Consider the following 129,174-nt stretch of genomic DNA (forward strand, 5'->3'; position numbering starts at 1 on the left):
AAATATAAGTAGAACAAGCAGAAAATACCATTGCGTGGCTTGCTCATTGATAAAACTATTAAATTACCAATGAATTACCTGTTAAGGCACATTATTTTTTTTATACAACAACAACAAAACATTAGTAAACTCAATTTAATAGAAACCAAAATGATTATTAAATCAATTATTTTATATTTAAATTTAAATATTAGTAGTTATTGTAGCAAAAAATATTATATGATTATTTTCCACTAAAATAACTATTTTGGATACAATAAATACATTTTTACAGTGATTTATAAAATTATTCCACCTCTTACTTGCTTTCTCATAAAAACTTTAAGAAGCAAAGAATGTTTATAATTAAATAAAAAAAACTCTAAAAGCTCATAACCGGTAACGAATTGTTTAACAAATTTTAAATGTATTATTGTGATGAATTTGTAAAGCATCCAGCGTTCTTTAGTATCCGGTTACTTTTTAATTAACTGTATTCTAGTGTTAAGCAATGAAGCATATTTTACAGAATATTTAAACATTATAAATGTTGTACTATTATTTATTCATAATTTTTGTACAGTGCTTTGCAATGATAAGCACAAAGTAAGGGAGGAAAATAAGTAATTAAAAATATTCCAATGTGGTATTTTTACTAAATATTAAACAATTAAACTAGTAAAAACATTTTTTCGTTATTAATGCTACTAACATAACCTTTGAAACATAATGTTAACTCATATCAAAGGGATCATAACAGTTATAGGCACGATTAAGTTTAATATGTTTTTATCACGTTTGAGAATGTCCAGACTATTGACACTTGCGATAACACTATAACCGCCTGAGTCAGCCCTAGCCATGCAGACGCCTGTTTATTGGGTGGTAGAGTCATAAATTGTCCTTGTGTAAACCATCAACCCTCCTTATCTAACCTAAGATAACAGAGAATGTCTTTTTAGTATGTTTGTATGTTACATAGCTATTTACCTTCTATCAATTCACAGAATAATGATTCTAAAAACTTATGATCTGTGATATATACGATTAAGTAAAGTCAAGAGCAACACTGATAATTTTTGATGAAACCTAAAATACCCGTAGATTTTGTGACGGAAAGGTACGTGGCATATTTTGTAACTAAACCAAATTCGTATAAGATATTTTGATGATTACTATAGGCCTATAACTAGTTGAAATGGAATAAAATAATAACATTAAATATCAAACAAATAATCATTAATAGTACTTTGTTTGGAATAAAACTTGAACAGTAAAACCCATAGTTTTTGCTCATACCCGTGCAAATAATTATTATATTTTACAAATTTATCATTACCATACTTTTTTTAAAAGTTCATAGGATTTTTGTAATAATGTAATTTGTATAATAATAAGTTTTTCTAACCTAAAGCTACGTATCACGCATATAAAAATAAGTTCTGCATAATACCAATTTAAGAGTTTGGTTAAAGGGAATCTTCTCAACTTCGCTGCACGCTACACGTCATCTCACACATGAATGCTTTCCTTTTCCAGCCTTTCTTAGAAGCCTCAACCTTAAATGCTATACAAGGTGTTTCATAATGAAAGAACAGGTTTCAAGTAATAAACATGTCAAATCTGCTCTTTCATTTTGACACACACCCTGTATATAAAAAGCAATAAAATAAAATAAAAGTAAAATGGAATAAAATGTTAAATCGTATTTTTACATGTTTATTAATTATATAGATAGTATGAATTAGTGCCTGAAAAGTAAATAAGTAATATGGAGATTGATTGTAAATATTTATAGTAAATGATAGCAGGTTCCAATGAAACTTGACTTTAAATCAGAACAATTATAGATTCTTACAATCATATACAGAGTGATCAACTCAAGGAGGCCACCATTGGGATATTGGAAACGGTAAGAATTAGAGAAAACTTTAAATGGGGGACATTCCTTTATTTTTGTGGCATTTAAAAATATGATTTTATTTTTTCGAAATTCAGCCGCCATTTTCCAAAATGGCGGCCAACTTTGAAATTTCTTATAGAATACCCTATATTTTATCATGCGAAAAAATAAATGAGTCAAATAAGTCTTAAAATTGAATCCACATTCCATAAAGACCATAAAATACACAGTTTTCCACTTTTCAAGTTTGCCGCCATTTTGGAAAATGGCCGCCATTTTGGAAATAATAGAATTAATCGTTTTAACCAATTTTATGGTCTTTTTGGAATGTGGATTCAATTTTAAGACTTATTTGACTCATTTATTTTTCGCATTTTCGCTATAAACCTACTTTTTTAGGAGCTACATGATGTAAAATGTACACCGGAAGTCATTTTTCCATAGGCTGTAACTCCTAAACGAGTGGGTTTATCGAAAAAATGTCAAGAATAAAAAGTTTTTAAATTGCCTGTTCTATCTGAAATCATGATAAAATATAGGGTGTTCTTTAAGAAATTTCAAAGTTGGCCGCCATTTTGGAAAATGGCGGCTGAAATTCGAAAAAATATAATCATATTTTTTAATACCACAAAAAATAAAGGAATGTCCCCCATTTAAAGTTTTCTCTAATTCTTACCGTTTCCAATTTCTCAATGGTGGCCTCCTTGAGTTGATCACCCTGTATATTAAAACGTGACAAGGTCTGTTTTATTTCACGATTCTGAATCAACCACTTGACGGATTTTCATGACTTTTGTGTTAAAATAAAGATAATTTTGAGAACTAGGAAAAATCGAACACATTTATGGTTGTAGTTTTTTTAGAAAATAAGTTTAATATTTTTTAAAAGTATAGCAGCCGACGCTAACATTCTACTTTAGCTTTTGGCATAATACCTTTTGCTCAACTTAACAGCTGTAAACATTCAGTGTTTTTGACACAAATTCAGAATTTGGATGAAAATTAAATTACATCCGTAGGGTTGACTTATTTATACTATGTGTAATTCTATAATCATTGATACGTTCATTTATTTGGTAAGAGGATGAGAGATTTTTTCAAATTAACATTGTAAAATACTTGGCGTAAATATTTTTTTTAGCAGTCTTTAAAATCCTTAGTTTGTTTTAGTGCAATATAATTTGCTATAACTAACAGCTGGTTGAATATAAATATAAAACTATTCTATAGAACTATGAGGTAAGTTTATTTATACTCTGTTATTTTGTCATTGATCATATGAATTAGGTATCATTCTATAGCCATTGCTGTATACGAATAGAAAACACGTATTCAAAAGAAAGCTTAAGAACGTTATTTTACTACTGAACTTTTTCGGGAAAGGTTTGGAAAATAACAATGATCACATGTTTTAATTCTGCTTGGCAGATTTTTCTTTACAAAAATTTTGAACTGCTTAAACTATTCTTGAACTAGGAATGGACATATTGGCATAACTATATACAGTTTTTAAAGGACTACTCGATTCCCGTACGTAGGACGGGCCAACAGCTCGTATTGAAAAATATAAATTTATGTTAATTTACACCATACTAAACGTATTTACATGAGGTATATACTAATTTTATGGATATAATAAAAGTTTTGAATAAATGTGTAGATACCGAGTCTTACAATGACAATGATTTATAAATACATGAATTTTCCTACATTTTCTGTAAGGAAAGGCTGTTTTTTCATTTACATGTTATTCTCTGAATTAGTACGAAATATTTAATTGTATAATTAGTTAGTAATACTAAAAAGAATCAGTGAGGCAATTTACGTAAAACGTACGATTGAATAGAGAGAGCTTTACATTTAAATTGTTTACGGAAGGAATGCTCTCTGTATAGCAATTCATGTTTATTGAACTAAGTCTTTGTGTCTTCACAAAAGAGGTGAATCCTTTGTAAAAAGACAGTTACATTGAACAAATCTTGGACCCTGCAGTGGTTCAGATATTTTTTAACGTTATTTTGAAATATCTTATAATTAAATATAATGTTATAGATAATGGTTTGTAAGACCATGACTTTAGAAACCTTTTATAACATGAACATAAAAAAAAATTATATAATCAATAATCTACAGTAATAATATAACCTTAAATAACGTAAATAATGTCAAAAATACATAAATATGTTATTTATTACAGACAGAAAATATTAATAGAACTTTTAAAATTCTTTTTGGTACGTATTTTTGTTTAAAAAAGTGAAACAATGTCTTGGTTTTATCCATCAAACGTACTGTAGATATACAATGATAAAAACAGTTAACGAAATATTCATATCCAAGGTAGTTATTAAACTTTATTTTGGAAAGAATATAAAGGCATATTCTCGTTTCAATAAGCATTGTTACAAAGACGAAGAATTTTAATTTAAACTCTTACACAGGCTTTGAGCAAAATTATTTTCTTTGAAAGATTTTAAACATGTTATCAAAAATAATAACATAGTAGCCTAATTATCTTGCTTATTAACCCTTTATTATGATTATTATTACACAGGGCAATTGCTTTAAGGTTTTACATAAACAAATTGGTATAATATTTTTATATTTTCTTCTTAAAATATTTTATTTCTCATAATTCCGAGTTAAGATCATAAACTGATTTAATAATCATGTTCTGTGTTCACTCTTGAAAAGAATCCCAGATCACATATTATTGTACGTATGTTATTAGTAGTATTAACTACTACTTGTAGGGAATGTATGTTTACTGGTATACAATTTCATAAACAATATTCAACCATATTCAGTATTTAATATTTATAATAAATCTTGTTTTCACACCTGAGCAGAGTGCTTATTATGCTTATTATGACTTTGTACAAGTCATAGTTTTACATCACGTAACAAGTGCACAACAAAGAAATTGAATGAAACATTTCGGAATTACGAGTTGTAGTTTTCTTCGGTGATATTAAACTAAAATATACAGGGTGGTAATAAAGTCCGAAGACAGTTAAATATTTTCGAAACGACAACAGATATATCAATAAGATTTGGTACGTCAACACAACACCTAAAAATCTACTTTTTTTTTTAGGAAATATCAATTTTCGGTCATATCATGGGGACGTCCCGCAAGGAGTCAGGAGGTAATCTTAAATAGAAGCAGAGGTTGATATGTACATCAAATTAAAGGTCTTTACTAGCAGAATATACTGCCGCAAATTTGAACTCAAACGGACAACCGAGCCAAGAATGACAGTTGTTCAAAGATTCGATTAATTTGCATTGCTATTACACGCTTACTCCTCAGGCGCACAGCCCAATAGGAATCGGAAGAAAATTGTTAACGTAGGTCGATAGGCACATCAAATTAAAGGTCTTCACTATTAGATTACAATGCTGCAAATTCAAGCTCAAAAGAACGCCTGAGTAAAAAATGGCAGTCGTTTAAAGCTACAAAATGGCAGATTCAAGAAATTTTCGAACGGCTGCCATTTTGCGCAGGATCAACCTTTTGAAGTGCGGTTTGTATCATTGTATTTTACAAAAAAATACCTTTCATTTGATGTGCATATTGACCAATGCTTTTATTTAAGATTTTCAACCGACTCCTTGTGGGCCGTCCACCTGAAGAGTTATTGGATCACTGAATATGTGTTCAAATTAAGTTTTATGCTCTGTAACTTTGTACCAAGTATTGTAGCTCTATCTACATTTTTTTTTAATATTTAACCATCTTCGGACTTTATTACCACTTTGTATAAAAATATTGATTTACTAAATGTAATTATTTTGCTTGATCTGCTTATATTAAATAAGATATTGGAATATTGTAGGCATTCAGCTGTTTAGGGCAGATACAGTCAATAATGTTTAGGACTTACGTTACTTTAAATACAACGTAATTACAACGTAGAAACGTAAAAAAAAAATCATGTTTTGAAATCGGTGTGGAACAAGCTGTTGTTAAACGTAAACTATACTTTGTCCGTAACTTGTTTATGAATGATGACATTATAATTTGTTGTTTATTTTTTATGTCAACCAAATATTTACTCATCTTGTAACACAACATACAGTTGGTACTATTTTTTACACATCTTTAGTGGTTATGTTTTGATAAAGAGCTGCTTGGATGAAACCAAAGGTAATATTTTCTTGTCGAACTAAGTATATGTTATTCATAAAGATTTTCCCATAAAAAGTAAGTGTGTCGCTATTTTTTATATAATCGGTTGTAGGAGTATAAATGTAAATGCACTGATTTATGAAACAAGTAGAGTAGGAATTATTATGTTTCAACTAAACCAGCTGTTTATTTTAATTTTTTTATAAATATTTTATTTAAAAACATTTTTGTACCCTAGCTACAGAAGCGAATGCATTGACTAAGCAACACAAGGGAGTATGTTTTATCTGTGGCTTAAGGTAGTCAAACTCATAATAATGTTTTTTTTTTTTTACTGTGAAATTTAGTTTAAGTGACTCAACAGTTTATTCACTTCTATTGTATTCCAGATAGCCTAACACAAATGGACTTTTACTAAACCAATCAATATGATTGAATTTTGTTTCTGAATATTTGGGTAGATGTAAAACAATTTCACATAGCATGTATTTATTTTTTGTTTATTTATATATATATATATATTTATTTATTAAATGCACGGAAAACACCATGTTACAAGAGATTGACTAGAAGTAAAAAGTTATAGTGTGATCAATAATTAAATATTATAACAAATGAAATAATTATAAGTATATATGAAATATAATAATGTGAAATATGATAAAAACACAGTTTTCATGAATAAATATACATGATTTACAGGACGTAACAGCTATACAGGCATATTGCACGAAAAACAATATAAATAGACAGTTTAACAACAAAAACAATTATAAATATTAACAACGAAAACTACAACAAACCCTTTTAAACAAGAAAATATTGATCATTTACAAAAAAAAAAAATATATATATATATATATATATATAAATAGACTATTTACCCATTTTGCAAGAAACTAAAATTTCTCCACCGTATACAAACTCCAGTGAAAAGCGTGAGTATAACGGCATGACTATAATGGCAACTAACCTAATTTTAAATTTAGGTCGTTATGGTAACTACCTTTTTCCTACAAAACATCTGGTTTTCACTTCGAAAATTTACTTTATAAACTTGATTTAATGGTTGGTAAAGGTTTTGAGAAAGAAAGAACGATTTGATATATCCAGTGGTGGACGGTCCTTTAAACACATAATGGCAAGTGACATCCACCCTTATCCAATAAATGTGTCTAGTCTTGTTATCTTTCAAAGGGATTTGTGGCTTCTTTAACAAGTAGGTATTGTATCGGTAGGCTTTCCTTAACTTTACATAGTATTTATTTAAAGTGTAATGTTTACGCTAGTTTTTAACTGATCCATTTAATGAACTTACTAGTTTTGATTTAGATATTTTTATTCATAATTTACGCCAATAAAAAACCTTATAAAACACTGTATAAATTGTTATTTAATGGCAGGACTATTAGGCCTAAAATCAATTACATATTTTAATTAGCATAAATCAAATTAAATATTTTATGTAATTGAATTTAGTAACAGGAACAAAATTCTACAGAGGCTATAATTATATATTTGTTTTAAATTCTTTATTTTCAGCTTAAAAGGAATTTAATTTCTCATAAAAGTATGAATTTTACGAAATAGGGTGATTTACAAAATTATCAATCATTGTGATAAGGATGCCACCTAGGTGCGTATTTGAACCCAAACAAAAATGTAGGATGAATGTAAAATGGTGTGAGAGGATCTGATTAGCTTTATCACTGACTAAGGTCAGCTGTTTCATTAGCCAGGATATATAAGTTAAAGAAAAACAAATAGGTACAACTGGGTCTAGTTTGGAACCCTCAAAAAGCTACAAACTTTTCCCGGGGTCGAAGAGGTGACCTGTTCATTGGCAGGCGAGCCCAATAACCCAGCCCATCCAGTCAGATTGTAAGCAAAATCTCACTTCCATTAGGTCGGCAATATTAATAATACTTAGTAATTAGAAAGTATTTGCTCTTTAGATTGTTCTGATATGAACATCATTACAGACTACCTTATACAGGCTATTTGTATTAAATAAGTAACATCACTTGGTTAATTTAACAATTCTTAATCGTTAGTGAAAATTATTAACATATTCTCAGTAAAGAAGAGGAAAAGAGCAGGTAAAGAGGAAGGAAGCTAGTCTTGTTTCGTGCACGTAACCACTAACTTAATTTTCTCTTTTGTCTTTCCTCTGCAACACGCAAAGTTTAGAGAGACCCTACGTTTGTGTTAAAATGAAAAACAATTATATCAGGGTTTTGTATGGTTACCAAAATATAATTAGATTTATAATAATAGCTGTTGTAGGCCTAATGTGAATGAAAAAAAAATAAATATTACTGTAATTACCTCTTTTAAGTCAATCTAGAGAAGCTAGGATAAAATATTTAGGGTTATTTATATGTTTAAGTAATTTCTATGTTCACTGAAATCAATAAGTGTGTTGATCATACTGAAAACCAGAAAACCAAATATTAATATTTATTAATAACTATGTATGGTGCTGTAAAATCTCCCAGTGTTTCATTTTTAATTTTGTTTTATTTATTTATTTATTTGACGGTAACAACCATTTACAATAATATACTAATATGCTAAAAATTCTAACCAAACAATACATATGAAAAATTTGAAAAATTTGCCTCGGATAATTGATATTTTTTATATTTAAAAGTTTTTAAAAAACCTAAGATTTTTTGCTGATCAACAACATGCTATTCAAGTCACTATTAACACCTAGATATACCAAAACAAAGTCGTCACAAAAAAGAGATTTTTTCTAATTTTCAAATAGTTTAAAAAGTTAATTTTTTATAACAAATTTAAATATGTAAATATTAATTCAGTAATATATTAGTAATGAAGTATTCTCCGAAACGGCCGTAGTGCTATAATTATTTAGGATTACAAAGCAAGTAAGTAGCCTATATTAAATTCTTAATAGGGTTAAATTTGTACATTCTTTTGAACACGTTATTTTAAAGTAGGCCTATGATTTTTATCTACTTATAATATTTTAGAAGCTAAGAGGACATGTATGGAATAACTTACCAAAGCCACGGTCACGTATGCAATAACCCACGACATTCTTTCGTTTGTGGGGGAGAGCAGAATGTTTTTATTGTTTTCTTTTGTATGCTACAAAACTAAATATATCAGGGTGGTAATAAAGCCCGAAGACAGTTAAATATAAAAAAAATATGTAGGTAGAGCTACAATACTTGGTACAAGGTTACAGAGCATAAAACTTTATCTTAACACATATTCAGTGATCCAATAACTCTTCAGGGGGACGGCCCACAAGGAGTTGGAAGAAAATCTTAAATGGAAGCATAGATCAATATGTACATCAAATGAAAGGTCTTTTTAGTACAATACAATGCCGCAAATCGCACTTCAAAAGGTTGATCCTGTGCAAAATGGCAGCCGTTCAAAGATTTCTTAAACCTGCCATTTTGAATCTTTGAATGACTGCCATTTTTTACTCAGGCGTTCTTTTGAGCTTGAATTTATGGCATTGTAATCTACCAGTGAAGACCTTTAATTTTATGTGCATATCGACCTATGCTTACGTTAACAATTTTCTTCCGATTTCTAGGGCTGTGCCCTGAGGAGTAAACGTATAATAGCAATGCAAATTAAATTAATCTTTGAACAACTGTCATTCTTGGCTCGATTGTCCGTTTAAGTTCAAATTTGCGGCATTATATTCTGCTAGTAAAGACCTTTAATTTGATGTACATGTCAACCTATGCTTCTATTTAAGATTTCCTTCTGACTCCTTGCGGGACATCCCCATGATATGACAGAAAATTGATATTCCCTAAAAAAAAATTGATTTTTAGGTGTGGTGTTCTTTTACCAAATCTTATTGATTTATCTGTTGTCGTTTAGAAAATATTTAACTGTCTTCGGACTTTATTACCACCCTGTTTAAGTTTCTAAAAACACAGATTATATTGAATATTTATAATTGTTAACAAATAACTATAAAGTACTATACAGCGTAAAATTAGGAAAATATTCTGAAATTTTATAGTAGTATAAACAAAAATAATTAAAACATTCAACTTACGTTCATTGTTTTGTCGTAACACTCTTTTTTTCATTAAGGTAACATACCTGAAAAAGATAACGAAAGTAGTAAATTCTTTGTAAATTAAATGTTGCTATATAAAAAATTATGTATAAAAACATAAAGCCTTGGATATATAAAGGAGGATACAAAGTAAAAATTGAATTGATGACCAATTGGCCATCAAATGAATAGAGTTCTACTACACACTATATTTTCCGAAGAAACTCTTATCCGTACTTATAGGAAAATTCAATAATGACAAAAGCTGTGTCAAAGTAAAAAAAAATGTTTTTCTGCAAAAACAAAACTTATGTTCCCCGAGTAAGAGTTGTAGGAGAGAACATCGCGTTTAATCTTTCAGATTTTAAGCGTCATTTGCTTTATTTGCTGAACCTTATTATAAAAGTAATACCGTGTCGTTATTTAATTTAATAGACTCATTTTCGTGTGTCGTTCTATATTTCAATACCACCAATTTCTACGAATAATGAAAAAAATATGTGAGCAACCTGAGGTTTTGCTTAAACATATGTTGTGAAGTACAGCCTGTTATATCTAAATAACGGCACCGGTGGTTCCATTATATTTGGAAAAATATGGTACGAAAGTTTTGTCATCAGGGGAAATAGCGTAAACAAGGTTCTATGTAACGGAATATAGTTCACAACCCAGCCCAAAAGATTAATGTCGAAAGTTATTTTGTAAACTTGACTTCACTGCTGCCATTAAACTGAACATCAAATAGCATGTATGTTAAATCAGTGAAATTTTACTCTAGTGAAGAAATACACCATAAAGTTAACAAATATAAAACAGATAAGTTATACTGGTATTTAAAACACAAACCTTTTTGTGATAAAACACGTTTCCATAGCTCAAGTGTGTAGCTAAATACATACATTTTGTAAAGAAAAACAGATTTAGCCATAGGAAATAAAAAAATAATAACAATTTATTCATAATTTATTTATAATAACAATTGAATCAATAAGAATATATTTGAAGTTTGAAAATGGACTTATGTCCGAAACATGTCCCTTCTTTTTAAAATATAATATTCAGGGTGCTCAGTTGTACTTATTAACTACAATAATTTAAATAAAATTAATTTATTTATAATTCACAAAAAGTATACAAGTTTAGGTCCGAAAGTAACCTGTCGTTTAACTTGAATACTCTTTCTTGCACCTTTGAATATTGAGCACCTAATTATATTCATTAAGTTATAAAAACCTATTTAACGAGCATAAATATTAGTTTAAATTAATTTTACTATCATTGCAAAGCTCCCAGTGTTAAGCAATATTTTTCACTGTTATTGTAAACATTTAATATGACACGGCTTGACAAGCATGTAATTTAATGCTTACAATTAATAGAAACTGGACCCATATTACTGAATTACATGCTAGTGATAATGTTACAAGAGAAACATTACAAATGACCCATCCAGATGGAAGAGAATGGCCTTAATTAAAGTTCTTGCAGCTCATCCGAGAATATTATTTGGATAACATTCTCTCTGCTTGGATTCAGTTATTACATGGGTTTGGTTATGAATGACTTTAAATTACGAATTGTTTTCATTGGTTACCTTATCAAATTAATTTATCACAAAATTATATTTTTTCTTCTATATCGTTAAAACATAACTGTTGAGACAAGCTGTGCAAACTCATAATACAATTACAAAACTACAGAGAAAACTTCTAATCCTTCAGTGCCCTAGATATTTAAATTTGAATCAATTTTGAGAAAGCATATTTTGAGATTGTAAATAACTTTTTGTGACTTTTTAAAGTGCTATTGCTATTATAGCCGATAAATCCATGGTGGCCATTATCCACAATGGAATCCCTTAAAACAATTGTGAAACTACGAATACAATTTTGTATATTACAGTGCCGAAATTTTAATTACAAACACTTTCGTATTCAAACAAATATTTTTGGATGATTAAAAACCCTTTACTGTACAGCTTTTTGAAACCAACCCGAGATAGCAATTAGCCTCCAAATACTCATAATTACCCTGACTATAAATAAATATGCCTTTAATATTAACAACAATTTGTTATTAGTTATGAGGAAATAGTGGTTTTTGAGGACCAACGAATTTTTCATATTGATAAAGGGTACCATGTTAAACATTACAATAAAATGTTCTATAAAATTACACTGCCAATTTAGGTGTTAGGCTACAATCAAGGACAAGTCCAGTTAGGTTACAGACCGTAGGATTAACTTGGGTCGTACCTCGTGCTAAAACAATGGATTTTGACGATAAGAAGTATACTACGTATTAATTACGTCAGAACTGTGTCAATCGAAATTATAAGTATAAATAAAACACAACAAATATAAATATATCATATGTAGTAGGGTTACGCTTAAGTAAAATGTACAGGGTGCGGCAAAAAACTGATCTATTTTTCGCAGTGCACTGTTCATCGACAGGTCGTCTGAGGGTGGTGGGGCTAGGATCGGTGTAGGCTTTCTAACGAGCCTAACCCCACCACTCTCAGACGACCTGTTGCTGATCATTGCGCAACATAAAATAGATCGGTTTTTTGCCGCACTCTGTATTTAAAAAAAATAACATAATTTAAGGATATGTTATAGCAGGCCAATAACGGTCTTTGTGTGAATGTTGCCCCATAAAATTGTTACTAATTTACGCGTAACAAAAACAAATTAACTGTTAATTGTTTATCTTTAAAGATATTTTCACCTTGTGCTTGCAAGCCAACATTTGAACGGAAGCCAACGGCAAATAACAACCTCAAAACAAGGGGGATAAGGTCTGAGGTCAAACGGTGCTACCAACTGTTGAGCTCTGGGCTAAATTTAACTTCTTACACCTCATTCCAGATTATAGTCTAGATTATGATCCAAATAAAATATAGATTGCTCTTTAACAATCAAAGGTTTTTTAGAAGAACCACAAAAATTAATGACTTTATCCATTTTCTATTATTTATTTTATATAAACTATCTCACGTTATATCTTACTAGCTGGCCCGACAGACGTCGTCCTGTCCTATTGTGGTTTTATTTCACATGCTCGTTCATTTTCAAGATGAGCTCGTTCGCATGGCTCAATCACGTCCTGGTTGAAGTTCGTTCGCTACGCTCACTCACCTTTAGGTTAGAGCTCGTTCGCTGCGCTCACTTGCCTTCAGGTTAGCTCGTTCGCTACGCTAACTCGCCTCCAGGTTGACGTTCGTTCGCTACGCTCACTCACCTTTTGGTTGCAAATTAGCTGTTCCCATAAATTAAAAATAAATATAGTGCTGCACCTTGTTGGTAAACCTATTAACTTTTTAATGCTATTGAACATTACAGAATCAAATTGTTTAGTTGCACCAGCTGTTAAGATTCTTTAATTCCATTTAAATATGACTACTCATATGGTTAACATGGGAAACTCCAGAGCCACTGGGGCGGAGCCCTATTGACGGATCTGCACCAAACTTCACACAAACCATCCTTGAATAATGCTTAATAATGCCTGAAAGTTTCATTATAATCTTTCGAGCGGTTTTGGAGTCCATAAAGGACAAACATACAAATATACAAACATACAAACATACATTGGATTTTATATAGATAGATTTTAACGTTTTATGAATAACATGTGCTGTATTATTAGTGTGCGTATTACACATGTGTTTTAACATGACCTGGTAGAACTGGTTAACAGAATTTAGCCTGAGACTAATTATAATTTTAATATAATTTGAATATAAATTATTCATTTCGATAACCTTCATTCCAGGAAAACCTCAAACACCACAACTACTAATAACAAAACCACACGCTTGAAAAAATAATATTCCTTGAATTCCATCAAAATGTGTTATATTTAATGTGCACAAAAATATTTTCGGTACACGTGCTCCTTATGATCTACACAGCAATTATTTACACCATAATAAAGTAACAGTTTATTTGTCTATTACTTGCCTAATAGACACATGTAACCCATTATACGTTACATTTTTTTTATACAAAAGCCCCTTGGACAAAGGGTTATTTTTTTATGAAATTTAAAGGGCATATTCTGATAAATACCAGTTATTTCCAAAAAATATTATTATCTTTAGAACAACTCATTTATATGAGGCTAATGAGAATATTGATAATTTTTGAATGTGTAGAATTCTTTATTATATTAATATGTGAGATATATGTACGAAATACAATAAATATAAAAATATAAAACATAAAATATAAAAAATTAAAATTAAATACAATTATAGAAAATATATGTAGAAAATGTAGCAACGTATAAAATTAAGATCATATTTTGATCATTCAAATTGCGAGATGGAAAAAGAAAACAAAGCAACAGCAATATTTCTGTATTTCATTGAAGCTTTTAAAATAATTGATCATTTATTCATAATAATTATAAATATATATTCTAGTCTATTTTACGCGTCATTATTATTGAAAATAGTACCCACCGTAACGGTAAGGTTTTTTTCATGGTAGACAGCAAGCTTAGCTGGCGGGATCAGATCTTCCGTACAGCGGACAAGGCCACTAGGGTGGTTTCTTCTCTTAGCCGGTTGATGGCCAATGTCGGAGGGCCTCGGTCCAGTCGTAGAAGGCTGTTAATGTCTTCGGTCCAGTCCGTACTCTTGTACGGTGCGGAGGTGTGGGCAGACGCACTAAATAAGGAGGCATACAGGATGCGGCTCGCCCGAGTGCAGCGTCAGGCAGCACTGAGGGTAGCATCTGCCTACCGAACAGTGTCCGAGCCCGCCGTCCTGGTGATTGCTGGAGTCATCCCCGTCAAACTTTTGGCGGCGGAGAGAAAGGCAATTTACCGGCGCCGTGGGGAGGACGAGGCACGAACAGAGGAACGCACCCGCACCTACTAGCTGTGGCAGGAGGGCTGGGAACAGGAGACACGGGGACTTGACCAGGCGACTGATACAGCAAGTCCAACCTTGGGTTGATCGGCGGTACGGAGAGGTGGACTTTTACCTAACCCAATTTCTAACGGGACACGGCTTTTTCCGGTCGTATCTGTTCAGGATGGGCAAAGCCGTGTCACCCGATTGCATATACTGCCCAGGCATTCTCGATGACGTGGAACATACATTTTTCCACTGCCAGCGCTGGGAAAGGCCCCGCCTGGAGGCTCAACAGTTAGTAGGACTGCTGTCGGTGGACACGGTCATACCGATTATGACGGAGGGTGAGGACAATTGGACCTGTGTGTCACATTATATCCAGGGTATTCTCCGCGCCAAGAAGATCGACCTTGACCGGGATGCGGTTGTAGGTCATTAAGAATCTAAATGCCAGAAACGGTGCGAGCCCTGAGGGCTTAGGTCACATGTTGGCCTGACTTGAAGTAATGTGACAAACAATTCCAGGTCTGTGTCCAACAGAGTAGAGGGGGTTTTTAAGTGAGCATTCTGATAATTTTCAGGAGTCTCACAAAACAGGCTGGCCACCTGTGTTCGTAAAAGCATTTTCCCTCCTCTCCCTAAAAAAAGTTTTATTTTGAATTACTTATAATAACTTTGGAACATAGCTTGTTGTATAATATAATTACAATACCCCCGCCACAGCAAACCTGCCGACTAAGCGAATTTCCATTTGTCTGAATTGATTTTCAGTTAAATATATTTTAATAAAATTGGGTTTAACGAGTACCTAGGTTTGCTACTACAAGGAAACTAATAAAGTGTGTTTTTGAGTAAAATATTGATAGCTTAGTACAAAATAAATAAATTTGCCAAGTTTGATCAAAATATATCCATAAACAAGCAAACTACAACATTTGACAATATTCACCATAAGAATAACATGGGAATTTTAAATTTACATTTTTTTTAATTTTCTCCGTTACTAATAATCGAACAAAAATACTTTTGTATACATAATTATTTGTTTTTTTAACCTCTTTAAGGTATAAAGAGAAATCGGGAAATTTTTTGTTTTGAGGGTCAAAAGTGAGAAAAACCAATTTTTACCCCACAAAAACCCCCCGTAAAAGCCCCTTTCCCATGGTCCGATCGTGCTGGTTCGCAAACTCATTCAAGTTTATCCGCTTTACACCTTTAAACCAAATTTCATCAAAATCGGACTAAAAATACTCTAGTTATCGCGTTTATGGACGTATATATATATCAAAATGAAAAAGTAAATCGGTCCCGGGTCTAGGTCTTACCGTGCCACCTACGATAATAGCTACTTCCCTATAAGGAAATTCACTAAAACCAAATAAGTACTAACGGATATAGTTATTTGTGTAACTAGTGGTGAAAGTGGCACTTTGCTGCACACGAGAGCAATGTTTACGCACGAGCCGCAGGCGAGTGCGGATGATCTCGAGTGCAGCAAAGGCCTTTTCACTCGTGTTACACATTATATTTTTTCCTACAGTCACTATAAAACATAAATAATTAGTCTTTCAAACACTATACAACACGTTTTTAGGTTCAGCTAGCAACACAATTACACAAATGGTGCCCTGGCCTGGAGAAAGTAGTACCCGTGGTCCGTATCACTCCGCTATTTTTCCTCGGCAAGAAATGTGCTCAGTCTTTTGAGAATATAGTTCCGTATGTTTTTGTAATTTGAAGTGGTTTCCGCGCCTAAAAAAAATGCTTTAAAGGTATTTTCTTGTTTATTAAGACCGTAGGAATGTTTTAAAAACGTTTAAAAGAAAAGTCCAGAAAGTCAGAAATACCAAACTATAAACACGAAATGACAGGTTAAATCGTAGTTATAATAGTCAATCAGCTGTTCATAGAATTATTATCTTTAAGTGTTGCCAACCTATTTCCAAGCGTACACGGATTACGTGCATAATAAAACCACGCTGTTTTGTGTTGTTTGGTTGGAATCCTGATGTGCGGCAAAGTATAAACCGTGCGGCAAAGTATAAACCGTACGGCAAAGTATAAATATGCAGCAATTAGCAGCTTTCTGTACTATAAACAGTACAGGGAAGCCAACTTTGTCGGGTGACTGTAGGAAAATGATATTTTTAATTAAATCACCCGTTTCTATTATTGGTCGGTGAATACAGTTAAAATGTATAACCTCAACTGTAGTACAATAACTCTAATCCAGCTTAGGAGTGCCTTAGTAATTTGTGAGGGAGACTTAGAAGTTTTAGTGTTAATATATGAAATTAAGGTATACGATTACTTTATTAAAAAATAACAATAAATACTAAGAAATATGATCAAAATTATTAGACGATAGAGAATATCCGTTGATATGTCTGTTGAACAAGTTTTGTAAATAACAAGAGTTTGTTTTGTCTTTTACCAACAGAACTCGATAGTTATTGAAGCTGTTTGTTTTTAATTTGCTAAAAAATGTTTAACAAATTAATTATATAAATACTTTTGTTAACTTTTTATTTTTTTTAATTAAAACTTGTAATAGATATACTGATTCTTGTATTGTTTGTTAAAAAAAAAAAATCCAGCAAATTTAGTTATAGTACGTAAGAAGCATAATTGATTTATTTTAATTGTTTGTAGTGGTAACATTGTTTCTTTTTTCATTTCCCTCAATAAGTTTGATTTCATTCATAATTCTGTATCTCATGGCAGGCAAATCTCGTAGACATTGTAAGTACAAAATATTATTATCCATTATAATCTAGGAAAGTAAAATCTGAAATTAAAATTTGTATTAAAAATACTATTGAACATGGATATGGGAAAATAATATTCACTGTTGGTTAACCTCAAATTCTAGAATATGTTAAATTAGGTTATAAGTATGTTAACTTGCAAAAAGCACATTGTACGAAAGAAAAGGGTAATTGAAATTTATATTTAGAATAGTTATATTAGTAATATTTATGCATTTGTATATTTTTTTACAGACGAGTTCCTGTATTAAAATAGAGTTCTATGGAAGGTGAACAAAAAGTAAGATTGTTTCAATTAAATAATTAGGTATTTAGGACTGAGATACAGAGATATAATTTAACTAAATGAAAAGTATATATTTGTGATGATTTCATTTATTTTATTAATAAAATGTCAGTGGTGTACACGGAAATGAAATGGCTTCTATTTAACTTAGGCTAAATCCTGAAGTTATATAGTTCTGTATTATAAATTATTACATTTATACTTGTTTATTGGACCTTACGAGTATATAGATTTTTGATTGAATGATTGTGATAAAATTAAAATCGTTCTGTAAAGTAAATATATTAATTGTTTCCTTAACTCATTTTGTATATCATACTATACTAAATTACAGCTTAGACAACTAAAACTAAAATACTTTCAGTTTATTTGAAACGCATTGCATTAGCTACAACATTTGCATAACACTAACAGTATGCTTGCTGCAGCAGCATTACCACAAAGTTTTACTTTAGGAAAATAGGAAATCATTAGTTACAATTGATTAACAATTCAATGCATGTTGGAGAGAGGATTGCGTGTTTTGTTACACATTTTTGTTGGCTTTTTTATTTATAACAAATATTAAATTGAATTAAAGTTAACGCCTAGCCTGTAATTCACTTTGAATATTCCTTTACTTTAGATCAATTAACACTAAATTACGTGTGTTTGGTAATAAAGCCTATTTCTATTATTACAAACGTTAGGATTAATAAAGGTTATTGTTAGGTGTGTGGTTGTTTAGTTTTGTGATGTGTCTTATGTCATTGTTACGCTACAAAATTGTTACAATAATTTTTTCCTACAGTCACCCGACAAAGTTGGCTTCCCTGTACTGTTTATAGTACAGAAAGCTGCTAATTGCTGCATATTTATACTTTGCCGTACGGTTTATACTTTGCCGCACGGTTTATACTTTGCCGCACGGTTTATACTTTGCCGCACATCAGGATTCCAACCAAACAACACAAAACAGCGTGGTTTTATTATGCACGTAATCCGTGTACGCTTGGAAATAGGTTGGCAACACTTAAAGATAATAATTCTATGAGCAGCTGATTGACTAATTATAACTACGATTTAACCTGTCATTTCGTGTTTATAGTTTTGGTATTTCTGAACTTTCTGGACTTTTCTTTTAAACGTTTTTAAAACATTCCTACGGTCTTAATAAACAAGAAAATACCTTTAAAGCATTTTTTTTAGGCGCGGAAACCACTTCAAATTACAAAAACATACGGAACTATATTCTCAAAAGACTGAGCACATTTCTTGCCGAGGAAAAATAGCGGAGTGATACGGACCACGGGTACTACTTTCTCCAGGCCAGGGCACCATTTGTGTAATTGTGTTGCTAGCTGAACCTAAAAACGTGTTGTATAGTGTTTGAAAGACTAATTATTTATGTTTTATAGTGACTGTAGGAAAAATATAATGTGTAACACGAGTGAAAAAGGCCTTTGCTGCACTCGAGATCATTCCGCACTCGCCTGCGGCTCGTGCGTAAACATTGCTCTCGTGTGCAGCAAAGTGCCACTTTCACCACTAGTTACACAAATAACTATTTTTACTTATTTCAATCTGTATAATTAAATGCTAGTGATAATGTTACAAGTGGAAATTACAAATTACCCATCCAGATGAAAGAGAATGGCCTTAATTAAAGTTCTTGCAGCTCATCCGAGAATATTATTTGGATAACATTCTCTCTGATTAGATTTAGTAGTAAAACACATTGCTTGCCAACTAAAAACTACATAATTATTCCACGTGCAACTAAATATGCATACGTTTACAAAATCAAAGAGAGCAAAGAGCAAAGAGTACAAAATCTTTGTTGCACCGTCAGGTTAGGTAGGCCGATTCCTGTACTATACAAAAATTGATTTTGACAACAAAAATGATACTTTTAATGTTATGTCATGAGTTATGTCAAACTGTATTGCAGTTGAAATAAAAATTTACCAATAAAATGCATACTTGGTATAAACTAAGTTTACGCCGAAGAACAATTTAAAGGGAATAAAAATAGTGAATCCCCCCCAATACAAATATTAGCAAAGTACGTGGGATTGACCCTGGAATATAAGGTTTAATTTCTTTAAAAATATTATCACTTTGGTCTTACAAGGCAACCCTTGAACGGAAGCCAACGGCAAATAAAAACCTCAAACCCAGTGGGATGAGGTCTGAGGCCAAATGGTGCTACCAACTGTTGAGCTCAGAGCTTAATTAAACTTCTTACGTCTCACTTCAGATTATTGTCTAGATTATGTCCCCCCAGCAAAATATAGTTTGCTTATTTACGATTGAAGCTTTTTTCCACCAAAACGGATAGCTGTATTTATTTATTCTATGAAAACTATCACACGTTATATACTAGTAAATTGTATAACGTATACTATGCATTTTATTAATAGGGCAAGTAGAATGGCAAGGCAAAATTTTGCCTTATACTAATTATAGTTTCAAAATTATTTGTACTGATATTATTGATTTTGATAACCCTCATACCATAAAAACACCACAACGACTAATAACAAAACCACACGCTTCAAATTAAATCTCTTGGAGTGATCACGCTGTGTTAAATTAAATGAAAAATAACTGTTTCTGTTAAAACCGTAACGTCTAATCAATGGCTGATTATTTTCATGATTTTCATTTGTCCAGGAGTTTACGTAATAGAATCTGTATACTATGTGAACATTTCGGAGTAAAAACAGTTTATAGATTACTAATCACCTATTAACTAATAAGGAAATAGAAATCTTCGTCAAAGGCCTACTATATTGATACATTATGTTTGTAGATTGTTGATTGTATGTAGATTCAACATACGAACCGTGTGTTAAATGCTTACTCCGATAATTGATCTCTTAGAAAATTAACATATCTACTGTATAAAGTGAACTCTAAACAGACTTTGTAATTCTCGTGAACGTTTAAGATCTTGTTTGTCAATGTACAATTTATTTAGTAAGCTTACCTATTTTTATTTATATGAAAACAAATGAAGTTTCACCTTTCAATGGTGGTTTTAGCATATTTGGTTTATTAAGTAAGATCTTGATTAATAATATTTGAAAACATTCCTCCACAACATCGGCGTAAAAACTTTCTATAGAGTGAGAATATTTATTTGTTCCTGAACACAGTTAAATAGCAAACTAATATTGGCAACTTAGACAACTGAAACTAAAATAATTTCAGTTTAGTTTAAACGTATTGCACTAACTTTTGGTTTGTAACCATTTGTATAACACTGACAGTATGCTTGGCTGCAGCAACATTACCACAATGTTTTACTTTGTGGTAATTGGGAAACAGTTACAATCGACTAACAATGCAATAAGTGTTGGTGAGAGGATTGAGTATTTTTTTATATTTTTTAAATAATAAAAGTATTTAATACAAACAGTTTTACACGCATTGATTATATAAGTTTTTTTCTTTTTCGAGGCATAAACCGTATACAACAGTCATTAAGTATATTAATAGAAATAAGTACTGTTGGGAATGCTTAGAGATTAATACACAACAAACATTTTTAGTTTCTGTGGATTATAATTAAATAATAAAGGTTATTCATAATTATTGTGAACCCTTTTGAAGGATAACCGAATTCTACCAAGATTCATTTTTAATTTTAAAATTATCACATTTAATGTGTCCATCATTGTAGTTTCAAGCAAAAGTGATAGATGATTTATGACAGATCAACTGATCAAATAATCAGATTAACTGAGCCATGACTTAGGGGCAGGAGCAATAACTGATATGATCTACTGTCCCTAAGAGATGAAAAAAACATACTTTTAGAAGTATATTTGTAAAATTGTTTAGTAAAGAAGGCCTTTGTGATTATATTTTATTATTTGTATTGTATTTTATTGCGTTATTCTACTCAAATATAGTAAACTGCTATTATGTCTCTAAGTCTATTTATTGGTTCAAGGGTCTTAGGCTACTGTTTACATTAAAAGAACGTATGTCCATTACCTTGATAATGCACGCCCTAAATATATGTCCCCGGTACTAATGGCACAAATGTCAGGGACTCATATTCAGACATTGTTGTATGGCCAATTAAAAATGTAATACGAATAAAACTCAAAACTCAATGCAATGAAAATATATTTGCAACCAGAAATTAAAAATGCTTGGTAAAATAATGTTATATGGGTTATTGGTTCAATAAAAAAAATCCATTAACTCAACCATCCAGCAACCCAACCATTCAGCAATCAATTGTCAGCAACAAACATAGTATCCAATTATGTAAAAATGAATGTATTATAAGGCAAATTCTGCATATGCCATAAAAAAAAGAAATCATAAAACAAACTTTACCTACTTTTCAACAGTAAACAGTGGACGGTTTTAGTTTACTCATTATGCAATCACGAGATCCAAGTAATCCTTAAACGACAGCTGTAATGTATATCCTGTTAGTCAGATAATCTACGGCCCTGCAATGTGTGTTCAGCCTCTATTGTCATGTCGTGTTGCGTGGTATTATCGGATGACTGTAGACGTAATGTTAACGTTCATGCAAATAATCACAAACTAACACGTTACTTTATGACACAGGCTACAGTTCAGTTCGGTTTTTGATTGTCTTTTGCACAAAACAGAAAATTAATTTTTTAATGCTTGTTTATATACTGTATTTATCATCAGACCTATTTGTCATATTATTTTATTCATTCAATAATTTAAAAATACATACGTAAAATGTGTTTCTATTAGGAATGGTTTTATCACATCAATTAATTTTTTGTACATACAAATGTTAGAAGTTGTATACTAATTTTATTTAAGAACTTAAAACATGTGTGGGTTTTCATAGGATTTCCTTTGGAAACTAGTTAGACAACAGCAAATTCCGTCAAATAGCTTTGAGAACTACACAGTAGTATGTTAAAATAATTATTGGTATTCCCTGTTTAGCACACGTAATACAATTTGATAACTGATACGATAAACCGTTGTCTGTGGTTCTTTCTCCTTTGTTATTCATGAACTGGTAAGATTTATGTCAATACACAAATTCATCCTTTATTTCTACTAGTAATTCTAATCGGTATTTTTTCCCTTCATGCTAAAAATATTTTAGGACAGGTAAAACACTAAAAAATCGGAATCGCAACTTGAATTGATTTTGTCGTTAGTGGACATTGACGGAAGTGTTTCTTCATAAAATATACAGAGGGAGTAAAACGCTTTCCTTATTTGCTTTTAGGACAAATTGGACCATTTCCAGCACATAGAAATGTGAAAGTTACATTATTTGAGGACTGTTGAAATAACATTCGTGAAAACCACTTTTTAGCTTTTTACTCCATTTACTTCATATAGTGTATGTGGTTCTATCCAATAATTAATTTTCAATTGCAATGTATACAACTTATTTTTATTTCATACCTTATTATAGACGTGCTTATTTATTACTTCATTTATGTTATTTAGTTTATTTAATTACTTAATTTATATAAAATTACACACACTTAAAAGAGTTATGTTTTTCCAAACATATAATCTTTTTTAGGGTTTAAAATAATTTGTAATTCTTTGAACTAAACTACAAAGCATTGCAAATACTAAGAGATATTCTTATTGATTGGCCTATTATCATCCTGCATGTCATAAACTCTTATGCATACTATACCAAAAAAATACTACGGGGTTGTACTTTTAAAATTATTTAACAATTATAGTGCTCATTTTAGTGCATGTGGTTTGTAGTAATGTGGTAGGTAGTTGACCGTACGAACAAAAATAATGTCACAAAATCAGCTTAACCAGTCCTGCCCCAGTTAAACTCAGTTTACACACAATTTCCACATGAAGATAAGGTCACAATCTAGACTATCAACACGGAACATTTTCTGTCGTTATGGTGATCATAGACGGTTAGAGAAATTGGTTAAGTGCTGAAAGTCCAGGTAAGTAAGACAAAATATTACCATCCACTACTAGGCATATAAAAAAATCTGGTACAAATATTTTATTCCTGTATCGTAATTTTACATCAAAAAGCATTCAATTTTTAAAGAATATCGGTTTGTGCTGCAATACATCTTTATTGAGAACAATGTCTTTGTATCTTGACAAAATAATATACTTTGTAATAGAAGGTTATATTGAAGAAAGCTTTAAAACCCGTGGTGTGCTCTCTTTGTAGGTATTTAAAGTACATTACAATTGAGTATGGCAATTCTTGCATTACAAATTAATTTCGTCAAATTTTATAGTTTGTTAATTGCATGGTCTATTTCCATATTTCTCGTTGTAAAGACCGATTTAATGCATTATTTATTATACTGTACTTGGAACAAAAAATATTTGTTTAGATGGCGTGAAGCAATATTTAGGAACAACAGAAACATAATTATCTCATCTGTTGAGATTCAAGGGATGAAAGGATAAAAAATATTAAAATTTTAAATTGGATTCTCAAAGTGTTTTCGTTTTTTCTTTGTGTTGATTACCAAGACTAGCTCAGTTGGTTATATTTTTTAGGGATTTCAATATGAATGATGCGCAATTCTCTTACTTCTGTTAAACAATTTTACATGAAGATCCCCATAAACCATGAACATTTATATTCCAGTACACTATTACTTATTGTACATTGCATTTGATCTCGTTAAGATTACTATACATGAGATTAGGGAACATATTTGTAATTTGAGCAATAGAAAAACCATTATTATCAATACTTAAAATTAAATATGCTTAATACTTAAAGTATAACACTGGTGAGTTAAGTATTAAATACAATTATTAATGGTAAACGTTATTAACAAACCTTTTCTAACAATTTACAATATAATTATATAGAACAACAAATCTGTTTAAAACACATATTTGACATATCTCTAAATTTGTTTTGCACATTCAATATATTTACTCGTGATAAAGATATGACTATTCGCCATTTAACAATAAATTTATTATATCCTGATTTCTTGCAAAAAAACTAATTCTCTTTATTTGTCCGCTAAAGAAAATGTGGAATTATAATGTTTCTTTCTTGAAATTGAATTATATATGGGATGTTATATGTATAGTTATCATTTGGCTAGTAATTATACTTTTAGAAATATCATGAAAGTATTATACATATAATATGCTGGTCCTTAAAAAAGACAAATTCCATTGTAAAAGATATCAGATTGATTAAATCGATCCAAACCTTCGAGGTTGTTCTGCAAATTAACAAGCAACCCTTTTTTTATTAATTGTCATAAAATATACTATACATTTATCTAATATATTTGTATATTACATAAATTGAAATATTCTTGAAGGAATATAAACGTTATTTCCAACATATCTTTTACCCAGCTTTGTGCACCCCTTTTGTACGGCACTTTTGGAACTCGGGAGACATACATAGAATATTCTACCAATTCTAGAGTCACGTATGAAATAACAAGCCGGATGTCCCTCGGTTTTTAAGAGAAAAGAGGTATTTTAGCATTTTATCTTTGCCTTAATAAAAGTTCTTTTCAAACTTTCTTTCTTTTTTTTCTTTTCAAACATAGCATACTCCTTCGAAATATAATAAATTTCACCGAGGCATTATCAATGTGAAATAATGTTATGTAAAAGAACACCATGCAGTTTACTGAACCATGCTGTATGCTAGCGATCACTCATTCATAGAATTTATCCTCATTACCAGCCAAACACCTGAAAAAGGTCCATTATACATGAACAAATTTTATATCAAGTTTGCCATAAGTGCATTCCAAGCAAGCATTCCATATAAAAGTCACAGGGATTATAAAAATATATAGGTAATGATTCTGTATAGGTGCCTCCAAACGAATTTTTAATTTTGATATCTTACTTTATAGTTTTTACCTTCTGAATCCAAATATACAATTTTTTTCACAGCTGATGAATATTTCTCAAGATATCGCCGTAATAATATACAATATTACAATAAACAAGGTAGGATGGATGACATTTACAAGTGGAATGAACTATGGGTTAAGTAAACCAACAGCTGATTGTTTTCAATCATAGTCAAGCAAATGGAAGTGACAACTTTAATTAGCTAACTCTGATTCTGCAATGAAAATCACCTGATTAAGTTATACTTTTCACTTTCTAAGACCAATAAGTTAATAATGTATTATTGTTACCAGTATCTTATCCTTAATGGTGCTATTCTAACATAACCTAACCTAACCAAACCTCTAGAATGTAAGCAAACTCCTGTTGATATCAGAAAAGGCATGTCAGGGTGATAGGTCGTGCTTTATGTGAATTGGTGACTGCATTAAGTCCTTTGAAGGTAGGTTAGATTAGGTAAGGTAAAGTTTAGGTTATAATGTATCAAGTTATTAGTTTATGTCGCCTGCAGACTGTTTTTGTAAAATTAAAATAAAAAAAAACACTTCAAATTACTATTAAAAATGCAAGGATTTTTATCTATATCTCTATAATGTGACGAAATTCCTATTATTATAGAAAACATTATTGACTACAGAATCACTTGAAATGTTGTCCATCCTACCTTGTTTATTGTAATGTTGTATGTTTTTACGGTGATATCTTGAGAAATATTCATCAGCGGTGAAAAATAATGGTATATTTGGATTCAGGAGGTAAAAACTATAAAGTAAGATATCAAAATTAAAAATTCGTTTGGAGGCACCTATACGGAATAAATACCAAGATATAATATTCCTTTATGTACGTAGATGTTATCTTTTTACAAATAATAATAACCAACCTATCGCCAACATATGTTGCTATTTAAAATTGTTTTTCCAAACGTAAATATTTATGAAATTAATTACTGCACAGTCCTATGTTTGCGTTTTAAATTGTTTAGCTTTTAGTGGAGACAGTGTTATTTTTATGAAAATGTACACAATATAATAATAAGTATAAAGGGGTTTCATAGAATCAGGAAGAGAATAACACATCGAATAAAACAACAATAAGCAAGACAACTGTGTAATCATTGTTTATGTTAAAATAAAAAACAAAGTTTTCCATTGTATACACACTATGTGTGAGACTTGTAGGACGTACAAGTAATTTATAACCTCAAAGAATCTTCTATCTATGAGATAAATAATATTTCCAGGAAGGTAATTTGAATTAAAAACTTTTGAAATACCACCGTGCGATTATTTAGGAAGATTAGCCAATAACAATGCAAGTATTTAATACACTTTGTTTTTTATTTTACTATGAGGCTTATTTTCCCCCATGGTTTTTTTTCCGCATGGAAATAAAATGGTTTCGTTTGTAATAACTTGATTGAAAATGCGTTTCAGGTGGTAAAAGGCACTATGAATACTTAAACAAAATGTCTAAATATCTTTTACATTTAAATGAGGAAATTTATAGCTCACTGGAAGTGAAAGGACTTTAAGGGTAAACGGTACACAAAGGAGATTATCTTCAAGGGATTTTATAACAAAATGGGCAATTTATTAACTACAACCAAGAGTTCCACATAGGTCATGGATTGTGTATAATAGTTACATAGAAAGTAGTTGCAAACATAGGTAAGGTGATGCTGTAGTATGTCTGACACACCATTTTATTTTCACACGCAAACTGTAATTCAAGCTAAAGACTATATTTAAAAGCTCTTGAATACCATAAAAGCTATTGTAGAGCATCATAACATATAAACTTATTAAATATTTTATTCATGCTGAGGCTCATTTGATCTTCAAATAATAAAACATTGTAAAATTAGTTATGGTTCAAAATGAATAAATGCGTGAAAACAGAAAAATCTAAAATTACACTTGATGAATACTGCCTAATCTGGATTTAATCAAATTATTATGATTTTAATACACTTTATTAATTGAAAATTATCCAAGAAGCTGTAAGAGAATAATCTTCATTCGTTTATTGTTACATGCTGATTATCCGAGCATATTGTGTGGGATACCATACGTTGTGTTCGAATTTAGATGATACGATATTTTGCGGGAAATAAGTTCTTACATTATTCACTTAGAATCTATATTAAATACAAACCTTAAAGGTTAATTTAATAAAAAATGGTAATATCATAATCTTAGGTATGAAATATGTTGTTATTGATAAAATGGAATAGTGTTCTAGGAAATGAGATTTTATGCATTTATTGAAACGACAGGAGAAAGCCTTCATTATGTATATTTTGCCTTGTTCAATAATAATGGATATTACCAAGTCCTTCACCAAAACCCTAGATTTATAACTATTTATCATTGTGGTAAAAATATTCAAATTTGCCTTTTTAATTGTATCACACCTATAGTTTACACTTAAGATTTTAATATAAAAGTAACCTTTATTTAAACGATTTTCAAGTTTTAGTGATGAAGAAGGCAGAAAAACATGTTAAAGGGGGTTTTACTAGCTATATTATAAATATCATGTATTTTACATGAATTATAGACATGCATCTCTGTAAATCTATTATAATCTATTTAAATCTATAGTAACACACATGTGTGCTGATATAAACTTGATTTGTGTTTTGTTAAAATTATGAATTAAACATATATTTCAACTAGGTGACACAATGCAACTAATACAGAGACATGTGGTAACCGGTAGGCACCGTATTTCCTTACAATTCTGGGAATCGATATAGTGTTATATCCATTCAATCACTATCATATGGCCCTTTTATTTTAATACGTCCATATACTAAGAAGAAAATGAGGAGGTGTAAATTGATTTAAACCATGTATGTTATACTCAATGAATATTACACCATAGGCTAGTTAATATTGAGTTTCAATCAAAATTTTGAAGCATCAAATCATTCATTGATTTTGATTAAATTTGAATAACTAATCAAACAAAATTATATAAGTTGTTACAAAAAACATGGTATAAAATTCTTTCCTAAATGTAACTAAGCTGTAACCAAAGGTAATTACAGTTATTCTTTTACTATTGTACTTATTTTTAATTCAGTACATTTCTTAAGGTTTAATATAGTTTTTATTAATTTTGGTTGTGGAAATAGTGTTTATATCTATCTAAATAGTTTAATATAACACGACGATCTATTACTATCACTAATGGTGGTGTAATGTTGATGTAATTAGTATCGTAAACGATACTAGAGAAGGCTCCAGGACGATGGATGTAACTTCTGGTGCTGCTCAAGGATCCATACTGGGCCCGGAACTTTGGAACGTCACCTACGACAGCCTCTTGAGATCCGAGATGCCTGAGGAAACTGTCCTAGTTGGGTATGCAGATGACGTTGCCGCTTTAATAGCTGCACGTAGCATTGAGCTTGCCCAGCTGAAACTAAATCGAGTCATGAGAACCATTAACGCATGGATGGCAGAACATGGTCTCTCGCTCGCTCTGAGCAAAACTGAGATTGTGATTCTGACTAAAAAGAGGATTGACACCATCGTGCCTTTGATGGTGGGGAACGTTGAAGTCCAAACCACTCGTGCCGCAAAGTACCTTGGGGTCATGGTGGACAGCAAGCTCAGCTGGCGAGACCAGATCACCCGTACGGCGGACAAGGCCGCTAAAATGGTTTCTTCCCTTAGTCGGTTAATGGCCAATGTCGGAGGTCCACGGTCCAGCCGCAGAAGGCTGTTGATGTCTGTGCTCCTGTACGGTGCGGAAGTCTGGGCAGACGCTCTCAATAAGGAGATATATAGGATGCGGCTCGCCCGAGTGCAGCGTCAGGCAGCACTAAGGGTAGCATCTGCCTATCGAACAGTGTCCGAACCCGCCGTCCTGGTGGTTGCTGGAGTCATCCCCGTCAAACTTTTGGCGGCGGAGAGGAAGGCAATTTATCAGTGCCGTGGGGAGGACCAGGCAAGAATTGAGGAACGCACCCGGACCTTCCAGCTGTGGCAGGAGAGCTGGGAACAGGAGACAAGGGGGCTCTGGACCAGGCGACTGATACAACAGGTCCAACCTTGGGTTAATCGGCGGTGCGGAGAGGTGAACTTCTACCTCACCCAATTTCTGACGGGTCACGGCTTTTTCCGGTCGTACCTGTTCAGGATGGGCAAAGCCGTGTCACCCGATTGCATATACTGCCCAGGCATTCCCGATGACGTGGAACACACTTTCTTCCACTGCCAGCATTGGGAAAGGCCCCGCCTAGAGGCTCAACAGTTCGTAGGACTGCTGTCGGTGAACACAGTCATACCGATGATGATGGAGGGTGAGGACAATTGGACCTGTGTGTTACTTTACATCCAGGGTGTTCTCCGCGCCAAGAAGCTTGACCTCGACCGGGATGCGGTGTAGGTCAAAAAATAAATAATGCCAGAAACGGTGCGAGCCCTGTGGGCTTAGGTCACATGTTGGCCTGACTTGAAGTAATGTGACAAACAATTCCAGGTCTGTGTCCGACAGAGTAGAGGGGTTTTTTTAGTGAGTAGTCTGTGATAAACTCAGGAGTCTCACACTACAGGCCTGTGTGCGTAAAAGCATTTTCCCTCCTCACCCTAAAAAAAAAAAAAGTTGATGTAATTACTCATTTGTCCTTTTGCATAGAATTACGTAAACTTCACTTTAAAAGCTAAGCATATAAATGTAAATTTACTATAAAAACAAATTGGTTATACACAAACTGAGGGCTTACATTGAATATTCAGTTTCTAATTGGTCAGAGAATACAGCCAAGATTCTAATCTTGACTGCAGCACAAGAACTTTAATCCAGCTTAACAGTTGCCTTAGTAATTTGTGGAGGAGACTAACCACTTTCGTTCTTATCATAAAAACATAATTAAGGTATAGGCTAACGTTTTTTGTTCGGAAATAAATACTTAATATAAGATACACAATCAATGTTGTAAGACTACACAGATTTATGTTATTTGATTTGGAAATAAGAAACATATATTAATTTCACTTTGATTAATACAAATAATCGGAAACTTTTGATTTTAAGTGGATTTGTTTAGTAAATAATTCAATAAATTTACAAACTAACTGAATTAACTTTCAATTGTACTCGTATACTAGTTCCGACCAGCAATGAAATAAAATCAAATCAATCTTTATAGTAAAATAAAAATACAGTAGTGGCTTTACAATATAGAAATAGAAAAAAAGTTATTAGATGGAGAAAAAGTAATCATTTAAATTAAAACTGAAACGGGAATAATTTCAGTTAAAATGAAACGTTTTACTTTAAATGTAGGTTTGTAATCATTTGCATAACATTGAGTGTACAATGTGCCACAGCAACATTGCAACAGCCCAGCATTATGGTAATTGGGAATACACATTGGTAGTTTACCAATAATTCAATTGGTAAATATATTTAATGGGTATTTTGAAGTTGACTGGAGATTAAAATGTGTTTAACGTTTAGGGTTTAAAATAATTTTAGACCTACACCAAATTTGGATCTTAATCCTAGAGTGGATACTCTTTACGTTAAGGTGTTAAAATCTTTGGGTGTCCTTTCATTGAGAATGCTGAAGTTAGATTAGTTCTTTTTCTTCGTTTTTTTTTTTAGATTTTTGTTCAAAAAATTTCTATTAGAGCTTTTACAAATTCATAAATAAGGGATTGGTGTGTTGACGAAAAGTTTTACAAAAAAAGAGAGAAATTTCACCAAAGACACATATTTAAAACCTTAAATGACTATTAGAAATTTCTATTTTGTTTGTAAACAAATAATGTCGTTTTTAATATATGTATGATTAACTAAACACTACTTATTCTTCCTATTATCTTCCCCACCTTCTTTAACTTAATTACCTATGACCAACATCAGAAATTGATTTGACTCACTTATGCTATAAAGAAAAAAATAAATATTAATGAATCTACTCGTTTAACATGAAAATGACAACAATTAGGATCACATTTGAAAATAATACATTACACCTAAATTTAATTAATCGACTTGAATATGGTAGGTTGGGCTAAACTGCTGTTGTGTATCTAAGTTAATTTGGCCGAAAGGTTGTTGGGCTATTATTCGTATTAATATAGTTAATTATCCACATTACATGGGTAAATAAGTAATTATGTCATGGGACGCATATTTTAGACATTGTTGTATAGAAATCAAGTTGGCAAAAGTTTACCCATCGTGAACAATTAAGTATATTTGCAACTTTATTTAAAATAATAAATTAACATTTTTCGTTCGGTTATTCATGAGTTGGGTGTTTTTCACATTAAAACCAAAATCTTAACTAAAAAGGTATGAGGTGTAATTATTGTAATTTTTTATGCGAAATGACAAATATAAATAGTCATAGCCTCTTTTAGAAACAAAAAGTGTATTGAATTGTGAAAAACTCTTTTGTATTAAACTTTACGCATATTGGAGTGTTTCTGGGAAATATAAAAAAATCTTCCCTTTAAGCTTTGCATAGTGAGTAACTATACTGTACTTATTTGGTAATATGATATATGTAAGCCTCAATCAACAGTTGTATTCTGTACCACGTTAGTAAGGTAATATACTGGTTCGCAATGTATGTTCAGCCTCTATTGCCATGTCGTATTGGGTCGTATTATCGGATGACTGTAGCCGCAATGTTAATGTTCATGCGAATTATCACAAACGGACACGTCACTTAATGGCCGTTCAACGTTTTTTTTATTCGTTTTTGCGAGGATAATATACAGTTAAAACCTATTAAACATTTATTAGTAAAAATTAATATTCACTATGGTGAACAACTATGTAAGACAAATATTGAAATCTTCATGCCACTAAATAAGAGTATTAAATAGTTTAAACACTATTTGATTATTTATTTACTTCATTTGTTAAACATACATCAAGTACCCAAGGGAAAATAAAAAAAAATTTGAGATCATTTTAACTATTTTATTTAGCTAAATGAATTTTTTTTTGTATAACAGATTAATTAAGAAAAATCGTGGTATTCTAAAACATATATAATGTAAAGCCGATAATATTATGCGTAATTAGGTTGTACTTAATGACCATAATTACGTTTTCCTATTACTGCATTCATTGCACTACTCCATAATATTTTAAAATAAGTACATTGCAAATTTTAGATGATTATTTGACTGCTAAAATAATTTATTCTAAAAGATAATATTTATTTTAAGATTGCTTCATTACTTAAAAAAAACCTTACTATATTGCAAAATTTTTGCTTTGGTGAGAAAAATAATAATTTCGTAAATATGAATTGATACGTCTGCAAAGAGCGTTTAATGCAGGCATTTTGTTTTGTTAAATATGAGCAATAAACACCCTTTACTGTGAACCAACCGTGAGAGATAACAATGTCTGGTTTTGTTTTACATTTGTACAATTGTTGTTACCTCCTTATCACTAATTTCAGTAATGTCAAGGAAGATTTCATTTTTCAAAAAAAAAAACGTACGTAAGTAGATCAATTTGTCAAACCTATAGAGACATTTACCTTTTAGAAATTGCGAATTGATTAATTAGTTTGTTATTTGTTTGGAATTATATGACATTTGGCGAAAACTTTCACAATAAACTAAAATAACCTAAAATGTCTTACAGCGAAATCATGATTATGTGTTTGCAGTATAAGTAGTAGGAATTATTAGTAAAATAGTATTGAATAAGGTCATTTACGATAATTGTATTGTGATTTAAACGATATTATAAGTCAGTTAATTATTTATTATGTACTATACCGTTAATTCGTAATTACCAAGGCAAAAATGTGGTTCGGATTCCACTATAAACTGTAGGTCCCTTAGTTGTCATTAGCTGTATGGGCTATTAATTAACAGCTGTGTCTAAGGAATGTCGACCTTAGTCACTAACAAGACTACAAGATCGTGCCACTCATCCTACACTCATCTCCATTCATACTTGGCTTAAAATACCTACTTTGTATGGTCGCCATTTCATAGAACAGTATTAACAGCATTAATCTATAATGGTTTAAATACCTGCATTCAGTAATCCAAAATGTTGCTTGTGGCAACTATAGTTTCAAGTCACAGGGAATCATCTTCAGGCCGTACAAGGTGTCGTTATTTACCTTCGTATATGAAGCTCGTCATTTAACAAACAAGTACATAGAACAGGAAAATGCACATTGATAGACAAACAATTTAACATTAAAAATACCGAGTACTCGGAGACACGAGACAGGTGACACGACCGGGTGGAAGTTGTAGCTCGAACAACGGAGGTGAATAACGACGCCTTGTACGGCCTGAAGATGATTCAATGTGAATTGAAACTATAGTTGCCACAAACAACATTTTGGTTTTTTGAATGCAGGCATAACCATTATAAATATTCAAACGTAATACCGAGGCTAACAACTCTTGAAAATATACCGTTAATGTTTACAACTACAAAAGCCCGTACTTGAATCAGACGTACAAATCAGACGATTAACCGATAGAAATGTTTCAGATAATGTTTTTATACATGTATAACCCATATACAGACAATCAGCCTGCAATTTTGGATAAGAGATTTACATATTAGTTTTATTGAAACCTATGATGGTATGCAAATATACTTTAAAGATTACACAATAGTAGTAAGTGTGTAGTAGTGTGAATGTCTAGCCTCTCTATTAAACAAACGTCTCGGGACTATAATATATACATATATAAGACGGATAATGTTAAGTTGTGAACGAGTTGAAGTACTTCAGTTTTCTGAAATATGATTTACTGGAAACAGTTTCATTGGTGGACCATAATAATTCACTGTGACACTAAACATTTTAAACGCAGGTATACTACAGCCGCGCCCGTGCTTATATTTACTACAATTGATTCGAAACCTAAATCCATGTTACTTACCTTTGGCATTTGACAAAAACTTACTACGTATAGTATTTATAACCTGAGTACACGGGGTATTAAGGTCTTGATAATTAGAGCAATTTGTTAATTACAAGGCAAACATGTGGTTCGGATTCCACTATAAACTGTAAGTTCTTAATTTCCATTGGCTTTATGGGCTATTAATTAACAGCTGTGTCTAAGGAACATGTTGGCCTTATTCACTAACAAAATTGTGCCACTCATCTTACACTCATTCATACTTGGCTTGAAATACCTACATTTGTATTCGTATGGTAGCCATTTTAAAATAAAGTAAAGTAAAGTATAAAGAATGTATCCTTATGAGTATAAGAATTTATCCTGGTATCCATTTCATTATATAGTAAACCTATCTAATTAAATCAATACCAGGATTTTTTTTTACAAACTGAGTAAAAACCACTATAGAGTCAATCATATTTATATGATCCATTTAACTCCTACTACGAACCAAATAGAAAACCTGAATAATTAAATTGACTTCATAGAAATACAACTGTATCATTATATTGAATTCTTCATGCTTTTTACGTTAGTCAAAAATAATTTTATTCATAAAGTTATATTATTCAAGTAAAAATATTAATACAAGTTTATGATTTTATATACAAAATGGGCATTCCAATAAAATCTTCACCTCATTGCAAATAAGTTATAAAACGAATTTAATAAATGTGAAGAATCAATAATAATTACAATACCGTTATGCAATACCTTTAAACCCTATGTTAACCAAAGGGTTAAGAACATTTATATTTGTATGAAAATTATATTTCATGTGATATTTTTTTACACTGGTTTTCACCCAGATTATCCAACTTCAAAGCATTTCGTGTCATTCAGCAAACCTTTGATAAAAATACTTCCTTTTTGGTGCTTTGCTGCGGATGGTATTGTGGCTTGGTAAAATTTGTTTTTAAAGAAACAAAAATAAGAATTGTTATATGGGGGTTTTAAAGGACATATTATATTTTGCAGACAACTATTTAGCAAAAAAAAAAGCTTGGGAATAAAGTAAATGTAATGCTTTGTTTTTGCTTAAAGCTATCTATGTATTTAACCTTATAGAAGTTTTTGAGCTATCTTAAAAATCGAATACCAAAATTGGTATAAAAGTCTTTTAAGTTAATTCTATGTACGCACCACGTTCTTGTAACCAAAATGTAAGGATTTGCATTTTAATGATTCTTCTTACTAACCGTGCTATATCAATATGATTTGAAAATACATAAACTTATCTAAGGAAACTACAGTTTTGGAGATGCGAAAAATGATTGAAGCTAAATCATTGCTATAAAAAACTGAGGTTGTTTAATTATAAGATTTACTAATCATGCAGGGAGAATAGCTAAGATTCTCTATCAACACTAGCTCAAGTACTTTACTCCAACTCCACAATTGCCTCAGCTATCCATGCATGAGACCGACCAGTTTTCTTGTGTTGGAAGCTTAATTAAAGTAAACAATAAGCAATGATTTGACGAAGAAGATTTTAAAAGTATATTACTTTATGAAATGATGAAAGTTCTTTTACTATAAAAATATATTTTGGATCTTGTACTGCTTAAACTCTGTACTCTTTGTATCGCTTGGTAAAAATTAACCTACCAAAACCTTCTATGAATTTCTATTTTAATGCGGAAGAGTAATAGTTACTTAATTTAAATCGAAACTAAAAAGTTGTTGGATTTAAACAATGACTGAAAGTCTTTCACCTGAGGTATGCGGAATCTATAACCTTCATTATTGAAGTATATCCTAAGTGCCAATAAATTTTGGTTTCCTCGTGTGGCAATAACAATTACCTTGAAGGATTAACTTCCAACCAAACACGATTAATGTTTTTACAATGTAGAAAAAAGTTTATGATTACCAATCTATTTATGACTCTATTCTTGTTTAAGTGAATATTTTGAACTTATATAAATCGGATAAAAATCTGTGTTTTTTATAAATATACGAGGATTGAACCCCACCTTTTATTCTCATAAAGTTTATACTGGAAACTTTATGAAATGATATCCAACCAATGGCTAATATAATGTCCCAACTATTTAAATTTACTCGTACTTAATCATAAGAGGGTTTATATAATGTAGTTCACAAAGAATATACCAAGAAACATACTGAATTATTTCATGATAGCGAACGTGCCTTAAAAACGGAACTATTGCCTTTTTGCTTTTCAACTAAGTCTGTATTACAGTCAAATGTTTTAAACCGTATTTAAACTATTTAACTATTTATGTTTGAATCATATATTTTGAGTTACTCTTCTAATAATTCGATAAAGACACATCTCTGTAAAGTAGATCAAACCAATAGTTACTTACAGCTTTAATAACACGCAAGTTCTAAGCAGACATGTAAATGCTAAACTGAAATGATTTAATTTAATTGATACGTAAAATATCCAACTTTATTGTAATAGAAAATAAACATTACCAATCCACTAACAATGCAATGCGTATTGCAAACTTGATGTTTTGCAAAATAATATTTAAAATTAATAAGTCATCATACACAATACTAAATCATACCAAGTTTGAAGTTGGCACCTCGAGTGGTTCCAAAGTTATGGGAAGTTACGTAAAAAATGCTTACGCACAGTCAGACGAGAAACCAAGCGAGATAGGGCATATGTTCATACGATATTTTTTGTTTATTTTGACATAAGTAACATGGCCACGGAGTTTTGGGAAAGAGATTCGAAACACCATGTATTGTATAATATACATTTGTTAGTCAATGGGATGAATCAACATTATATTTAATGCATTTAAGTAGTGGTGAACCCAGAAAGAGACGGCACTTCAAAAATTTTTTGGCCCAGAACTTTTAAAATTTTCGGCGAAAAAAATGTCCGAAGCCCCAGGAGCTTTTTTTGGCCACTTTTTTAAGGACCCAGCTCTCGACTTATACACCCATATATAAATTTTTTACTTTTTTAATACTGAAAAACACGTCTGGAAATGGTGAGCTTTTTTTGACCACTTTTTTAAAAATCCAGCTCTCGGCCTATACAAGCCTATATAAATGTTCAATACCATTGTACAACTCCATTACTATTTCAAATCCATATCCATTCACATGTATATTCTCAAAATCGTGCGAGGTTTGTGCGCGAACTCGGGCGTGCTCCCGGCTCATGGCGTGCTCCCTTGGACATCCTTCGTGGAAATCCATGAGTTCTGGCTACTTGGGAATCCAAGCCATTTGATATACAATAAATCACCCTTCCTCCTAATTACCTTTTCTATCAAATACATGTCTTTATACTTGGTCTTTAACAACTCCTCTGTATAGAAGCCTCCCCTGATTATATTGCCATTTTCATCTTTCAAGATATAAGTCACAGGCTTTGTATTCTTAACTTCTGCTATTGTAAATAGTTCCCCTGTCCAATTTGGAGTATAACCTTTACTAAAAACATGTTTATACTTGGAAATCCTTACGCTATCACCTACCTTATATCTTGGCTTTTTAACTTGCACTACTTTAGAAGTCAACCTCTCATGCACATATTTACTATTCTTAACATTCACTTGGTTAGGTTTCATTCCTATAGATCTATGCACCTTATTATTATATTTTCGAATTAACTTTGGAAGTAAATCCAACCATTTATAACTCCCCTGAGCACTAAATTCCCTATATAACCAATTCTTTAAAGTTCTCTGGAACCTCTCCACAATTGCAGCCTTAGTTGTAGAAAATGTGTGATAGTGATTAATATTTAATTTTTTCATTAGTTTGCTAAAATATTGATTAAAAAATTCTTTTCCATTGTCAGATTGAATGTTTTTAACCCCCTTTGGTAGAATGGTTTTAATGGCTTCTGTAACCACTAACCCTGTCTTATTCTTTAGTGGAGCAGCATAAGCTTTTTTAGAAAATGTATCTATTAAAGTTAAAATATATTTATTGCCAGAATTTTCTCTAGCATAGTTTTGCATATCAATTAAATCTATTTGTATGGTTTCGTTTATACCCAATACTTTAAAAGACCTTCTAATGAAATTCTTTCTTGCAGGCTTATGAAGTTCGTATGCAATTTCATTCATTTTTTATAACATCATCCTTTCCTGTAACTCTAAATACATCGCCATTAGCCCCAATCAATAGATTATCTTCCATTCTTTTAAATACATAGTTTTCTGGTATATATGGTCTATTATCTATATACTTAAATCCACTCAAAGATGTTGGGTCAGCAACTAATAAATCAGGATTGTATTCCATCAAATTAAAATTTTTTTCTCCACACACAAATTTTGATCCATCATAACGCATAGCTTGTGACATTAGACAAATGTCATCCGAATGTTCCCCTTCTGGTAGATTTCTTATAAATAGATTTCTGGCATCAAAACAATATAGTTTTTTATTATAAGTTATAGTCTGTTCTTTTGTAACACAGTCAGTGTCATCAATGGCAGGTTTAACACGTACTAACCTTTTATTATTAAAATTCCAATAGCCTGCTTCCATTTTTGGAACTTGTGAAACATTCACAGCATCTTTACTATCTGTACCTTCCATCAAATTACTAATTTTCTGTTTCTTTGCATTCCAAACACCATTCTCTGATTCTAAAAATTCATAATTATTATCATTTTGTACAAATTTACCATCTTCTTTTCGTATTAAAGTCTGTTGCAAAGTGGGCACATCATTTAAACTTTCACCCTTTTCCACATTAGTAATTTTCCGTTTCTTAGCATTCCAAATACCATTTTCTGATTCTAAAAATTCATAATTATTATTGTCTTGTACAAATTTACCATCTGTTCGTATTAAAGTCTGTTGTAAAGTGGGCACATCATCTAAACTTTCACCCTTTTCCACATTAGTAATTTTCTGTTTTTTAGCATTCCAATTTTTATTTTTAGATTCTAAAAACTCATATTTAGTTTTACCTTGTAAGAAGACATCACCTTTTCTAGTTAATGTCTGCCCCAAAGTTGATACATCATCTACAAACTCCCCATCTTTAACATTACCAATTTTACGGTTTAAACCATTCCAACTATCGTCTTGTAAATTTAAAGTAGGTTCACTACTAGCCCTGGGTTCTGCAGGCTTATTATATGGATTATATAAACGATAAAATTTATCTATAAACATATTTTTATTTAATAAATAATTCCACTTTCTCTCAATTCCTCAATAATGGAATCTATTTCATTATCCACTCCTGAGTTACCGGCTTGGCGACTTAGCCAAAGAAGTCTTAACCTATCTACAAGCTCATTAGGATCATCCCAATAAATATAGTCTATTTTATTACCAGTCACTTGTCTCAAACCTTCACCAACAGATTTAAAAAGAGGTTTAATTATATTAAGATATTTAGTATGTCTATTACTTGAAATTGGTGCACCATCTTTGTAACTCTTTAAATGTCCATTTGTAGCTTCCAAAATTTCTTTATAATTTTGCAAATCAGCCGGAGTATAATCCTCAGGTTCTTTTAAAGTTAACAATTGCCACAAACCTTTTGTCCCCTTGTAGGTTTTATTTGCAATTGTAACATCATCATTGGCAATATCAACTTCCTTATTTCCAATAAAAAATTTATTTGCTTCTCGTCTAATACCATATGTAGTGTCTGTCATACTACTTTTACTGAGGTAATTTCCTAAATAGTCTGATGCTAAAAGACCAAAATCTAATTTCTGTGGAGTAGATTGTTGTAATGGTTGTAATCTTGGTATTATTGGTATTCTAGATGGAGTCATTGGGAGAATCTCCATTTGAGGCCTCTCTGTTTTACCAATAGATGTGATTTTTTTTAATTCTTGTAATGGCTCTATTAAAGGTTGGAATGTTTGAAACCTCTCTTCAGCCTCTAGAAACTTGCCACGTTTTAAAGCTCTATATTTCTCTCGTATTTGATTTGCAGAGTCAACCAATTCTTGTTGAATGTTTTTCATCTTTTATTTACATTTTATTTATCTCATTTGACAAAGGATTGTACTCAAACACTTTATCATGTATTATCAAACAATATGCAGATGTATTTGCTGGTACATTTTCTGCAGTTTCAATCTCTAATTTAATATCAACAATTCCTTCCTTCACTGTTTCGTTCTGTCTAGAACAGTCTATTACAATTAGTGGATATTTCTTCATAAACTCAGCCCTACTAATCATAGGATCTGGGATAGTATTATAGTAAGTCTCTCTAAACCTCATAAACATCTCATAAGCTTTAGAGACATCTCCATTTTCAAAGTCGAGATTTAAATCACTATAAGGATAATATTCAGAGTTTAGAAATACTTTGAGATTTTTTAACTTACAGTGATCAAATTCATCAGTTCTTTTTCGTGCACTATTATCCCTAGCTGTTTGGAAACCAAATATAATATACCTAGGCTTCTCCAAACTTGAAGATGTCTTTACTGACCATGTATGTCTTGTAGTATTGGGATATGATGGAAGTTCATGCAACTCTAAGCTTCTAAATGCAATTTGCAAATTTTTATTTTGCAGTAACATCTTTTGTAATTGTAACTTCTCCCCATCTGATGGTATTACATGTGGCATCACCCATTGAATTGAGTTAAGTGTAATTTTAGGAATCGTATCAGCAGTGCCACTCGCTGGAGCACTAGTGGTTGTTAATATACAATTCAAATCATTTTTGGATCTTTTCAACACCAATTCTTGTTTGACATTTACTAATACCTTATTAAAATCCTCAAATACACCCATTAACAGCTCTAATGGCAAACATGTACTAAACTTGCCACCTTTATGGAACTCTTTTAAATTCGTGTCAGAATCAAATGCCACATTTGACAATTTAGTTGTTTTATTGTAAGAGCTCAATATTTTCATAAGACTAGAAATTCCTGGGTTTCTTACAATGTCTATTTCTTTACCTGCAACTTCATATCTAATTTCATCAAATAAGAACGCAAATGCATTATTTATAAAATGACCTTTATCATGATTCTCAATTTCTCCCTTAATATACAGATAACTCCTACATGGGAGAGTTAGCAAATCTTGATTATTAATACATATTCGAATTTCATCAGAATTATTTATTGCCAAAGTGTTGTGGGGAACATAGGAGTGATTTGTAATTTTAACCACACTATCGTCGAATTGGGATTTCCCTGTAACGTCTAGAAAATCTTCCATTTTTATTAATAGAAAATTTTAACTTTAGTCCTATTGACTTTAGGAACCTAGCATTTTGTGCACTTATAGATAAATTCTTATAAATTCTCATATCTTTTTTATATGACAAGTAATTGTAGTTTCTTCTCCGTTAAAGTCAATTGCCTTGTCATGCTGATCGGCAAATGTAATACTGACAACATCTAAACTTCTCTTATTTACAGGAAAATATATAATATTTCTTGGAACTTCAATAATTTTGTAGCCAGGAGGAGCTTCTGGATAAAAGCTATGTATGGTGTGTGATTTGTTTCCATTTAAATAGGACCCGTTTGCAATATTACATTTTACTCTAATCACATTTACATTATTAATGTTTATTTTATTTGTAGATTCAAACTGAACACCAGGAGTAGAAACACCTATAAATCCCAATAAAATAGACCCTAAACATGGTTTTGTAAAATCAAACACGTGGCTAGAAAGTAATGTCGCTTTCATAGTTTTATTATTAGCTGTAAGGAAAAAGTCTGGGATTTGCTTTTGAATTTCCTTTGCAAGCTCAACCACCTCATATGTTCCTTCAGAAATTTCTATTGTAACTGGAGCATTGTGGTCATAATAGAAAACATCATCACCTTCTCTAATGGTTAATTTGTTGCCTTTAAGTTGATTTAATTTTGGAATAAGCCCTTTGAATAAAAGTTTGGATTTAGTATTAATTAATGCTTCTGAATTTTTATCTACTATAACTTTAAGTTTACCATCTAATAACTGGTTTAAATCATCAACTGAGATCTCTCCTTTTGGTAATGTAATTTTCTCTACTTTGTAATATGTTAAAGTATTTAGGGGTTTTTTAACATTAAATATGGAATTATAACTTTGAAAATCTACTAATCCAATTACATAATCATCATTTAATTCTATGGGAGGAAAGAACACTGACTTTAGCTCTGGCTCTGTACCCGAAAATGTTATAGTAAATGAATCCATTTTTATAAAGAAATATTTTTTATGAATGATAAACATAAAATTCCACAAATAGAACTATTTAAATCTTGTATTTGATCAGTTGTATAGTAGATTTTATATCCCTCAAAATATTTAATTACTTCTTTTGGAGGTTGGATTCCAAATGGGTCAAAATAAATTACAATATCTTTATTTTTACGATAAGCTGTCCAATGTGTGCCAGATGAACTGTCTAAATTAACTATTCCGCATTCTTTTACTCTTGGTGTTAGATTTTTTAGCTCGTTTTTTAGGTACACCCCCCTGAAGTGAGGCACGTCTTTTGCGGCCTCTAACAGCTGGTAGTTGTCCATCTTTTTTATTAAATTTTAATCCCATTCCCATCTTTGCTTTTGCCTTCATCAAATTTGTCACGGCATAAGCAGCAGCTTTTTCAGCAAGACTTGCGTCCTTGGCCGTAACTCTAGTCCAAGCTAAGTCTGCTAATCTCATGTCTGCTTTGTTCCGAGCAGCGGTATCGGGATTATTCATGTAGAATATGTCATGCTCTTTACAATAAGAGTCTAGTTTATTTTTTGGAGGTACATTTTTGGCTAGATTCCCACGTATATTCGTTCCAGGTCCACAGTACCGATATGATGGTATGTGAAGTGGGAATGGAAGGTTATTTATAAGAGTATTCAATAACCCTCGACCCCTATAAGGCTTTAGGAATAAACCTTTGCCCTTTTTACATGTTTTCTTATTAACATTTTTTACCATTTTTATTATATAAAAAATGTCTTTTATTCAACAAAAACACAAATTTAAAATAGTACATACTAAGGAAAATATACCAAAGAAAATGGGTCTATTTCCCACCAATATTCGATGTGTTATTTGCGGTCCAAGTGGAAGTGGGAAGACGGTTGTAATTTATAACTTAATTGTAAGAAAGGAAGGATTAAAATTTACAAACTTATATTTAATATCTAATTCATTAGAACAAGAGAAATATAAAAAAATAATTGAAATATTTAGTTTGTGTGATGAAGTGAAATTACACACGTTTACTGACTGTGAAATCACACCAAATGATGTAAAATCACAGTCAGTTGTTGTATTTGATGACATAAATAGTCCAAATATTACACAATTTTTCTCAATGGGTCGACATAAAAATATTAACTGTTTTTACTTGTGTCAATCTTACAGCAAAGTACACAAACATTTACGTGATAATGTAAATTTCCTAATATTATTCAAACAAGATGATTTAAATTTAAAACATGTATATCACAATCATGTTGGTAATGACTTTTCATTTGACCAATTTAAAAATCTCTGTCATCAATGTTGGGATAAAACTAAATATGGCTTTTTTGTAATAGACAAAGAAAGGTCAAAGAATAATGGCAAATATAGATTTATGTTTGATCAATTTTATAATGACCAAGTGCAAGAGTATTGATACCATCTTCCAGAATAAACCTCTTGTCATCGTCAAACGATAGTACTTTCTTATTCATAGTTAAGGTTTGAAGATGATGATTTGTAGATTTAATTCTTGTCACATTCTCATAGTAATCTTGCCCAGTGGCAAGACAGTTCAAATAATGTTGATGTCTAAGGAGATGTTTAACTGTAGCACCATCAGCTCCTTTAGCTTTCTTTACCTCTAAAGCTTGTTTGTCTTCTTCATATAACCATTTTAGAGGAATATAAGAATATAACTTTGGTCTTAAACCACAATATTCATACATAATATGACCATCTAATTCGTCTTTAAACTTGCCAGTGACTTTTTTATTTTTATCAGAGTATAAGAAATGGTCTTTACTATATCCAGAGGTATCAAAATAGTGCAAGTCACATTCTATTTCCTTGTAAAAGTCCTCTGTAACTATAGAATACATTAAAGAATCTGTATCTGTCATAAGAAATCTTTTGTTCTTAAATTTTGACATATAATTATAGTGGAAATCGTACATTATTACTTTACTAATATCCAAAATGGTCATTCCCAAATATATTGGTTTATTAAACTTTACAACTAATTTATTTAAATGTATAGCATGTAAATTGTTATCAAACTTTTTGCTACAGTCAAACCTTGGATTAGTGACATATTTTGTTAATAGTGACTCATCCTTGAGATATATATCACGAAACTTTCGTTGATTCATAATTGTTCGACCAAAGAGACTATTATTTAACAATTTGTAAAAGTCTTTTTCGAAATCAGTTTTAGCACATTTGCGTTTTTCAATATTAAAATTAATATAGGGCGCAAGCCATTTAGACTGTCTAAATTTTAAAATTCTATGGTATTTTGTAACAATCAAACCCAATTCCTCATATTTTTGTAATGCTTTATAATGTAAAATATATTTAGTTTTGTCATTTAAATTAGGTATTAATTTGCCATTCATTTTCTCAGGTGCTAATGGATAGTCATTATGTAAATCATGTAAGCTTTTATCGTATTTTAAATCAACTTCTAAAATGTATCCAAACTCATCATTTTGATTATATTTGTAGTCTATCTCATTCGACCAACAAAATCCATCCATAGGTAGCGGCTCGCACATCGCTGTTGAGTATAGCGAGTTACAATCTAAATATATTAAATACACACTCTCTTGATTGGGATCATAGTGTTCGCCCATATATTTATTATTGGCTTTAGCGTAACGTGTGGAAATCATACTGACTCCTCCTCTGATTGCACTTTCTATGAACAAATGCATGTCAATATCTTGAAATAATTGTAATTTTATACCAGTCATTCTAAGACAGGCCTCCCATGTAAGTCCAGGAAGTGAATACATATGTACGGGGTCAAGTTTGTAATCTTTTAAGCACAGGTCTCTAAAAGTCTCAAAGACATCAGCCAGTAGCAATACATCTGTTTTAAGATATAAATCATGATATTCTTGTAAATTATTTATATTAAAATGTGTCCATACATTTTTAGCATGTTCATATTCATTGGGAGAGATATGTTCTTTAGTTAGAGTACTATAAAATCTCTCAATTGGGGGTAGAGACTCTGCAAACTTATCTGGTCCCGTCATATATTCATAGGGAAATACACCTTTACGTTGTAGTAGTGGATTTTGTATGAATCTAAATGTGTTTAAATTGGAAGCCAATTTATATAATGGAAGGGACAGAAAGTTGTATGAATCTAAAAATACTAAATCATCTACAGAGAATGATATATATTTTTCCATATCTTTAGCTATGCAATTTAATTTACGATTAAACTTTCCCAAGTGTTGCATAATTAAATGTCCATCGTAATTTTTTAAGTTATGAAAGAATACTGGTATTTTCTTTGTTACTTTATAGTTTAAATTGCAATCATTGTGGGCAGCTCCACGGTATTGGCCATTTGAATGACAATGTTCCCGTACCCTATCAAAATATAGAGGCTTTTCACAAATATGACAATGTGTTGAGTTTTGGAAAGATGCCTCTTGCTCAGGAGTCATTACAAGGGGGATATATATTGCCATTTGATTTTTAATGAAGTCATAAGTCTCAAACAACCTTTCGAAAAACACATCCATAACATTTTCGCCACTATATAACTCTTCAGAAATAATCTTAGAATCTTTTACTACGACAAATGCAAATCCAGATGGAGTATGGTTGTTAGAGTTTATAAAGCACTCAAAATCAGCATAAATTACAAATGGGGCTTTAAGTTGATATTTATAATTTTTAAATTGTAATGTATCTTGTTTAGACATTTCCACTCGTTGGACATCAAAGTTTTTACAATATGTTATATGACACTCCAATATATCATTAGTGTAAAAATGTTGTAAACACAACTTACAAAAATACTTCTTATGGTCATCTTTTGTTGACCGTAGCATTAACCTATTAAAATCACGAATTAAACAGTAATGTGATTTACGACCTTGTTGTAATAATAATAGATCTATATGAGTGTTACTATTCAGTTTGGTTCTTCTTAATGGATATATAAATTTTTGGTCTTCAACTCCAAATACATTAACACTTATATTATTCTTTCTTTCAAATTGATCTATGTCAGATATTTTTACGGGATATTTTATATTTGTCATGTTCAACTTACCTACGTAGGGTGCATAGTTAGAGACTCTATTAGCATGTTTAGCATTCCTTGGATGTAAAGCTGCTAAAATTGACCAAAGGAAGCATTTATTATCAACATTCTTTATATTTAAAACTGCTTTTGTCAATTTAATACTTTTTGGTGTGGGAATGTATGACTTTGGAGTTAGGGGCTTATACTTGTAAACGTGCAACTGCCAATATTTAGTATGGTCATAAATCCATCCACTGCCTTCGGCTTGATATTTGTGTATGGAAGCGTCAATCTTTAAAAGGGCATTTTCAATTTGAGGCTTTAAATCTCTCTTCTCAATGGTTAAGGTAGTAAGGCTTCTAAAATCTGCAATACATTCTTTCTCATTAACTAATTTTCCATTTTGATCTATTGTATATTTTAAAAATTTGATTCTCCTTACTAAAGTCCATTTTATTGGTAGAGGACAAGACTGAAGAGTACTTTTAAGTTCAGTTCTAATCGATTCACCAACAAATTTAATCATTGTATATGGACATTTGATGCAAGAATTGGCGTGTCTTTTAAAATGTCCAACAACATTTGTTTTACAGAAATTGCAAGTCTTGTGACTTTGTGACATATGTGATTTTAAAGCCACGTTATTATCACAGATTAAATTGCAAACTTTGCACAGTTTCACCTTCATTTGATGAATTACCTTGTAGTGGCGAATCAGGTTACTTTTGGTGGAGAGCGACACGGAGCAGTGTTGACAGGTGGGCCTCATGGTCCAGAATGAAATATCACCCGAATGTCACTTCTATTTATAGACTTTTCGAAAATTTCAAAAATTTTTAACCAGAAATTGTGAAATTTTCAAAATTTTTAGCTAGAAATTAAAAACTTTTAAACAATTTAACTAGAAATTATTTTAACGGGAGGTCACCCACCCAAGGCTTAATCAAGAGCTACCACTAGAGACGAGAAAACCGACCATGAGTCGGGAGCGAGAAGCCTGACCATAAGTCGGGAGCACACATACATCATGAGCCGGAGCGCGCACGAGTTCGCGTACAAACCTCGCACTGTCAAGTTGATGATTTGCAGAATATACATGTGAATGCATGTGGATTTGAAATAGTAATGAAGTTGTACAATGGTATTGAACATTAATATAGGCTTGTATTGGCCGAGAGCAGGATTTTTAAAAAAGTGGTCAAAAAAAGCTCACCATTTCCAGACGTGTTTTTCAGTATTAAAAAAGTAGAAAATTTATATAGGGGTGTATAGGTCGAGAGCTGAGTCCTTAAGAAAAGTGGCCAAAAAAAGCTCCTGGGGCTTCGGACATTTTTTTTCGCCAAAAATTTTAAAAGTTCTGGGCCAAAAAATGCCGGAAGTGAGGTCATATTGTGGGTTCGCCACTACTCTACATTTACACTTGTAAGGGTCAATAAATGTAAGAAATAGCTTTTTTAGCTTAATATCAAATATATTTATGGGGAATAAGTAAGAAATAAGGTTTGACAATTATATAGGGATATTTAAACAAAGATCAGGATTTTTGGTTTTAGTGGCCAAAAAATGATCCCATGTTATTTCTTATGGGAAAACGTGCCCCAAGTGACTTTAAACCGGTAGTTCGCCACTACTGAAGATAGTGTTTTAAAAATATTTTACAAAATAATCAAGGGTTTGCTTCAATTATAAATAAAATATCAATTTGGGAAAAGTTTGCAAATCTATCTCTTCAAAGGAGTTTCTGTTCCCACCGTAAATTTTGGAGTTGCGAGTCGTCTGTTCCAATGTTAAACTTTGAAGTTACCAGTTGTCTGATCCCAATTTACGTTTTAGATTTCCCAGTTTGTTGTTTTTAATTGACATTGTAAATTTGTAAAGTGTTTATACTCCACAAGTTCAAATTCCATAAGTCATTGTTGTATCGTTGCGTATGTCCTGCATAGTTTTACTTTTTAGTTTTTGCGTGATTTAAGGAAAACCACCTTTAAACTTTTTAATGTATTTATATTTACAACTTGGTAGAGGTATGTGGAGTTATTATACATCGATGGGTATAGAGTATATCTCATCTAACAATTTAATAAAAATGAGTATGAAAACACAAAGTTGTATTATATATGATTTCTTCCAGGCTACTCCGTAGTAAGGTGTTTACTGTTTGAATACAAATATTTTACAAAGTAAAGTCTCGGCAAGGTTGATGAGTACTTCGAATCACTTGCAACTGTTTCGAATCACTTAAATGTTTCATATCACTTGAAACATTTAGTTCTTGGATGCTCAACTCCTGAGAACGAATAAAGATTACGTTTAGATTTCACCACTGATTTAAGATATGGTGGACTGAACGATAGCGATTCTTCACTTTGGTAAATCGTGCTGATTCTTTTATCTTGGCAATTCAAATAATTTTGATCGCGTCTTCCATTTTGAGGACAACAGCGATTTTAAAGTAACATGGTCGTTTGATTAAGCAATGATTTAACTTACCTTGGTTTTAGTCGGATTAAAAGTTAACATTTGTGCACTGGTAGGAAAACTAAAGAAATCAACCGGAGGTACTTTTAAGCTTAAAATAACAAAGTCTTTCCTTGTGAATGTCCTTGTGTATGATCTAGGCCATAGTGATGTCCACAAAATATATTTTATAATATTTCTTCTTCACCGAAATATTTACCATATTTTAATACGAAACGAATATCCAAAGAACATATACTGTTCCAATTCTGGAATAGCCACAAAGTAAATGGTGGCAGAAAAAAATAGTTGATTTGTTAAAAGAGATAGATTTAACTTTAAACAAGTATACTACATACTTACACATCATAATGTATATCACAAGAAAATTCCTTGTCTTTGAGCAAAGGAAATATGTGTTTTAGTCTAATATAGACATAGACCGCGGGAAAGAACGTATTTATACTCATATTAGTTTTAGAGAAAAGAACCATATGTATCTCATTAAACAAATCTGCCATCAAACAGAATTTTGCAGTCGCATAAATGAATAGTATTCATTTAAAGGTTTGAATGTCAGCTAATTTATTGAACTCTAGACATATATAAATTTGATCGATGTCATTGCAAATCCAAATGCACAGTAATAAATAAATAAATGCAATAAAATATCTGTATTTATTCACCGTTTCTTATCAAACTCCTTTTCACAATAAAAAGTTATGAGGTCAGAGAGGAGATCTTTGTACAGCTTTGGAACATAGTAGAAGAATTTCCTTCTGGTAAAGTGAAGCAGGATACGTCCATGGGGTGTTCTGCACTGAAATACCTCCTCCCGAAAGATGAGCCTCCCAAGAAGGTACCGTGGCTCTTGTAAGACAAGAACCTTGTGCACCATGTAGGATGTCATGATCCTGTCACTGTTATACCTGCTGCAGCTCTCTATAGAATGACATGCTCAAATCTTTGCAGACAAAATGAACATAATCACAAAGTACTGATGATTTGAGTTCGGCACATTTCCTCTCCAGAGATACTGTTTCCATAAGCCAAGAGTCTGTAGGTGATTAATTACGTCATTTGACAAGTAAGTGCGTTCTATGTGTGACCTTTGACTAATACTAGTCTAAAATATATTTATTCGTTGTAGGATCGGCAGTCGGGGGAACGGAACTTGTGAGATCAGCGTGGGAAAGCCAGAGAATGAACCAGTGGAGGACACTGACTTCGACTTCTTCCTCATGAGCGGGCGATGTCAGAACAGAACAGGTCAGTGAAAAACTATCTAGATCTCGCTGAACTGTTTATATTGTAGTCCAAATAAGTATCTGTGATATTAGAAAGACATTGTTAAAAGGGGTATACTCACACAAGAGTGAAAATACGTATTCAACCCCCACCTTCTGGCCCAGAATAATCTAAGGGTACCCCACCACGTAATCAGCAGCTCTCCTTCACCTATCTGCAGAACTGTTTTCTAACAAACTAATTATTCGATTATTTTAATAAAAAGGACAATGTTAAGCGTGAAAACTACACTTAAGCGTAAAATATGTCATTGTATTTTCATTGTATGTTCATAATAGTATCTAATAATAGACGTATACACTTAGATTAAATCATTAAATAGAATTAGCTTCGTCAATCAGCTCATAGTAGAATTACAATTTACGGCCGTTTCAGCATCTTCGTGCCATCATCGTTAATATACAAAACCATAGACGTAACATTGTAATACTACTATGAGCTGATTGACGAAGGTAACTATTTAATGATTTAGTCACAAGATCAGCTCAGGGGCAAAAAATATAGATTTTAAGTATACGCTTAGGTTCGTAAAAACCTAGATTTATACGATTGAACCAAATTCCATCCAAATCGGATGACTTTTTTAAGTTTCCGCACTAACGGGCACGTATATAAATATATATAAAGTATATATACAAGTTTGAGCTAACGGTCTTGTTGTCTGGGGACATTAAATAGAGGTCCCTGGGGCCCTATTTTTGAAATGGTTGACAGTTGAGTCAATCGTCAGCACTCAACTCAACCAACAACATGATTTGGTATTTTTGAAACCCAACAGTTGGGAAGCGAGTTGGGAATCACTAGTTGAGAGACTCGTGGTGGAAATGTAGAGCATACGACCGTCAAAAATTCAGATGACGTCATTTTGAACCAATCACAATGCAGAGTTATTGCGGACTTCGATTTAACCTCTTCTTACTCTAAAATCTGGCAGCTAATCTCAATCTGCCATATTTCGAGACACTGAGGTAAACTGTCAACTCCGTTCTTGAGAGATTGAGATTGAGGTTATGTCTTGCTTAATCTTAGTGATTGCAAAGTACCTTAACTTAAGTAATTAACTAAAGTAAACTAAATAAAGTAATAAACTTAAGTATAAAAAATAAAATTTACTATGGATGTTTGTTTTAGGGTGTAGCTAATTATAAGTTTAGGCATAGGCTGCACTTTACTTTAGGTCCTACACTCATCCTAAATACATTATTATTTGCTTTCTTCGTCTCTATTTCGGAACACATCACCTTATTTTAGTTTCCTTCATCGGTTTGTTTTATGTTATTTTTAATTGTTTTTTATTTAGGTTAAAGCGGCTATTTGCCATTGCACTGAAAGCATATCGTAACTTAAATTAATTTGATCCCTTTATTAGGCGAATGGTATTGAAACAAACTATGATATTGTTTCTCTCTACCACAATCTTTAATACCTTAAATCATAGGTCTAATAACAATAATTATCTTATAATAAGTTCAATTAGTATGCCTAGTCTATTTCAAACATTCCAACAAGAATAAAACCCTTGATTAAATAGTCTAGTATTGACACAGTAAATAAAATTAAAATGCGATTATTCTACAGAAAACAATCGCATAATTGGGTGCTAATACATTGACAACAAATACATAACCTCTAAATCGCAATTAGTAAATTAAAGCAATAACAAAACAATATGGCGTCGTCTCAAAAAGAGTAATTTTTTGCCGAAAGAGAGGAAGAAGAAAGTGCAGTCAACCTCCACTCAACAGCTCGATAGGTGTTGAGTAGTTTTGGTTGTATAAGTCCACCGTCAACCGTTTCAAAAATACGAAACGATTGGAAATAGAATGACTCGACACTCAACTCAACAGTCAACCATTTCAAAAATAGGGCCCCTGGTCTAGGTCTTACAAACAGGCCTACATAGCTTATTCCCTATATAGAAAATTCAAAAGTTCTACTACCGAATTGTACGTGTCCGAATGGTTATTCTACTTTAGTCAAGCCAGAAGGGTTTCCTATGATGAATATAACTCTCGACCTATGGTTAATTTTACGTATCAGTTATCACAGGCATATTCATTCTGAAATAGCACTAGTTCAATTTTCTAATGATTTATTTTACTGTTAAAATAGTCTTTACATCTTACGGGTCACAGATACTCACAGTACTCATATTTGTACATACTTTCCAAGCATACAAATCAAGTGAAAACCCATCTTGACTGAAAAGTTAAAATTAGTGTTGTAGTATAGAATAAGAAAATTATTTGGTATCAAATGCCTGAAACCACGCAAGTTTTGATATATTCCAAAATGATTAAATAATGTGTCAGAGAATTCTACAACTCAGTCACAATCAAAGGTGTGGCATTTATGTATCAGAAAACACTAGGCCACTCGTAACACAAGTATTATTGTTATATTATAAGGTTTCAATGCCTTTTATATTATGTTTACTATTGGTCATAATTTGTTAACATGTATCACGAGCTACATTTAAAAAATGTCGTATTCGTATAAATTTCTTGTATCGTGTTACTATAAAAAATTAATTCGCAGGAAATAATCTATAATCATTCGTGACAGGCAATTTCACCAGCTTATCTCGTACTTTAAAGCGCCTTGTAACTAAAATGAGACAACCCCAATACAGCGAAGTACTGCTTCTGCCTTCTATCAATGCACGGCGCAGGTTAAAAGGGACTCCAGGAGCAGAGCATTGTTGACTATATTACATCCTACTCGTGTGCAAATAGAATAAAGGCCTTTGATGGTGTAGGAACCGTACCATTATTATCCAAAATTAATGATGAAATAATTTTAAACATGATAGAAACGAGTACCCTTTTTAGCGAACTCTCCATAAGGAAGAAGTTATTAAGGTAGGCTGTACGGAAAAACCTAGACCCGGAACCGATTTTTTTTTTCATTTTGATGTTCCCAGAGGGCAAAATTATTTTCGTTCAAATATATATATATTTAGGGGGTATACAAACTCCCTGGAAAGATTGTATGCATTTTTTCCTTAGGAAAAATAAAAACAGTATATGAACATGCGTCTTAAATGTCTGGTATTATGTCTGTGTATATGTGATTTTTACAAATGCATCTATAACTTTTAAACTCTTAAGCGATTGTATTGAAACTTGGTACATAAGTAGTGAAATATAGACCAACCGTTGCAAAAAGTAGATTTATTAATGCAAATCTGAGTGACACCATTTGAAGTGACAAGTCAAAATTGGGGCCATTTAAAATGTTCTAGTTTCAAATTGAGAATGACCTAAGTGACGGAACCTGTTTAGCTTCTTGAGCATACTTTCATTGTAAAAACCAGGCATCTTGAATCAATCACTCAAGAAATGTCCCATAGAAGATAACTTGTTAGGGAGTTAAAATTGAATTATTTTATCTTTTGGCGTATAATAGTAATGAATGTATTCGCAATAAATAGTTGACCATTGAAATACATTTGTGAGGAGTAATGCTATAAGAGTGGATTCGGATTTTTTCCATTTCAGATTGCTACAGATACTTCGTCTCTTGCTTAATCTTGAACATACTATGTCATTTTTCATTAAAACCATTTAAATTTTTTGGTTACGCTAGATTTGATTCTCACCTCCTGATTTTTAATGTGTGGGTACCTGATACTGTATATAATAATGGTTTGCCAATTTACGGTATAACGTTATGATTTCTAGAAATCAAGTTATTGAAACGAACTTAAGAGACACGCGTCCTAAGGCAGGAAGCCGTGGTTGACCTAGCAAGACCGAGGGAATCTTTGCTTTGTCTTCTCAAGGACAAGCTCTCGAAATTAAATAATGAACTCGACCTTATCAGAGACCTTGAGTTGCGGAGATTCCTGATAAGAGATTCTCTGTGGTGAAACAAATCGCTCCCGGCCTCGCTGCTTACGCTTCTACTAGTGCTCGCAGCGCAATGAGAGAGATAACAACGAACATCAAAAGTCATAAAGTGAAATAACAACGAACATCAAAAGGCATTTACAGTAGTAAGATCTACGATGCCAGTGAACCCCAAAAGACATGATATAAAATAACAATAACCTTCAAAATATGGCCCTTACATACGTGAGTCTTAAGGTGTTTTCAAAATAATTTTCACAATTATAAACAAAGAAAGACTGGAAAAGAAAGGGAGTGACTGAAATTAAAACAAAAAGCTATAAGTTTTCATACGAAATGGCTAAAACACAGAAAAATACTACAGAAAATAATAATGATGTTTATAAAATATGCTCACAAGCTAAATAAAAGAACCAACTTCTTAGATGATTGTATTGTGTATTTGTATAAAGGCCGTCACACGAAGAGATTGTTATTTTTGAACAAATATCCTAGACGTATGGAACAAGCTAGGAACTCGAAACTCTACAGTTATAATAAATACATATGTACAAGAAAAACACCAGAGTCCCATTTGATTCTGATTAGTCAGAATAAAATGGTGGAGCAACAATTCAACAGCAAAATTGTTAAAAAGGCGTCACCAGAGTGATTAAAATAAGTTTATATTGATTTATGGAAAATAGTTTCAATGAAGGGTTGTGGATCAAATTAATTTCATATTTTTACCACCATCCTATATTTTATCTGATTAAATTAGGTTTACTTAATATTGCAAGAATCAAGAATGAATTGGAATTATTTTTAAAAATTAAATCACTTATCGAAAACTAACCATTATTTTGATGGTCTGCCTTTTTTATGATTAGTCGAAATCAAGTGGGACCCAGAGTTAGTTTTACATTTTATGTGTTTGTTGCAGGAGTGAAGTTTGTAGCGTGTACGAAGTGTCTGATATGTTAGTTTAAAATATGTCATTTATATGTCTTTATATGTCGCATTTATACTAATTATGTCTTAAAATGAATACTTTGAGGATCAAATTAGTAACTTTGACTTTACTCAAAGCAATAACATCATTGTTATACATTTCTTTGTTCTTCAGTTACAGTGAGGAAATTATGTGAATAAAGAGGTAGATCAAATAATTACAAACAATTTTCATGAGAGTGTTGTAATTTGTCAAGTACGAAGAAGTTACTCATGTAAAAAAGCGTATAGTTGTATGGCCGATAGGAAAATAAAAAAAACAATAGAACTCATAGCTTGTCTGAAGTTAATTGAATTTGAGTGCCTCTTGGTACACACATATAGGTAATAAATTCAATATTTTCTGATACCAACGTAAAAAAACAAAAATACAGATTTTACAAAACCTGTGCTATAGCAGACCGCACAAAGTTTCCTATATACACAGTTTATTGTAGCAACCGTTTTTATTGTTATCTATTGTATAAACATTCAGCTAGATTGAAATTTCCATCGGACAATCAATATTGTCCGATATTGTTTTCAACGAGTATTACAATACCGTTAAAAAAACTCTTTAGTAGTATTAATAATTTGTATAAAAAAGTTACAAATTGAACCTCATAATTTAACAAAAGGCAATAATCGTTTAATGTTATATTTTACAATTTCTAAAATTCATTATTACGCACAAAAACAATTAACTATGTGAACAAATACAAACTAAATATATTTAACACCTAAAACATACTTGTTACTTTTTAGAATATTTTTAAAATATTTAAACTTTTTTAAATATTCTAGAGAGAATATTTAAAAACTCTTTAGTGACAAAACACCACAGGTGAACGGAAAGGAAATGCGAGTGTTATTCTTAAATGATATTTCAATGCGAATCACTGGAGCATCACCGTGGGGTTGTGTTTCCTATAAAACTCACTCAAATGCTAAAGCCTGTAGTGGGATAAAAAGGGTATTGTATAGAATTGTGAAAAGTGATATTGGTCGGAATTTTGAAAATAAATGTTTACCTCGGCTCTTAACGTTTCCTGAAACTCACTCAAATACACAAATAAGCAGTAGGAAATGTGCCATAGAAATATGTAAGGATCGTTTGCAATGTTTACCATGATAGTATATGTTTTCTGGGAAACTCACTTAAATATACTGTAATAGGCATACTCATTACAGTTGGGGTAAAAGTGATACTGAATGATTTCAAGCATGTTTCCAATGTGTTACCACGGTACTTTGTGTTTTCTATGAAACTTAATTGAACGTGGAACCCAAGGATAAAAGCGACACGTATCATTTCTTAAACATTACGAATTTTTACCACGGTTCTTTGTATATATATGCAACTCACTGAAACATAAAATCTTGCAGTCGTACTTTGGATTAAAGTGCCACAAATCATGTCAGAAATGTTACACGTTTAACACGTTACCTTGTATGTTCTATGGAAATAATCAATTAAGGAGAGGACACGACCCAGGTGCGTATTTTTAGCCCAAATATGAACGAAGGAATACTTACTCCGTAGGTATACATTTAATAAACTATGTTGGAAATGTAGCGAATATTTTCTACCATATAACTGAGGATGTTAAAATCAATCATCGATTCAATAATTGAATCATCTATTGTGTTTAGGATTCACTTTGATGTCGGTCAATTCTTGCATAAAACCAATCTGTTGGCAAGTATAACCATGGAATGCATCTAAAATATAAGCAAAATATATTATTTATTAATTAAAATGTTAATAACCAATACAGTGAATAAACAATTAGTAATATTTCACATGTGTGCAAGATGGCCAATAATAGAGATCAAAGTCACCATATAATTAAGTAATTAATTAACATATAGTAATTACTGTACCAACATCTGAAAGAGTGATCATTGCGCAAATAATAAATCTATATAATTAATATGCTACATGAAACTTTGTCGGTTGAACTCCTCCGCCATTTCTTAACCGATTTTATCCATTGACGTCTCATTGGAAAGAGCGTGTCGCGTAGATTTCCAAACTGGCCTTACATTTTCCAAAAAGTCCCTTGGGCTCTGCCCCAGTGGCTTTGAAAGTTCCCATGTTATCCTCATGAAGAACATAATTGTTTACATTTTGATCAGCTGTATAATTTAATTGCTGTTATTTATTTTTCTATTCAATGAATTGCATTGAGTACATTTATTTACTATTTGAGTTTGTGTAAACATAACCCCCACGACGGATCGTGTTAGTATGGTTGTAACTTAAATTTGTGCATTTATCGTTGTTTTGTGTGGCTATAATTTGTTTTGTTGTTTTTTTCTTTTAAATGCCTCCGACGCGACGACAACGAAACATAGACAGAAGGCGTAATCGTGATAACGACCGCAGAACATTTATTACAGAACAGTGGCGCGTAATAGGCTTAACTCATCACAGTCAGCACCTGACCCTGGACAATCTCAACTATTAGGTTACAAATGCGCCCTAACACTACCCCAAAACGACTTTTCGTTCTCAATTGGCCCTCTATCAATGACCTGTGTTGCCTGTACAGCGAGGCATTTTGAGAAGGAGAAAACCGGCTAGAATGCTTTAGGTTTATCAATAACGAAGATTAACATGGTCTGAGTTACACACCGGTAATCTTTGGGTTAGATATTTTAAACTCATTGTAAATATGACTGTTATTCGTTTTGAAATAACTCCTGTAATACTTTGCAATTGCTCGAATTCGAGCAACATGTTCACTAGTAGTACATTATTAGTGCATGCATTAAACAAAACAACCAAAGATCAATAGTAAAAAAATGTGGGCCGTTATTCAATAAGTAAATAAACCTACTCTAAGATAGTCGTTGTTTTGTATTGTTCGACCATGAAAGGTGTTCGAATATGACGTAATCTTAGAGCTATGACGTATTAGGTATTTACATTCATGATTCGACCAATCAATAATAGTTTCCCCGACAGGTTTTAAAATTAAGTAAAAAAAAAACGTATTTAATTATTTCATTCCAACATGTTTGTATTGAAAACGAGCTAAATTGCTTGTGACTAAAGGACTCACGTTGAAAAATATCAAAATAAAATTTCAGAAATAGGTATGGTATTAAATTTAAATAAATTTTCAAAATCAAAGGTTGATCATAAATTAACAACAGTTGATGTAGCAGGCCAGATTAAATTGTTTTATCCAGTATTACTTTAGAGATGTAAAGCACAGTTATGATTCACTAACCGACACACACGCGTTCGTTTGAATGTGTAATTAATTACCACAGTTTTAATTTGTCTCCTGAAATTAAAGCTATGACGTTTGATTTATCAATGGCTTTTGTGGTCTTTAGTTAAAATGTCATGTTCCCATCACTCAATGAAAGTAATTTATTTTCACAAATAAAGTAAGTGATCTCTTTACTGATTCGTTCCTTTATTTAAGATAAATGTCAATCATTCTATCACGAATAATATTTTGGTAATTAATATTTATAATATACTTAACATTTTCATTTCATAATTTACAATGAATTCCAGATTTTGACAAATCATTTATAGGAATATTATTTTCAAGTCAAAGTTTAACCTGAAAAAGTTTCAATAATTCTTTGTTCCATGTAGTTAAAACTATAAAGTATCGTTGACAAAAATGACAAAAATATTGATAAAAATATTGATAAAAAATGATAAAAATATACTTAAGTATCCATGATTTTATTTTTGTCATACAACATTCATATTTGACAGATTTGTAATACGCAGGATGAAATAGTCACATTGAGAGTTTGGACTGAATTTAAACCTTTTACGGTATTAACTCACGTTGAGAGAACAGTATTTTTAGTTAAATTTGTGGTAATCCCTAAAGGGATAGTAAATTTTGGCACTGGAGTATTGCAAATGTGTCATAGCTTTTAAATCGGCGCATAACCGATTGAAACGGCCTAAACACTGTTTCAAATGAACTCATATCGTGAATTTATACAAAATAAATTTGTTCTTAGAGAAAAGCTAATTATGAGTTCAATCATTGAATATACACATAATAGACTTCTCATGTAATGTAAAAATTTGAAGCCAAAATAACGTGGTGCAATCTGTTGACATGATCACCAACTAGAGACAATGTTCGGTGTTAAGTGATAAATCAATCAGCTGTTTGCTATGATACTGCGTTGGTTTTAATATTAGTATTTACCCCAATACACTAGTAAACCCTGGTGAGATGGTCCTGAACTCCATCTATTTTCTTGGCCGGAAACTTTAATATAACATGGGAAGTCTATTCTGTGTATAGTCAATCGTTCAATAAACACCCTCCCTGAAAGTATAATTATTTTTCTTAATATAAAATAGTGCCCCATCCACTCAACACAATATAATCAGAATAAATTTTAAATATCACAAATTAATTTCTTTTAACTAACAAAACACACATCTCCAAAATTCGTGGTGTATCCCAAGATTGATCCAAATTGTACTGCAGGTAAACTATTTCGCTGTTTATTTTATGTCCCATTGAAGCATTATAATAGACCAAAACAGTAATGTGACACTACTATACAAAAATGTGGCATCTTAAAATCCAATAAAACGCAATAGCTACGGAAAAATAGGAAATTATTAGATATTGCAATAAAACTAGTCCAACAGAAAGTAGCCAGGTACTTGTAGATACTTCAGCTGCTTCTCAGCAACAATATGTCGGAGATTGCTTTAACTTGCCTTTTGTGTTGTTGTTACAAATCTTGACAATATTATCATAGAATTCTTATGTTTGATCAATACATTTATAATAGGTACAATTGGTTGCGAAATTAATAAACATACAACAATAATATTAAGACTTGTAGATACAATAATATTGCTTTTTTTATTATCCTGTCACAGTTAAATTAAAACAAATGTAAAAATCTACAGTTCGATTACTAACATATATTTTAGTTCCACTATTTTGCATTGTTATGGCGGTACACAATATTATTAAGAGTAGTTTAATCTTCGTACCAAAATCTCGCCTTACTATAATAAACATATAAGTAAACACACCAGTGCCAACATGAAAACTAATTATTTGATTTCGGTGTTTACCCTTTTTATCCTTAAGGGATGTTACAGTGTGTTTTATAGGCAACCAAAATTACACGACAATTCTTTAAAAATAGCTCATATGTTGGCACGTGTTAATATTCCTATTTCCTCCACTTCATTGCCAATTAACTGATATGCATTGTTCCACAGTTATCTATGATTTTTAGTGGTATTGGGAATTTATTGTGAATAAGACTCAAGATGGCGTTTTCGCAGGATAGAAGAGTATCTATGGTTGGTTTTATACCAAGAAAGGACAGTACCTAAAACATCAACTCGCAGAATTGTCTACCGGCTCTATAGAAAACCAAAAGTACGTACCACGATTACTAGAAAAATACCGGTATGGATCATAAACATAAACAAAATGACGTTGTTGGCCCGAATCCTATACTTATAGCATTGAACATATGTTTTGTCAGTTCCATTTAAGCAATGTTAAATTATGTTTATTTTCGGGCCAAAAACGTCATTTGTTTATGTTTATGATCCATACCGGTATTTTTCTAGTAATCGTGGTACGTACCTTCAATACATACTCTATCTGAGCTTACGAAAACACCATGTTTATGTTTATGGAACTATATATATTTAGCAACGCATATAAGCTGATAAGCGATGAAGTAAAGAAACCAGGGATACCAACATGTTGGTTTTTTTAATTAAAAAGTGCCTCGTGGTAGTTGTAATTATTTGGGTTGCGTTAAAAAAACACATCCGGTAAAGGTATTGTGTCTATTGATACCTTTTATATATAATGATATTTTTTGTGTATATTATATTATTCATAATTTTTATATTATACATTTATCACATTATATATTAAAATATTTATTTGTATGATCTCAAACCAACCTCGTATAGAAAACTGACATGATTTTAATTCTCAAATATATAAAACTGTAAAGGTTCCAACGTACGGATGGTATAGAGTATAATTACATAAACATATTTAAAAAGTCAAATTATTTCAGATGTATGAAGAACACAAAATGCTTGAAACACCAAATATTATTAAATAAAGATATATTGTTTTCTCATTTTTGACCCTCAAAACACAAAATTTTCTAATTTCTCTCTATACCATTTTAAAGAGCGTAAAAAACAAATAATTTAGTTTACCAAAGTGTTTTTGTACGGTTATTGGTTACAGGGAAAATATAAAATTTGCAAATTCAAAATTCCCACGTTTTTCTTATAGAGAATATTGTAAAATGTTGTAGTTTGCTTATTAAGGAAATATTTTGATCAAACTTGGCAAATTTATTTATCTTATACTGTATTAAGCTACTAATATTTTACAAAAAAAAAAAAAAAACTTTTTAATAGCCTCCCAGTAGCAGGAAACCTAGATACTCGTTAATCCTAATGTTATTTAAATATATTGAATTCAAAATCAAATCAGGCAAATGGAAATTCGCCTAGTCAGCAGGTTTGCTGTGGTGGGGGTATTTATTCGTGTAAAATGTTTACCTATTTAAATATTAATAAAACCTATTTGACTAACGTTTGTGTATTGTGTAAATACTCTGCAATGGTATCGTGTTATAGATGGCAAAGAACTATATGTATGCAACATTGTTCTTTTGACCATTTCATATATGTATACAGTATACACCGATATTACTAACGTTAAACATTTTTAACGTTATAAGACAATAAATAGGGCAAAATTAAACTAAGTCGATATTTCAATGCGGACGTTTTAATTTTTAAGTAGTTTAAAACATGATTAATTGTTTAGTATAAAACGTTGCATTCGTTTTGACAAAACCACTCAACATGTTAGTAGGAAGTTTTAGAAATTTTATAATGCTACCTACCAACAATAAAAAAAATTAAAATTATAATCTGATTAAATATACTTAAATCCCTAACACCAGATTAAAACTAGTACAACAATGTTTTAATTATTTAAAACAAAATATTACTTCTGAAATAATTAATCCTCTCAACATCTTTGTGTGTTTTGATGAGCATGGATTTAACATAATTTCCTTCCGGAAATAGCTACAGACGATCTCATGAATGTATCCGTCCTCCGTCCGGTACAAGTTAAGTGCGTTGATGCTTACCCCTTATTTCTTGTTATTTCATATTCTTGCATATTTATCACTCTGTAAAACAATATATCTATAAACAATTTAACATTCCTTGATATAATGAACAAAGATTAAAGTACACGATTAAATATTTTAGTAACATGTTAAAATCGACTTCTTGATTAAAATTAATAACCCTGCCGGAACAACTTTCGAATTTCGATTTCCATGATTTGATTTACACTAAAATATTTTCTTAAGAATGTAGTACTGTATTTATATCATTTTAAATAAAATTAAGTTTAAAAGTAAGTAGATTTACTGCTACAGGGAAGATAGTAAGTGTGTTTTGATAAAATGTTAATAGGTCAGAATCAAATGACTAAATTTGCCAAAATTATGAAAATATATCCAAAAACAACTACCAGAGCTTACTTATTCTCCAAAGAAATAACATGTACATTTTACACGTTTTTATCTTTTATCGTCGTACCATACCACTTTGATATAATAAATTATTTTTTTAATCTCTACAAAATGTTTTAGATAGAAATTGCAAAGTTTTTGTTTTGAGGGTCGAAAATGGGAAAACCCCAATTCATTCCAATGAGATCCTATCCCTATAGACCAATTATGCTGGTTCGTGAACTTTTTTCAAGTAAATGTAGGTTCGCAAGTTTGTAATCCGCTCATAAAAAAATCATAAAAACTGGATTATTTTACTTGAGTCGAGTTATTGTGCTAACGGACACATAGCTTCGTTAAATCTTTTCGTCAGAATGTCTGACAAGCGGGTTCGGGTTCAATACATAAATATATATGAATATGAACAAAAGGTATTTTTGACCTCTGGGCACCTGAAAACAACAGAGAATGTTGTACGAGGTCCATAGGTCTTACAATGAGACCTATAAGGTAACAGCTTCCAAATACGTACAGTAAATTAGCTAAAAACCTTTCAAGCTACTAATCACGAATATTAGAACAGAAACTTTACGGGCCATAAACATAATCAAATGAAATTTCACTGGCCCGAAAGTAAATATATTTTTATTAATATTCAAATATAACTTGATTTATACTAGATTTTTTACTAGATTTGATATATTACTAGATTTTTTAGTGTGCTGCCAACTACTTTGTTTTAAGTTAAAGTGCCTGCTACAAACCACCGTAGAAATATAGTATATTAAGAAAACTTTGTTAAAAAAAAGAGAAAAAAAAGTAAACTATGTGTTTGTTAGCCTTATATTGTATCAATTGGACCTCACCGACAAGTTTTTTTTTTAAACTTGGTGAGGCCAAGCTGTTGTAATTTCCATAATAAATATATTTGAATTTGAATTTGAACTATCAAAAACTTCCAAATCAGCTGTTGCGACTATTACATTCAAGCCAGCGACGTCATTTTTTATGTTCATGATCCATGTACAGTTTCTGTTCTAATTCGTGCTACCAACAAAATATGTAGAATTATTGAACATAAAAAGACGAATCGTATTTTACAAAAGGTTGACAAGTCTACTTGCAGTTTTCAAATTTAATGGAATCAATTTCAAGTAAAAAGGAAACCGTACAATGCTCTTACAATACAAACCGTTATAAGGAAATCGTATACAAGGGACTTTTACAGCCTAATAATGCTATTTTGAACGAATTCAGTAAGTAAAATGTATTAAATAAGTTATTGTCAATAATATTTAGTCAATAATAAATATTTAAATGGCACGTTGATTTATTAAAGTATTCTTAAATTAAGATATCGACGAACATCCGATCATATTTCTGATATTGTTTCTGTAATAGGTATAACTTGATGCCTGGGCGATATTGGAAAATTGCGGTTAAATCGAATGGAATAATCCTCAGAAAGAATGTATGAAAACATTGGATATCACAGAATCTAACAGCTGTCTTATATTTCATTTAAACCATCTAAACCTTGAACACTGTCAAATAATTATTAAAATTATCGAATCAGTGTTTAATTTTAGAACCATAATAGTTTTGTAATGTATCACGGATTCACGGAAGGATAAATAAGTTTATATTCAATTATTAAGCAATAGTATCACACACATCAATTAACAGTTAAATTCACACATAAACCATTATAGACCCGTTATATTTTAGATTTTAATAACAGTAGGCCTATACTTGTGATATTAAACTAAATTATTAAATGATATAAGTTTTCAAAATAATTAAAGGTATTTTGTTGATAGCCGCAAAAGATATTTCAATAAGAGTTTGGAATGTTTTATCATTATAAACAAAAATAAATTAAGTGTGAAATAAAAACTTTATTTAGACTTCTAGCTTTATACGCATATTCTCTTATATCTTATAAGGTAAATTGTTTATGACATGTTTTAAACGTCCTTGTTTGTTTCAGTTTGATTATATTTAGAAAAACCGGTAATTTCATTATAAAAGTTGAATTCAAAGAGTGTACAACTCTTGACGGTCCTAGAATTTCCTCATTTTGTTAAGAGATCTCTGTAATGATTGTCGATATCATCTTACCATTGTGTGCTTTCAAAGTATGATTACCCCTTCTCTCATCAATACTTTATTATTGTTTTGGGCTTATAAGTATTAGTGTATGGTCTATATTTAGGGGCAAATATCGGGTTTCATAATTCTAAAAAATTCAGTTTCAAAGTTGTTATAGCAATTAAAACCCTCGGTAGATCGAAGTTAACGCTATTTGTAACTGAATTAGCCACCCATAAATACACGAGGAAGTCAAGCTACAAATACACTTTCATGTATCATCAGAATGGCCGAAGACAATTCCAATGGTGATATGCGGAAGTTAGGTACAGTCCAGTGCTCGGTACGGTTGAAAGAGCAGGACGGTGAAGTAAGCAAAAAAATGGACTCATCACAACACAAACACTGTTGATCCTGTGGTCCTGGACGTCCTTGTAGTGGAAGGGGCAGGACGAAGTGTGTACACAAGAAGGAGGCGTCGGTGGTATTGCCAGTACAACCTTCTTCGCGCCGCGACTAGTGTTTGTGTGCCTTCCTAGGGTTCTGCTCCCGAGTAAGATAGTGTAGATAGTATAACCATAATACTACTTATTAGGTTATACATAGAACTAAATCTCTTCCAATACAGTATCACTCCTTAGTATATACATAATACTTAGCATATACATAATAGTATCAACCCTTGCCATATATATACGACCACCCTTTCGTACATACATAGGCTCTCTCATGTAATTGAACAGAGGACCCCTTAGTGTTCTAGGTACCCCTATTTAAAATGTACCTCTTGGATACATGTTGCCCCTTGATATTTTAAAGCCCAGTAATCCCTTACAGGTTGTAAAATGCACAAACACATAACATACACCAGATTCTCCCTTTGATAAATATATAGAATATTTATCTTTTAGCATATTCACAGTACGTCTTAGTACTAGTACATAGTACTACTGTACTCTTCTTATATACATGTTGCTCTTATATGCTTAAAAATTCCCACCATTCAGCAAATTCATAGTACCAACTCTTAATACTATCCATACTACCCCTTAGTTCGATTTTTTATACAAACTCCCCTCTTACTCATTCAGTTAACTCTTTAAAATACGTTACTAAAATAATCTGGATTTGTTTAGATTTGGTTTCTATATCAGTATTTTATAGGTTTTTTACGAGATGGCATACACATGTTTCAATTCTAATAGAAAATTATTATCTGCAGAGCCAAGATATAAATTATAAATAATAAACATTACTGCTTTTCAATCCCAGGAAGTAAAAATAAAATATAACTTTTAACGATTGTAAAACTCTCTCAAAATTAGTCAATGAAACATAAACTACTTGTTCATCAAGACGTATGATTGTTCACTTACTTTAGATTTAAGATTAACCATGTTAATAAACGTTTAACAAATGCAAGCATATACTCTTGGAATATTAAACTCCTCAGAAAGTATAAACAAACTTTTCTTCTTAACGAGCCCTCGACCGTATCTTTGAACCTTTTCAAAACACCCCAATCTGTAGAAACACTAGTTATACTTCTAGTTTTTATTATTTTCCTGTTTTTATGGGTATTCTCAAAAGATTTGTCAATATATATATATTTACGGGAATTCTGAGAAACCTCAATATCCGGTGTTTTGTTATTTCAAGCGAAATGACGTTTGGTGAAGCGTCAGATTTACTATTCAGAAATCCAAAATAGAAACTCTTTGTAACCACGTGTTTGTTTTAAACAGCAACAGTTTGACGTGTGTATTTTTCAATACGAATAATCCTAAATTAGAATTGGTTCGCCATACTCAAATTAAAACACCTTCTATTACCATTCCGCTGCACAGTTAATTCATATCGTGCCATGGGATTGTTACTGAATGCTATCCAATAAATTTAACATATATTTACTGCAACATAGTTTAGTTATTCGGCATATTACTGGCTTTGTGTGTAGGCAAGCATAGTTTGTTCTTTCATTCTAAATATGAAATTACGGGTAATAATAAGATTGATATAATAACTTGTTTTCTCACCAACACAAAGCAAGCTGTCAAGTTAAGTGATGTCCTTGGATAGAGTTGCTTATGAGCTTAGACAATTCACGTAGTTAATACCGTCATGAAAATTATTCCTACTAATATATTGAATAATACAGATATATATCTGGACATATCATAAACTAATTAATACACAGTTCATTCCACACAGTTAATACCACGATAGATTAATTAACTGATGTCTCATTGTTATGGAAATCAATATTGTCAAAATACTCTGATCTGATTTTACAAAGATCCTAAAAGTTCGATTATAAACTCGATTATAAAAGTTCTGGGCTTAAATTGAATGTCCAGCACAGTTGAGATGTATTACAACGAGTTTGGAAAAATTCGTTTTAACCCCTACGTATTTGTCCTCGGAAGTTTTGGTTGAACAAACTTTCATACTTCTGTTTCTCTTTATTGTGACATACATCGTGACAAATTAAAAGTTTTATATTAGATACAACAAGATATCTTGCGACACTAATCGATGTAATTTATCTAGTACAATAATATTCAACAACATGTAAAATGAAGTAAACAAATTTATGCAATGGCCAAACACAGAGTTTCCTGGAGCTATCTGAAACGTTAAAAATAATTGTTCCATAGGTCGAGGCAAAAATACTTTACAATATAAACATGGTTCTCCTTGTGTTGGTCTGGGTGTGTTTTTTTTTATTATTTGATCACCCCAGATTTTATTTATGATAGAAAATTTAAATTTAGTTGTTCGGTATTCATATTTTTAGAGTATTTAGAAATTAATCATTATGTTAATTAAGTCACTGGTTAATTAATCATGCTAATGTGTATATAAATCACCACATTTATTGTAATATTATTTAGTCTCAGTAACAATTTATTGTAAATAGACTCCCGCTTTCAATATTCAAATGAGATTGCTAAGCCTGCTCGAATTTCCCGCCACAGTAAGGCCTATTTTCCTGTACTACATACCCATGAATCACCTGACGCCGTGTTTGCTTCAATCGCATTTCCTATTGGCCATCGAATTCCTAGACCCCTCTAAACCGCAATTGCATTTTTCAAAGTGTGAAGCCGGCGATCGGCGTCTGTCTGTCCACGGTCGGCGTCCATAACTCACGGTGTATTCCGTTTCTCGTATCTCGGGACATTAATTGCCCATTTTACCTCCCTTAAACGTATTTTTAGGCTATAGATTAATTATATCTGGCCTCCCTCTCCTCTATAGTACATTTAACTATATATACATTTTAATTTCCCCCTTTTGTTTGTGATTAAATTACTTAAATTGTGATCTAGTGCTTTCAGACTCTTTAAACCTCAAGACAGTGTGTGCGCGTCCGTGTATTACTTCTAGACTTTCCGTACGTTTTCACCGCGACTTCCGCGTATTAGTGAGCTCTTTGTGATTATGAACTTGGGTGCGTTGCGTTCTCCAAAATTCTACAAAACAGAAGCACTCGGTCTAAGGACTCCGCCATCCGCCATCGCTCCACCATAGACGACGCCGCTGCCATACTCTCCACCTTTGGATAATTGGACTCAAGGTACAACCTTAAAGTTTTGTGTGTGTTTTAATTAGACTCTAAAACTAATCTCATTTGCCCCTCACAAGACATTTTATTCCATATCGGGACCTCAGTGCCCTTCAAATTGCAGATTCGCCATTTTCTCTAATTTAATTATTTTTCTCTTGAACTATTAATTAGTTCTGGTCCTTCGAGTTATTAATTATTTTCATTTTCACCCATTACGCCCCCAACATTTGGTCCTTCGAGCCGGATTCATTGTCTAAAGTCCTGTGGTAATTAATTTCAGCCAATTTTCATCATCAACCATATTTTTAGCGATCTGCAATTTTCAATTTTCGCCATATTGGTAAAATATCGGCTCGCGTTCGTTCCGTTCGTGGGCGTGGTTTAGCAATCTCTCTCCACTCGCGCGTCTGCGCAGGTCACAATCATGTACAATTTGCTGTTCTCTCTAGTAGTAGACAATTTTTCCCTACTTGGCTTTTTTATCCCGAAAACGGGATTTAGTTTTAGTTGCGGGATTTAGTCGCGTGCAGACGGCCGACACTAGTAGCAGACGCATATCTCACACTCACTGTACAGCGTTTGTTGTTGTTTACATTTTCTCATTTAAGGTGTATTGTGTAATAAGGTTGATTGATATTATTAATAACCAACTATTAGGTTATTATTAGGTATTTACTATTATTCTTTGAATCAATATTGCTCTTTTGAATATCATACTAAATAAACAATAATTTGTCATTGTTATTTAACATTGTTTATGCTTTCTGAATTTTGATTTTAAATGAAGTAAAGTTAAATTAGTTCATCTCTGTAATTTTGGTTGACAAACGTGCGATATTATATTTAAGGTAATTTTATCTTGTCAATTAACATTTTAATAAATAGTTCAAAATAACCGTTTTTACTGGTTCTTATTACTAGTGTTGTACATATAAACAAAACTGTTAGCTAGCGTATTTGTATTGTGATTCATATTTCATTGATGGTTATAATTTTATGTTCCTTTCTCATTTATTAGGGTAATAACTTACTCTTTATGTTGCAATTCTTGTTTACTAAGGATTATTCTACACTGTTTCATTAATGAGGCCTACTCTCATTAAACTTATTTAGATCCATTTATTATTTTTGTAAATAACGGTGAACTTTCATGTGACTCATTCATTTGTTCTATCATATCTCTTGTTTTATTGTGCATTATTATTACCGTACTTGAATACTTTCAACTAAGCTCAATTGTTGATTTATGGTTTGAAAATCGAATTAAACCTGCCACACTCATTTAAAAATATTTTATTGCTATTTAACGTGTTGATAACTTAGTGTTTTTCACTATTTGCCTCAATTAAGCTACAAAGTAGGTGGATATATGTTTTAGATATTTATAATATTTTATCTCTATATTATTCAGCGGACAATTAATTACTACATTGTTAAGCTAATACCATTCATAGGCCTAGCTACAAGCCTTTTGTGTACCCATAACTTCCATTTTCGTGTGAATACTTTCAAGTGAACACTTCACAATGCCTCCTAAAGCATCTGATTTTAAGTCCGCAATCTACACCCGTTCTACGGCGCTGATTAAATCACGTTTTGAAAAACTTAAGGCTACAGTAGATGAATTATCAACTCAAATCGACCCTCTAACACCATTACAACTTAAGAAATTATCCGCTTACGCGTTGGAAATAAAAAAGAAACGCAGTGAATTTGAAAATAACCTTCAACGTGCCTTCGTTCTGGAAGATGAAGGGATCGATGATAAGACTCTTTCCAATGATCAAGATGCTATTGAAGACATGTTCTCTCACATTCAAGCTACGATTGAAACTCTGGTTCCCTCAGAACCACCAAAAACCCCTTCCGCGTTCAGTGAATCGTTTTCTGTTTCAGAAACTCATCCAAGCTCACAAGTACGATTACCTAAACTGGACTTACAAAAATTCTCTGGCGATCCATTAACGTGGACAAGTTTTATCAATCTTTTTGACACTGCAATCCACCGTAATGCTTCATTATCCTCTGTTATGAAATTCCAGTACTTACTCTCTGTCTTAAATGGAGAGCCTCTCAATTTAATAAGGAGTTTAAATCTCACCGCTCCTAATTATCTAGTCGCCTATGAATTGTTACGTGACAGATATCACAACAATCGAAGATTGCAATCATTGCATCTTAACCAATTGTTGGACCTGCCAAACATTACGGCAACTTCACTCAAAGGTTTGCGCCAATTTGTAAACCTGTTTACGGAACACACACAAGCTCTTAAGGCATTAAATTGTGACGTTAGTGACAACAACCCCCTATTGTCCGCACTCCTTTTGCGTAAAATGGACCAGGAACTACGTAAAAAACTTGAATCGTTCCGTTCCAGTCAAACCGAAGATCCAGTTACTCATTCATTACCAGAAATTGGTGAAATAATAAAATTTCTTAACCAAGAATGTTCGCAGACAGAAGATGCTAACATACATAACATGTCATCGGCCCACAGAAGCGTTCAACCTTCACCTCACAAAACCATACCAAAAAAGGTGCATTTCCGGTCTGACGTAGGCCTAGCCATGGTAGCTACTTCGAGATCTAATGCTCCCCCCTCTCATAGCTCTCAGACTAAAAATAGTCCTGTCTATAACAAATGTTTTGTTTGTAACAAAAATGATCACAAAGTTTACACTTGTGACGTATTTCAAAATAAATCTCCTCGAGAGCGACACGCCATTGTTAAAAAACATAATCGTTGTTTTTCTTGCTTGGGTGAACATAGCTCCAAAGAATGCCGCTCTCAGTTCACTTGTCGCACATGTAAACAGCGACACCACTCTCTCTTACACCTTGGTGATAATAATCAAACCTCTCAGATGTCTTTTCGACCTCAAGGTCAAAGAACTTCCCCGACCACTTCAGGTCCATCTCACACTCAGACTGGTGATGTTAATTCACAAGCCTCTATCTCCGCCACTGTCGCGGATGTAAGCAATTATTCTGCCCAAAATAACTCATGTACGACTTCGGGTAATTATACTGTATTACTCGGCACCGCCTTGGTCAAGTTGACTTCCCCTCAGGGTATCTCTCATGTGTTTCGTGCTCTACTAGATACTGGCAGTATGTGTGATCTGCTCTCAGAACGCGCTGCGAATCTCCTGAATATAAAACGCCAGTCTTCTCAACTCAAAATATCTGGTCTTTCTCAAATGGCTTCCGGTACTAAAGGGTCAACTTACTTGAATCTTGAAACTCTCTCAGGTCGAGTAATAGCCACTGACCATCAATTCCATATTCTTGATAAGATTTCCGTCGACTTACCTCGCTCCCCTATATCACCGGAAGTGCTAACAAAAATCAAGCCCTATGTTCTAGCTGATCCTACTTTTCACTTGCCTGGTGGCATTGACGTGCTTATAGGTAGTTCTCTGCTACCCCTCCTCTGGACTCATGAAAGTTACTCCCTCGGCACGCACATGCCTCATGTGATAGGTACTCATCTTGGCTTTATTCTGATGGGTAAAGCTCCCTGTGCAACTAACCCGGAACCCGTGTCAGGTTTTGCGATCTCTCTTCTCTCTATTAGTGATAATTCACTACACTCTTCCCTGCAACGTTTTTGGCAACAGGAGGAACCCCCTCACTTCCAGGTTAAGTCACAGGAAGAGCTTCTTTGTGATGAATACTATAAAAAATCACACTCTCGTGATCAATCAGGTCGTTATGTTGTGCGACTTCCGTTCAAGACGGACCCCTCCATTCTAGGCCAATCTAGGCCCATTGCTGAAAAGCGCTTGTTGTCTCTTGAGCAGAAATTTAAAGCTCAACCCCATTTTTCACACTTGTATAAGACGTTCATGTCTGAATATCAAACTCTCGGCCATATGACAAAACTAGATTTTGTTGAAGACATACACCCACACTACTTCCTACCTCATCATGGGGTACTGAAGGACTCTAGCACGACCAATTTAAGGACAGTGTTTGACGCCAGTAGCAAAACCAGTTCCGGTCACTCCTTAAACGATATTCTTTTGACAGGACGTAAATTACAAACTGACATTTGTGACGTAATTTTGAACTTCCGCTCTCATAAAATTGTGTTTTCATGTGACATTCGGCAAATGTACCGCCAAATACAAGTGCACCCTGACGATCAAAAGTTTCAACTGATTATGTGGCGTGACGACCCTTCAAAGGAAATCTCTACGTTTCAACTTACTACCGTCACCTACGGCATGAACAGCTCCCCCTACCTTGCTATTAAAACTTTAATGCAGTTAGCGGAAGACGAAGGTGATGCCTTCCCTCAGGCTTCTCACTCTCTACGTCATCACACCTACGTGGACGACATTATCACGGGTGCTGACTCCGTTGAGGCTGCTCTTGAACTACAGGACCAACTTATCCAACTTCTACATCGTGGTGGCTTTGAACTTCGCAAGTGGGCCTCCAACTCCTCTGCTCTTCTAGAAAAATTTCCTTCGGAACATCTAGAGACTCCAAGTTTCCTGCAAGACGCTCAGCTTCCCCAGTACTCCATCCTAGGTCTCCATTGGTCTCCTGAAGAAGACTGTTTCTGTTACGCTTTCAACCCCCCGTCTGAAAAGCTGACTAAGCGCTCCGTGCTCAGCTTTATTGCCAAACTATATGACCCCTGTGGATTTTTGTCCCCATTAATCATGGTAGCAAAATGCTTCATGCAATTACTATGGACTCAAGGTCTTAATTGGGACGACCCTCTCCCTTCTGATCTCGCACATAAGTGGCATGTGTTCACTAGTAACACTAAAGACCACCTCGGTCAAATTAAGATCCCCCGAGCATTTCCGCTCGCTCACTCCTCTGATATCGAGCTTCACGGTTTCTGTGATGCATCGGAATGCGGTTATGCCGCTGTAGTGTATTTCCGGTGTGAATTTAGTGACAAAACAGTCATTGTGAAACAAATATTGTCTAAGACTCGTGTTGCCCCGTTAAAAAAGGTAACTTTACCCCGCTTGGAATTGTGTGCAGCTCACCTCTTATCAAAACTAGTGCATTATTGTGAAAAACAATTTAACTCTCTTACTACGAATACCACTGTATTGTGGAGTGACTCATCTGTAGTTCTTACTTGGCTACAAACCCCTCCATACAGACTAAAGACCTTTGTGGCTAATCGTGTAGCCCAAGTGCAAGAAATCATTCCCAGTTATCAGTGGCGGCACATAAAAGGGACGGAAAACCCCGCTGATTGTGCCTCACGAGGAATTCTAGCCTCATCTCTCATTGACCATCCCTTATGGTGGACTGGCCCACCATGGTTACAGCTCCCTGCGGCCAACTGGCCCCCCTCATGTTTTTCGCCGTCTGAACTCACTCCCACGGACGAAATTAAAGAAACTCCTCTTAGTGTACTTAGTGCAACAGTCGCCCCTTCGGAATGGGACTTATTGTCTAAATATTCATCTTGGTTGAAACTAACCCGTGTGCTAGCTTATGTACTACGATTCATAAACTCTTCCAGGTCTAAAAACAAACTCTCTGGACACTTAAAACTCAGTGAATTAAATCTAGCGGAAGTGACAATTTTTAAACTAGTGCAAAAACTCCATTTCAGTGCGGATATTAAATTATTGAACAAAGGCTCAATATGTTCTGCACAATTACAGAAACTCACCCCCTTCCTCGACCCTAACGGTCTCATACGCGTCGGTGGCCGATTGTCACATTGTTCGCTTGCTCATGACATACGTCACCCTATTGTTCTACCCAAGTCTCATACTGTAGTGAATTTGCTTATAGACTTTTACCACCAGGTACACTTGCACTCAGGTCCGCATCTAACTCAATCACTACTCGCCCGAAAAGTGTGGATTCTATCGGCCAGGAGCGTTATCCGCTCGCGCATATTTAAGTGTCTTGTGTGCTTTAAAAATAAACCACGAAACAAAATCCCTCTGATGGGTGATTTACCTGCTCATCGGGTCAATCCTACTCGTCCATTCTCATCTACAGGCGTAGATTACGCCGGACCATTTAGTGTTCGCGTTTGCAGTCTCAAAGCTCTTAGACAGATTAAGGTCTATTTGTGTATTTTTATCTGCATGGCTACCAAAGCTATTCATATAGAGGTAGTCACCGATCTTACCACCTCAGGCTTCATTGCCGCTCTCACACGTTTTGTGTCGAGACGCGGACTCTGTTCCGATCTGTATTCTGACTGCGGAACCAACTTTGTTGGTGCAAACTCGGAATTACGCAAGGTAATCCGTGAAACCATCCTTACACCTGATTCGCAGGACAAAATTGTTCATTTCACCATCCCCAAAGGAATTAACTTCCATTTCAACCCCCCCTCTGCACCTCATCAAGGTGGCTTATGGGAAAGTGCCGTTAAAAGTGCAAAATACCATCTGAAACGGGTAATTGGTGAAACCATTTTAACTTTAACCCAATTTCAAACTTTGTCCATTCAAGTAGAGGCAATGCTAAACTCGCGCCCTCTTACAGTTCTTAGTTCAGACCCTTCCGAAATTTCTGTGCTGACCCCTGGACATTTCCTCATCGGAGCTCCATTAGTTGCCCTGCCGGAACCTCACCTGTCTGAAGTGCCCTTCAATCGTCTTCGTCAGTGGCAGCTTGTCCAGGCTTTTCACCAGCGTATCTGGAGGCGTTGGCAGCTTGAATATCTCCACTCCCTCCAGCAGCGATCCAAGTGGACCACCCCTCATGAGAATTTGAAGACCGGAGACTTGGTGCTCATTCACTCCAATTCACCTCCACTCACCTGGCCTCTTGGACGCATCGTCTCCACTCACCCTGGCGCTGATGGAACAGTTCGAGTCGTCACAGTGAAGACAGCTTCTGGGACTTTCACACGGCCTGTTCACAAGGTCTTCCCTCTGCCATGCAATGAAGACTAAGTCCAAGAAACCTACTCTATGTACATATTAGATTTAAGTGTGGTTTACGTTTGCTCTTGTGTTTTTTAATTAATTGTCTGTTGAAGCTGTAATGCTTCAAGGGGGCCGGAATGTTCGGTATTCATATTTTTAGAGTATTTAGAAATTAATCATTATGTTAATTAAGTCACTGGTTAATTAATCATGCTAATGTGTATATAAATCACCACATTTATTGTAATATTATTTAGTCTCAGTAACAATTTATTGTAAATAGACTCCCGCTTTCAATATTCAAATGAGATTGCTAAGCCTGCTCGAATTTCCCGCCACAGTAAGGCCTATTTTCCTGTACTACATACCCATGAATCACCTGACGCCGTGTTTGCTTCAATCGCATTTCCTATTGGCCATCGAATTCCTAGACCCCTCTAAACCGCAATTGCATTTTTCAAAGTGTGAAGCCGGCGATCGGCGTCTGTCTGTCCACGGTCGGCGTCCATAACTCACGGTGTATTCCGTTTCTCGTATCTCGGGACATTAATTGCCCATTTTACCTCCCTTAAACGTATTTTTAGGCTATAGATTAATTATATCTGGCCTCCCTCTCCTCTATAGTACATTTAACTATATATACATTTTAATTTCCCCCTTTTGTTTGTGATTAAATTACTTAAATTGTGATCTAGTGCTTTCAGACTCTTTAAACCTCAAGACAGTGTGTGCGCGTCCGTGTATTACTTCTAGACTTTCCGTACGTTTTCACCGCGACTTCCGCGTATTAGTGAGCTCTTTGTGATTATGAACTTGGGTGCGTTGCGTTCTCCAAAATTCTACAAAACAGAAGCACTCGGTCTAAGGACTCCGCCATCCGCCATCGCTCCACCATAGACGACGCCGCTGCCATACTCTCCACCTTTGGATAATTGGACTCAAGGTACAACCTTAAAGTTTTGTGTGTGTTTTAATTAGACTCTAAAACTAATCTCATTTGCCCCTCACAAGACATTTTATTCCATATCGGGACCTCAGTGCCCTTCAAATTGCAGATTCGCCATTTTCTCTAATTTAATTATTTTTCTCTTGAACTATTAATTAGTTCTGGTCCTTCGAGTTATTAATTATTTTCATTTTCACCCATTACGCCCCCAACATTAGTATAAATGTGTATCGTATCAGGTTAAATAAGTGTATTAAATTTCGTTTCTGTAACCAAATCCATTTCAAAACGGTAACCGTTTAAAAGTTTTAATGTCAAAAACCATGAAAATCTTCATAGCTATAAAACATTATTTTGAAAATACACGGTTTTATACACTTAACATGCCAATTAGGGTACTCATGTGCACCAAAATTGAAAATTGAATCTTAAATAAATCCTGTGTAATAAAATAATGTGTAAAAAAACACATACAGACCGACAGATGGAAAACTAGTAAACAACAAACTGTAAACTCACCCACGGGACATAAATCTTGTAAATTGACCAGTCAGTCATACAGACATCAGGTGACTGGAACCAATTTGAGGCTTTCCGATTAATTAATATCAAAAAGTGACTCAAAATATTCCCCTTTCATTGAAAACAAATTTAAACAAATATTTACCACAATCATTTGAGCATGAAACTGTATTTTCAAACAAATTCTTCAAAAATTCGAATTAAAATATGTAAAAACTACTTTTTAGACTCGAGGCATAGAAATAAACATTACTAAACCTCAAACTAAATCATGTTAAATAAAACAATACTGATATAATACTGAGGAACATTTATTTATTTTAATCCTTGAAACTATTTTTAGCTGAGTCATTAGGTACTTAAAATTAGAAAAGTACCTAATGGCTCAGCTCAGCATTTTACATACCCTACCGTATAAACATTCTTCAGCTGATGTCCATGTTAAACAGGGCCTTTTGATAAAAATAGTTAAGTACCGGTATTCGCAGCTGATTTTAATGTTGAATTTTGGCCTAAGAAAATAGTTTTACTACAATAGGATGTTGTCTGTATTTAGAATGTTAGTCGATGGAAGGACACTGCGTTTTGCCAGCCGGGGTTGAAAATCATTACTTTCAACCACAGACAACGGGCAACTTATGCATTCTTATAGTTGCCTAGAAAGTATAAAACCATACATGGCCGTTATAGATTAGAGTTTGATTTTAACCGTGGTGAAAAAGGCGTTTATATCTTTAGCTAATGGATCTTAAAAGGTTTCTATGTTTCCACAGTCTGGTTTAGAACTTAAAACGCGGCATTAAGTGTGCAAAACCTTGTTTCGGCTCTTTGTGAGAAATATATTACCGTTACTGCCTCGTGTTACTTATCACATTTAACCCTGAAAAATCTTTAAAGTAGTTGTAATTAACTATAATGTAAAATATACTACTTACAGACGCTACAAAACATAATATTTCTTAATAAATAAATACATTTACAAATTAATTAACGTCAAAGATTTAAAACTAAGATATTTAGACCTCCATTCTGTTATATTTTAATGTAGTTTAACAATCAAGTTGTTATTGTTAAATAAATTTACTAGATAATTTATCGCTCTGCAGTTAAAGTGTCCCCTAGTATTTAGGTTAGCTAGTAATTTGATCAAATCAATGCCCAGGACTTCAGAGTAGAGGGACGGACCCGACAGTTGATTCCCAAGGATACCCTTACTTTGAAAGGTAAACTGATTTCCTTTTAAAGGGGATGATTTCCTAAGCACTGTGATTCTAACAGAGATACTAAAATGACAAAATCTTGGTGCTAAGGGCACGGGAGTAATTAAAGACGGCTCTACAATTTTATGAAAAAACAAATAAAAGGTTAAAATACCTGCTTGTCGCCTTGTGGTCCAAGTATTGTGCTAGTGGATTATGTACATTTCGGCGCGAGCGCCATCGTCGGATCCGTATAAGAACTGTTTACACTAAACTTCCCTGAAGAGGTGCGTAAGATGTCCACAACACAAAACACATATAAAAACCGGTCGACCGTTATTTAACATTTTTTACTTTTGTTACGCGTGCACGGGCAGGATATGGAGGCGCGCCAGACGTGTGTCGAGACTCGACTCCAATCAATCGGTGTCAATCAATTGGTCCGGAAACACCACAACAAAATATGATTTTATGAAAGTTTAAATACATAATACACACACATGTACGTTCCCTTGAAACAATACAAGGTACAGTAGTTAGTTAGATATAGTTTTATATGACTTCTTGATCTGCGTTATATGTGTTATTAAATTTATATGCCATTGCCTTTTGGTTCTGCTTATGATTGGAGTGTCCGATTGAAATCGATCAACACTAGTCTTTTATATATGTTTACCGTCTTTTGGCAGTGTAAAAGTACATTTCGTGAATGTTATTGGACGTATTTTGATCTACATCCCGTTAAATACTTTTTAAAGTCATTGATACTATTACCCTGTTTCAAATTTAATATTAGTCCTAATTTACAAGTGGAATAAAGCTAATGATTTTAGTATATTAATTCTCGGGGGCAGAAACAAAAGGAGGTCTTCTCTCGTAGGTGTTACTAACACTCGCTAGCTAGTTTATATCTCAAGATCAGGATGTGGAAGTATTTGCTAATGGTGACAATGATGATCCTACCTCCCCCCTGGGTCGTCGACTCTCACTCCGACCTCTTCTCCAACGTCATCGTCGTCGAGGACGCCCCTGGTGAGTCCTGCCATACTCCCATATACATCCGGTTAAAATGTCATCCTCATACTGATGTTTGTTGTTCGTTACAATATCTCTTAACATGTTTGTAGCATAATCCTGAAATATGACAAAACAATTTGGAGATTTAAAACCATTTTTTTTATGGAAAAGTAGGGTTTATATATAGTGTGGTGAAATATCTACGTATAAATGTTGGGTTGTGTACTAACATTTATATTTTTTACACCTAAATTGTTGAAAATTGATACAAAATAATAGGTTATGTTAACTTTTATCATTGACAATTCTTGTAGTGTTAGGACGACTATGGTTTCAAAGCTTATAAAGGTTAGGTTGTTGCATCGCCAAACCTTCCGTCTTCTCTCTCATACATAAAATATCAACACAAATATATAGTACATAAACACGAAACGTTGAACAATTCGGAAGATTTGGTGGTAAGAAATATAGTCATCGGAAAACTATAGGAGAATAATAAAAGGTATCGCAACTTATTATTTTCTAAATAAAAAAGTTAAATACCTCTCGGTTATTCGTGTTTAGTCTGCGACCAGGGTTTCGGACCCAAAGGTTAATTTCAAGCTCTGTACCAAGTAGTTGAAAATATCCCCTACATCCTTGGGGTTGTGAAGAGTAGAGTCGTCTGTAATACGTTTAACACTTACACGACTGTTTTTCAAACCTTGATCGCAGACAAAAAACGGATCACCGACAGTACAGCAGGTATTTAACCTTTTTATTTTTCAAAAACGTAATCCAGAGGCTAAACATGTTGTGTTTTTAAAACAGTGTATTCAATTGTTTTGTCGTTCATGTCTAATTTAGATTTTTTGTAATTGTCGAAAAAAGGTTCTTACAGTTTTCGTAAATCGAATATTAAAAATAGGAACCTTTTTGGGGGAAATTTGAGCTAAGAATTGCATCTGCTGATTCAATTAACGTTTAAATTTTAGTCTTTACGAATATTTTACACTAGACGCTCTGTCCCTATTCAAAGGAAATCGCAACAACTGACTAAAGAGATTAACCTTCGCAAAGTCCTTTGTTATTTAGTTTCTAATCTAAGTTAATTTAATAAAACGTGTAAAAATCAGGCCAGGTCCTATTGGACCTACAATGGAGCAGACTTAAACGTTGCCATCAAGCTTAATATACCTTAGAGCCACACAACTTAACACCCTCCAAGTTCGAGGAAAATTGTAGACCATTTTAAACACAAAATTTTGTCTGCAACAATTCTTTTATCCTCCAAACACCAGATAGTGATCAACAACACGGTTTTATTTTCTGACTGCATATATTTTGTTGCGTCCATTATATATCAATATTTATGAAAATGTATCTCATAATAAAACTAATGCAGAACATTTTACTTTACTTAACACTTAGTATTAATAATTCCTTTTAATATTCACACAAAATGAAACAAACAATTGCACAGGGTATATCTTACGAACTATCGAAGGATTCTTTGACGAGGTATGTTTAGGCCATTTTTTGTAGTATTTCACAACCTTGGGCCTATTAAATAAATATTTAATATTCTTATTCTAATGTATTTAATTAAATGCGTTATTTTATTAAATATGAGCATAGTATAGAAATACGCCTGAATTAGGCACTACTACCAGTGCTCAGGTACAAGCTGTCTACAGGGTGAATCAGACCACACCCGTGCACAACGGTTTGGCCCAACAAGCTTTTTTATTGAAAGTCCGCCATTTAAAATCTTTTTAGTCGGCTACAATTTTAAAATGTCACTTAAGGAACTTTTCTTTCAATGTTGGGATCATTAAAAGTGAAAATATATGTCCAAAAAGTCATTTAAAAAATTAAAAAACTCGTCGAAAATTATAGGAAGTTCTAAAAAAATAGAAGTATTTCGTTTTTTGAAGGTGAAGGAGTGCGATTTTCGAAAAACTCCTGAAAGTGTCTTGTAGACAATTTAATTCCTGACTATGAAAATTCATTCAAATTATTAGCTCTTACCGTTTTCGAGCTAAAGCCGTTTAAAAAATATGTTTTTCTAAAAACAAAAGGGGGATTTAAGGGATTTTTGGGGGGGGGGTAACTGTGTGTAACTTGAAAATATAAGTTTTTGGATTTTCTGGGTGGTTTGGGACCAAGACGGACCTCTACAACAAATTCCAGATTCCTAGCTATTCTAGAAGTGGGTAAACATTTGTATACTTGGTCAGTGAGTTGCACAAGCGGCTTTATATCCCGTTAATGTATGTAGGCTATGTATTTTTTAAACCGGAACTACAAATTTTATTACTTAAGGTTTACTATTTTTGTTTTGTAAGCTTGTTCTTGTTACTACGTCAACATTTTGTTAGATTACATCATCAATCACTAGTCCAATAAAAAAAGGACCTGAGCACAGAATCGTCCTCGCTTGGGATCGAATTAGCAGCCGAAACATTTGAATGCAAGCATACATATTTGTTCAAGAGTTACTAACAGAGAGTTAAATAACAATATGTAAATACAGTAAATGGTAGATAAAACGTTCAATGTTCTCCTTGGAAATCAATTAAGTACAGATGTGAATGAAACAGGTGGAAGATATCTCAGCTGTTAGTAACTAAGGGTCCATCACACCTTGACCGAGTGGCTCAATGCTGAGATCCTGAAACAAATTCACCGTTTAACAATGTGGGAAGCTAGCCACAATTACCGGTGAGGTGTCCGGCGAAGACCAACATTATTACCTTCCGCGGCTATAGTCGAGTTGTTCTAGCTTAGAGCCTAGCAAGCTAATCATAGTTAGATGTGCGGGAGTTACAGTGAAGCGAAATCTACTGTATTTTGCATCTTGTTAAATTATTACTACTAGTGATGCATTTATCATAACAGAAGTATGAGTTACGTAAACATATTTTTTATGACCCACATTATTAGTATACAAATCCTTAATAGTAGCGTTTATTTAAAATTAGTTTAAAGTGGACACGTTTTTGTGTTAAGAAATGAAGAATTAGTCCTATCTTGGCGGGAAAATATACCTTCGATCTAAGTCAGGTACGGTCAATAGATAAATAAATTGCCTTGTTCTGGAAATTTAAAACTGGCGCAACGGGATAGAGAGGTGCCGGCCTTAACGATCGGTAAATTTACTGTAAGGTTTTATTTTATGTATGGTGTTAAGTAAGGAAATATGTATGTAGGATAACATGGGACCTTATTCTAGGTATGGGGCCGGATTAATATTAACTACTTGTAATATTAAATCTTCAAATATTATGTTGGAATAAAAACCTAAACCTTAAAAGCTTTCTTCCATTTAGAAACTTCTTCTCCTCCAATTTTAAAACGGATAGTGATTTAAATTATATTCTACCATCCAAATGACAATACTTCCTTTCAAAATTAGTAGTTTGAAACTAAAACAATACAATTAAAAGGTTATTTTGTAATATAATAACGATTAATATAGTTGTGAAGTATGAAATAAGGAATAATACTGACTAATTTATTCAGTAAAATACTGTAGAGTCTGCTTTAGGCCAACGTCCATGTATTGATTTTGCTTTCACGAAGTTTTAAATATTAGGCCGAAGGCAAATATAGCGTTGTAGAGATACTTGACCCGTATACACTACGTGATATATCAAAATGACAGCAACGGCCTAATTTAGAAACGCCATAATTAAAATAATAAAAAGTCGCAAATACTTTGAGGCTTATCACAGTTAAATAGAGTTTCCAAGCTGATGGTAGTAGAATTGATGCTGAGATTCGATACCAGCATGTGCTCTCCATACGATTTAATAAAAACATATTTTAAAAAAGGTTTTAAAAATGTCCAGTATTAGGGTTATACCATTATTGTAAAGTATGTTTTTAACACAGTGGATTTAGTTACTATGAAAACCATACAATTGCCCTCCTGTTACGTGCCTCTCACGTACTATATAATAATAGTACGTGCCAGAAATTAAGTGGAGATCTTATCATGTAAAATCAGTTTATGTTAAACAATACTGAACTGTGAAAGAAATATATCCAAATACAAGTGATCATTTCAATTTTTTTATATAATAATTTGAAACAGTGTCTACTCTTATAGGGCTTACTGCAACTATGACAACTATGCCTTAAAGTGTATCTTAAGCAATAACAGATACAGATGCGTTCATCTTTGTATGAACAAAGAATCTCAATAGTGTTATATAATGGCTCAAAATGGATGGAATCGTGTTTCTATGGTAAACCTATAGTCGTCGTTTTTGGTTGTGATTTTTTTTATATTACTAGTGAACCCAGAACCCAGAATAACAAATAAATCGATTGGAGTGTATAATCGTTAGTATGAAAATAGATTAATCTGACACATGAAATCTAAGCTGCTACAATATATCAATACTATTTTATTTACATACTGTAGAACTTTTGGCATTGGTCACCAAATAAGTTTCTATAAATTGTAATTTAAAATCCAATATTGTGTATTTTCAGAAGACGGTCAAGTCCAAACCCATTTACCTCCCCCAGAAGAGGGTAAAGTATTGCAAGGAACTACAGTTGTATACCAGATCACGTAGAATGAACACATATTACCACAGTTGTTGCAATATTATTAAAGTGCTTTGTTGCAGTATAATCTGTAGTTTGTTTGCACAATAACGGTATGTTGTTTTATGAAACATTTATATTTCTGTTGTGTAACTGTAGGTTATTTTGTTTACACATTTTAGCATATTCAATGGAGCACATTGAGTGTTATATTTCAGATTAGTTCTGATGTAGGTATTATTGTTGTGCACTACCTAAATGCTTCAATCGTGTGAGATGTTTGGTAAAATCCAGGGCAAAGCAGCTGTGATTGGACCTCCTACGGGAACACCAGTGTCACTGACTGACGGAGATGGATTAACCTTTAACTCTCTATATTGTCGTGACTCGGGCTTTATATATATTGATGTTTCTTTTTCTAAAAGCCTTTTTGATTAAATAATGTACCGCCAAGATTTATAGTTTCAGTAAATTCGCTAGCACACAGTAAAATTATATTTCACTATAAAACAAGATTTTTAAACAATATCGGAATAACAATTTTAAATCTTTTAATAAATGATTAGTATTTTTATTGATGCATTTGATGAATCCTAATATTAAACCTGGGTAAACGTTAAACAATAGGAGTATCTGGGAACTGGCAGGTGTTCGGGTAATCCTTCTGTAATAGACGTGTATTATGTGGTTAGTTTCATCAGGGATTTGCTGATCCTGCAGCGAGAATAGACTTTAGGGACCTTGGATATGAGAATTGGCTTAGTAATTAGGTAATTATGTTTAGTGGTTAAAATTATAAAGACAAATTGGAAATCGTATTATTTTATCCATCGGTTAGGAATGTAAATATATATATATTGTCATTATGTATACCAATATATTAAAATAATATATATATATATATTTAATTGGTTGCATTGAGTCTTAATTTTAAATAAAAATACAAAAAAATTAGTTTACCCTTTGAAAGCAGATTTACAGCTACATCTCTAAATACGTGAATGAATTGATTAGATCTCAGGAATTAGATCAAAGGGGTTGGAATATACGGGATCTCCTTGGTTGGGTCTAATTAGATTATACAGCATGGAGTGATTAGGAGAATCAAAGCTGTGGCGTGGTTTGTGATCGCCTAAGGTTCATTTGTCAGTTGCTCATCTCCTGGAAGGTTTGGCTCATAACCTCACCGTCTCATGCATCGACTCCCACGATTGACTCTAGGACCTACCAAGGGCCCTGCGGCTCTAGACGGTCTGTATAACCTCATCAGTGTGTTGCAGCATGTTTTCGACGGTTCGCCACTGGCCGCAAGCTAGCCGACCGCTACCTCAGACGGACCGTCCCTACAGCCTCTCTGAGACATTGCGAGGAGCTCTGCGCCCAGGAGGAGGCGTTCCTCTGTGAAGGGTTCAATTTCAGGTGATTGCATCTTTCTACTCTGTAGGATTACATAGTATTTGTAAGGAATATAATTGTAAAGCAACGGAAAAACTACTGTATTATGAAATGGTAAGATGTGTTAATGGGTTCATAAAATATAGAGAGGCTTCTCCAAAAAAGGCCAACATGAAATATCACATGCTACGAAAAAATCTCGAGGCTGACAACACTGTGATTTCGCTATCGCCTGTTAGAAATACCAGCGTTCCACCTGATCAATTTAAATTTCCTCTGTTTCTTTCTTTACAAACCATATTATAGAATACAAGCTCATTTATTCAATTGACTCCAGATAAAATAATAATAGTATACAAATAGATGGATTAAACTATCTTTCGCCTTTGGACAACAGCGTAAAAAAGGAAACTCATTGTAAACTATTTATTTCAATAGGACTTGGTAAAAATGACTGTATCTTCAAACATCTAGTGAGAAAATTACGAAACGAGGGTAAGAAGGTCCCCCACATTTAAAAATCCTTTGGCATTACTGTAAAAATAACTAAGAGAATATCATGAAAGTACAACCGGACGGGCTTAGTAATTGGCATTCCACTCCTCAAGTGTGTAAGCAAGTCATCTTTATGATCCAGAATTTCTCTGCACATTTCAGTTTCGTGCAAAAATGCAGATAATTTGAATGGTCTTAACCCGTGGGATGTTTATAGTCAGCTTGAGTTTAACATTCCCATTCGAGCACATAACTCCGAACAACTTTTAACACTTAAATGTACATATCAGACATTATGGCTCTACAGTCTTGGCCACCAATTCACAAGTTCTTTTTGCAATACTTGAATGAACATCCTACACCTAAGACCTCTTAAATTTATTTGGACAGCGTTGACACCTACATTTATAGGTTTCAGAACCAACATTCTTCATACTGATGTTGGGCAGCACTCAAATATTTGGACATTTTCTTCTGACTCCATGGTTTTGCCAGTGTCGATGTCCTCGCCAGTCCCCGGTCATGGTTCGCTGGGTCTGAGGGGGACAGTCCTCTGTTCCGCCACGCTCACACATGACAGTTGCCCCATCATCCTCATCCTCTGGATCCTGATTGCATCCTCTTATATAACAAGTGTCACTCGCACCATGTCCTTCTTGTCTTACTGGTGACATGGACGCCTTTCCCCAACGCTTCCTATCGCAATAATCATCTTCGTCATGTAATTATTTTCCGGTGGAATTATTTTCTTTTCGGTCCAGTTCAACTGTGGAAGTTTATCTATGAAATCAAGTGTGGATATTACGGAGGGTCGGGCAGTGACGTAGCCAGGATTTAAAAATAGGGGGGGACGACCGACCGGGGGGTCTGGGGGGTATTCCATACCCTCCAGGTAAAATGGGGGTCCGGGAAAAGATTTTAAAAATATAGGCCCTAAAATGGTCTTTTTTAGCCCTTTTGGCATCGAAAATAATCAACCCCAACGTCAATACAGTATGATTATATAATTTTACATTTAATTTAACAGAAAAATATTATATTTAAGACCGGAAGGGGGGGGGTCCGGACCCCCAGAACCCCCCCTGGCTACGTCATTGGGGTCGGGTAAGGTCATGATGTATGCTGATCTCAACGATGTATGTATTATACGATCTTATGTTTAGGTTCTTCGAATTAGTTAACACAAAATAACTAACTTATAAAATATAAACGGTTTCAGTAAGAGTTAAAAAAATATGTAAACACTATGTGTGAATTCAGAATAATGTTTGGTGTTTGGTTTAATCAATTTATTCCAACTATTTCCAGGAAAACTTTGTCAAAAGTCATATTTCTAGGTGTTCACTAAACGTACTTAATGTTAATGCCTTCTATGTACCTCTGTCTTTTTTATGTTGGTATCCATTCCATTTTAATGGGTAGGGGAAGACGTAGTTTCGTCTCGAAATTATTTAAAACGTGTTATTAGTTTTTGCATAGCTCATGGTGAAAAAGTCTTGATTAATTTTTAATGTTATTACTTTCAATGTTTAAGATTATCGTATAAACACAAGTTGGATTATAACAAGCTACGCAGTAATACATCTGTATTGAACCATCTACGGATGTATGGTTATTTATGTCAACCAAAACGTAATCAGGTTAAAAACATCCCTAGAAATGACCAGTTCTATTATATTTTCACTTAACAGTACTTTTTTGAATTCACTCTGAGAAACAAGTTTGGAACAAATGTCAATTGTGCAGTATTATAGTGCAGATAAATTGAATTAATTTACAGATGCGTTATCCTCAAAACGAAAAAGCATACAAAGGCTGAACCGGAGTTACAAATTAAAAGAGAACAATCGGACCACTAAAAAAGAAAAGCTGTTTTTTATTAAACCAAACCAACCGCGTTTCTCATTAATCTCTTTTCCTTTTTGAGTGTTTTTATTACATCAGCGAAACATTTCATTAAGCAAACCTCTTTATCGTTCGTGATTGCTTTATTAATGAAACTTTGCTTGAAGTTGTAACAAGGGGTTTTCTAACTAAATCCACTGAAATGTGACACCAAGGCTCTTGGGTCACAATACATTTTATGAAAAAGAAAATATTTATATAGGGTATTCAGTAATTTATTGGTCTTCGATTTTCCCTAAAAATGCAACGGCAAGTAAAGTGTTTTAGTTTCAGAGCGGAAGTAATTAAGACTAATCATATCTGAAGTATATTGTCTTAAAACGCACAGTCTGTAAACTTAGCACTTTTCACCTTCCAAGTTTTAATTCCATCTCCCTCCGGTTTTATGCGTTTTATTCACCCCTAAGTCACGGTGATTAATTGTTGTTGGGTCTCATAACGTACCTAGACCATGAAATAACATTTATGATTTTATGAACATATATTAAGGATAAAAATCTTAATATACTTAAATAACAGATTTTGAGAATTTATTTATTTGTCAATTTCAAAATTATTCAAGTGCTCTTTGCATTACTACTTAAAATGTTTGGATTGTTAATACACTGGAAAATTTATTTTAATTGCATATGTTTCAAAGTCACTAAATCGCCCAATATTCATATTCACAGATCCAATAGCTAAGAAATTGTTGAGGAATTAAATTCTTTCTTCAATAAGTTTCACCTTTCGAATAAAAATATTGAATTAGACATTTAGGCAATATTTAGTTCATCATATGATCGAACTATGAAGCGAGTTGAATTCTCATACATTACCTTCTTTAGTAAAAACACATACAGTAAAAGTTTACCTGTCTGCACAATAGCTAAAATTATTTCTTTCATATGTCTTTAATTTCGTAACAATATTTTCAGATATTACACCTATACTAAGTTCGTACATCTTGTAATGAGAAATGTAATTGTAAACGATAATAAACACGACAACTCAACTGCAATATGGACAAAGTTTAATTGATGAAAAAAATGCCCTTCGGTAAACCCAGCGGACAAAGTCAGCAAATTTTAAATCTAGTGTCTTCTACTCCAGTTGATCCTTTTTGCCATAGCGATAAAATGAACTACCTTAACCACGCAAAATATATATTGAAAGCAACCTTTTTGCTTCAGTACAAGGAAAAAGTGCTATATAACATTTGTAAGCCAATAGATCGTTTACATGTATACGTCACTTACCATTTCATAACGTAAAGGCATAGAGTGAATTTCACTTCACACAGTATATAAATATTCCTTTCCTTCGTTGTATATTACAAGTTTTAAATAAAATACAATACTCAATGCTGACCAATCACAACATTATAGCAAACAAAACGAAGAAAGTTTGGGCCCCTAAACCATGTGTCTTAGGGGCCCACAAACAAAACGTAAACTTTGAATGAAACATAAAACCACAAACACTGACCAATAAAACCTTAGACAGCCAATTATCACCACAATATTGCAATGTCTAGTCGACTTAAATTAACACTAGTGAACTATTTTACATTGAAAAAAAAATGAGTCAAATAATAGTTATAGGCAATTCTAAATAAAAATCAAATATCGTAGGACTAAACCTTGAATTATTAAACAAACCACTAATTGCATTTAATTAAGTAAAAATCATGAACAGTGAACAAGGTGATATAAGAAATCCTAGAATACAACGCTTTATCAATAAGGAAATAAATAAATAAAACTCTTATAAACCTAAACACCTTTACACTATTACCCATAACTCTAATTTTAACACTACCCAACTACAGGCATATATCTTCAATGTATCTAGTATTCCTTAGCCAAATCCTTAATTTCCGTAAAAATCTATTATGGCGTTGAATAATTCTCAACTAATTTAGTAGCCTGTGACATGAGCAATAACATGTGAATATACGTTAACAATTAGAAAATATGTTTGAGTAAAAACATTTGAATTTTTTAGCCCAGTTCTGAAGTTTTCCCTATTATTTAGAGCTATCAATTCACTACCTAACAATTTTGAAACTTTAAAACAATAAAAGTGATTTTAAAGGTATTAGATTGAGCTCTTGGAAACATGGATATCATGCATCAAATCACCCTTGATACAAATTACTATAACGAATGTTTTTTGCGGAGTTGTTAGAGACTTAAAGTTTGTCAAATAGGTGACACCCCAGAATATTCCTTATTCAAGTCCACTATGAACAAAAACAAAAAAATAATATCTTAAAACTTGAAATGGGAAAATGTTTCGAAGAAAATAAAATATATAAATACTGGATATTATACCTATCTATCTTTCAACTTTCCCATATGCAATTTTCTATTACATTCTCTTCCCAATGTCTAAACTACTTCGTGGCGTCATTTTTTTATTATTACATAGCAATTGACATGTGTTGACTAATGATATAGGCTACATTTATTGAAATTACAACACAAATCCTCTATACAATTGACTGCTTGCCTCAATGACAGATTTATGTATGTAGTTTTAATACGCTCAAAGTCAAATTATGTTTGCAGAAGAATCACTTTATCACATTTAAATCTTGACTTGTTTGCTTCTGGATTGCTATCTGCGACCCTTCGGTGAAGGAAAGTGCAGTGCTATCTTCAAAGGCAGTTTGTTCCATTGAAGTGACCATTACAAAAGTCGTTAGTAAAAATAATGATCAGAATCTTCCTCAGCTACGATCCTTATGGAACATCTCACTCTATTTTCCAATAGAAATTAAAATCCCATTAATTTTGAAATCACGTGCCTTTCATTTAAGTAACTACAAAACCAATTCTGGGCAACTCCTCTAAATCCACAATTGTTTAACTTGTTTAATACAATTTCGTCGTAAACTGTATAGACTTCTTTACCTAGAAAAAGACCTGTTTTACATTTGCCATTGTTGATTCATTTATATATTTATGTTGACATTCAGGTTCGACGGTACCGGGCGAGGTCGCAGCAGTTGCCAGTTGACCTCTGTGCCCTCTGACCATCTGGACCCAACGATGGACTTCAACGCTGACCGAGACTACGACTTCTTCGAGCGCGACAGGAACGCTCCGAAGTCTTGCACTCGACCATGGAGTGGACTCCGCCCGTGGACTCAATACGGCTCGCAACGCTTACATGGGGTTATGGGGGGCTATGGGGGCTATGGTGTTGGGGGCTATAGCATGCGCCATCCATCCAGCGATGGTCAGTATACTCTCGCCAAGTATTGTAAAGTAGATGTAAGTAGACTAAGTAGACGCTGGTCGGCTTGTAGCTCACCCACTGTAGCGGGCTGTGCAAAATGTATAATGTATCTACCGATACCAAGTATATGTGTGTACCTAGTAATGTGTAAGCGTAGACATTAGCCATAAGTGTATAGTTTTTGTAGTGTATTAGGAGTGACTCTTTTTAAATTAAATTTTTGTCAACATTGTGATTATTTGTTGTTAGTATCTATAACTGATATTCATGGTTAATATTTTTAACTTTAGAAATCTGCTCCTCTCACTTAAAAACCTTTAAGTGATGTATGGAATTATGAAGGGTATTGTACATAGCGTAAATTAGCGTGAATATCGTAAATGAAGGAAATTGTTATAGATGCGTAAAATTGTCCTTCCTTGTATAACATTATTTATTTATTTAGGTACAATTTTTTTATTAAATAAACCTCAATAACAGAATCCGGATTAATAACACACCACAAAAGTTGTTCAGTGATCTTTCTCATTGATTTCCATTGAAGGAAGAAAAACACACTACCTTTCACTCAGTTCGGTTGGTTAGTAAAATTCCCATTCATAACCCTAATTCTATATATTCCTTACAAGTGAAAAACTACCTTTAGATTTTAAATTATATGACTAGATGGCATTCAAAGTTAAACAAAGTACTTATTGCTTTATATTTTGATAAACAGCAAAGATTTTGCAATGTATAATAAATAGTTAGTTATGTTTCAGAGATTAAACATATAATTGCAATAAATAAATCTAAACTAAAATTTAGTAAACTTTTGGTAATACATAAAGTGTATAGTATAAAATTATATCAATTCCTGAAATAGGATAATCATCTGCATAAACCACTTTAAAAGTTCTTTTAACGGTTTCATTTAATAATTTACAACAACAACCAAAACCTATAAGAAAATAAATTTTTAAAAGATATACAAAAAAGTGTTTTTTAATTTTGTATATGCATTGAGATACGTTTTGTAAATCGACAACTAAAATCTACAGACGTTACCGATAAGAACATGCAGATGCAATATCGACATTTTAAAATATAACGTTACCCATAAAATTTGCATCATAAACTCGATAGGAAGACGGGAATATTCAAACAGTTCCGTTGGATTCACAGAGAATAAATAACGCTGGTGAGATTACTTCGTTTCCCAGTGGCAATACGTCTTATATCAGGGGCTCAAATAATGTTAATACATAAATTCTCAAAACTTCTTAATATTTAGTGCGTTATCAAATGAATTACTTGGGCCAAAGTTAACATATGTATTGATATGGAAAACGTTCCTCTTTTCAAGAAGAGGACCGTAATTCTTTATATTATTATGAGGCAGTTAGGTTAGGTTATGTTAGTTTATGATTAATATTTAAAATAACAAAAACAACAAAAGTAATTATCACGTGTGATTTGAATAAATGGTAAAATTTGCATGGACATTTTATTTGTGTCCTCTCTTTTATGTGTTTATGAAAAGTAAACTTTGTAATTGTTACATTTTTTATCATCATAAACCAAAATAAGCAAAAATATTCTAGCCTAACCTAACCTAACCACCCACTGTAATGAATGGCGGCCCTCTTCCGGAAAATACCTGAAAACGCTACCAATTAACCGATTTCAGTTGTATAACAGTTTCCTCCGTTAGGAATAGGCATTAATAACCTCTCTGACAGAGGCTGACCGACGCCCGTGCACGGATGTGTGAAAATCTAGGGAAAGATCTGCGAGCCATTGTGTGGTAAGGAGCGGCCTACCGTTGCGAGGTGGCGGCCGGTCACCGGTCACCGTCGGACATTCTCTTCGGCCAAACTTACTTCTATCTTGGATCGAACTTAACGTAGCGGTGTCATGCTTTGTCAATTGTAACATTGTGAAGTAGAAATATTAATCCAGCTTTGTCAAATAGATCGGTTCCTTTTCGGTATTAAAATAAATGTTTAGCATGATTTCCTGTCTTATGTCAACTCAATAATAAATCAGTTTTGATAGCATAAAACCCTTCTAATTCAGTGTTGAAAAAACGGCTGATGTTTTCCGTAAGTGTCTCCGTTTCAAAATCAAAGGAACCGTTTTTCTGTAGCACTGTAAACAATCGTTGGTACGAATAGTAATATATGTTGATATTGACTAAATGGGTTTTTATTACCTGTCATGGAGTTCCAAAAGTAACAATTATGTTACATGTTTCGGCGAGATGCCATCGTCAAACACTTCAGTGCAGGGAATAAATACATTGAATCCGCGTGATTAGCTTAGTTTTTTTTTTTTACTAAGCTAATCAAGCAGGTTGAGTGCATTTATTCCCTGGACTGAAGTGTCTGACCATGGCATCTCACCGAAACATGTAACATAATTATTACTTTTTGGAACTGCATGACAGGTATAAAAAAACATTTAGTCATTATTGCAGTTTCGGGATAATCACAATGAAATATAGTTCATCATGTAATTTTAAAATGTTAAATAATGTTTCTTTTTAATATAACATTAATACTTTGAGCAGAGCAGATAGAAATAAACCATGAACGTAATTTATAACCTATCTTTCCAACTTAGAGATAAATTAATGTTTTAGGTGACCACTTTTAATGTAATAGATAATCCTTTTTACGTATGCCTTTAACACATTGAGTAAGACTAAATATAAACTAGATAATACAAAAACCTAAACTAAAGAAATCATAGGAAAACAAACTTATAACAATGAAACCCCCTCATAAACCAAATTGGATTAAGAAATTAAGAAATTTTCTGATAAATCTTAACCACGTTTAAACATTAGGTGAAAATTTTGCATTTGTTAAATGGAACTAAATCAATTATTATTGATCATAAAAATAGAGAAAACAACCACTGAAATGGGTTTTTAAAATGTGATTATTATCAATAAAAATCTGTGTTGTAACTCAAATAACCTGATCTCCCTAAACCGTTAATTTACATTTGTCACGCTTTCAACCAAAACATATAATATCTTTGATCCTTATGCCAAACATGAACAGTATACATATCTCGGTGAACACGTTTAGAGGTGTATAGCGATGTATAAGGTGTACAGTATACATTTTTGTGGTGTATGATGTGTAGAATGTTTCGTGAGGATGAGGCCAGGGTTTCGTCTAGAGAGGTCCATCGTGGTCCTGACAGTATCAGCTCCCACCCTCTACCATTGCGAGACCGAGTGTGCCAACGAGAAGAACTTCGTCTGCAACATCTTCAGCTATCGGTTTGTATTACTGTCAGTTGATGTTGTCGAAAATACTATAAGAAATTCTTGAATACTTTTGAGGATCAAATAGGACCCAAACAGCTTTGATCCTTAACGATTTGTACACACCTCACTTTATTGTCTAATCAAATGCCAGTCCAATGCCAATTATCTTTTCATAATTGGTAATATATTTTCGATCTTTAATTACTGTTAATGCAAATCTTTAGATTCTATCGTTTGACTTATTACGTAAAATACGTGATGTCAGACAATATAACAGCAGGAATAGCTAGTACATGAAACTAGTACCAATTGTGACCAAGTTATATGAAGAGTGCGTTGTGAGAGTCTGATACATGAGCATCTTCTGTTATTTTTATATTCAAACAGTATTTGTTGTATTTTTATTTTGGCTTTCAAATGCCGTTAAATCAATAATAGTAGATAAAATATGAATATTGGACCCATCTCAGCCATGATACATGTTTATATTTTGCAACACGTTATGACTTATGGCCCTAATAAGAACATCTTGGTTGAATAATACTCATAGACGTCTATCCTGTTTACAAATCCAAATTCTGAATTAAACACGGCTATTTAAGTATTTTTTATTCGTTAGTGGCATTTGGTTTCACTTAATAAAATGTGATTTTGAGCAATATGTTACCATTGCTGCCATTAAATCTGCATTAAACTGTTTTTGACCTGATCTGGTATTGGCCATCTTCCACCACTGTTAGTAAAAAAACCAAGTTCATTTTTGGATCTGACCCATCTTTCACAAACATCCACTGTGTTATCATACACTCTATTCGCACTAATTATTAAATAACAATTTTATATTAAAATAATCATGTTTCACCTTATGCCAGCTATATCTAATGTCCTCTATCAATATTACGAATTGCCTAATTATTGTCAAATTGTTTCGTGTCCGTGTTTCCGTCAGTGTTTGCGAAGACCCATCATAACCCAAGGAATAAGGTGGATCCGTTCTACTACTTGATATTAAGTTTGAGAATTAACTTTTACGTTCGAAAAATTGGTCACCTGACAAATTCCAGATCATTCGGCAGCAAAAAAAGTATTTAGCCTTTCAATTCGTATGAATGTGATCCAGAGGCTAAAAGGGTTGATACTAATTGTAGTTATCTTTTAACGTTTTGTTTCTGGTTGATACTACTGTAACGATGTCTGTGTGGTTCCTGTAAAGTCCCCTTAGTGAACACCTAGGTTTGCGTACTCACCTTGTTATTTAACCTTGTTATACACCTTTTTATATAGGCATTCTCTCACATGAGAACAAGATCAGACTTCATATGCCAAAACGTCTTAAAATCTTTTATTTTAAGTAGTCGTGATGTAAAAAATCCTCAATAATAGAATAAAATTACCATCACCAAAAATGGACTTCAACTAAGGGGTGGTCCTTATTGTTGCCGAACGTACAGTGTTAGGGGTGGTGGAATTGTACCCCACCCAGGGAAGTTTCATCAGGATGACATACGTAGTTTTGTACGGGTCTGAATTGTACCTTATTATAAAACTTTTGTATGGACGAGTGGCTTAACCATCAAAACAGGCATAACAAAAAAAACTTCCAAAATTTTACTCCCCTGGAATTGTACCCCCAATCTGACTTAGGCTTCTACTGATGCACAGAAATTGGCAGCAATACCTATATGTATGCCGAAGGGAAGGTATTTTCTACTCTCTTTCTTGACCTCCCTTTGTGATCTGTACTCAGGGCTTCTAAAGATTAAGTATGCGTAAAATAAAGAACAGGACACATAAAGGCATTATAAGTCAAATAATATTTTTTAAACATACAGCTGGGGGTTTAAACATGTAAGTATTGAAAACCTATTAATTTTTGTTATGAACAATCCCTTTTAAAGAAAATTACACACTGTGGTTTAAGATTTAATAAAAATTTGGAAAGTTTCACTATTAGGATTGTGAAATGAAATTGATAAAAACCATGAAATCAACATGATTAATCACTTTGCGATTATATTTTTTAAAGCAATCAGTATTTTCTGTACAGGCTTAAAGGTCGCACCAATCTTTAACACCTTAGAGGGTATTCGCTACTGCTTCATTGTAATGATACAAATAAGTTATCGACAAAAGATTGGAGATTTTACTTTCAGGGAGCCCGGGGATTTTCAGGGATTTTATAATCCCAGCCCGTGCTCATTATTTTGGTTTTCTGATATGAGGTAAAACGTTTCAGGCCGTATAATCCCATTCTGTACGTACGAACACAAAGATTGATGTTGGCAGGGTGTACAAATCCAGGTGCTACAATTCCGGGCCGTATAGGGCTCCTTTTATTTTAAAATAATCCGGTTCACTGGTATCTTGTCAACATTAAGTAGATTCTGTTATAAGACTAGCAGGAATTACTGTACAATTATTCAACCCCATGCGTGACGTCAAGATGGGAGTACAATTCCAAGGGGGTATAATTCCGGCAACCGCCGTGTTATCCTAGTGTGTAATGTCCCACCTACAGGTACAGCCAAGGGCCGAGCCTGCCAGGTGACAACTGCCAGCTAGGCGAGCGTCTCTTCAGAGCTCTCGACCTGTACACGGACATCGTGCCTGACCGGGACTTTGACATCTACGCCAGAAACGAGTACGGCCGTCAAGGGTGCCGTCCCCAGCGTCCCTTCGGCAGCGGTATATACCAAGCTATCAGGAAATATTTTATAACATTCTCAAATGATTTTGGGAATCGAATAAGATTTTTTTTGTTATTTTCTACTCCACTAAAATTGTGTAAGAACGAATCGCCAAAAAGTTTTTAAAGTAAATCGGTCTACACCTTTTAAATATTTATGGATGTGATGGGAATTGAACCCGCACCACTCGTACTGAAGTCTGAGCAACTAACAGCTAGACTGTCCACACACTCCTTTAAGCTAGCTCTCAAAGCTTAATCAATGGGGGCATTACCTCCTTCTTACTGCTTTAGTTTATAAAAGAAAAAACGAAACATGATATTTGTTTTTAAAATATTATCTGATTGTAGTTTCAATGTTTGTACTACATTTTATACAATTTGGAGCCAAACAATTTTACTTTAAGAGACCATTTTATTTTTTTATTGGAGTTTTATACCTATACCCCTATAATAATGCAGACTACTTTAATAAGCTAAAAACACGTGTTTTGCATAGATGAACTAGTTGGAAACTATGTTTGAAAATAAATCCTACAAAGAGATGCTTTTATGTTATCAATATTTGTGTACAAATATATGTCGATATGTTTATAATGATGTTTCTACATTATTTATTTTTTCAGGAGTTGGACTACAATTGAATTGATTTTCAATACCTTACAATTCAACTCATATAAGTGATTACAAAGTGTTGAACAAAGTTTAATGAATTTGTTCTAGGTTTCATCAAATTATTTCCACTTTAAGTTTCTTGTTAAAATGAAACTTATTATGTTCTAATTTACTTATAACACATTATCGTTGTTCTCATTCTAAAAGTCTAAATACACACATAATGTACCAAAAAACTGTATTTTGATAGTTGGCGATGATCACTTATTCAACATGGCAAATAAGCCAACATCAGTCTATATACTTAAGCACCATGCACTGCACTGTGCACAGCATGATTTATTTAGAAACTGTGATATTCAATATATTTTTTTTTATTTTACCACCCATTTATAAATAATTACTATTACGTTTTTCCTTGATAATACCTGTGACCCTAAGTGTATACTCTCAATTTTCTACACGCTCTAAAGTTTTGAAATATTTAATAACCCCTGTTGTGGATTATGAAGTAGATTTTGTATTTAGATGTCTCGAAAATCTTATATTGTTGGATGAAAATGTCTATATTTATATTGGAAAATGAAGTTCTACTAAGTCAACACAGAATATTTGCGTATGCAGACACATGAAGGTCCTTACGGTTACAATGGACATTGGGCGTAGTTACAGTTTCTTGAATTAAAATCCAACAATGTATTCACTTTTTGAACTTATTTTTATGGTTATTTTATTCATGCAAGAAAAAACAGAAGTGTCCTATTTTGAGCCTACTTTCCTATTTACTGCTTTTATTTATTTCAGATTGCTTTGAAAGGATAAGGAGTGGCCTAGGCCTACATTCTGGTATGACTAGACTTGCTGTGAGAGTCAACTCACTACAGGAGTGTGAACAAGCTTGCCTCATGTCCAGGTTCTTCACCTGCCGAGCCTTCAGTTTCAGGTAAACTTTCCTTAGATTGAGGTCTAAATCTACTAAATGGAAATAAATTTGATAAAAATAATAACCTATTTACAGCTACTGAATACTGAACAGTTATGTGTAAGATTTACAATTATTTCCTGGTTCACAATATTTAAACATAGATGGTAGGATTTGTCAGGAATTTGACCGGGTGCGTCTAGAGCTAGCTAGAAATCCCATTGCAACTTTTTTAAACCTAATTGGTACTTCGGTGGGTAACTTTTATCACGAGGGGTAAGGGACCGAAGGTTAAACATAGTCAACCTTTACTAATCACAATATAACATTGACATTGGCTAACTTATATTATAATTTCACTAAGAGACTAAAGTATGTCTTTGGGATTTGTGTCGTAAGATGGTCCGTTTTATAATGAGTAAGTTTAATAATTGACCTAAAGAGTAGATACATTACAAAATGTGATAAATTTATGATTACCTTTATTACTTATTGTCCATAAAAACATTTTGTAAATATCCCTTTTAACTTAAAACATGCTAGAAATAGCACTTTAAACCTCCTAAGGACACAGTCTGGATTCCTTAAGAGGTTTACCATATATCAGGACAAGGGAGGATAAATATTCATTGCCCTCCTCTGCCTTTAAATTACATCTTCAAAACCATAATAAGTGATTGAATAAAATCTGTGATAATAGATTTTTGAATACTTTTTTATGAAAGTTTTTATTCCCAAGGGTTAAAATGCGAATTTTGCAATATACACCAATAAAAATTGTTTTTCTTAGAAGAAATATTGATGTTAAGAAATATTTTGACACCATAGTAAAAATTGAATTAAAATAAATCGGTGTTCTGTTTTATTGCTCGTGAGAAAATAAGAAAACGGGTCTTATTAGTTCGAGTGTTAAACCAATTTTAAATCCGAATATTTAATTCATTTTTTACACTGCACTCACCTTAAATATTTATAATACTACTAAAAATAGCTGCTGTTAAATTATTCTGTTATACCTGAAAGCAATATTACAACTCAATGAATAGTAAAACATGGCAAAATTATGTGTGTGAAAAATTATTTTGGAACCCCAGTTATTAGAAAAGAAAATTTTCAAAAAGACAATGTATCCAATCGAGTTAAGTTGTAAGCGAATTGTTGCAGGTACAGTACTCCAGTTATAGGCCAAGCCCAAGAGAACTGCAGACTGACTGACTGGCCTGTGCCCGAGATGAACCCTATGAAGCACCTGGTGGACGAGGCAGGGTGCGAGTTGTACCACAGGGCGAGCTACGGCCACGGTTGTGAGTTGGACCGATGGCCTCAGGTACAGGGAAGGCCCCAGAGTATACCCCCGGTCTACCGTCCCAACAAGTACCCCAGTTACGGCACCGCCCCTGGCAACTCCCTGTACTACGGTGACCACTCCGGACCCAGTGGCGGGGGGAAGGTGTCTACATCGTCCCAGGCTTGGTATGGGGGCAGGCCTACCGGAGTGTCTGGTACCGGAGCTGGGGTATACCTTCCACCCTCCGCATATGGAGACACCTCAGGACTGACCTCTAGGCCGCTTGATGACTGTAAGTTTTATATACAGGGTGATTGATATAAGTGTGCCAGCCGTTTTATTCGAAAACCATAAGAGATATAAAAAAAAAGTTAAATAGTAAGTGCCTTGGACTTTTTATTTAAAAAATTTTAGTTAAGTCGAAAAAATTATTTTAGCCGCCATTTTTCCAATATGGCCGCCAACTTTGATTTTTCTTATAGAACACCCTGTATTTTATGATGTATTCTGGTAGAAAATGTAATTTTAAGACGAATTTATTCCTGTAAATTTTTTCATAAACCTAACCGTTTCAAAGATAATAATGGTTTAAGTTGTGAAATTTTGAATGGTTTTCGAATAAAACAGCTGGCATGCTTGCTTAGGCCTGTATCGAAACTCTTTCTCATGCAAAAATTTCAAAACTTTAACCATTATTATCTTTGAAACGGTTAGGTTTATGAAAAAAATCACAAGAATAAATTCGTCTTAAAATCACATGTTCTACCAGAATACATCATAAAATACAGGATATTCTATAAGAAAAATCAAAGTTGGCGGCCATATTGGAAAAATGGCGGCAAAACTTTTATTTTTGACTTGACTACAATTTTTTAAATAAAAAATCCAAGGCACTTACCATTTAACTTTTTTTGATATCTCTTATAGTTTTCGAATAAAACGGCTCGCACACTTATATCAATCACCCTGTATGTGAATATTTTTTTATGACTTTTTGATGTGTTTGAGGATGAAATTACATGGAACAATTTCAGAAACTATCCAAGGTATAAAATGGGACTAAGTAAAAGTATTATTTGGGAATTTTACAATTTAAATAGTTATTTAGCCTTTGTACTTAGAAACAGGACAATTGAAATTATTTTTAAATAGTTTTTTTGTAACTTATATTTTGGGAAGTAGGATATATTCTGGCACTACTCAATAACACTGTTAGGGATTAAGGTAAAACCAGAAACAGAGAGAATATAAATTCAAAGTACTTTGAATGAAGGCAGATGGCTTCAAACAAATTCTACCTTCAATGTCGCAAAAATGTGTTCTATGAGAACAACATGTTCATTTCAAATTTTAAGGCTGGATAATTTACATGAAAAGCTTCTGGAATACACTTTAATTCGAGTAACGTGCTTTGTTAGGCAGAATTTTGAATGTTAAACAACGCTTTTAAGTGAAAGTAATCATCTGAAAACACTTAGCGAATTATTCAAAGCCTTTCATCAGTGGGAGGTCATTAAAATTCACTTTGAACGCGGCAGGTTAATTGTAGTTGTTTTATCTCATCCCTTCTGAAATTCGATTATAAATATTTATGGCATTGGTTAGCTTTATGTAATGAAATCCTTTCTAGAAGAGAATCACCTTTACAACAAGAGATGAAAATTTTCAAATTTAGCATTTAATGTAATACCTTTATACTTTTGATTCGTACGAAGGTAATACGGATCCTTGGTTTTCATAGCATTCACCGATATGAGAAACCGTCATAATATTAATGGAGTTAATATCTATTTGCAACTATTTGCAATACTATGCGGGGCCTACACACACGAATAAAAATGGTTAATTTATTCTATTTGATTTTTAAGAACTGTCCAAACCGTGTACTAGCGGATTATATAATTTTTTTCAATATCTAGCCTCCCTTATAATATTCCTATCAATTAATTTGATAAAAAGAGTAACCCGATTAGTTTTAATCAAAATCCATAGCCAATTATGTGTCTGCGTAGTTTTGGACTTTACTAACATAGCTTGAAAAGTCCATGCGCTGTATGGCTTTTTACAAAGTCAAAAATAATTAAATACATTACCTTATAGTTATTTTCTCATAGCATTATTATATATAAAGTAGCTACATATACATTTTGATCAAATATAAAACACTGAAAGTGTAAAGTGAATAGAAAGTTTAACGGCAAATCATACATTATGACTGAATTGAATGTTGAATTTATGAAACGTTGTTCAACAGTATTTGCATTATTCGCTGCTGCGTTTTCATTTCACCAATCAGAGCAACATCATGTTTATAAACGTTAATGAAAAGTGACTTACAAAGATGAGTTAATTACTTCGCACAGGCAGAAGAACATCAATGGTTACTGAATTCCAATACAATAACTGAAGTAGTATGGCTTTTAAATCAGTTTTTGACGATAATTAGAATTATGAATTTTAAAGAACACAGCACATAATTGTAAATATACGTTAGGGGAAAAATAAGCTATTAAATTAGTATTATTATTTGCTTTGTGAGAATGCATGCATGGGCTCAGTGAGAGGTTATGTTCAAACAACTCTTCTTTTTTATTTTTTTCAATCAGGTTCGCTCTGCCTAATAAACAAAAAAAGCTCGTGGTCTACGAACCATAAAAACAAAGACAACCAAATATAAAAGCAATCAAAATAGTACTTCGTAGATTATAAAGCAATTTACCTTTTTTCATTACATTTAGAGTTTTTGAGTACGATGCCAATAACTTTGTTTCAAGTTGTTCAAGTGCCTGCCACAAACCGCCGTAGAAATAGTAGATTTAGGCATCTTTGTTCTAAAGAAGGAGAAAAATGTAAAAAAATAAATACATTTGAATTTCCAAACAATCTGATGTCAAAGTCGTATTAAAGAGTCTTTGAAATACGTAAACATGCTTTTAAACTCACTTCTAGCGAGAGTTTGAAATCGATGCACTTCGGAAGAGGCCTTTGTTGTTTAAATAATTAAGAAAATCTGTACTGTGCTACTAATATCTGAGAATATTGTTTCAGTCTGCTACGTCAGCTACAACTACCCAGCGAGACTTCTGCCCAAATCCATCCACAACTCTCTCTACGTCACCTCAGAAGCCCAGTGTCGGGCGGAATGTACACGAGCACGCATGCGATCCATATTCCGCTGCGCATCTTTGAGCTACAGGTTAGTAATGGTGTGCAACTTAAGTCTTCAGTCTTGATTGCAGATAAAATACTCTTGACTTGCACTCTGAAGAAGACTGTTACGAAATCACTCTGCTCAATTCCATCTTTCGGAGACATTTTTAAAATCAAACTCAATACATTTTTATATAAGTAACAGGTACTACGAGTAGTTTCAAACATACCAAACCAATGATCATTTCCAAATTAATACTCAACTACCAGCATAAATTTTCATTTCAATCATCAATCCAACCTCAATAATTTCAGCCCCGAAACTGTTGATAATGTACAACTAATTAATAATGTTTGAAAAGTTCTAACCTTGCTAGAATCAAATTCATACTCTGCTTAATGTTGAGGTTCATTCGCAACGTAAGAAATAATACTAAGATACCGTAGTAAAAAATACTGGCTCACTAGAACACAATATGACACAATGAATTGATCAATATTTATCTCACAAGCAACTAACAATGCTTCGGTATCAGTTGTGAGATTTGACTATAGTGAAATACTTTTGACAAATAATTCACTTTTCCTATAGTACTTGAAAATTCAGTTAAACCACAATCAACTTTAATTTTAATATTCGCTATCCTCGCTACTGTTACCGTAGACAAATGTTGTTGTAAACAAGCTTAAGAAAGTGTCAAATGCTTAGAATACCTTAGCGTTAAAGCTTGATACAGTATTAATTAAGAAGAGTGGACTTTTCTCTTTGCCAGTGCTCACCAGACACGAAAATCTAACCATCTCAGGAGGAAAGGGTCATACTTTAACAACCGCCTTATGATCTCTTCCTAACACTTAAAACAACCCTCATAATGTCATCTATAGAACAACGATCTCTAATATCAACTAACTGTTTTCCTCTATCCAAGTATATGACACAATCAATGACTATGGTACCTAGAGTAGCCAACTCAAACTAGGTACTTACACCATTTTAGTATTTTGACATTCTCTGCAAGTCTTTTTTTTAAATGGTTACACGAATTGTTTTCAACAGCAGTCCAATTTGATTCTATGTAAAAAAAATTGGCTGATTAAAATTAAACTTTATAAATGTCTACAAAATTACTATGCATATGTGTGTGTGTGTGTGTGTGTGTGTGTGTGTGTGTGTGTGTGTGTGTGTGTGTGTGCGTGTGTATGCGTGTGTTTTATATTATTAAAACATTGGTACTGACTTGTTTCACTCCCTAGAATTTATTATATTCTAGGACATCGTGGGAATTGAAAGAAAATACAGTTTAAAAATGAGCAGCATCAATGTTTGCATCCGAGCCGTAATCAATCTCTAACACGCCGTTTGCCATGTTTCCCTCACATATCATACATCATATTTGTTCGGAGGCGTACGTTATACGATGAAAACATATTTAGTGAATTTTTAAAATCTGAATGCTGTAAATCTTTTACATCACACCATACCTTGTTTCAGGTTTCATTCATCTATCTTCATTAATGTTATGTATTTGGTATTGTGTAAATTGTTATTTAGGCTGCTTTTATTAATTAAATAAATCCAATATTGATTACCTACGCTACATTTCCAAACGTTTATATACAATTATTGACTAAAATTGGAGATAATATACAATAACTTTAACGATTGTAGTATTATTATTGTGTTTATATTTGAAGTTCAACGGGTTTAGAATTCAAGAGCAGCGTCGTTAATATACAGAGTGTTTTTTCGCAATCTAAATTAAAAGTACCATGAGACATATTTTAATGCCAAAACAACCTTATATTTTGGTATCCCTGTTTTCTTTACTTCATTGTCAATCAGCTGATATTCATTGTTGCATAGTTTTATATGAGGTTTAGTGTAACTGGGAATTTATTGTAAATACGACGCAACCCCTCGTTTCCCCAACCTCAAAGATTTATAATAATACGTTGAAAGTAAATGATTGGTTTTATGCCAAGAAGGGTTTGTAATTAAGTTCCTAGGTGATTTTCCAGTACATAATAAAGCAACTAATATTAAAAATACAAATATAAGGAAACCGAATCGAAATTTAAGGAAAATTAAATCTCTAGATTTAAGTGTAAATCAAATCAAGCAAATGAAAATTGGCTTAGTCTGAAGGTTTGCTGTGATCGGGGTATTTTTTTACAGCCGATTAAGTTTAATTAAATTTGTAATATTAATGGCATGTACAAATTTAAGGAAACCGAATTTCAAACCTTTGTTGCCATAAAACCAATGGTGAATTTTCAACGTACTATTCTAACTATTCGAAATGGGGAAACGCCATGTTTTGACTTATTTGTAAAAAATTCCCAATAACACTAAACCTCATAGATAGCTATGCAACAACGCATATCAGCTGATCGACAAGGAAGTAAAGATAACAGGGACACCAAAATACAGGGTTGTTTTATGTTTAAAATGTTTTGTGTCTCACAGTACTTTTATTTTGGGTTGCACGTTAAAAAACACCCTGTATAAGGTCTGTAAATAATAACCAATGCTGTTTATTACTAATTTAGTATATTTATATAAATTTAATTATGTTACTGTTCTATGAAATAATGTATGATAAAATAAAAATTGCTTACCAAGCATAATGGTCTTAGGTGAGCATGTATAGGATATTGTGACACCTTTAAATGTACTTTTTGTAAGAACCCCCAAAGAAAGATAAAAAACACTGTACATCATACTGTGCAATACAAACTATTAGCAGGCTATATGTAATTTTATATGATTTTAATTTGTGAAATGTGTTAGTTTTGATAATAATTTGAATGAAAGCTACAGTAATAAATAAAAACTAATGTCATTCAACCACTAATCAAACTTCTTGGATTCCAATCGAATGGTGGTGTCTATGTAAAATCGATAGGTTCTTTTCATCAATGAAGGTTAAATAATAAAATGAGAAACCTTTTTCTTCCATTTTCGATAGTGATCGATCAGATCAACTGTTCAACTGATCAAACTGAATCACTGTTGTTGGAACTGATCAATGTTGTATAGAAGTTAGTATTATATCAAATAGTGAGAAAAAAAACGTTTGCACTTACTTTTCGAAAGTAAAAAGTTTGGGTTGAGGTATCACCTCAGGGGCTAGGATCAGAATTGATCTAAATAAAATAGGCTTTCTAGAATATAACGCTCCTAAAGTTGATGGATAGTTAGTTTTATCTATATCAAGATTGTAGGTTTTATTTCCATAAACAAGTGTTAAACGTTTGTAAAAGAACATACTATTGACAGCAGTGTGTAGTTACATAATGTGATTTTTATTGTGTAATGTGATAGTTTTTTTTTTTCATTATTCACATAGAAACTAAAAAGATGAACCATATAGTATGTCTTTCAACCAATAAAAAAACCTTTAGGAATTTGATCTATGAGGGTGTCTCAGTAGAATTGATGGTTTGAAATAATTAAAACCATTTTATTTGATCCTACGGTTCGAACCGTGGTGAACTCATATGAACAAGTTTTTTGTGAAAGTAAATATGTAGGTGAATTCATCAGTTGATAAGTATTTTATTTAACGATGCATATTAAATGGAGAAGAATATTCAAAGATAAGTGGTATAAGTTTAACTAATGGTTAAATGGGTGAATAATGGGTGAATCAGACACCCGTGCACAACGATTTGGACCAACGACCTTTTTATTGAAAATTTGCCATTTAAAATGTTTTTGTGGGTTACAATTTCAATATGTCAGGTTAGGGACGTTTGAGGTCCAAAAAGTAATAAAAAAAAAAAAATAAAAAAACACGTCAATAATCCAAGACATTTTACATATTCTAGAAGGGCGTTTTTGAATGTGAAGGAGTGCGATTTTCAAAAAATGCCAAAGAGTGCCTTGTAGAAAATATAATTCCTAACTGTGAAAATTCATTCAAATCTTAGCTCTTACCGTTTTCGAGGTATAGCTGGTTTTTTTAAACGGGGTTTTCTCTAATAAAGGAGGATTCAAGGGAATTTGGGGGGGGGGGGGGGGTTGTAATTTGAAAAAAGAACTTTTTGGAATTTTCTGGGTGATTTGGGACTGAAACGGACCTCCACAAAAAAATTTCAGATCCCTAGCTATTCAGAATAGCTATTCTAGAAGTGGGTAAACCTTTTGTATACCTGATCAGTGAGTTACACAAGCGGCTGTTAAAGTATGTGCATAGGTGGTCTGATTCACCCTATAGTCAGTGACATACAAAAGTAGGTATAACGTTTTACTAATTGGTAGTAATAACTGTAGTATAATTAGAAATAAACTTTTACTATTGATAAAATCAGGCATCCAATATATGGCCAGAATAATCTGCAATATATATAGTTTTCAAAATTAAGACGAATCTTGTCATGTTTATGACTGGCATTATTCACTTAGTTTTGCAGTTTATAATTAGTGTTTATTTGTAGGAAGCCACATTCATACAAATAAACACTAATTATAAACTTCAAAACAAAGTGAATAATGTCAAATATGAAAATAAACACAAAAATGCAACTTTGACATATTTGAAGCTCTTGAAGTGTAAAGGTTCTATGCAAATAAAATAAAAATGTCGAATAAATGTTTTTACAATTCTGTTGTATTTTTAAATGTTATATATTTTAAAAACGAGGATAACTCTTTTCATCCATACATAAATTAAAGTAAAAGGCTCCTGACATAGCTCCATAGCTTGAATGTCAAAAGGTATAGCAATTCAAAGATAACTAAGACATTAAAACCGTTGAAAACTGCAACAATACCAATAGAATACGCCATGAACTGAGTCAGGCTATTTGTACTGACTCGGATCTTGGAGTCGTAGAATCTATTTCGTTTGAAGTAGACTACGATAAATGGTGCATACCATGGATCTTCACCCACAACAGTCTCTTCAAAATCATAAGACAAAGAGTTGCAATCTGGCAAACAACTGCAGTCACACGTTCGAAAGCATCTATACAAGCAAATCTCTACAGAACTGTTGTGTCTAGGCAAGTGATACGGGACACAGCCACAGTATGTGAGTGAACAGTTTACAAGACATTCTGTCTCACAGTTCATCTGACTGTAATGTTTAAACATTGACAGCGGCTTCTCATGTGTAAAGTAACACCCTCTAACAGATGGATCAAACTGTTCAAGGCCACTTTCTGAAGTAACAATGTTGGGAAGTATAGATATTTTTTTTGGGGTGGAGTCGTCCATTTTGATATGATTTTTAAAGGTGAAAGGGATTTCTAGTGGATTGTGGATTACAATGTAGCTTTGTATGCTGTCATTAGTTAAGCAATGTTTTGCAGTTGTATTGTGTATGTGTAGGGTATTACTTACACTACTAAACTGAATCACGTCATTCTCAGTCGTATATACTGGTGTCGTACTCATGTTTCCTCCGAAATATATCATATTGTCCAAAGTCAAGTGTTTTCCTAAGTAATCAAACCCAGAGGAAGAATACTGTTTCATGGGGAAAGAAGTAACAACATTTTCTTTGTAAATATCCTCGTGGTGGAGACCATTGATAGTAAAACACATACCTAAGGGCGATAACCACTTTTGGCATTAGTTTTCATCGCATCCTGTTTTCCGCTTCCATGTCAAACTATTTATCCGGGAATGGTATATGTAAACCTCATCAAGGTCAAAAAAATGTTCAAGGTAGGATGAAAACTGGTCATACCTAATAGAGCGTCTTCTAAACACTATTTTATTTGCCACAAACTCTGAACAAATCAACAAAGAAACAGCAAAAGCCATCATCTCATCGTCATTACATTCTTCATTGATTTCACATTCATCGTACTCACACAGGAAACATTTCTCCAGAATCCCTGAGTAGTTGTGGTTGACGTTAAGAGTTGGTGGGTAACAAACAGTTATTGCGGGAAATGGAACATCATTGGCATAAGTTACGTTGCTCGAAAATACTTTAAAAGCGGGCGAGTTTTGCCATCTGTCGTACTCTATCTTGATAAGAGACAAACTTGTTAATAAAGCAAGAATGTGAACAAACAACCACAAGCAAGTATGAAACCAAGACTGGTTCTTCCCTACGAGAAACTTCATGCCTGGTAGACTCAATGACTGAATCAACTCTTGAAAGTATGTGTGTGGGAAACCTTTTGTATCATAAAGTGAATGATTGCACTCGTGTGTAGAAATCTTACTAGTTTGCTCGACAATGTCATAATTAACTTGCCTTGTAGACTTAGGTTCAGCAGGTTTGTGCGACTGCAGGGTTTTTAAGCTTGACAATACTGTTTTCATGGAATCTTCTAGTTGAGTCACATTTCTCATGATCTCTTCGTTAAAATATTTTTGATCTTGGAGAACTTGGAGAACAGATTCTGTTGCGATGTGCATTTGCGGGGAATAGTTACCATCAAGCATTGAATGATCATGCTCATCAATATGAACCGTTGTAGTTTTGTCAAATATTTCTGATTCAACTTGGCTTGTAGATCCAAGTACTACAGGATTGTGAGACAGCAGGGGTTTTAAGCTTGAATAAACTTTTGTCATGGCATCTTCTTGTTGAATCATCCTTCTCATTATCTCTTTATTAAATGTTTTTTGATCTTGGTTTACTTCGGATGTTGTTTCGATGTTCATCTTATACGAAAATAGAGATATTTAAATACAAAATGGATATATTGAATCTCGAATAAACTATAGACGTTGTTGTCTCGTCAACAAACTCGTCGAAAGCTTGTTACACTTCGCTGGTACACTTGGCTTCTGCACAATATGACCTAGTACATAATTAAGGTTTTTCATTACAACCACGCCTATGATAATGAATTTTCGATGGTTGGTATGACGTGTATGTTTAAACAAATTCCATTACAGCACACATTACATTGCGTGTCCACCACATGTTTGATAACGAACTAAGTTAATGGTGACTCATATAAATTTTATTAAATATTTATTTACGTTCATATTATTAAGTATTTGTTTGAAATTCTAAACAATAATTTTATTTAAGATACGTTCCGTGTTTGAAATTAAGGATTTACTAGAAATATTCTTTGAATTAAATATACATAAATTTTCCAAGGAGAGAACAAACCCAACAATACCCATGTTACTCTGTATCCAGTTTTAGAATAACGATGGATGCAATTGAGATGAGCCACTAACAGAGTCTACTGATGTAATTTACTAATTTCTATCAAATATGCTAACTTTTTAACCAAGCTAAATTGAACGTCAATTAATTGTTTAGCATGTTTTACGTTATATCAATTATCAGAGTATTGAAAAGTAAAGGAGAAACCCCATTTTGACAGTTAATAAAAAATTGCAACAGTTGGAATGTCTACTTCAGTATCTTTAGGTTAATTGCCTAACTCTGTGATATATTGATTTCATACAGCTATTTCACTTGTGTGTGGCAGGGGTACTACTTGTGAACTGAGTGCTATCGAGCTACGGGATCTCAGACCGGGGTACGACTTTGTACACGACCGGGACTTCTGGCTGTTCTCATGGGACTTCAGCGACGCCCGCTGCTACGTACCTCCTTCTGGAACACCACAACCCCTCCCAGGGGCCATCCCCCCTACCAGTCAGTAGTATACCATAGTGTTAGTGTAAGGCAATGCGTGTAACGGGTAGAGAAACAAGACACCTATCACAGAAGAGTATAAGTAGCTATCACAGGTACAGCCATCTACTATAGTGGTCAAAACACGAAGCACCTATCCTAAAGATCTGCAGTCAGCTCCAAAAAATCCCAAATGATTTTCAACTAAGAGATAATGCTATGCCTCCTTCGGTCATGTCCTCAATTTAAACCAGAGGCTTCGAATCAAGATGGTATGGTTCCTAAGTACCATATGATCATGGATTTTAAGCTAGCTGGTCATGATTATAACCATATTATCAATTATGATAGGAACGCGACTGCGTGATTTAAACCCAAATATGAGAGAGGGATGAGTGTAGATACGAGCAAGATACTTTATGTAGACGTGTTAGTTTAAGATCAGCTTTTTCTTTAGCCAGGATCATTTATTAAAAAAAACAGTACAGTTGGTTCTAGTTTAAACCCATCAATAATTCACCCATAAACGCTATTGACTACTCTTAGAACCAAACCAACATCCTTATGATTTATAGGCTGTTATGGAGAAATGGTTTCTAATTACATTGTTTACATAACTTTTTTACATGCTCAATTACTGTTGTACGTTTACCGAATTACTCAATCCTCTTCCCAATCTTAGACAGAGTCAATGATAGCTTATACAATATACGATTATTTACTATAATGTGTAGGAGTAAAATGTAAATTAAGTAGTAAAATCTTTTAAACTTAAGTCATAAAACCTCGATTTAACTCATCTAGTAATAAGGGATCAGAATCTGATAAAATGTGTGCACTCACATTTCGTAAGTAAAAAGTTTGGTTTGAAGTATCACCTCAGGGGCTAGCATCAGGATTGATCGTAAACAAAAGAGCCTGTCGAGAATATAACGATCTTAATGGAGATGGATCGTTTGTTTGATTCATCACAGAATGAGTTGGTATGTTGTTAGTAATTTGTACAGTTTAATTTAACACTAATTATAATTATATGTATAATTTTAGGATATAACCTACATTCTTTGTTTGAAGTTCATTGTTGGTGATGGTGAGTTGATGTTGTTCAAAGGTTTATTGCGGACATTTTCCATCACGATGGTAAAAAAACAATACGCAACGTTTCGGGATCTGGAATCTGATCCCGTCCTCAGGTGAAAAAATCTTAACTAACACATACCAACTAACAATACAAACTAACTAATATTTTAAACAAACTAATATTTTTTGACTGCTACCCTTGTAGTGTATTCCAACTTAGGTTGGGAATTTGTGTATTGTTAGTTGTAATGTGTTAGTTAAGATTTTTTCACCTGAGGACGGGATCAGATTCCAGACCGCGAAACGTCGCAATAAACCTTTGAACAACATAACCTACATGCTTGTAATTTTTTATAAAAAAATCATCAAATGGAAGTAGTGTTTAAGCCTTAGTTCAACTTATAGAGACCACTATTCTACATAGAACATTAGTTAGTTGTCATGCAAAACTTTAAGAAGTTATACTTGTAATCATCAGGCAAAATAAATTTCGAGTTGATATTTTCTTCACTTATGGGGTTCAGCATAAAAAAGTTTCAAAACTAATTTATTATTTTTAGAAATAACTAATATAAATATGAAATTCCAAGGTTTCACAGGTTAATTACAACTTTTACATATAAATATAAGCAATATAATACTCTGATATTTTTTGACAGAGAAATTTGTTTTGATGTTCTTTGGTCCGGGATCACTTATTGAATATAAAAATGGTATAACATTCCCTGATTCCGTTTGTGATCCTAAATTTGTTGTAGTGAGCAGCCGGTTTTTAAGAACACACAAAGACATTAACATTTAAATAAATATAACACGAAACATACTGCAGACGATAAACATAAATTCGGTAACTATAGTTCCACCAGGTGGCTGTGGTTCCACACACGACGCGGCACAGGCAGACGTTTTGTCATGACTCAAAAGTCATGCTTGATGATGAGGTTATAACCTTGAAACCGGTTGCTCACTACAACAAATTTAGGATCACAGACGGAATCAGGTAATTTTATACTATTTTAATACATATAAATAAGCCTTAAATAACTAACATAAACAAAAGTAAAAGACTTTTGTTTATGTTAGTTATTTAAGGCCTAACAAATTAAAATCAGTAAGAAATTCCTGTCGTAATTTAATATCTCCTGGTCATGCATGCAAGTTGACTACGTTCTGCCATTGACTACATATGGATATATAGTCAATGGTTCTGCAGAGTAGCAAGGAATCTTTTTATAAATGAAATAAGACATGTCATTCCCATGTGAAAGCTATAGTCAGTTTTAGAATGAAAATTAACGAAGTTGAATAGAGCCTCGGTCAGAGTGTGCATGTAGATTACATATTTCTGTCGACTTTGCCAACTTTTCGATCGACCAAGCAAAAAACCCCAGAAAATCTGAAAGTACAGATCATTCTAATCTATTAAATTTTTTCAACATCAACTATCATAGTAACAAAAACCCTACACATGGGAGAAAATAGCACTGTATACTAGCTCACCATGTGGCTCTTTCAACTACTTTCTTGATTTTGTAAGATTTTATACAGAATTACACAGATGTAACCGATTCATATAAAAGGGTAGCATGTTTTCAGTAAGTCGGTGTTTCACCATAATTAGAGGCAAAGTTCAATATTTCTTATTATATGTGTAGGTGAAACGTGGCAAAGATTCACAGTTAGCGGACGACCCTGTAGAGCGGGCACAGTGTGCTCTATGAACTTCGAGGTGGGCATCTGGACGTGCCCAGTGGACGACGTAGGAGACTGGGACTACTGCTGTAGGTCTGGGCATCACTGTGGCTACTCCGAGGGCTACAGCTACCCTTGGTAGGCCACTTGTGTAGCACGTCTTGTTAGATTAGAAATAATTTTAATGTATTTGCATGGTGGCGAGTCGGTGACCCAGTCGGAAGTGACACATACTACGAATCCATGGCAGCATTGTCGTGGGCTCACGTCCTGGTACTGACACTAATATTTATCAGTCCAGTTCATTTTTATACTGTACTGGCTGCTTTGCACAGGTACAATGTAGATGTGGACAAGAGAATGCTAGACCACCAATCCTAAAACTTATTTAAATCTAATTATAAGTATAAAATATAAGGTTTTAATTCTAGCTCATGCAATGGGTACGTTTTTTCTTTAACTTGAAGCCTATTTCAGTCAGTCAAAATACTTTTCCTACAGTCACCCGACAAAGTTGGCTTCCTTGTACTGTTTATAGTACAGAAAGCTGCTAATTGCTGCATATTTATACTTTGTCGTATGGTTTATACTTTTACTACAGTTACCTAACAATGTACATGTTCTCTCACTGATTTGAGAATGCAAAGTGGCCAATTTGCTCATCAGTGAGACAATGTTAACATTGTCTCACTCTAATTACTTTGTCTCACTCCAGATTTGCAACGTGAAGGCACGAAATAGTGAGCGCGTAACATGCAGACAAGGTCGTATGCGCGCGAAAAACGTTGGCAGCCCTGGCTGTAAATCAGCTGGTCAGCTGTTGTACTGTTGTTGATCGTGTTGATTATTAAATGTAATATTAAGAGTTCACTTCTGTGTAAAAATATGTCACGTTTCTTTACTAATTTATTAGTTTTATTGTAACTGTAGGAAAAGTATAATGTGCAACTCTAGTGCAAAGTGCAGTTGCCTCACTCGAGAAACCATTCCTCACTCGCTAATGGCTCGTGAGAAAGGATTTCTCTCGAGTGAGTCAATTGCTCACTTTGCTCACTAATTTCACAAATAACTATTGTCGTACGGTTTATACTTTGGCGCACATCAGGATTCCGACGAAACAACACAAAACATCGTGGTTATATTATGCACGTAATCCATGTACGCTTGGGAATAGGTTGGCAACACTTAAAGATAATAATACTATGAGCAGTTGATTGACTATTATAACTACGATTTAACCTGTCATTTCGTGTTTATAGTTTCGGTATTTCTGAACTTTCTGGACCTTACTTTTAAACGTTTTTAAAACATTCCTACGATCTTAATAAACAAGAAAATACCTTTAAAGCATTTTTTTAGGCACGGAAATCACTTCAAATTACAAAAACATACGGAACTATATTCTCGGAGTAAAAAAGTATAAAAGTATAAAAAGTCGTGGAGCACATTTCTTGCCGAGGAAAAATAGCGGAGTGATACGGACCGGGTACTTCTTTCTCTAGGGCACCTATTTGTGTTGCCAGCTGAACCTAAAAACGTGTTGTATAGTGTTTGAAAGACTAATTATTTATATGCTTTATAGTGACTGCAGGAAAAATATACTCGCCTGCGGCTCGTGCGTAAACATTGCTCTCGTGTGCAGCAAAGTGCCACTTTGCCCACTAGTTACACAAATAACTATTACCAAAACAGAACTAAACAAAAGGTAAAATCAAGTCTGTACTAGTTTATTTGACTCTGAGAATTAAAGTAAGGTTTGTAGGCTCAAGATTGGGGTTTGGACTTGAATCGAAGCCGAGAACACAGAAGATCAAATAGTGTTTCTTTATTACGCTATTAAAATATCAAAAACAATAAAAATTTGCAGATATCTTTAAATTTTAATAAAAACATTAGGCTATAAATTAAATTCCACAATGTTTTCCAGAATTTGTTGTAAAGAATTTCAACACCGAACCTCTAATGTATTTTAAATATCTAAAACCATTGGTATACAATTGGTATATTATATTTTTGTTTGCATGAAGCCAACGTAAATACGTGAATAAAAATATATGTTTGTTTTATCATTTGTCAAGCGAAGACAAACCAAAGAGAACAAAATCGAAGTTATCAATAATTAATTTGTGACTAAAACTAATTAAATACGTTTTTTTGGAGGGAGTTATGTAAATTGAACTATGACTAACTTTCGCCCTCTAATCAGTAGGACACTGCCCGGCCAAAAAAAAACTTTAAACACCGATGCTGCCAAAAAGCATATTTCTACAGTAGAAGTTTATTTATGTTTTTAGAATCTTATATATTTTGTTCACGAAGATTTTTTTTGCACCAATATATAATTCTTTTGATTTTATAATTTTATTAAATTCCGTTTTATGTTTACAGTAATTGCTTCACTTGTTTGATAACACTTGATTTTGAACTATTCATTCTCGAGAATAATTCATGTTAAGTTTTAAAAAAGAAAAAAATAGCTACTTTAAATTACGTAATAGGTATGCACAAACAAAACAAAACATGTTCACAAATGGCTTGTCACGGTAATATGGTTTGGGAATGCAGAACATTCCTAATTTAATTAACGTTTCCAGCTTCAGATCACATGTTTACATAGCACGAGACTTAATCTGCTTAGGGCATGTGTTCACCGTTAATCCGATCATGTCAAATCACTGAGGCATTTAAGTATTAGCATTAACATTAACAGTAACACTCGCGTTGGTTACTATTCCAAACGCAGCTCGGTAACACATGTTCATAACTTGTACCATCAATCAGTATTATGGAAGGCTGGATTTGGAAGTTGATGGAATAGTTACTCGCTTAACATCACAGCTGTTTCCTAAATTGATACTCATTTTCATACACTTTTATCCTATAGGACATTCAACATACATCGCGAAATGTCCAGCGAATTTGAACAAGAATGTTTGTTAATATTATTTCTATGGATGATATATCATAAGGTACGAGTAGTCAACAGATTTTCTTATTTTATGCTAATTATTGTGTTTAATTTCTCCTTAATATTATAACTTTCATTGAAGGGAACAAATTCACATAATATAATTTTTTAAGTGAAATAAAGTAAATATGAGTTTGCATCAAATCATCCCCAATATTCGCAGTATGGGCAGAAGGGACAGAAGTGAAGGAGTGTTTGTATAAAAAATTGTATCTTTATGCAAAACAGTTACATTTTTTACGAATTAAACATGATTCTTTTTTATAAGGAAGCTAGTGAAAGCCTAATGGTTGCAATTCTCACTGTAACTAAATATATAAACAGTTAGTGCAAAATATATATTTCATTTTATACATAGGCCTAATTGTATTTTTATATGAATTAATCATTAGATAGTTGTGGTTCTTGTCTAGTTCTGATCAGCAGATGTATATTTGGTGAATTGACATTTCGCTTGAAAAAAACTGCGCATTTGCTAAACGCTTCAATGTTGTGCGAAATAAATGTTTACTGCAGTATTTAATAAGCATTTTAATCTATAAAAGGGGGAAAATAAAAACCCACCAAAAGAGGAACTATGCTATTTACCAAAAAAGTAATTAAGTAACTAGACAATAGGTAAAGCCAGGAATGCAGGTTATATAACAGTTACACTTAAATGCATCTGATCTGAATTATGTTAAACATAGGCATATGATGAAAGGTTAAGTGTTTAAACCATAATTAATAATCAGCTGATTTCCTACTTTTTTTACACCGTAAAAATGCTTCTTTCGATTATCAATTAACAAATGAAGTTCCAACAGCTGATTAGTGATTATAACCTAGTGTAGTGAAATGTAACTCTTGTAAAGCTAAAAATATGGAAGCTTGATTACATTGTATTTCAAACACATTGAAATCTATGGCACTCATGGACTTACAAAGTATCTTTTATTGTTGGTAGGTGCTACGTAGGCAGTGCTGACAAAGACCAATGGAGACCATGTAGTGATCACTACTACCCCTACGTTGGGGAGGACCGTCCCATGCACTGGCCAGTCGCCTACCTACATAGGGAGGGCCCTCCCAACGGTACCTTCCAACCGTCTCATACTGGCACTCCCAGACCTTCCCTCGTAGATGCCTTCCTCCAGACCATCAACAACCACCTAAACCCTCAGCAGAACACTTCTTCACCTGACTTCCAGGTATTTTCATCAGCTCTACCAGAGTTATGTGTTTGGTAACAGTTACTTTCCTACTTATTATTGATAATACAAACATAGATGACTGTGCATATAGACTGCATTTTATAGCATACATAGAAAACTCTTAATTTGGGTTTTATTTCTTCCTTCAGGCTCTAGGTTTTTATTATAATGTAGTTTTATATTGCAAACGATCGCGAACGTAAGTCTATTTCGCCAATTCATATCGTAAATTATGAGGCGTGCTATTAATTGTTGTAACAAATTCACTCATAACTCTTTAAAATTTTTCACAACCACTTGTAGGAATAGATGGAAATATCATACATTACATTTTCTGCATACAATTTCTTTAAATATGTATAGTTTAAATACAATACTTGTATTAACAACTGTTATTTAAACACTTTACATAAATGGTTGTTTTTTATTTAGACATGTTTTCTGAGACAGTAACAACGACAACTTGTGTAGGTTGTTCAGGGTTTTATTGTTTAAAATTACAAGAGATCTTAAATTAAGTCCACATGGATCATGTGTTGAATGCCGTTTGCTTTATTAAATATAGTTAGTTTTCAACGATTATCAATAAACCGATTATATCTGACGTTCAAAGTTATTTCAATTACTCTTTTGCACAACTGCAGTACAACATAACTCATAATTTTGGACTACAGCAAAATGCTAAACATATTGCAACAGAAACATTAATTAACTATCTACTGTTCAGTGATATTGTTAAAAGGACACTATCGTTTACCTTCGCTGTTATTATTGTAATACGTTTGTGTAAAATTCAATGAAAAAATAAACTTCCGCAAAATCGCACAAGTTCGTTTCAAATATTAAAATACTTAAAATTTAAATGTTTCCAATAGTTCAAATTAATGTAAAACTTACAGGTAAGACTATTAATGATGTTTTTTTAGGTGTATTTGGCTTTTCTTCCATTTTCCATTGTTTGAAAGAATTGGCACAAGATATTATGGTTTAAACAAGTTACAGCAGTATTTAGGTCTGTGTAAACAGCGAAAGCCCTTAACAATTTATGCCTAAGTTCTAGTAAATGTTCGCCTTTTGGCTTAAAGCTAACGGAAAATTATTAATTCACAATCCCGGCATAAAGAAAAGTATTCAATAAAGTAGCCAGACTTTTCGACTGCGTGGTTATAAAATAACTCCAATTTCAGATTTACTCGTTCACAGACGGTATTAGTGGACTGTAACAGAGTAAATTGTATTTTCATTAACTGAAATTATTCAAAGAAAGTTCTTAATTGTCAGCCAAGTATATCACATTTGAATCCGAAAGTTTCTGGGACGATCCTGGATGACATTTTTCATTGCTCAATCAATTAATGATACTATTTGACAAAGGGTTGACTTAAGTAGTAAAAGGCAAGTGTTCGGTCCAACCTATTTCAAGGAATGTAAAAAGTGCCACTTCTGTTCACAAATAAAATAAAAAAGAATACCCAAAATAAAGACACTACTTAATTAAGGTCGATTCACACATATCAGTTACGGCACGTCGAAGTCCAGTCACTTCAGGTACGTCACAGTTAAAAAATATATTCTTTAATGGATTTTCTATTGCGCTATCTACACTCATCCGTTGCAGTTCCGTCAGTCGCTCTGCTGGCGTTCGTCAGTCAGTTTCAGATTTCTTCCCACCGATATTTTTGGATTATTCGGACGCCTGACGGACCTGTTTGAGGTTAGAAAATAGTGTTTTTGTTATTTAAATGATTGTGTTTATAGTTTGAGTAGGCCTACTGTTTTTAACAATTAACAAGATGGACAATGAAAATTTGATAGAATATAGGTTTATAATTTAAAAGTTTTGACTGTAAATATTATAGACGTAAGACTGACTGAAACCAACTGACGGATAGTTGACTGAAAAATTGCGGATGCAACTGAGACTGAACTGTAACTGGACTGTAACGGAACTGTGACTGAACTGATATGTGTGAACCTTTAACAGTGATATGTGTGTGGGCCTTTAATGGTGTTTTAAGGTAGATTCACACACATCAGTCACAGCTCGTCACAGAAAAGTCACTGCAGGCACGTCACAGTTTACAAACGTATTCCATGGGATTTATTATTGCGCTATTTACACTCATCTGTCACAGTTCCGTCAGTAGCTCTGCAGGCGTCCGTCAGTCAATTTCAGAATTCTTTAACCGATATTTTTGGATTGTTCGGACGCCTGACGGACGTGTTTGAGGTTAGAAAATAGTACTATTTTTATTTTAAAAATCGATTTCATATTTTAAGTAAAGTTTTAACAATCAACAAGACGGATGATGAAAATTCGATAGAATATTGTGTTTTAATTCAACATTTTTTTACTGTAACAAAACTGTAAATTAAGTGACGGAAGGATAACTGAAACCAAATGACTGACAGTTGGGCTGAGAAATTTCTGATGCAACTGAGACTGAACTGTGACTGGTCGGTGATGGAACTGTGCTGTAACTGATATGTGTGAAACGACCTTTAACCCCATTGATTTTTGTTGTTATTAACTGTATATCGTTGTTATTAACTGTATATCGTTGTTATTAACTGTATATCGTTGTTATTAATTGTTATTGTATGTCTATCGTTACAGGTAGTAGATCTGAAAACAGAACCACCACCCAACAATGTAAACGGCAGTGCAATGACGAAGCTATGGACTTGGGGCCAATCAAAATTTAACTCCACATTGACTACCGTAGACGTCAACAACGGTACTTCCAACAGCAACTCCACGTCAAGCAGTTGAGCAGCCAAGGTCAACCACCGTCAACATCAACAACATCAACATCACAACATCAAACGTCAACCGAGGGATTTGCCATACTCCTATAGCTCTTCCTGACAAGATGTTCGATGATGGTGTTATTTGATAAGTAACGAATATAAGATATGTCAATTGGTCTCAATTGTGTTTTCGCACTGAGAAAATGAACTGATGCTTTTGTGTTAGAAGAACGTATCAACCCAAGATGATTATGGGAGTGAAGGCGGTAAAAGGACATTGATCTCTTTTGTATTCAATTACACATAGGTATTTAGAGGCAACTTTTTATTCCGAAGGTAGGTAAATCATGCTTTTGATTCATCATTATAAACACGAGTATGGTTATCAAACCAGCAAACTATTGTCAAAACGTAATTAAAGTCTTTCCAACGCTAGTGAAATTTTACAGCTAACCAATGTTTTTATAGTAGTTTTCAAAATAATATAGGTCATTCATGGTATAAAATATAAAACATGAAATATACTTTTGATGAGTTGATGAGGCGAATCGTCCAAACACCCTCATAAATAAAAGTCGCAAGTGTGATAATATTACATTTTTAATAAATACTATGAACACTGTTTAGAATATAGTATATTTGTATATTATTTATTTGTTATATTTGTATTTAATTTATGTTTGTAAAACAATTGTTTAGCTTAAGTGTGATTGAAATGGTGTATTATTGTTATGAACCCATGTGCAATATTTTTGTACGAGTACAGTATATCCTTCGTTCGGACAATGCATTTACAAAGAAGTAAGACAGACAATGTACATTATACATTTTAATAGAATAAAAATACATTTTTCAGCCCATCGTCTCTTTTTCATTTCTGCCTGTGATAATTAAGAAGTAGTTTGAATTAGTATGAAGCTTTTTATTTTAAGTAAGGTTTAGATTGTTCAATAAATAGGGAAGTGGTTTAGGGACCAATTTGTTATTTCTATGCAAAAACTGCAATCATACATTCTTTTAAGATATATTTACAGCCACATTTTAGCAAATTTCTCTATAGGGAAGTAGCTATTACCGTAGGTGGCATGCCAAGACCTAGCTAGGCCCGGGACCGATTTACTTTTTCATTTTGATGTCCCCAGAGGCCAAAAAACACAAGTCGTTCAAATTTTAATATACACTAAGTGTTTTTGTACTGTTATTGGTAACGGAGAAAATTCAACAAAATTTAAATTTTAAATTGCTATGCTATTCTTATGGAGAATATTGTAGTATTTTGTAGTTTGTTTGTTTGTAGATATATTTTTACCAATCTTGGTAAATTTATTTATTTTGAACCAAGCTATTAATATTGTACTAAAAACACACTTTATTAGCCTCCCTCCCTAGCTGACAGCAAACCTCCCTTTTAGTAGCTGCAAACTAAGGTACTCGTTTAACCTAATGCTATTTAAATGGATATGAATGAAAACCAATTCAGACGAATAGAAATTCGTGTAGTCAGCAGGTTAGCTGGGGCGGGGTATTGTGTATGTATTACTGCAGAAGAGTATATCTACTCTTTACAGTTGTACAAGACTTTTATTCAGGACCCGTAGTCAAATCAAGTTAAAATTATATACATTATTACTTAACATCAGCAAACGCATTAATATTACAATCAATTACAACCAAAGCCAGAACAAACGATAAACGAATCGTGTAATGTTTCAGTGACCTTAATCATATTACTCCATATATATTACTCCATATATTACTCCATCCATGGTTTTAATAGACCTAGGCTGGTTTCCTTTCATCCAAATTTATCATGTATTGGCAAACTGTTCCCAGTGAATCCTTGTTGAGCATTATCTAAGTACATCTTGATGCCTCCTTGAACATATACTAATATATTTCGTATGGCCTTTTTTTATAAGGAACTCCCATGGTAAATACATATCTGTATTATTTTTAGCAGAAGATAACAATTCTTATACAATTTGTGATAAATTAAAGGGTCCCTACAACTCTGTAAGGAGTGTCCCTTTTGCGTGTTGCGTGTGCGAATCTTATGTGATTTAGTGTCACATATTTAGGAAAAAGAAAGCTGTAACCTTCTTCACTTTAGTGGTCAAAGACTTTTAGGGATGCTACCCATATATTTAGAAATATATCTTAATTATTCATGAAATTGAAGATTTATTTAAAAAATATACCATTCAGTACCATCCCTCCACATCTGATGAAGATGCATTTCCTCTTTTAGGTTTTTTAACAAATCTACCTTTTGATAAATAAAACAGTATGTTCACAAGACATGTTATGCAATAGTTTTAATTCAATTTAATTTCTCATTAATATTGTGTAGTCATGATATTTAATTTAATTAGATTCCAGTTATTATAATAGATATTTAAAACAGAATAAGTAAAAAAAAAAACCATCAGAGAAATTTAAATACAATAAAAAAGTAAGATCCAAAGGTTAAGTGTGACCAACAAAGACAAACAGACATTTACTTAGGATCGTCGAAATGCTGATTGATTAACGAATCCATGTTCAAACGGGTAAAGGTTTTTCAGTTTAGTATCGATTTGGTCTGGTGTAAATAAGCCAGTGAATTGCCTTGTGGATTTTTAAAGAGCGAGATCAAATGGCCATTTCTATACGGCAATCTCCCTTCAAGTTTCTGTGTTTCGAATATAAATTAAACAATGATGGTAAAAATGTGAATTAGCTGGCAGTTCTATGAGTTATTATTAGGTACTATACAATTTGTCAGGAGCAGGCTGACCTAGTGGTAGTGCACGGGTCTTCGGTGCCCATGGTGCTCGGTTCAATTCCCACGAATCACTAAAGGCTTTTGATTTTAGCTGTGTCATAATACCACCACCCTTCAGGCCTAGCGTGATGTAATGTTTAAAATGTTACCGGGCTATAGCCTAGTGTCCTAGGATATGAAGGTTCGACATTAAAACTCTTTATAGTTTGTAAACCATTACTTATTTGTATTTAGTGTTATAATATATATTGCGGGGATTTTTTGAAAGGTTTTTTCTGAAAATTTAAAGCATATATTTAAGGTTTATTTTGAAGACAGCGAACGTCAAAAACCTTAGGTTATTTTAGTAGGAGCCCTAATTTACACACTTTTTAAATTAGTTGATTAGATTTGGCTTTACTTGCGACTGAGGAGCGGAATATGGTGTTAAACATTATTTACAATTACACAGGATGAACAGTTTCTGATTTGTAATAATATACATTTTTACTTTATAAATTAATAGATAACGTACATTTTAGGTTTAAAAAATCAAATTCTCCATGTTTTACTTGCATCCTAAACAAATTCCATTTTTTTTTTTTTTTTTTTTCCTAAGGACGCTAGGCACGAGCCTGGGATTGTTTTTCACATTACTTCAGGCTAGACCTAGGGGTTACGGCATTATTAGTATCTTTTATATTTGATATTTATTTTATATTTATATTTTAGTTATTATATTTGATTCATGACCATCAGTATTATTTTTAGTTAGTATAAATTCTCTTGTTACTGTATATTTAAATTCTATATTGTCATTCTTATTTATATTCTTATTTATATTTTATATTCTTTATTTATATTTTGAGTAAAACTGTCACCATTGAAGACGGACATTTTTTCCCTAGTTGTGTTATTATTAATTGTAATATCATGTTAACATTCCTGTTATTTGATTAATGCTACAAAGTAATTGGCATGTGCTGTTTTGTAGCATTGAAAATAAAATAAATAAATAAATAAATAAATAAATTATCACTTCGATAAAATCCATTGGTGACTTGGCGGGGATCGAACCCGGGACCTCAGGGACTGAAGTCCCGCGCTCTAACCACTACGCCAGCTCGCTCCCCAAACAAATTCCATTAGATGTATTTCATTTTTAAAATATATTTTTCAAATACACTTAAAAAAATTAAGGGGATACTTTACATCCGTTACTGTAAACATTTAGATTACGTGGATTTTTTCAGTTTCACTTGGAATAAGTTCACAGTAAATGCAAATTTACAGTACGATCCAAATTTGGTCCCTGCTTTGGTTTATTTGAATTTAATGTGTAAAACTAAACACAACAATTTGCAAACTTTATGAAGATATATCCACCAACAGGCAAAATTTATTAATTACCGTTTAGGATAACCAAAAACATAGTACTGCGTTTATAGCTTTTAATAATTAATGGAATGTTTATTGAACATTAATATTAAAAACAAACATTTTAGTTTTGAAGTTGTTTAGAAGAAAAATACATGTTTTAAATAATTTATTTTTTAACAATAACTCCCGAATTTCGATAAAAGCTGGTAGTAACTTTCCTGATAATTACCCTATCACATTGCTTGTTAAATTAAATACTTTGAATAGAACTTAGGATGTTTTGTACATTTTATTATCTATTTTTAATCAACAGATCATTATTGTGGACTCTAAAACAAAACTTTCCTTTGGCCCCAGAGCCAGGTGTTAACATGAAGATTACGGTGATAGTCCTTAGCAAAGTTTGTAAAAAGAAAAGTTATCCATTTGAATGTGATTATACAGCACAGTTCGGCTTAATTATATAAAAGTTGGGGTCGACAGTGTGCGACCAGACAACTTTGTCAATTCAACTTGAGTATTCGCTGCGGGCATTCCCCGCTAGGTCACAACACAACACAGGATATCATGTTATCTGGTTGAAAACTAAACAACAAAATATCATGTTTCATCTACAATGCTTGTTTTGGTCAAGTAATAACAATTTTAGGCAGATTTGTTGTTTCATGCGTTATTATAATATGTGTAGTATAGAAAAAAAGATAGTTTTCCGTGGGGGAGGGAACTAGTACCCAGTTCTATAACATTTTGCCTTTTTGAAAAAAAAATAAAAAAAAAAAATTATGTAAACTTTCTTTAAACTACAGAAGGCTCTTAGTATATTACGTTTATGTAAGAATGTGGAAACAATTAATATTTAACAAACACACACTGTAATTGTATTTAAAAATTTGTAAACCCAAAAAGACAAGGAAAAGGTTGCTATCCAAACGATTCAGATAGGTAATAGTTTGATATATGAAATACTAGCTGTACCCACGGGCTTTGCCCCGTTTAACTTCATAAGTATTCGCATGGCTCAATCACGTCCCGGTTGAAGTTCGTTCGCTGCGCTCACTCACCTTCAGGTTGGAAATCGTTCGCTGCGCTCACTTGTTTTCTGGTTAGCTCGTTCGCTACGCTTACTCGCCTCCAGGTTGATGTTCGTTCGCTACGCTCACTCACCTTTTGGTTGCAAATTAGCTGTTGTCATACATTTAAAAAAAGTCATCCCTTTTATTGTTTATAATACAGTACTTTTATATAGGTTTTTATGTTTTAATATTTAACATTGGAGAATTTAAACGTTATTAAGTGCACAGGTGTGCTGCGATTGGGGTTTAATACATTTGGACTTATTTCAAAGTAAAATAGTTTTCTGTGCTGCAATCTGTAGAAACACTGTGGCACTATTTCAAATCATGACTAATGCTAATACAGAATGTTGTAGTTATTCAAACGTACAAAACAGTTGGTGAAAGTAAACATCTGCTTTTAAATTATATTTATTTGTAAACATTCTAGATCAAAAAGTCTGACATTGGCCCACTTAAAACCCTCTGGGGCAGAGCCCTTTTGACGGATCTGCACCAAACTTCACTCGAACCATCCTTGAAAGATGCTTAATAATGCCTGAAAGTTTCATTACAATCTGTCGAGCGGTTTCGGAGTCCATAACGTATATACACATATATACATACATACATACATAGTTCCTCTTTTATAGATATAGATTATCGAATACAAATTTTATATAAAGAAACATAAGCTTAGATTGACCATGTCTAATAAATGTTGGGTATTAAACCCCCTGAAATGTTCTATACACATATGATTCCTTAATAAAAACCTAAGTTATCTTTTAGAAATTTCATGGGACGTAACTTTTGTATTGAATTTCACCGCCAGAAGATCCGAAGTTATGATTAAGTTATTGATTTCTCAACATGCTTGTCTTCTCGTTGTTATGCATTGTTAGTATAAAATACTTTCAAAACTGAGTGACTAACGCTCTCTGTAAAATTCTAAAAACCAAGCAAATTTCCAATTGGTAACGTCTAATGTAGGTCACAGGTTGTACAATAAATTTAGAACAGCTTGCTGAATTCATTAGACATAATTATCATATGTTTTTTATCTAATACGTGAAAACAGATGTTTTCCAGATGTCTAACATTAGCACATTGATTTAAATTATATCTGAAACTATAGGCTACGGTAACTGTTTTGAGTGTCTTAGCAATATTTAATAATAAATCCACTGTAATAAATCACATTTACGTCAACCTTTTTATTATATTTAGTATTTATATCTCATATAGGCCTAGTACTCTATTACACTACATACATTTGGCATTTTATACATCAGCTACCTGAACCAGGGACCAGATTTCTGAATGAACAACTGCTAGCTGGATAAACCAACCTTTTAAATTAGTTTCATAAGTTTAAATTAATAGTTGTGCAAAATGAAAACAGCTAAAACAGTTCCTAGTTATTAAAATAAGTTGTTGTACCATTTTTATTTTTAATTTTACTTATATTTTAACGACGCATTTTTTTTGTCAAGCCTTCATAAGATAGTAGGTAGGTACTAGGTATTTATGCTGTAGAATTTGCCTTAATTCTTTCACGTCATTTTTATTTAAGTCAGTTCACAATAAAAATTAATGCTTACAATAACCAACAATACCACGCTTATAAGTAGGTTTTTAACATGATAAAACGTTTTAAAACTCAAAGAAAATATGTTGTAAGCATATTTTAGAGCTTGCCCTAGATTTTCTTATAAATATAAAATTTATCTAAGCTCATTTAATTTTGGTGCAATATGCTTTATATTGTTATTTTTAGTCAGTTTGAATCCTAAACCGGGAATGAACTGATTCCGTTACGTGCATTTTATGAGCATATAGGAGATTCTGGGTGATTAGTAATGATATTAGTTTAACTAAATGTTATAACGAATTTAGTAGGAACATAAAAATCTTAATTGACCGTATTCAAACAAAATACAAGAGTAAAATTCTGGTTTACAGTTGCAGCCTTCAATAATTAACATTATCATGACACGAGCTTGATATATCAAATTGCGTTTGATGAATTGAAGGCGAAACCTATACCTAATACAAACGTCGCCTAGGCTTTGTTTAGTCAGAGAAACGAGAATGAGAGTAAGATTGATGCATTATTTATGTTTATTACTACTTACTATACTACTATGTTTATTATTACTTATTGACACTACTTTTGTTTTGGAGGTTACCAAAAGGTTAATGTGGTATCCAAATTATATTGGAATAGTAGGAAATAATATATTTGTAATAATAGAGTTAGCTTTGTAAATCCGAACCAAAACGCACCAGCTTAGAAAACTCTACGGAATATTTGTGTAAGTAATAAGACCATTTTTAACAATAATGATAAATAAGGTAGTGTTGTTATGGTGTAACGTTATGTATGCAGAGTTAAATTTTAAATAATCACAAATAATACAGCAATAAAATATAATATTGTAAACACGTGTTTGGATGGAATGTAATATCTCACATGGCACGTACGAAATGTAGATTAATATTACATTAACTGCCAAGCAGTTGATTCTAAAAATTGTGCAACGAAGAAAAACCACTATGAAATAAAAACCTGTAAATATTACTAAATGTTGAAATATACAAGTACATTCTTAGGTTAATACTCTTTCGTTGATTTGTCATACTTATTGAATAGTTGATAACTAGTACAGTATGTTAGTCTGGTATCTGCGGGTTTTAATATTTAATGAATCTGTCTTGTATTTTGCCAAACTAAATTTTATTTGAACCAAATTTAAAAAAATTCAAAAATATTTCTGGTCCTTTGTTTTCATAGTAAAATAATATGCGCATTTTGTATAACCTAAAGAGCGAAACGTTCAATAGGTCTTGATGGCTTCTTAGACACTCATCAAAGATGTTTTGGATTTTACAGTAGCATAAATAGTCTACTCGCAGTATCTAAGGTCCATTGCACAAGATGTACCATGGCATGATCAAGCAGAAGATTATGTGAGTGTATGTATCTCAAGAAATAAAGCTGATGTTGAGATGTCGTATGTAGCATGATGTGTTAATGTTAGTTCCGTATATGGACTGGTATATTACCCAACACTTGCTATGGTCAAGTAGATAAGTAGGGTGATATATTTGGACGTTTGCCGCCTAGAGGTGTAAGTATACATCAAGTATTTAGGAGTTAGGTATGGAAAAGTGGGGTGAAATAGATCATGTATTTCTGGGTTTGGCACATGATCATATGTTGGAAGGTATGGGAATGATATATGTGAGCGCAGGTAATCATCAACGACCAATCCAATGGCTGGAATCCCTCCAACCATCTTCCAATAAACACCCTTCTTCAGGGAAAAATTTCTAATTTTTAAATTTAATTAAGTACCTTTATTTAATCACATTGCCATTGTAAGATGTTAAGTGAGTTGTGATTTTAAGGCAATAAAATACATACAGTTAGCGTTTTTTATTTATTGAAATTTCTTTTTAGAACAACTATTGTATTGTAAGGAATATTTTTCTAAATCATATTTGTGGGTACAACTGAATTAAAATACAGTTCTATAACAGCCAATCTACAATTCGCAAGTAAATAAAAAAAAATAATTTAATTATTTTAATTACGAAGCACATTTCATTGCGTAGATTATTACATTCTTAAGAATCATAAGAAAATCCATCATATTATTAAAATAAATACTTTTCATCTGAAAGTAAGATTTCCACGGCTTCTATTTTTGTCGTTAAATATTTAAAGGGCGTAAGATCCGACTTTTCGTGATAAGTTTCCTGAGTGGAAGGCAATTTCCTCACTGGTAAAAGAATCAGTCAAAGCTTTCACACCAAACTTACTTCACCGGATCTTATTGAGTCACTTTTGATTACCAAGCAGTCTAACCAACTACTACGATACTAGTCTTAGACATCAAACTATTTCGCATTGATGTGTATTACTCTCAATCCTATTTCTAGGCTTTTAATATTTAATAAAAACTACTTAGTTTTAGAATT

General features: G+C 32.9%; 1 protein-coding gene across 1 annotated transcript; it reads left to right on the top strand.

Annotated features, from left to right (window-relative positions):
• The first annotated feature begins 65,647 nt into the window (after positions 1 to 65,647).
• LOC128998749 (uncharacterized) lies at positions 65,648 to 120,860 on the top strand. The gene is made up of 13 exons (XM_054425082.1): positions 65,648 to 65,704; positions 79,145 to 79,296; positions 85,101 to 85,239; positions 90,578 to 90,840; positions 93,976 to 94,114; positions 96,621 to 96,787; positions 98,208 to 98,346; positions 99,490 to 99,905; positions 102,662 to 102,809; positions 110,180 to 110,349; positions 113,064 to 113,238; positions 117,015 to 117,258; positions 119,879 to 120,860. The coding sequence occupies exons 2-13, from the start codon at positions 79,188 to 79,190 to the stop codon at positions 120,032 to 120,034; spliced, it is 2,265 nt and encodes a 754-aa protein (XP_054281057.1). The 5' UTR covers positions 65,648 to 65,704; positions 79,145 to 79,187; the 3' UTR covers positions 120,035 to 120,860.
• Positions 120,861 to 129,174: the final 8,314 nt, after the last annotated feature.

Source organism: Macrosteles quadrilineatus, unplaced genomic scaffold (assembly GCF_028750875.1).
Source record: "Macrosteles quadrilineatus isolate MER2022 unplaced genomic scaffold, UCM_ALF_1.0 Scaffold_7__1_contigs__length_78375512, whole genome shotgun sequence".
Taxonomy (NCBI): domain Eukaryota; kingdom Metazoa; phylum Arthropoda; class Insecta; order Hemiptera; family Cicadellidae; genus Macrosteles; species Macrosteles quadrilineatus.

Coding starts and splice junctions, on each gene's coding strand:
- LOC128998749 (XM_054425082.1), top strand. CDS start 79,188: ATGTGGAAGTATTTGCTAATGGTGACAATGATGATCCTACCTCCCCCC. Junction 99,906..102,661: donor CTCTAGGCCGCTTGATGACT/GTAAGTTTTATA, acceptor ATATTGTTTCAG/TCTGCTACGTCAGCTACAAC. Junction 110,350..113,063: donor AGGGGCCATCCCCCCTACCA/GTCAGTAGTATA, acceptor TTATATGTGTAG/GTGAAACGTGGCAAAGATTC.